At 42.8% G+C, this 144,179-nt stretch overlaps 3 protein-coding genes across 9 annotated transcripts in view; all 3 read right to left on the bottom strand.

Moving 5' to 3' along the window:
- Positions 1 to 20,281: 20,281 nt before the first annotated feature.
- Positions 20,282 to 21,211, bottom strand: Or13a19b (olfactory receptor family 13 subfamily A member 19B). Its single transcript, NM_001000767.1, is given in 1 exon segment — positions 20,282 to 21,211. A coding segment is annotated over 1 exon segment (930 nt).
- A 24,865-nt stretch (positions 21,212 to 46,076) lies between these two features.
- LOC120093064 (scavenger receptor cysteine-rich domain-containing protein SCART1-like) lies at positions 46,077 to 126,879 on the bottom strand. Of its 6 annotated transcripts, XM_087590770.1 has the most exons (15): positions 126,651 to 126,879; positions 125,798 to 126,124; positions 125,006 to 125,314; positions 121,152 to 121,187; positions 51,722 to 52,036; positions 50,511 to 50,816; positions 50,058 to 50,375; positions 49,664 to 49,978; positions 49,273 to 49,587; positions 48,958 to 49,023; positions 48,565 to 48,879; positions 48,291 to 48,314; positions 47,559 to 47,690; positions 46,877 to 47,064; positions 46,077 to 46,277 (listed from the first exon to the last, which is right to left on the bottom strand). In XM_087590770.1, exons 1-14 carry the CDS (start codon positions 126,712 to 126,714, stop codon positions 46,886 to 46,888), a joined length of 3,021 nt encoding a protein of 1,006 aa, XP_087446896.1. In that variant the 5' UTR covers positions 126,715 to 126,879; the 3' UTR covers positions 46,077 to 46,277; positions 46,877 to 46,885.
- Positions 126,880 to 133,412: 6,533 nt separating this feature from the next.
- The window catches only part of Scart1 (scavenger receptor family member expressed on T-cells 1), an 11,673-nt gene continuing 906 nt past the window's right edge, over positions 133,413 to 144,179 (bottom strand). The window contains exons 2-14 of one of the 2 annotated variants that reach the window (XM_087659863.1): positions 142,942 to 143,274; positions 141,560 to 141,853; positions 140,521 to 140,829; positions 139,839 to 140,144; positions 139,394 to 139,711; positions 139,007 to 139,321; positions 136,332 to 136,649; positions 136,097 to 136,165; positions 135,709 to 136,023; positions 135,459 to 135,482; positions 134,676 to 134,813; positions 134,073 to 134,266; positions 133,413 to 133,912 (exon numbers count right to left, since the gene is read on the bottom strand). In XM_087659863.1, the coding sequence (XP_087515989.1) occupies positions 134,082 to 134,266; positions 134,676 to 134,813; positions 135,459 to 135,482; positions 135,709 to 136,023; positions 136,097 to 136,165; positions 136,332 to 136,649; positions 139,007 to 139,321; positions 139,394 to 139,711; positions 139,839 to 140,144; positions 140,521 to 140,829; positions 141,560 to 141,853; positions 142,942 to 143,274 (2,924 nt within the window). In that variant the 3' untranslated portion in view covers positions 133,413 to 133,912; positions 134,073 to 134,081. 2 annotated transcript variants of the gene reach the window in all.

Here is a 144,179-nt window from a genome sequence, read left to right as displayed (position 1 = left end):
CGGAAGGGGCGGCACAGGTCTTCCTGGTTGCTGCCTCTGCAGAGAGCCCCTGGGCAGCACCCCAGGAGCGAACCTGAGCCTCGGGACCACAGGTAAGACCAAATTTTCTGCTGCAAGAAAGCTGCCTGGTGAACTCAAGTCACAGGCCCACAGGAACAGCTGAAGACCTGTAGAGAGGAAAAACTACACGCCTGAAAGCAGAACACTCTGTCCCCATAACTGACTGAAAGAGAGGAAAACAGGTCTACAGCACTCCTGACACACAGGCTTATAGGACAGTCTAGCCACTGTCAGAAATAGCAGAACAAAGTACCACTAGAGATAATCTGATGGCGAGAGGCAAGCGCAGGAACCCAAGCAACAGAAACCAAGACTACATGCCATCATCGGAGCCCAATACTCCCACCAAAACAAACATGGAATATCCAAACACACCAGAAAAGCAAGATCTAGTTTCAAAATCATATTTGATCATGATGCTGGAGGACTTCAAGAAAGACATGAACACACTTAGGGAAGCACAGGAAAACATTAATAAACAAGTAAAAGCCTACAGAGAGGAATCGCAAAAATCCCTGAAAGAATTCCAGGAAAACACAATCAAACAGTTGAAGGAATTAAAAATTGAAATAGAAGCAATCAAGAAAGAACACATGGAAACAACCCTGGATTTAGAAAACCAAAAGAAGAGACAAGGAGCTGTAGATACAAGCTTCACCAACAGAATACAAGAGATGGAAGAGAGAATCTCAGGAGCAGAAGATTCCATAGAAATCATTGACTCAACTGTCAAAGATAATGTAAAGCGGAAAAAGCTACTGGTCCAAAACATACAGGAAATCCAGGACTCAATGAGAAGATCAAACCTAAGGATAATAGGTATAGAAGAGAGTGAAGACTACCAGCTCAAAGGACCAGTAAATATCTTCAACAAAATCATAGAAGAAAACTTCCCTAACCTAAAAAAAGAGATACCCATAGACATACAAGAAGCCTACAGAACTCCAAACAGATTGGACCAGAAAAGAAACACCTCCCGTCACATAATTGTCAAAACACCAAACGCACAAAATAAAGAAAGAATATTAAAAGCAGTAAGGGAAAAAGGTCAAGTAAAATATAAAGGGAGACCTATCAGAATCACACCAGATTTCTCGCCAGAAACTATGAAGGCCAGAAGATCCTGGACTGATGTTATACAGACCCTAAGAGAACACAAATGCCAGCCCAGGTTACTGTATCCAGCAAAACTCTCAATTAACATTGATGGAGAAACCAAGATATTCCATGACAAAACCAAATTTACACAATATCTTTCTACAAATCCAGCACTACAAAGGATAATAAATGGTAAAGCCCAACATAAGGAGGCAAGCTATACCCTAGAAGAAGCAAGAAACTAATCGTCTTGGCAACAAAACAAAGAGAATGAAAGCACACAAACATAACCTCACATCCAAATATGAATATAACGGGAAGCAATAATCACTATTCCTTAATATCTCTCAATATCAATGGCCTCAACTCCCCAATAAAAAGACATAGATTAACAAACTGGATACGCAACGAGGACCCTGCATTCAGCTGCCTACAGGAAACACACCTCAGAGACAAAGACAGACACTACCTCAGAGTGAAAGGCTGGAAAACAACTTTCCAAGCAAATGGTCAGAAGAAGCAAGCTGGAGTAGCCATTCTAATATCAAATAAAATCAATTTCCAACTAAAAGTCATCAAAAAAGATAAGAAAGGACACTTCATATTCATCAAAGGAAAAATCAACCAAGATGAACTCTCAATCCTAAATATCTATGCCCCAAATACAAGGGCACCTACATACGTAAAAGAAACCTTACTAAAGCTCAAAACACACATTGCACCTCACACAATAATAGTGGGAGATTTCAACACCCCACTCTCATCAATGGACAGATCATGGAAACAGAAATTAAACAGTGATGTCGACAGACTAAGAGAAGTCATGAGCCAAATGGACTTAACGGATATTTATAGAACATTCTATCCTAAAGCAAAAGGATATACCTTCTTCTCAGCTCCTCATGGTACTTTCTCCAAAAATGACCATATAATTGGTCAAAAAACGGGCCTCAACAGGTACAGAAAGATAGAAATAATCCCATGCATGCTATCGGACCACCACGGCCTAAAACTGGTCTTCAATAACAATAAGGGAAGAATGCCCACATATACGTGGAAATTGAACAATGCTCTACTCAAGGATAACCTGGTCAAGGAAGAAATAAAGAAAGAAATTAAAAACTTTTTAGAATTTAATGAAAATGAAGATACAACATACTCAAACTTATGGGACACAATGAAAGCTGTGCTAAGAGGAAAACTCATAGCGCTGAGTGCCTGCAGAAAGAAACAGGAAAGAGCATATGTCAGCAGCTTGACAGCACACCTAAAAGCTCTAGAACAAAAAGAAGCAATTACACCCAGGAGGAGTAGAAGGCAGGAAATAATCAAACTCAGAGCTGAAATCAACCAAGTAGAAACAAAAAGGACCATAGGAAGAATCAACAGAACCAAAAGTTGGTTCTTTGAGAAAATCAACAAGATAGATAAACCCTTAGCCAGACTAACGAGAGGACACAGAGAGTGTGTCCAAATTAACAAAATCAGAAATGAAAAGGGAGACATAACTACAGATTCGGAGGAAATTCAAAAAATCATCAGATCTTACTATAAAAACCTATATTCAACAAAATTTGAAAATCTTCAGGAAATGGACAATTTCCTAGACAGATACCAGGTATCGAGGTTAAATCAGGAACAGATAAACCAGTTAAACAACCCCATAACTCCTAAGGAAATAGAAGCAGTCATTAAAGGTCTCCCAACCAAAAAGAGCCCAGGTCCAGACGGGTTTAGTGCAGAATTCTATCAAACCTTCATAGAAGACCTCATACCAATATTATCCAAACTATTCCACAAAATTGAAACAAATGGAGCCCTACGGAATTCCTTCTACGAAGCCACAATTACTCTTATACCTAAACCACACAAAGACACAACAAAGAAAGAGAACTTCAGACCAATTTCCCTTATGAATATCGACGCAAAAATACTCAATAAAATTCTGGCAAACCGAATTCAAGAGCACATCAAAACAATCATCCACCATGATCAAGTAGGCTTTATCCCAGGCATGCAGGGATGGTTCAATATACGGAAAACCATCAACGTGATCCATCATATAAACAAACTGAAAGAACAGAACCACATGATCATTTCATTAGATGCTGAGAAAGCATTTGACAAAATTCAACACCCCTTCATGATAAAAGTCCTGGAAAGAATAGGAATTCAAGGCCCATACCTAAACATAGTTAAAGCCATATACAGCAAACCAGTTGCTAACATTAAACTAAATGGAGAGAAACTTGAAGCAATCCCACTAAAATCAGGTACTAGACAAGGCTGCCCACTCTCTCCCTACTTATTCAATATAGTTCTTGAAGTTCTAGCCAGAGCAATCAGACAACAAAAGGAGATCAAAGGGATACAGATCGGAAAAGAAGAGGTCAAAATATCACTATTTGCAGATGACATGATAGTATATTTAAGTGATCCCAAAAGTTCCACCAGAGAACTACTAAAGCTGATAAACAACTTCAGCAAAGTGGCTGGGTATAAAATTAACTCAAATAAATCAGTTGCCTTCCTCTATACAAAAGAGAAACAAGCCGAGAAAGAAATTAGGGAAACGACACCCTTCATAATAGACCCAAATAATATAAAGTACCTCGGTGTGACTTTAACCAAGCAAGTAAAAGATCTGTACAATAAGAACTTCAAGACACTGAGGAAAGAAATTGAAGAAGACCTCAGAAGATGGAAAGATCTCCCATGCTCATGGATTGGCAGGATTAATATAGTAAAAACGGCCATTTTACCAAAAGCAATCTACAGATTCAATGCAATCCCCATCAAAATACCAATCCAATTCTTCAAAGAGTTAGACAGAAAATTTGCAAATTCATCTGGAATAACAAAAAACCCAGGATAGCTAAAGCTATCCTCAACAATAAAAGAACTTCAGGGGGAATCACTATCCCTAAACTCAAGCAGTATTACAGAGCAATAGTGATAAAAACTGCATGGTATTGGTACAGAGACAGACAGATAGAACAATGGAATAGAATTGAAGACCCAGAAATGAACCCACACACCTATGGTCACTTGATTTTTGACAAAGGAGCCAAAACCATCCAATGGAAAAAAGATAGCATTTTCAGCAAATGGTGCTGGTTCAACTGGAGGGCAACATGTAGAAGAATGCAGATCAATCCATGCTTATCACCATGTACAAAGCTTAAGTCCAAGTGGATCAAGGACCTCCACATCAAACCAGACACACTCAAACTAATAGAAGAAAAACTAGGGAAGCATCTGGAACACATGGGCACTGGAAAAAATTTCCTGAACAAAACACCAATGGCTCATGCTCTAAGATCAAGAATCGACAAATGGGATCTCATAAAACTGCAAAGCTTCTGTAAGGCAAAGGACACTGTGGTTAGGACAAAACGGCAACCAACAGATTGGGAAAAGATCTTTACCAATCCTACAACAGATAAAGGCCTTATATCCAAAATATACAAAGAACTCAAGAAGTTAGACCGCAGGGAAACAAATAACCCTATTAAAAAATGGGGTTCAGAGCTAAACAAAGAATTCACAGCTGAGGAATGCCGAATGGCTGAGAAACACCTAAAGAAATGTTCAACATCTTTAGTCATAAGGGAAATGCAAATCAAAACAACCCTGAGATTTCACCTCACACCAGTGCGATTGGCTAAGATCAAAAACTCAGGTGACAGCAGATGCTGGCGAGGATGTGGAGAAAGAGGAACACTCCTCCATTGTTGGTGGGATTGCAGACTGGTAAAACCATTCTGGAAATCAGTCTGGAGGTTCCTCAGAAAATTGGACATTGAACTGCCTGAGGATCCAGCTATACCTCTCTTGGGCATATACCCAAAAGATGCCTCAACATATAAAAGAGACACGTGCTCCACTATGTTCATCGCAGCCTTATTTATAATAGCCAGAAACTGGAAAGAACCCAGATGCCCTTCAACAGAGGAATGGATACATAAAATGTGGTACATCTACACAATGGAATATTACTCAGCTATCAAAAACAACGAGTTTATGAAATTCGTAGGCAAATGGTTGGAACTGGAAAATATCATCCTGAGTGAGCTAACCCAATCACAGAAAGACATACATGGTATGCACTCATTGATAAGTGGCTATTAGCCCAAATGCTTGAATTACCCTAGATCCCTAGAACAAACGAAACTCAAGACGGATGATCAAAATGTGAATGCTTCACTCCTTCTTTAAATGAGGAAAAAGAATACCCTTGGCAGGGAAGGGAGAGGCAAAGATTAAAACAGAGACTGAAGGAACACCCATTCAGAGCCTGCCCCACAGGTGGCCCATACATATACAGCCACCCAATTAGACAAGATGGATGAAGCAAAGAAGTGCAGACCGACAGGAGCCGGATGTAGATCGCTCCTGAGAGACACAGCCAGAATACAGCAAATACAGAGGCGAATGCCAGCAGCAAACCACTGAACTGAGAATAGGTCCCCTATTGAAGGAATCAGAGAAAGAACTGGAAGAGCTTGAAGGGGCTCGAGACCCCAAAAGTACAACAATGCCAAGCAACCAGAGCTTCCAGGGACTAAGCCACTATCTAAAGACTATACATGGACTGACCCTGGACTCTGACCTCATAGGTAGCAATGAATATCCTAGTAAGAGCACCAGTGGAAGGGGAAGCCCTGGGTCCTGCTAAGACTGAACCCCCAGTGAACTAGTCTATGGGGGGAGGGTGGCAATGGGGGGAGGGTTGGGAGGGGAACACCCATAAGGAAGGGGAGGGGGGAGGGGGATGTTTGCCCGGAAACCGGGAAAGGGAATAACACTCGAAATGTATATAAGAAATACTCAAGTTAATAAAAAAAAAAAAGAATATTAACAAGCCAAATATTTTCACATTGGTATAGACTACTGTATATTGATAAAATTAAAGTCTATTTTGCTAGAAAAAAAAAAAACATGTCATGAATGTTATAGGAGTAACCAGTCACTTTAGGATTGGATTTAAGACCTACTCCACAGGATGAAACTCATAGCTGATACCATCAATTGGACCAAAACCCTGCCTTAGGGGAGAATCTAACATCATTTTACTAAATATACACAGTAATAAGTTTCCCCCTAAGTTCTTAGTTTTATATGCATAGATTAGAGCATCCTTCAACTCTCATCAGAGAAACTTCTTTTTGCAGGTGATATAGAGGCTGCCAAAGAAGAAAAGCAATGAAGATATTTGCCACTGTGATACATGTGAACCACAGCAAGTAACAACATAATAAGATATTCTTAAAGATACAACAGTAGCACTTAAATATGGGTCATAACTAACAGATGTCTAATTGGACTTACAGTCTACTCAGAGGACAAATGCCTGGTACTATAAATCTAGCCAACTACCTCTTGTTGGACAGGTCACAGACATAGAGAAGAACCTACTAATGCTACTTTCCCAAACCAATATGATCTCTTACAGTAGTCGTCATAATATCCTTATACAAGCAGTAGCTCCCACTCCTCATCAACAAAGATTCTTTTTGCAGCAGAGACCAATAGAGAAAGTCACAACTCATCAAAATACAGAGATCAACTGACCATGAGTTGCCTAGCCCTAATGTATTTATCTTCAGCTTAACCTTCATGTCTAAATCCTAAGGAACATCAGAGAACTGGAAAAATTATGACCCAGAAGAACAAGATGTCTGCTGCAACATAAACATAAGTTGAGGAAGCTATATCCATGAAACTTCAATAATATAGTCACTTAAAGAGACTTGAACAATGACAACTCCAGTTGGCATGCTAGCATGGATGCTAGCTGAATGGCTATAGACAATTAATGACTGCACACAAAGAAAATCAGTCTTCCCCATAGACTAGACCCCTAATTGGTTGTCTAGTACCAAGTGGTCAGCTCTAAATGCATATAAATAGGAATAACTCTAAATTAACAGCATATTTTATTTGCAAATTTATTCATGTATATGTAAAAGCATCACAAATAAAGAAAAAGAAGCCATGAGATTGAAAGGAAGAGGTCATAGAAAGGGCCAGACTGGGAGGGGAGGGCTAAGGGGGAAGTGGAGAGAATTGGGAGCAGTGTCACCCTTAGAAAGGTGGGTTCATTTTAAGATAATATGGTTTTCCTTCCTAGAATTCTCTTCCCTGGGAAGTCCACAGGAGCTACTGCCAAGAGGTTTGGCTGATCTGCCAGCTGTAGTGAGTCCTGACTAGGAGGAATAGGAGGACTATGTCGTTTTCTTTCAGGTGCTGGACAGAACATAATTATGCCTTTGAGAGCCTGCCCCACATTTGGCCCATACATATACAGATACCAAACTAAATAAGGTGGATGAAGCAAAGAAATGCAGACTGACAGGAACCGGATGTAGATCTCTCCTGAGAGACACACCCCGAATACAGCAAATACAGAGGCGAATGCCAGCAACAATCCACTGAACTGAGAACGGGACCCCCGTTGAAGGAATCAGAGAAAGGGCTGGAAGAGCTTGAAGGGGCTCGAGACCCCATATGAACAACAATGCCAACCAACCAGAGCTTCCAGGGACTAAGCCACTACCCAAAGACTATACATGGACTGACCCTGGACTCTGACCTCATAGGTAGCAATGAATATCCTAGTAAGAGCACCAGTGGAAGGGGAAGCCCTGGGTCCTGCCAAGACTGAACCCCCAGTGAACGTGATTGTTGGGGGGAGGGTGGTAATGGGGGGAGAATGGGGAGGGGAAGCCCATATAGAAGGGGAGGGAGAGGGGTTAGAGGGATGTTGGCCTGGAAACCGGGAAGGGGAATAACAATCGAAATGTAAATAAGAAATACTCAAGTTAATAAAGATGGGGGGGAAGTATGCCTTTGATCTCCCTAACACTGTCAGGCTTCCCAATTCTCTTTCTCTCTCTCTCTCTCTCTCTCTCTCTCTCTCTCTCTCTCTCTCTCTCTCTCTCTCTCTCTCTCTCTCTCTCTCTTTTTCTCACTCTCTCTCTCAGCTCCACACACCCCTAGCTATCTGCTGCCATGTGACAGACCCTCCTTCATGCTGATTTATATACATGGATCCCCCTTCTTTCTGCCATTCTTTTCCTCCAAGGCAAGATGTACAGCTTGCTTACCCTGTTTTTTGTTTGTTTGTTTGCTTGTTTTTAATTCCCTAAAACATCAAGTCTTCTTAATTTTTTCTTTCTTTTGTTTTTATTTGATATTTTTATTTACATATCAAATGTTATTCCCTTTCCTGGTTTCTCATCAAAAAGGCTCCTATCCCCTCCCCTCTCTAATTTCATCTGAGGGTGTTTCCACCTCCCCAAACACCCACACCTTTCTGCCCGCCCCCGCCCTGACATTCCCATACACTGCGGGGGTCCAGTTCTTGGCATGACCAAGGGCTTCTCCTCCCATTGGTGCCCAACAAGGACATCCTCTGCTACATATGCAGCTAGAACCATGGGTCTTTCCATGTGTACTCTTTGAGTAGTGGTATGGTCCTAGGAGATCTGGTTTGTTGGTATTGTACTTACGGGGTTGCAAGCCCCTACAGGTCCTTCAATCCTTTATCTAAATTATCTAGTGGAGACGCCATTCTCAGTTCAATGGCTGGCTATGAGCATTCACCTCTGTATTTGCAATGCTCTGGAGACAGCTATATCAGGCTCCTGTCAGCATGCACTTCTTGGCATAAGCAATATTGTATGGGTTGGTGGCTGTATGTATAAGGGCTGGATCCTCAGGTGGGGCAGTCTCTGAATGTCCATTCCTTCAGTCTCTTCTACAATCTTTGTCTCCATATCTCCTTCTATTAATATTTTTGTTTCCGCTCTTATGAATATTACATATTAGCACTCTATCAGATGTAGGATTGGTAAAGATCTTTTACCAATTTGCCATTTTTTTCCTAATGACAGTATCCTTTGCCTTACAGAAACTTGGACATTTTATGAGGTCCCATTGGTCGATTCTTGATCTTAGAGCATAAACCATTGGCGTAGTGTTCAGGAAATTTTCCCCCAGTACCCATGTCTTCCAGGATCTTCCCCACTTTTTTCTATTAGTTTGAGTATATCTGGTTTTATGTGGAGGTCATTGATCCACTAGTACTCAAGCTTTGTACAGGGTGGTAAGATTAGATTGATTTGCATTCCTCTACATACTGACCTCCAGTTGAACCAGCACCATTTGTTGAAAATGCTATCTTTTTTCCACTGGATGGTTTTATATCCTTTCTCAAAGATCAAGTGATCATCGGTGTGTGAGTTCATTTCTGGGTCTTTAATTCTATTCCATTGACCTACTGCCTATCTCTGTATCAATACCATACAGTTTTTATCACTATCACTCTGTAATACTGCTTGGGTTCAGGGATTGTGACTCCCACCAGAATTTCTTTTATTGTTGAGGATAGTTTTCACTATCTTGGGTTTTTTGTTATTCCAAATGAATTTGAAAATTGACCTTTCTAACTCTATGAAGAATTGGATTGGAATTTTAATGGGGATTGCATTAAATCTGTAGATTGCTTTGGGCAAAATGGCCATTTTTACTATATTAATCCTGCCAATCCATGAGTATGTGAGATCTTTCCATCTTCTGAAATCTTCTTCAATTTCTTTCTTCAGAGATTTGAAGTTCTTGTCATACAGATCTTTCACTTGCTTGTGTAGAGTCACACCAAAGTATTTTATGTTATTTGTGACTATTTTGAAGTGTGTCATTTCCATAATTTTATATCCAGCCACTTTAGTGAGGTTGTTTATCAGGCTGATAGCTCTCTGGTGGAACTCATATCATCTGCAAATAGTAATATTTTGTCTTCTTTTTTTCCAATTTGTATCCATTTGACATCCCTTTGTGGTCTGATTGCTCTGGCTAGGATTTAGAGTACTACATTGTTTAAGTAGGGAGAGAGTGGGCAGTCTTGTCTAGTCCCTGATTTTACTGGGATTGCTTCAAGTTTCTATCCATTTAGTTTGATGTTGGTTACTGGTTTGCTGTATATGCTTTTACTATGTTTTTATATGTGTCTTGAATTCCTGATATTCCGAGAATTTTAAAAAGGAGAGGTATTAAATTTTGTCAAATGCTTTCTCAGCATCTAATGAAATGATCATGTGGGCTTTTTCTTTCAATTTGTGTATATAGTGGATTATGTTGATGGTTTTCCATATATTAAACTATCACTGCATCCCTGGGATGAAGCCTACTTGATCATGATGGATGATCATTTTGATGTGTTCTTGGATTCAGTTTCTGAGAATTTTATTGAGTATTTTTACATCAATATTCATAAGGGAAATTGGTCTGAAGTTCTCTTTCTTTGTTGGGTCTTTGTGTGGTTTAGGTTTAAGCACAATTGTGACTTCATAGAAAGAATTGGGTAGTGTTCCTTCTGTTTCTATTTTGTGGAATAGTTTGGACAGTATTGGTATTAGGTCTTCTATGGAGGTCTGATAGAATTCTGCACTAAACCCATCTGGTCCTGGGCTTTTTTGCTTTCTAGACTTTTAATAGCTGCTTCTATTTCTTTAGGAGTTATAGGACTGTTTAGATGGTTTATCTGATCCTGATTTAACTTTGTTACCTAGTATCTGTCTACAAAATTGTCCATTTCATCCAGATTTTCGAGTTTAGGCTTTTGTAGTAGGACCTTGTAGTTTTTAACTTCCTAAGATTCTGTTGTTAGGTCTCCATTTTCATTTCTAATTTTGTTCATTTGGATACTGTCTCTGTGCCCTCTGATTAGTCTGGCTAAGGGTTTATCTATCTTCTTTATTTTCTCAAAGAAACAGCTCCTGATTTTGTTGATTCTTTGTATAGATCTTTTTTTAACATGGTTGATTTCAGCCATGAATTTTATTATTTCCTGCCTTCTACTCCTTCTAGGTGTATTTGCTTCTTTTTGTTCTAGAGCCTTTAGCTGTGCTGTCAAGCTGCTAGTGTATGCTGTCTCTAGTTTCTATTTGGAGGAACTCAGGACCGTGAGTTTTCCTCTTAGCACTACTCTCATTTTGTCCCATAAGTTTGGGTATGTTGTGCCTTCATTTTCTTTAAATTCTAAAAAGTCTTTCATTTCTTTCTTTATTTCTTCCTTGACCAAGTTATCATTGAGTAGAGTACTGTTCAACTTCATTGTGTTTTTTGACCTTTTTGTTGTTATTGAAGACCAGTCTTAGTCCCTAGTGATCTGATAGGATGCATGGGATTATTTCAATCTTCTTGTATCTGTTATAATGACCTGTTTTGTGATTGATTATATGGTCAATTTTGGAGAAGGTAGCCTGAGGTTCTGAGAAGAAGGTATAATCTTTTGTTTTGGGATGAAATGTCCTATAAATATCTGTTAAATCCATTTGGCTCATAACTTCTGTTACTTTCTCTAAGTCTCTGTTTAGTTTCTGTTTAGTGATCTGTTGTTCATTGGTGAGAGTGGACTCTTGAAATCTCCCACTATTATTATATGAGGTGCAATGTGTGCTTTGAGCTTTACTAAGTTTTTTTTTTTTTAATGAATCAAGGTGTCCTTTCATTTGGAGCATATATATTCAGGATTGAGAGTTCATGGTGGTGGATTTTTCCTTTGATGAAAATGAAGTGTCCTTCTTTATCTTTTTGATAACTTTTGATGAAAGTGATTTTATTCTACATTAGAATAGCTACGCCAGCATGTTTCTTAGGATTGCTTTCTTAGAAATTTGTGTTCCGGACTTTTACTCTGAAGTAGTGTCTATCTTTGTCACTGAGTTGTGTTTCCTGCATGCAGCAAAATGCTGGCTCCTCTTTCCATATCCAGTCTGTTAGTCTTTGTCGTTTTATTGGGGATTTGTATCCATTAATGTTAAGTGATATTAAGGAATAATGATTGTGGTTTCCTGATATTTTTGTTGTTAGAGGTGGAATTATGTTTGTATGTCTTTCTTCCTTGGGGTTTGTTGCAAGAAGATTACTTTCTTGCTTTTTCTAAGGTGTAATTTCCCACCTTGCATTGGAGTTTTCCATCTATTATCCTTTGTAGGGCTGGATTTGTGGAAAGATATTGTATAAATTTGGTTTGCCATATAATATCTCTGTTTAGTTTCTGTTTGGTGATCTGTTGTTCATTTTTTCATCCATGTTAATTAAGAGTTTTGCTGGATATCATAGCCTGGGCTTGCATTTGTATTCTCTTAGGGTCTGTATGACATCTGCTCAGGATGTGCTGTATGACTTTCATAGTCTGTGGTGAGAAGTCTGGTGTAATTATGATAGGACATTTTTCCCTTTTTGCTTTTAATATTCTTTACTTCTTGTGCATTTGGTGTTTTGTATATTATGTGATGGAAGGAATGTCTTTTCTGGTCCAATCTATTTGGAGTTCTGTAGGGTTCTTGTATGTTTATGGGCATCTCTTTTTTTAGGTTAGGGAAGTTTTCCTTTATAATTTTGTTGAAGATATTTCAACTGGCCCTTTTTATTTGAAAATATTTTTTCTCTTCTAAACCTATTATCCTTAGGTTTGATCTTCTCACTATGTCCTTGATTTCCTGGATGGTTTAGGTTAGGAACTTTTTGCATTTTACATTTTCTTTGACGGTTGTGTCAATGTTTTCTCTGGTATCTTCTGCCCCTGAGATTCTCTATTCTATCTCTTGTATTCTGTTGGTGATGCTTGCGTCTATGACTCCTGATCTCTTTCCTAGGTTTTCTATCTCCCGGGTTGTCTCCTTTTGTGATTGTTTTTATTGTTTCTAATTCCATTTTTTGATCCTGGGTGGCTTTGTTCAATTCTGTTTGCTTGTGTTTTTCTGTAAAAATTTAAGGGATTTTTGTGTTTCCTCTTTAAAAGTTTCTACTTGTTCACCTGTGTTGTCCTGTATTTCTATAAGGGAATTATTTATGTCCTACTTAATGTCCTCTATCATCATCATGAGATATGAGTTTAAATCCAAATCTTGCTTTTTCAGTGTGTTTGGATATCCAGTATTTGCTTTGGTGGGAGAACTGGGCTCTGATAATGTCAAGTAGACTTGGTTTCTGTTGCTTCATTTCCTGTGTTTGCCTCTCAACATCAGGTTGTCTCTGGTGTTACCTGGCCTTGCTGTCTCTGACAGTGGCTTGACCCTTCTGTAAGCCTGTGTGTCAACACTCCTGGAGCCTGGCTTTCTCCCAGCGGAATCTTGGTACAGAGAGCTCTGGGACCAGGTCAGCTCCAGGCACAGGCAGAAACTGGAAGGATCCTGCCTCTGACTGCTCCTGAGTTTCTGTGCTCTGAAGGTTCCAGGTGGTTCCCTTGGGGCAGTAATGGTGGTCTTATCTCTGCTCTCAAGTGTGTCAGTACTCCTGGTGCCTGGCTTTCAGCTCTGCGTGTAGTAGAGACCAAAATTATTCTGTCCCTGACAGCTCATAGGTTCCTGTGTCTAGAGGGGTCTAGGCAGGTTCTTCTGGGGCCAGGAATGTGATCAGAAGTGGTGGTCTCCCCTGAGCTCTCAGGATTGTCCTCACTTCTGAGAGTCCAGGTCTCTCTCCCAGGGGATTTGGTTACAGAGTCAGATCTAGCTGGCTGTTAACCAGGTAGCTGTTAACCAGGACGTTTTCGTGACTTTTACTTATGAATTGAAGGCTGTAAATTATTTCTTAAATTAATGTATTAATAATACTTAAAACTCAAGAGGACCCAACTTTCCCTAAATTATTTGATGGCTCCACCCAGACTCCCCAAAATTTCCAGTATCACTTCTTCCCTGCTCTTAATGATATCATCAGTTGAGAAAATTAGCCCATTGCTGCACATACAGGAGGCATCAAACTTTTCATTCACTTGAGAACCTGTTGAATAGTAATACTCCCACACTCTCAATAACCTCCATGAGAACATTTTATGTATCTAGAATATCCTTTGCTTCTTGAATACAATCCTTACCTAACCCAATGAGATGGTAAAGACCATTACTTAGCCTTTTAATCCCATCACAGTTGCTGTAGTTGAAGATGACATGTGATAGAAAGCAATTTGGCCTCTGCTTATATAGTTTGACACATCTATTGCCACCCTGAAGCACAGTGACTGCAATGACTCATAGTGGTCTAGAGCAATGGCAATGAACTGAGCAGAGTGATAGAGCATGGAGCTAGATTTGTGGTAACCATAATGGGGCTGACATGCTCCACTGGAAAAGGTCAAAGGGTGCCCTCCTGGAAATCAAATCACCAGTTCTTTCTGTCTAGCTATACAAATCTCAGAGATGCTAGCACGTATAGATAACAAAATTAGCTAGGGGTGGGACTTTAGATTAATGCAGTTGCCCATAAAACCATTTATTCACCAAGCTTGTCTTGACAGAATCTTTCTTTGGTCTGCCACCCTCTTGAGTATTTGGAATGAGTAGATGATGCTTTAACAGTCTCTCCTATTATGTCACATCTCCAGTAGCATATATTCAGTCCAATCTACCACCATACTGTCTTCAATGCCCTCAAAGTTGTGTGGTCACAGAAGCTAAAACAATCATGCCTGGTTAGTACTCAACATGTGAGAATGGGTATACTGAGCAGCACCACTGGAGTCAAGGAACAGCTTCTCTTAAGATTGTTTCATGGCAGGAAGACACCCAGAGACCTACCCACAGTCAGAACCACTAAATTGTATAAGTATGTAGTGGAGAGATTGGAAAGAGAAACAATAGTTTGAGCACAATGAGGAGAGTTGGAACTGGAGATAAGAAGTTAGTGAAGACGAGTCTGATGTGTGTCATCTGCCCTGCCACCTGAGGCCATGTTAAAGTCCATGTCTGGGTCTCTAGCCATGCAGGAGCAGGAGGTCTATATTGATATCAGTGACCCATGTTACCACCAAAGTCCATGGGGATGTCCCTGATCTGGGATGCTGCCTAGAACCATATTCATGTCCAAGGGCTATGTAAAGCTGATACATCCCCTACTGGCTGCAGCACTCCAGAGTGCAGCCCCCCTTCCCCTTTCCTGAACTTGCCTGGGCAGCACAGTAGAGGTAGCCCTGCTGGCTGGGGTACAAATGAGCTAGCCCCAAGTACACCAGCATAGGAGAGTTTCCCATGCCTCTTGATGTCTGCTGGGAGGTTGATGGGAGAGAGAAAGATGCCCTTCCAATCCCTGGCATCTTGCCACCTCTGACAGGCAAAACACCTGTTTCTGAGATTGTGAAAGCAGGAGAACTGGCCCCACCCCTTCCTGAGTGAGCCAGGGAGTTCTGGAGAGCTTGTCTTGGTGGTATAGGTGTGGGAGAGCCCAATTCAGCTAACACTCAGGCCCAGATCCAGGGCTTTGAGTTGGCCCACCCAACATCTACTCCATCTATAAACTGCTAGAGCATGTAAATGGATTGGTCCTACAGATCCATGACACAGGACCCCAACAGGATATGTGAGAGTAGTCCCAGTGAGGATCCAGTATTGATAGATTAACAACAACCAAAGGCCTCGACCAGACTAATGACTCACTGCAATGAATATTTGCAAATAAAGATATTTGAACAAAAGAGTACACTGTGTGACACACTGCAGTTTCCATAGCAAGAGTCTTTTTGTCTTTTTTTCCTACTGAGGGAAAGGGAAGTTGCAAGAACAGAGGGTGGATACTAAGGGATGGATTGATGAGTCAGACTGGGATGCATTATGTGAACTCACAAAGAATACAAAATTTCAAAAGGAGGCTATTATATTACATGTCATATACAGAAAAAGAAAGACAGATTTCTTACTGTGAAAAAGAGCAACAACTTTTGAGTCCTGAAAAACAGTCACTCAGGTTTCTATACACAACAAAGTTACCTTTTATAAATGAAATAAGCACAGTAAATACACTCAGAATATCTCAATCAACTGTTGCATATTTTTCAGGTTGTAGAATGAAGCATAACCAGAATACATGATACCTACAAAAACATAGACTTAAAATACAGAAATAAATTAGGGTGGAAGTAAAATAATGAAAAAAATACCACACTAACAATTGAAGGACAGCTAGAGCAACTAACTGCTTTAATATCAAACAGTGGTAATCTCAGAGCAGAAGTTAATAGCATGAATAAAGGAACTTATTTCTTGATGAAAATTAGTAACATAGAGGGAGAAATAGTCAGTGTGACAAAAGAAACAAAAACATGTCTGCCACAAGCAACAGAATTATTAGACATAGGAAGAGAAACAGATATAAGTACAAGACACAGTAAACTGGTTCATTACAGTTAGCTATCTCAATCCTCTCAGTAATGAACAGAACAAGAAGAGAGGCAACAGTGAGTACTTTCAACATCCAGAGTGGTGCATGAGTGCCACACATAATGACAGGATATAGGGCATTATGATGTCTCTAGACTTTTACCCCATAAAATAAGTCTCAACACAATTAAAAGGATATAAGGAATATAAGAGAGAGAGAGAGAGAGAGAGTCAGACAGACAAAGTTGCAGAATTAAAGCCAATTGTAAGCACCAGCACTTATGTACTGAGCCAGGATATCCTGATATGTGATGTGAGTGAGAAATAAAAACCAGACAAGGATGGAGGGGTCTCAGAAAGACTGAGGATGAGACAAGTTTACTAAAAACAATCAGATTTTGTATACCCCTATAAGGAACAGAGTATAATGGCAGTTGCCAGGAAGAATATAATTGTAGTTGTCAGGATACACTGTTTGCAAGCTATACAGAGTATACAACATTAATGTAATTGTCCTGTTGAGACTTTTAGGGACAGAGTCTGAATGCTTCACTGCCTGTGGAAATGCTTCAGTTTCTCAGGAACTGAAAGGCACATGGTTCTCCAGGAGCAACAGACTCCAAAGAAGCTAGACCAAGCCAAATCCATGACTCTTTGTAATCAATAACAGTGCCAGCTGGGAAATGCCTAAATATTTAGAATTTAAGTACTGCCTTCCTAAGCCACACAACAAATAATTCAACAGGGGTGTTAATGAGCATGGGGGCAGAACAATGTGTGAAGCAGTAGTTGGGGTAGTTGGTAGGGCTGCTCCTCTGCAGTAAAGAAGGCAGTGCAGGCCATCCCCAATGTCAGAGTCACTCCAGGAGCAGCAGGGAGTCTCTCAGGAGCTGAGCAGGAGTTAGGGATGATTAGGCTTCAGTTCTAAGCCTCTTTCTGTCAATGGCTGTAGGTGGTGGTAAATACCAGCAGAAACCCCATTCACTGTTGCTGAGGGTGAAGAGTAAAACCCCAATAAAATCTTTGCTACAAAACTCAGTGAACCACACCCTGAGACCCCACAAAGCCATTCACAGTCACTAGGAGGAAAGAAAAGCACAGAAGAGGATTTATACAATTATCTATGGAAGCTGGATAATAAAGTGTGCTGTAGCCTTAGAACTTAGTGCTCACTAAAATAAAAAAGAGCAAAGTACTTGTTACACGGACATGAGAACTGGAATGAATCTTTAAAATACTGTTCTGTAGCTGGAAAGATGGTTCAGCAGTAAGGAACACTTATTGCAGGGTTTGGACCATGAGAGGTCAAGCTAAAATCTTGAAGCTACAGAGACGTTGAAGGGACAGTAAGAGCTTAGGCTGCACCCAGTTCCAGGCCCCTGTAACAAAGCCGCAGACACTCATAGATTTGAGGCCATCAGTCACATATGGGTAATGCCCCAATCCTTTCCACATGTAGATGAGGCATCCCTAACTTCTCAGACCAAGACAATAGGAAAAGAGACATGGCCAGAGTCAAGTAGGCTCAAAACAGACTTCTCCATGCTAATAACTTACCAGAGCCTCTGCCAATAAGCTTCCCTTCACAGAATTTCCTCTCTGCAATAGATATTTAATCTCAGTCCCACCCTGAGAAGTGGGGTATGGTTTTGTGCATCCATTTTTCGCCATGACAACAATAAATTGTTTGGAGCAATAAACTGCCTCCTTTCATCAAGATCCGCCAGGGAGAGCCATGGAGAAGGCCTTTTCCTACAAAACCACAGCCTAACATCAGGTAGAAGGCCTCTATGAATTGACAGCCACAATTGTCACCAAGCCAACTGCCATCAAGTCAAGGACTCTCATCACTGGGACTAACCAGAACTCTCCTACCCCACCTCCCCTCCCTGGGCTAATCCCAGCCCGAGGGTCCCCACTCCATTCTCAGTTCTTCCTCAACCCCCTGCGACACATGAATGTTCAAACACCTGATTACCCCATGACCCCGGCCTCATTTCAGGCCCAGAAACCCCTGAGGCAGCTCCAGCTTTTCAACATCTCAGACGGCACTTTCACACCCCCAGGTGGTGTCTTGGCACCTCCATACCACCCAAACCCCACCCTAGTGTCGAAGTGATATACGCTCAGTGTAACTACCCATGTTCCACTTCCCCCAAGTGGCCATGCCCCTGGTGGGGCGGACATGAGCCCACATTGCTCGTGCAGATGAACTGGGTTCTATTCCCACACTCACAGACTGGATTGCAGCCATCTGTCACTTCATTCCAGGGGATCCAGTACAATCTCCTGACCTTCAAGGGTATACCATCCAGTCAAAACATTCATACATATAAATAAAATTTAAAAATAAAAAACACTGTGCTATGAAAGAGCACACATGTCAGAATGTGTACCAGATGATGCCATGTGTACAAAGTTCTGTAACACACAAAACTGACCTGCAGCTGAAATATCAGGACAGCAATGACTACCAGAAAGGGCACTGGTGACCTCAGACCCAACAGGTTGAGCAGCCCTGGGTAAAATGTCCAACATTGAAAGCTACCATCTCCACTCTCCGTGGAGACTTGCATTACATAAGCTGTGTGAATTTGCCAAGACTCAGGAAATGATTCCCTGACTCACACACTTCACTGTCTGAATTGTTTTGCTTGAGAGGCCGAGGCCAGAAAAATCTATAAACAAATGATTGCCTCTGATATGCATGTGGAACTATTTAAGGAAAAGTGAATTGATGTTTGCAGCTTCCTTTGAAATAAGTGAAACAGAAGGGCACGTGGATAAATAAATTAGGAAGTGGCTATAGAGCAAGAATTCTACAGCAGAGGAAGAAGGACAAGGACACAGCTGCCCGGTTAATTCCTGTCCAATCCACTATGTTTGCATTCTTTTAGTAAGGCACGGTGGACAATAAACCTTGGATACAGGGTAGAAAACACATCTCAAGACTAAATGTGTTGGACCAGTGAGATGTCTAGGCAGGTAAAGGTGCTGCTGCCAAGCTTCATAACCTACACTGGCTCCCAAAGGCCCACTTAGAAAAAAAGAGCTGATTTCTGCAGCCCAATCTCTGATGGACATGAATACCATGACATGGAAAGGTATGGTTGTACACACATGTGCTTGTAGTCTGAATGGAGGGTATTCGATCATGGATGGAAGCTTCCAAGTTTCATAGGTAGACCCTTGAGGAGAGAAAACAATAATGACGTGGCACAGAGTTGGTCAAAACAATAGACTCTAACAAGTGTTTTGGAACAAGCAAAGAAATCAAGGTCTTCAAAAAGCAGCTACACCAGCAGATTCAGAGGTGAAGAATCACAGAGGCAGCTATGCATTTGGAGGTTGCTAGCAACAGCATCAAACAACACAGGGTTTATCATAGCCTAGAGGAAACTGTGTGGAGGAGGGAAGAGAGTCTGGCTGTGGACAGTGGCGTTCAGAAGCCAGAGGGAGACTGACCTCCTTCTCAGGATGCAGAAGCTTCTGTTCAAACCAAGAAAGGGTTGGCATCCTCCATTATGATGACACAGCATCCCGGCCAAAGAGGAACAAATAAGTCAACCCACACCTCCCTGGGCATTGCTGCTAAAAGAAACAGATTGGTTGTTCCCTCTTCCCTTTGATGTGCAAAGATCATGGTGCCACCAGACACAGTTCTCAAACCCAAGCTAAGAGGAGTTTGTTGAATATCAGGGTCTGGGTAATTTTCCCCAGTGGATGATACCAAAAACTCTACCTCAGAGATAGCTACCCAGGATATAAACACACAGCCTGCCTCAAACCTGGATGGCCACACAACCAAAAGGAAATGACCTGTGGTTCTTCCAAAGAAAGCACAGTACATATACATCTGCCATATAAACTGCCTTCCTGTTCCCTGCTATGACATCAGATTCACAGTCATACATTCCAACAACTTCATCAACAGCTGGACCAAGACACCCTGGTCTGCCTCCTCAATGCAAACAGAGAAACAACTTTCTGAGGGCTACTTTGACATCCTTGTTCCTCAGAGAATAAATGAGGGGATTCAGGGCAGGGCTGACTGCTGTGTACAATAAGGTAACCACCTTGCCATTCTCCAAGGAGGATCCAGAACCAGGCTGCAAATAGGTGTAGATGACAGTGCAGTAGTATAGGATGACCACCACCAGGTGGGCAGAGCAGGTGGAGAAGGCGCGCTTCTTGCCCTCTGTGGAGCGGATGCGCAGGATATTAGCAATGATGAAGCTGTAGGATATCATAATCAACAGAAAGTTGGCCACACCAAAATAAGTATCTGCGATGACAATCATGATGTTGTTGAGTGTGGTTGGGCTGCAAGACAGAAGCAACAGTGTTGGAACTTCACATAAAAAGTTACCAATTTGGTTGGGGCCACAGAAATTGAGTCGTGCCATCAGGCCAGTGTGCAGAGATGTGTTGGCTATGCCAATAAGCCACACAATACCTGTGAGCAGGACACAGATGGGCCAGCTCATCAGCATGCTGTAGTGTAGTGGGCGGCAGATGGCCACATAGCGGTCATAGGCCATGGCAGTGAGTAACACAAGCTCAGACCCTAGAAACCAGGTCATGAAGAAGAGTTGGGTCATGCATCCCTTGTAAGAGATGTGGCTGCTCTTAAGCACTAGACCCTCCAGCAGCTTGGGAAGAACAGTGGATGTACAGACAATGTCCAACAGAGCCAGGTTTGCAAGGAAGAAATACATGGGAATGTGAAGACTTGGGTTGAGGCTGATAGCTATGATGATGAGGGTGTTTCCTGCAAGAGCCAGGATGTAAAGAAGCAAGAAAAAGACCAAGAAGAGAGCCTCAAGCTCAGGATCCCCAGAGAGTCCCTGCAGGACAAACTCTACCACAGTTGTGTAGTTGCTTACTGCCATTTGAGAGTGAGTCCTGGGAGTTACTGGGAGTTACACAGCTGGGGATGATCAAGGAGACACAGGGCGTTGGGCAGCCATCATTTCACACAGGATCCAGCCAGCTATGAGTAGGGGTGCTTGTCATGGGTATTGTTGCTGTAGAAATGATAACGTCATCCATCAATACAGTATAACAGTGTGAGCATGAACTCTGCACACAGTAGACCCAGAAAGATGACGCCCCTGCCAGTGATGAGCAGTATCCTCCCACAGCTTCTGTTTGCTTTAACATGGATCATGTCATACGATACGCTGAGGTCTAGATCTTATCTCAGCATGTATGCTGGCCTGTTAAGGTGTACCAAGGGGCAATCACTTCCCAGGGAAAAAAATGGACCTAGAAAGGACCAACATTGTCAAGAGGTGAGCCAGGCTTCCCAGAGTCAGGCACAAAAACAGTTCTGGGGAGGATTCTTGGGGATCTGTATGGGTTTAGAACATGGAGCTGTTACAGAATGGCATGCAAATGGTGCAGGTGGTCCTGGCTCTTTGGGGAATGGATATATCACTTTTGTAAACACTACAATTGTCTGTTTCGACATTATCACTCTAAGTCACTCCCTGTGTATGATAAACCCAGTGAGGCCAACAAGTATCACTCACTTCCCTGAGAAGGCTTCTGCCTGAGAGAGGAAATATCAGTCTCCGCCAAGGCTGGAAACAACATGAAAGGCATGGACCCAGCTTCAAGCCAGACGCCAAATGTCTAGGCTATCACATTTACCCACCTTCAAGTCTGTCTTCCCTTCACCTCATACACATATATATCTCTAATCATCCAGGACTATCCAAGCATATGTGCCTCTTAGGCAGAGAAGGATTCTGGCTAATCAGCATGCAGAGAAAGGAAGAGCTCTGCCCATTTCTCCGTTCTGATGGGAGTGAGCAGGCCCAGACTCATCCTGGAGACTCCATGAGTGAGATGTTGAATACATGAGAACAAAGAACTCACACAGGGTATATGCTGAACAAGGAAAACATTTTCCCCTGTGAGTGCACAGATCAAGGCCTTTGTCCTACGGGGTGAACATGAGAGCAGGGCCTGAGTTTTTTATAGTCCCATCTCCTCCCACCGAAGAGTTGTTACCTGTAGAACCTTTAGGACGCATATTTGTCCCCACAAAAGCAAAGATGGATCCGTCAGCATTCCCTGCAGATACCCAAGGTCCTCATACAGAAGGCAGGGTTTCTCAACTGAACTTCCAAATCATCTCTATCTTATCTCAGCCTCAGAACCCATCTCCTATAACTCTTCAGGCCACAGGTGGCTCTGAGCCCTGAACTCTGTACCAGATACACAGGGAGAAATCAGGCTTCTCTAGAGATCCAGATTTCCTTCAGAGCCCAGGCACAGGGCAAGATTTCTATTCATACTAATCAACTGCCCAGATATGTCATAAAAACAGGCCTATAGAGCCATGTATTTAAAATTTTAAAATAAAGCTATGAATCAAAGTGATTTTCTTTCATTTTATATACTGAAATAGATAAGAGTAAAACTAAATCTCTTTTGAGAATCATCCCTCCCTCACAGAAGACAGACGAAAGAAAGAGTGAGAGAGAGAGAGAGAGAGAGAGAGAGAGAGAGAGAGAGAGGAAGGAATGAAGGAAGGAAAAGGATGAATGAGAAAGACAGACAGACAGACAGACAGACAAAGGGAAAGATGAATGCCCAAAATGAAGAAGTGAGTAAAGGAAGAAGCAACTTACATGGAAGGAGAAGCTGTCCTGGGATGCCTATCTAAGCCCAAGATGTCTACATGTCATGGAGAATGTACAGGATGGTCACAAAGTTAGAGCCCTGTGTCTCCTTTGTTTGCTATTGACCTTAAATTGGGATCTGCCCCATGGGGTGGACACTGAGATTGATAGGGAGAGGCCCTCAGAGAGCAATTACCCAAAGTGAGGTAAACAGGAGTTCCTGTGGGCCATGGTCCCCAAGCTGAGACACCAGGAACCTAAGGCCCGAAGTCATGTGCACAGCTCTAGGACACTGAACCCACCCCCTGTTGTGACTGCTTCCCTGAGGATGCCCTCAAAACAGCGTGGTTGGGAGTCATGTACCCTTGTACCCTGTAAGATATACTTTTTTAACAAATTTTTCCTGAGCATAGTCTATGGGTTTCCTTCACCTCATTTTATCATTACATCACTACATCATTACATCATTATACTATCTTGGTGTAGCATAGTACTATCAATAAACAAACACTGATCTTTTAGTTCATACTAGTGGGGACAGAAAGTATGGGACACTCTCATGCATTGCCTCAGGAGTGCATAGTCACTGTGGTAAATCACAGTTGAGGTTGAACCTGAATGGATGCAACTTTTCACTGCACGTTCAAATATTCCCTGGAGAACAAAGTGGAGACTGCGGGGGTGAATAACAGCAGCAGTGTACATGACTTGAAGTCCACCATGTTCTGTGGCATGAGCCCTTAGCAGCAGATTGGCTTGACTGCATAGCCAGGAGACTCCCAGCAGGGGTGAACCATCTCTTAGAGTCACGGAACACTGCAGAAAGTAATGAGAAGCGGTCATTACAGGAACCAAATGGAGCTAAAATATAATCCAAACTCCTCAAAACCAAATGACTGCTGACCTTAAGTTCCAAAACCTCCAAAGTCCTTGAACTCTATCTATATACACATTCTCAATCTCTCCCAAAACGTCACCCACTTAAGAGAACAACAAACGAAACACTTGTAGAACAACTCAAGATCTGAGCAATTCCTAAAGCACATTAAGATGAGATAAGAGCTTCAATAACATTTGATCTTTCTAGTCAATTTGACATAAAGGCACAAAACTGAATTATAAAGCTAATAAGTAATCAAAGGTTGTGAACCTGGTTTAAGGATAATGCACAGTTCAAAATAAGTCACCATGTTTATAGCATATAAGCCTCAAAACTGAGGCTAATCAATTCATGTGAAACTGATGTTCATCTACCCCTCATTGACCTGGAGCAGCAGTCATCCACAGAGCAGTGTACCCACACAGCCCAGCAATGAAATGTGGTAGTGTGGCCATGGACCTAACAACTCCCCATGGGGATGATTGATGAGGACTCTGCCTGTGAACAACCATGTGGTGGTTTGGCTGCTGTAATGGCTACATGCGTGAACATCACTAACAGCTTAAAAACTCATCTACAGAGAAAGGCTGTAGGGTCAAGAACTTGAATGAGGAGGACTGCAACCTCCCACCAGCACTTCATCCCAGGTATGGCAGCAAAGAGTACAGGAGACTTGGACTCCTCAATATCAAAATGCACAGTGAGCAACATTTTGCTGTCTCCTACCTGACCCCAAACAGGAATGTGGAATAACAAAAAACAAGGATAGTGAACTATACTCAACAATAAAAGTACTTCTGGGGGAATCACCATCCCTGACTTCAAGCAGTATTACTGAGCAATAGTCATAAAAACTGCATGGTATTGGTAAAGAGACAGGCAGATAGATCAGTGGAACAGAATCGAAGTTCCAGAAATGAACCCACACACCTATGGTCACTTGGTCTATGACGAAGGAGCCAAAACCATCCAATGGAAGAAAGATAGCATTTTCAACAAATGGTGCTGGTTCAACTGGAGGTCAGCATGTAGAAGAATGCAGATCGATCCATGCTTATCACCCTGTACAAAGCTTAAGTCCAAGTGGATCAAGGACCTCCACATCAAACCAGATACACTCAAACTAATAGAAGAAAAAGAGGGGAAGCATCTCGAACACATGGGCACTGGAGAAAATTTCCTGAACAAAACACCAGTGGCTCATGCTTTAAGATTAAGAATCAACAAATGGGATCTCATAAAACTACAAAGCTTCTGTAAGGCAAAGGGCACTGTTGTTAGGACAAAACGGCAACCAACAGATTGGGAAAAGATCTTTACCAATCCTACAACAGATAGAGGGCTAATATCCAAAATATACAAAGAACTCAAAATTTAGACTCCAGAGAGACAAATAACCCTATGAAAAAAATTGGGTACAGAGCTAAACAAAACATTCACAGCTGAGGATTATCTAATGGCCAAAAAGCACCTAAAGAAATGTTCAACATTCTTAGTCATCAGGGAAATGCAAATCAAAACAACCCTGAGATTCCACCTCACACCAGTCATAATGACTAAGATCAAAAACTCAGGTGACAGCAGATGCTGGCAAAGATGTGGAGGAAGAGGAACACTCCTCTACTGTTTTCGTGACTGCAAATTGGTACAACAACTCTGGAAATCAGTCTGGAGTTTCCTCAGAAAATTGGACATTCCACTACCTGAGGACCCTGCTATACCTCTCCTGGGCATATACCCAAAAGATGCTCCAACATAGAACAAAGACACATGTTCCACTATCTTCATAGCAGTCTTATTTATAATAGCCAGAAGCTGGAAAGAACCCAGATGCCCTTCAACAGAGAAATGAATTAAAAAAATGTGGTCCATCTACACAATGGAATATTACTCAGCTATCAAAAACAATGACTTCATGAAATTCATAGGCAAATGGAATGAACTAGAAAATATCATCTTGAGTGAGGTAACCCAATCACAGAAAAACATACTTGGTACGCACTCACTGATGAATGGATATTAGCCCAAAAGCTAGAACTACCCAAGATGCAATCCACAGACCACAGGAAGCTCAAGAAGAAGGGTAACCAAAATGCAGATGCTCCCACTCCTTCTTAAAAGGGGAAAAAATATCCATAGGAAGGGATATGAAAGCAAAGATTAGAGGAGTGACTGAAGGAATGGCCATTCAGAGCCTGCCCCACATGTGGGCCATATATATGCAGCCACAAGATTGATGAAGCTAAAAAATGCATGCCGAAAGAGACTGGATATAGATCTCTCCTGAGAGACACACCCAGAACATGTCCAATACAGAGGTCAATGCTAGCAGCAAACCACCCAACTGAGACTAGGACCCCCTTGGGGGGAATCAGAGGAAGTATTGAAAGAGTTGAAGGAGCTTGCAACACCATAAAAACAACAATGCCAACTTACCAGAGCTTGCAGGGACTAAACCACTATAAAAAGACTTTACATGGACTGACCCTGGGCTCCAATTGCATATGTAGCAGAGAATAGCCTTTTGGGGCACCAGGGGAAGCCCTAGGTCCTGCCAAGGTTGGACCCCCAGTACAAGGGAATATGGGGGGACAGTTGGGGGTGTGGATGGGGGGAATACCCGTATGGGGGAGGGGAAGGGAATGGGGACTTATGGACAGGAAACCGGGAAAGGGAATAACATTTGAAATGTAAGTAAAGAAATATATCTAATAAAAAAATTTTTAAAAAGAAGAAGAAGAAAGCTTAGGGGAGCTGTTCATGGAGGCTTTATGAAGGCAAGTCTGATGACATTTGATGGGCTCCTGCAGAACACACAGCAACATGTCCTCATCAATCACATACCCAGTTCATTAAGGACTGACATTGCATGTAATAATGTAGGAGCCCCTATGGTCATCCCTCTGGGACATGGGTGTATAAACATTCATCAGGGAGTTAGTAGGCTTGTCTGGGCTATATCTAAGGAGAACAGTACTTGGAATATCTCAGTGGCTGCCATCTCAAGAGAATTAAATTAGAAGTGATTTGAAGATGACCTTGGGCCCTCCTTGTTCAGTAGGAGGTGATAGTCAGACTTTGGCTCATCCATCCCTTTGCTTGTGGTATACAGGAGCTCCACTTGTTGACATCCTGGAGCTGCCTTGGGGCTGATGCACATGGGGCTGTTCAATGTGAAGGTTCAGTCACTGGGGGCCAATTTGTTCCCTTTGCAGTGGTGCTGTCTCATGCAGCAGTTTGGACACAAAGAACTCCTGGGACTACATTTAGTTATGAACTTCTGAAGGCAAATATATCAATAGTTAATAGTTTCACACACCTATAAACATATAGACTAACAGGGGCTAGACACACTCCTTGAGCTCCAGAGGAGTAGGCATCAGATCTGGTCCACAGTCACTCGTGAAACATAGAAAGGCAACCCCCCACCCATTCATGGCTGTCTCCAGAGCCCATCCTATATTACAACTTACTGGAGCATCCTAAGGTTGGCAACCTGTGCAGTCAAACCTCCCATGTGACACTCCAACAGCTTGTCAACCTGAATGACTTACATTGGGCTGGGAGGCCATCCCCCATGGACATAACCTTTGGCTCCCTCCCATAAGATCCCTCTACAGGGAAGCCCTTGTTTCTCCCTCTGGGTCTAGCCTCTGCTCAGCCCCAGATGCTCTCTGTGATTCTAGTTGTGGATTTGTTTTTGTGTTTGCCTTCCTTTTATTGAGACAGAGGCTTACTGTGTATGTCAGATTGGCCTTTAACCCCAGATCCTCTCATTATAGCCTCTGCAGTGCTGGGATTATTGGTGTGTCTAACAGTACATGACTTATCCATAAGTTTCTTTTGTTGGAAGATAAGGAAAACATCAACAAAGACATCACAAGAGTAAGTGTGTTACAAAATCATTAGTTTCTGTGCAATGTGTGTTTGGCCAACACAAATATTTACTCTAAATACTTTATTCCTTTTATGGCTTCTTACCTGTGAACTGTGCTTTCCCTAGTATCTTCTCCACGCTGGCCTAAGTGTCCAGCAAGAGCATCCAGCTTACATCACCAATGCCAGAAACATCATCTGAATATTTCACTGTGAGACCCACGAATCAGGACAGCTCAGCTGTTTCAGCAAAGTGGCTGAGACCTCACTATCCTTTGATAGAGGCAGGAGTGCCAGTTTAGAGACTTTTTCTAATCCTCAAGAAAAAGAACTATCTTGAAGCCTGCCTCCCACATTAGGAGGAATTCCTATATAGGTTTATCAAGGAATCAAAATTGAGGTTGCAATACCCCATGCCTGAATCTCAGCTGTTGTGATGCTTGGTCTATGACACTTGAAACAAATATCTATGTATGTGTCTGCATATGTGCACATCTATTTGAACATATATACAAATATACATATATTAAAATGTACAAATGTGCATATGTACTTATATACATCATATATACATACATATGTATATGCATATATACAAATATACAGACATGCATTATACATATATATATGCATATACACATATACACATACACACATGTACACATATATACATATTCAAATATACATAATGAAAAATACAAAGGTTTTCCTAACTTCAGGAAGAGGTACTGTGGCTTGCTAAATTGACTTTATGGTAATAAAGTATTAAGGGCATTGCATACTTCATCTTCTGTTTTCTTTAATACTGAGGGAAGTTATTTGTCTTGATTTCCAAAGGGAACTCAGGACCCATAGATAGGATGGGGTGCTCTGTGAACAAGACCTGGAACTTAGTCCAGCCAATGCTGATGGCAAGACTTGCAACAAACTCCACAAGACATGAATCCATCATTTTGTCCTAAAATATTTAAATGTTACATATTTTGTCAAAAATAAATAAATAAGTAAATAAATAAATAAATCTAATCTTCCATCCTTCATCTGTATCACTGAAGCCAACAGTTTCTGGTAGAGCTTTCTGGGAAACAAAAACCCAAATATCACTTCAAGAAAGTCCCTTAAAGGCCAGGAGTGTCAATTATAACCTTGGAATCTAGAGGAAGCGTGGGAATCAGGCAGGAACAGGTGTGTGTTGATTGAACAACATTTAAATAACTCTCATAAGCTCGGGTATTTGAACAGTTGGCTGCCAGGTAACACCACTGTTTGGGAAAGTCTAGGATGTGTGACCTTGCTGGTGGAATTACATCACTGAAAGTGAGCTCTGGTATTTCATGGCCTTGTCGCCTCCAGTTTCCTCTCTTTGTTTTGTGTTCATGGTTGAAGATAAAATCTCTCAGCTTCCTGCTCCAGCCACTTGCCACCATGCCTGCTCCTTGCTGCTATGCATCAAGAATACATGGACTCTTATCCTTCTGGAACTGTCAACCCAAAGAGACTCTGCTATGAACTCCCTTTGTAATAGTATCTAATCACAATGACAAAGAAGTAACTAAATCAGATGGGGAGAATGCTCAGCACCGGACAATGGACCAGCATATGTTCCACTTGGTAGAAAACCTTGCCTCCATGGAACCCAGCAACACTCCCCACTGGCTCAGCCTTACCCATGAACCCTGTTACTGTGGCTTTCCCCATTTTCAAACATTTCCCTTCATAATGTAGGACATGCCTTCTGTCAGTTCAGGAGCATCACTGCCCACTAACTAGAGTCACCACTCCCTATGTGAACACAAGTCATTCTTACTCAGAGCCATAGTGGACTGATGTCACTGTTGCAGTTTCCTTCTTGGGGTACAGGGGGGAAGTGACTTGGATTTAAAGTGAATAAATAAATTAATGGGGAAACTCGAAATAGCTTCAGTAAATTCCTAAAACTGGTCAGATTCACAAAGCCCCTCCCATTCATTAATAAACAATAAAGGGTACTAGGAGTCACCATCCCACAAGCCAAGCTGCCAAGAAGACTGTGAGACCAGACAAGTTTCCTGGAAGAAGAAACCAACTGAGGTGCCTAGAATAGGTTTAGACCCACTGACTCATTGGAAAGAACACTTTCCAACCTCTCAAACTGCCTGGAGTGTATTCTAGGTTCCCAAAATTTGTGAACTGTTGCCCAAATTTCAGCTCCTGTAACTAATCAGCTTCTCCACATCCCTGTAAGCAAACAGTCCTGTACATTCCTGTAAGCAACCCCCCCCTCCACATTTCTGTAACCAATCATTCCTCACATTCCTGTAAGTAACCTCTCCTCCATATTCCTGTAAGTACCCCAGGCACCAAACACTGAGAAAACAGTCCCCCGTTAATAGGAGAGGAAGCTGTGATCTCTAAGGTTGAGGTCATCTGAACTATATGTGTACTGGGCTCTTGTCATTTCCCACTTCAGACTCTGCCAATTGAGCTGTGAGGAAGGTGTCCCTGAGTATGATTTATGACTCAGAAGCTAAGGCCAGGCAGATGGTGACAGGAAACAGAACCTTCCAGTTGGGAGTACCAAACAAAGGGTACATACTACAATCAGAACGCTCTCATCCAGCTTTCAAGTGCAGCATGAAAAGTCATTTCAGGTTCCTGAATTTTATATATTTCCAGAGAAGAATGTTCTAAGACAGAAAATAGTCATGGACATACATTTACTGGAACTCCAAAAACATTATGTACCACCTCCATTACTCCATCCCACAGTGCTCCAGAGGGGTTTGCAGGGAGAGGGCTGTGGGTATCTATGCTGTACTGACTGTTCCCAATTCTATCCAGCAAACCAAGCTCAATGAAATAATGGCATAACCCGGACTGGACGTTCTGGGAATGTTCTCCTTAGGTTGATCCTCATCCTTTGTTTCCAAAAGTTCTTTTCACTTTCACTAGTGAACACCAGACAGTGAGTTCATTTCCTATTGACCATCTACTGCTGGCTATGGGACCCAACGATGTGGTCTGTTTCCCTAGTAAGACTCCCTTGGAGAAAATGAAATTTTCATTTGAAAATGGCTATCAATTGGACATGGCTTCTGTGTTAGGGATGAGGGCTTGTGTCCACTTATCCTTTGAGCTCTAAGACTCCATCTGATACTGGCCCATGCAGGGCCTGTGCCTGCTGCCTCGTTCTCTGTACATTTGTGTGTGTGCAGACATGTTCTATCTAGAAGGTCTTGATGCCTTCGTGGCCTTGATGCCTTGATGGCCTTGATCCCCTATGGTTCTTACACACTTGTCACCTCCTCTACCACAGAATTCTCTGAGTTCTGAGGAGTGTAATTTAATGGAGACATGCCTTTTACACCTGGGTGTCCCAATGTCTTTCTCTGTATATTGTCTGAGTATGGGTCTCTATATTTGTCCCATCTTCTAAAGGAGGAAGATTCTCTGATGATGGCTGAGCAAGGCACTGATCTATGAGTATAGTACAACATTGTTAAGAATTTAATAACTAAGTTCCTTTGGTAAAACAGTAGTATTTTATTTTCCCCTCAGTACTTGCCAATCTAGCGTCAGGTTCTTAGACACCTAAGCAACACTGAGTGAGGATTTCATCTCCTGGAGTAGCCCTTAAAGCTGATATTGGCTGCTTACTCCCACAAGCCTTGTGCCACTATTGCTTTTGCAGGCAGGTCTTATAGACCAAAGTGTTTGTAGCTGGACTAGTGTTTACCCTTCTCCTGTGGTAGTGCGCAGTCTATCTTCTAATATCATGAATAATACTCCATAACAGTGAAGGCTTTAGGTAGGGCACATATCAATCATACCTAGCATGGTGTTTTCAGGATGAATGGCACTGATAGACTCATATATTTGAATGCTTAATCACCTGAGAGGGGCACTATTTGAGAAGGATCAGAAGGTGTGGCTTTGTTGATGAAAGTGTCTCACAGGAGTGAACTTAGAGGTTTCCAAATGTCCACACCTGGCTCTGCCCCTGTCTAGATCAGGATGTAACTCTCAGCTACCAATGCAATGTCATGCATGCTACCATGCTCCCACCATGCTCTCTGTCATGATGATAATGGACTAAGCCTCTGAAACTGTCAGCATGTCCCTAATTAAATGTTTTCCTTTATAAGAGTTGCCTTGGTCATGGTGTTTATTCACAGCAATAAACACCCTAACTTAGTCACCTGGCCAGAAACCTAGCCAGCCTCTTGAGACTAGTGAGATTATGGAACTTAGAAAAGACTGTACTACTGCCACCTTGCTAGACCAGCTAGTTCTCTACTACATTCAAATTCTTATCCTTATACCAACAGATAAATGTAGCTATGACCCCTCATCAAAGGAACTTCTCTTTTTACAGCAAACGGACACCATCACAGAAAACCAAACTGAATACATTACAGATGTCAATGGATTGTGGGTAACCCAGCCCCAATAGATACATGTGCATCACGGCTCCTAAATCTATGGTTCAGGGAACATTGAGGAGAGGAAGCAGGAAGATTGTAAGACAAAAGCAAAAATACAAAGAAGTCCTCTGTGAACAATCTCTCCTAGATATGGCTATATAAAAAAGTACAAATAATGGCAATATCAATGAATATGCTAATATATTAGGGGAAATTTTTAAGTATTCCATCCCTAAACTAAGAACTAAAAGCAGCTATTGACTGCTGGGAGGAGAATTAGTCTCCCCAGGATGTGTCCCCTTATTGGTTGCTTGATGCAAAGTGGTCAGCCTTGAAACCAGACACAGAAACAACAAAAAAAACAGATTCATCATTATAGATAGAGATAGATAGAGATAAAGATAGGTATTATATATGTGTATATAATATTACATAACATATACATAATGTATGTATATATAATGTGTGTACATATGTAACAAATATATTCAAATTAAAAGTACCTAATGAGAAAGGAGGGCATGGGAAGGCTCTGAGTGAGGGTATCTAAGCATGGTTGGATAGGGACAGAAGCAAAGTACTCTTTTCAATTAAAAACATTTAAAAAGCAATAAATGAATTTGTGACTAAATCTATAGATATGTAAGTGAATGTACCTGCTAAAACCAGCAATGGCTGCTAAAAGTGAAGTCTGGGCAGTGCACTTGAAGGTGATTACTACAAAATGCTTCAACACTGTTATATGCTTGAATTTGCTCAATCAAAATTGGAGGGGAAAAATGTCAATAAAAATCCTAATACATTTGAAAATCTTAAAGAAAGGATCAACAACCCAAGAGTAAGAAAATGATTTGAGTGGGATTTTTAAAAATATTTAGAACTGAGCAAGCACCCCACCTAGTCAAAGACTTGGATGCATTCTGGTTTCCACCTGTGCCAGGGACAGAGTCTTGGCTCTGGATCAAAACCCACACAGCCCACATCCCAGTGGTAGCATGACTCTCCAGGTATTCTGACAGATTCAGGATCACAGGTGAGACCCCAAACCCCTCCACAATACCCAGCTTAACCAGGATTCCTGCAAATCCTAGACGCAGTACTTGGCCCAGCCAGACACCTGTGCATCTTCCAGTTTGCACCTGTGCCTGGAAGACACTCTGCTCTGGATCCCCACCAACAAGGCCAACACCCCCAAGCCCCAGTTGCAGCTCAGCACCCACCAACCCCCAGTGATTCTGACACATCCAGAAACACAGGATCTCAAGATCACAGGCTCCCAGGAAGGATAGCCTCTAGTCAGAGACAGGGAGGCCAGATAACAGCAGAGATAACAAGATGGTGAGAGGCCAGCATAAGAACATAAGCAACAGAAACCAACTTGACTTGGCAACATCAGAAGTCAGCTCTCCCATCACAGCAAGTCCTGGATACCACAACACACCTAAAAAGCAAGATTCAGACCTAAACTCTATTTCCACGAAGATGATAAAGGACTTTAAGGACATAAATAACTCCCTTAAAGAAACACAGGAGAACACAAGTAAACAAGTAGAACCCCTTAAAAAGTAACACATAAATCCCTTAAAGAAATATAAGAGAACAGAATCAAAGAAGTGAATCCATTATCTAAAAATGGAAGAAGAAATGTTAAAGAAAATATAAAGGGAGACATCCAGGAGATAGAAAAGCTAGGAAAGACAACAGAAATCACAGATGCAAGCAACACCAAGAAAATACAAGAGATAAAAGAGAGAATCTCAGTGGTAGAAGATACAATAGAAGACATTGGCAGAACAGTCAAGGACAAATAGAAAAGCAAAAAATCTGTATCTCAAAACATTCAAGAAATCCAGGACACGATGAAAAGACAGAAACTAAGAAAAATAGGTATAGAAGAAAGTAAAGATTCCCAACTCAAAGAGCCAGCAAACAACTTCAACAAAAATATAGAAGAAAACTTCCCTGACCTAAAGAAAGAGATGTCCATAAACATCAAGAAGCCTACAGAACACCAAACAGATGGGACTAGAAAAGAAATTCCTCTCATCACATAGTAATTAAAACACCAAATACACAGAACAAAGAAAGAATACTAAAGCAATAAGGGAAAAAGGTCATGTAACACGTAGAGGTGGACCTATCAGTCTCAACAGAGACTAGAAAAGCCAGAAGATCCTGGGCAGGTGTCATATAGGCCCTAAGAGAACACAAATGCCAGCCCAAGCTACTATATCCAGCAAAACTCTGAATTTCCATAGACAGAGAAACCAAGGTATTCCAAGACAAAACCAAATTTACACAATATCTTTCCAAAATCCAGCCCTACAAAGAAAAACTCCAAAACAAGAAGGGAAGCTACACCCTAGAAAAAGCAAGAAAGTAATCTTATTGCAAGAAACCCTAAAGAAGAGAGCCACACAAACACAATTCCACCTCTAACAACAAAAATAACAGGAAACAACAATCACTATTCCTTATTATCTCTTAAGATCAATGGACTCAATTCCTCAATAAAATGACATAGACTAAATGACTGGCTACATAAACAAGACTCAGCATTTTGCTGCATATAGGAAATGCACTTAGTGACAAAGACAGACACTACTTCAGAGTAAAAGGCTGGAAAATTTTTTCCAAGCAAATGATCTCACGAAACTGCTGAAGTAGCCATTGTAAGATCAAATAAAATTGGCTTTTAACCAAAGCTCATCAAAAAAGATGAAGAAGGATACTTCATCCTCATCAAATGAAAAATCCACCAAGAGAAACTCTCAATTGTGCACATCTATGCCCCAAATGCAAGAGCACATCTGTAAAAGAAACATTACTGAAGCTCAAAGCATTATTGAACTTCACACAATAATAGTAGGATATTTAAACACCCCACTCTCACCAATAGACAGATGATGGAAACAGAAAATAAACAGAGACACAGTGAAACTAAAAGAAGTTATGAACAAAATGGATTTAATAGGTATCTATAGAACATTTCACCCTAAAACAAAAAAAAAATACCTTCTTCTCAACACATAATGGTACCTTCTCAAAATCAAATGTATACTTGGGCACAAAACAAACCTCAACAGATACAAAAACATTCTATTAATCCCATGTATTCTATCGGACCACCACTGACTAAGGCTGGTCTTCAATAGCAACAAGAACAACAGCAAGCCCACATACACACGGAAGCTAAACAGCTATCGACTCAACGACAACTGGTCAGGGAAGAAATAAAGAAATTTAAGACTTTTTTATATTTCAATGAAAATGAAGGCAGAACATATCCAGATTTATGGGACACAATGAAAGCAGTGCTAAGAGGAAAACTCATAGCTCTGAGTGCCTCCATAAAGAAATTGGAGAAATCATACACTAGCAGCTTAACAGCTCATGTGAAAACTCTAGAACAAAAAAGAAACAAATACACCCAAAAGGAGCAAATAGTGGGAAATAAACAAATTCAGGACTGAAATCAACCAAGTAGAAACAAGGAGAACTATACAAAGAATAAACAAAACCGGGGCTGGGGATTTAGCTCAGTGGTAGAGCGCTTACCTAGGAAGCGCAAGGCCCTGGGTTCGGTCCCCAGCTCCGAAAAAAAAAAAAAAAAAAAAAGAATAAACAAAACCAGGAGCTAGTTCTTTGAGAAAATCAACTAGCTAGACAAACCCTTAGCCAAACTAATCAAGGGCTCAGAGACAGCATCCAAATTAACAAAATCAGACATGAAAAAGGGAGACAAAACAACAAAAAATAATGAAATTTACAAAATAATCGGATCTTACTACAAAAGTCTATACCCAACAAAACTAGAAAATCTGGATGAAATGGATGATTTTCTAGGCAGATACCAGGTACCAAAGTTAAATCAGGATCAGATAAACCATCTAAACAGTCCCATAACCACCAAGGAAATGGAAGTACTCATTAAAAGTTTCCGAACCAAAAAAAGGCACAGAACCAGATGGTTTTAGTATAGAATTCTATCAGACCTTCTAACACCAATACTTCTAACACAATTCTAAAAAATAGAAACAGAAGGAACACTACCCAATTCTTTCTAGGAAGCCACAGTTACACTGATACCTAAACTACAAAAAGATCCAATAAAGAAAAAAGAACTACAGACCCATTTCCCTTATGCATATCAATGCAAAAATACTCAATAAAATACTCACGAACCGAATCCAAGAACACATCTAAATGATCACGCACCATGATCAAGTAGACTTCATCCCAAGAATGCAGGGAAGGTTCAATGTATCCATCTATCCATCTATGTAACCCACTATATAAACAAAATGAAAATTATAAAACCCCACATGATAATCTCATTGGATGCTTAAAAGGCCTTTGACAAAATACAACACCCATACATGTTAAAAGTATTGGAAAGATCAGAAATTCAAGCTTCATACCTAAATATAATAAAAGCAATATACAACAAACCAATAGCCAATATCAAACTAAATAGAGAGAAACTCAAAGCAATCCTATTAATATCAAGGACAAGACAAGGCTGCTCTCTCTCTCTCTCTCTTTCTCTCTCTCTCTCTCTCTCTCTCTCTCTCTCTCTCTCTCTCTCTCTCTCTCTCTCTCTCCCTACCTACCTACCTACCTATTCAATATAGTACTCGAAGTTCTAGCCAGAGAAATTAAACAACAAAAGGAAATCTAAGGCATGCAAATCGGGAAGGAGGAAGTCAAGATATCACTATTTGCAGATGATATGAGAATATACATAATTGACCCCAAAAATTCTACCTGTAGAGAGCTCCTACAGCTGGTAAACAACTTCAGCAAAGTGGTTGGCTATCATATATATTCAGTCACCCAATTAGACAAGATGAATGAAGCAAAGAAGTGCAGGCCGACAGGAGACGGATGTAGATCGCTCCTGAGAGACACAGCCAGAATACAGCAAATACAGAGGCGAATGCCAGCAGCAAACCACTGAACTGAGAATAGGACCCCCGTTGAAGGAATCAGAGAAAGAACTGGAAGATCTTGAAGGGGCTCGAGACCCCTTATGAACAACAATGCCAAGCAACTAGAGCTTCCAGGGACTAAGCCACTACCTAAAGACTATACATGGACTGACCCTGGACTCTGACCTCATAGGTAGCAATGAATATCCTAGTAAGATCACCAGTGGAAGGGGAAGCCCTTGGTCCTGCTAAGACTGAACCCCCAGTGAATGTGATTGTTGGGGGGAGGGCGGCAATGGGGGAAGGGTGGGGAGGGGAACACCCATAAAGAAGGGGAAGGGGCGGGATTAGGGGGATGTTTGCCCAGAAACCGGGAAAGGGAATAACATTCAAAATGTAAATAAGAAATACTCAAGTTAATAAAAAAATAATAATAATAAAAAGTGGTTGGCTATAAAATTAACTCAAATAATTATCAGTAGCCTTACTTTATATAAATGATATACAGGCTGAGAAAGAAATTAGAGAAACAGCTCCATTCACAATAGCCACAAATAATATAAAATATGTTGTTTTGACACTAACAAAGCAAGTGAAAGATCTATTGACAAGAACTTCAAATCCCTGAAGAAACAAATCAAAAAAGACCTTAAAAGATGAAAGATCTCCCATGTTCATGCATCAGCAGGATTAGCATAGTAAAAATGGCCATCTTACCAAAAGCAATCTACAGATTTAATGCAATACCCATCAATATTCCAAATCAATTCTTCATACAGTTAAAAAGAGCAATTCTCAAATACGTTTGGAATAACAAAATAAATAGGATACCAAAAAATATTCTCAACAATGAGAGAACTTCAGCGGGAATTACCATCCCTGACCTCAAGCAACATTGATTAAAAAACTGCATGGTAATCAGACAACAAAAGGAGGTCAAGGGGATACAGATCGGAAAAGAAGAAGTCAAAATATCTCTATTTGCAGATGATATGATAGTATATTTAAGTGATCCCAAACGTTCCACCAGAGAACTACTAAAGCTGATAGACAACTTCAGCAAAGTGGCTGGGTATAAAATTAACTCAAATAAATCAGTTGCCTTCCTCTATACAAAAGAGAAAAAAGCCGAGAAAGAAATTAGGGAAACGACACCCTTCATAATAGACCCAAATAATATAAAGTACCTCGGTGTGACTTTAACCAAGCAAGTAAAAGATCTGTACAATAAGAACTTCAAGACACTGAAGAAGGAAATTGAAGAAGACCTCAGAAGATGGAAAGATCTCCCATGCTCATGGATTGGCAGGATTAATATAGTAAAAATGGCCATTTTACCAAAAGCAATCTACAGATTCAATGCAATCCCCATCAAAATACCAATCCAATTCTTCAAAGAGTTAGACAGAACAATTTGCAAATTCATCTGGAATAACAAAAAACCCAGGATAGCTAAAGCTATCCTCAACAATAAAAGGACTTCAGGGGGAATCACTATCCCTGAATTCAAGCAGTATTACAGAGCAATAGTGATAAAAACTGCATGGTATTGGTACAGAGACAAACAGATAGACCAATGGAATAGGATTGAAGACCCAGAAATGAACCCACACACCTATGGTCACTTGATTTTTGACAAAGGAGCCAAAACCATCAAATGGAAAAAAGATAGCATTTTCAGCAAATGGTGCTGGTTCAACTGGAGGTCAACATGTAGAAGAATGCAGATCGATCCATGCTTATCACCCTGTACAAAGCTTAAGTCCAAGTGGATCAAGGACCTCCACATCAAACCAGACACACTCAAACTAATAGAAGAAAAACTAGGGAAGCATCTGGAACACATGGGCACTGGAAAAAATTTCCTGAACAAAACACCAATGGTTTATGCTCTAAGATCAAGAATTGACAAATGGGATCTCATAAAACTGCAAAGCTTCTGTAAGGCAAAGGACACTGTGGTTAGGACAAAATGGCAACCAACAGATTGGGAAAAGATCTTTACCAATCCTACAACAGATAGAGGCCTTATATCCAAAATATACAAAGAACTCAAGAAGTTAGACCGCAGGGAAACAAATAACCCTATTAAAAAATGGGGTTCAGAGCTAAACAAAGAATTCACAGCTGAGGAATGGCAAATGGCTGAGAAACACCTAAAGAAATGTTCAACATCTTTAGTCATAAGGGAAATGAAAATCAAAACAACCCTGAGATTTCACCTCATACCAGTGAGAATGGCTATGATCAAAAACTCAGGGGACAACAGATGCTGGCGAGGATGTGGAGAAAGAGGAACACTCCTCCATTGTTGGTGGGATTGCAAACTGGTACAACCATTCTGGAAATCAGTCTGGAGGATCCTCAGAAAATTGGACATTGAACTGCCTGAGGATCCAGCTATACCTCTCTTGGGCATATACCCAAAAGATGCCCCAACATATAAAAAAGACACGTGCTCCACTATGTTCATTGCAGCCTTATTTATAATAGCCAGAAGCTGGAAAGAACCCAGATGCCCTTCAACAGAGGAATGGATACAGAAAATGTGGTACATCTACACAATGGAATATTACTCAGCTATCAAAAACAACGACTTTATGAAATTCGTAGGCAAATGGTTGGAACTGGAAAACATCATCCTGAGTGAGCTAACCCAATCACAGAAAGACATACATGGTATGTACTCATTGATAAGTGGCTATTAGCCCAAATGCTTGAATTACCCTAGATACCTAGAACAAATGAAACTCAAGACGGATGATCAAAATGTGAATGCTTCACTCCTTCTTTAAAAGGGGAACAAGAATACCCTAGGCAGGGAAGAGAGAGGCAAAGATTAAAACAGAGACTTAAGGAACACCCATTCAGAGCCTGCCCCACATGTGGCCCATACATATACAGCCACCCAATTAGACAAGATGGATGAAGCAAAGAAGTGCAGACCGACAGGAGCCGGATGTAGATCGCTCCTGAGAGACACAGCCAGAATACAGCAAATACAGAGGCGAATGCCAGCAGCAAACCACTGAACTGAGAATAGGACCCCCGTTGAAGGAATCAGAGAAAGAACTGGAAGATCTTGAAGGGGCTCGAGACCCCATATGTACAACAATGCTAAGCAACCAGAGCTTCCAGGGACTAAGCCACTACCTAAAGACTATACATGGACTGACCCTGGACTCTGACCTCATAGGTAGCAATGAATATCCTAGTAAGAGCACCAGTGGAAGGAGAAGCCCTGGGTCCTGCTAAGACTGAACCCCCAGTGAACTAGACTGGTGGGGGGAGGGCGGCAATGGGGGGAGGGTTGGGAGGGGAACACCCATAAGGAAGGGGAGGGGGGAGGGGGATGTTTGCCCGGATACCGGGAAAGGGAATAACACTCGAAATGTATATAAGAAATACTCAAGTTAATAAAAAACAAAAAAGATAAAGCAAAAAAAAAAAACTGCATGGTATTGGTACAGAGAAAGGCAAGTAGATCAATGGAATAGAATTAAAGACCCAGAAATGAACCCACACACCTATGGTCACTTGATCTTTAACAAATAAGCTAAAGCAATAATTTGATGGAAAAAAGAGCATTTTTTAACAAATGGTGTTGGTTTAACTGGCAGCCTGCATGTAGAAGAAGGCAAATTTATCCATTCTTATCTCCTTGTACAAAGCTCAGGTCCAGGTGGATCAAGGATCTTCACATAAAACCATATATGCTGAATCTAATAGAAAAAGGTGGGGAATAGCCTCGAATATTTGGGCACAGAGAAAAATTTCCTGAACAGAACACCAGTGTCTTAGGCTTTAACATCAAGAATTGATGAATGGAATCTCATAAAATTGCAAAGCTTCTGTAAGGCAAAGGACATTGTCAATAGGACAAAATGGCAACCCATGGATGGAAAAAGGTCTTTACCAATCCTACATTCAATAGAAGGCTAATATCCAATATATACAAAGAACTCAAGAAATTAGACTCCAGAAAATCAAATAACCCTATTTAAAAGGGTATACAGAGATAAACAAAGAATTCTCAACTGAGGAATATCGAATGACCAAGAAGCACCTAAAGAAATGTTCAACATCCTTAGTTATCAGGAAAATGCAAATCAAAACAATCCTAAGATACCACCTCACACCAGTCAGAATGGCTGAGATCAAAAACTCAGGGGACAACAGATGCTGGTGAGGATGTGGAGAAAGAGGAAGACTCCTCCATTGTTGGTGGGATTGCAGGCTGGTATAACCACTCTGGAAATCAGTCTGGGGGTTCCTCAGAAAATTGAACATAGTACTACCTGAGGACCCAGCTATACCTCTCCTGGGCATATACCCAAAAGATGCTCTAACACATAACAAGGACACATGCTCCACTATGTTCATAGCAGCCTTATTTATAATAGTCAGGAGCTGTAAAGAACACAGATGTCCTTCAACAGAGGAATGGATACAGAAAATGTGGTACAGTTACACAATGGAGTACTACTCAGCTATTAAAACCAAAGACTTCATGAAATTTGCAGGCAAATGGGTGGAACTAGAAAATATGGTCCTGAGTGAGGTAACCCAGACACAAAAGAACACATATGGTATGTACTCACCAATATCTGGATATTAGCCCATGATACAACCCACAGACCATATAGAGCTTAGAAGGAAGGAAGACCAGGGTATGGATGCTTCAGTCCTGCATTGAGGGGGAAACAGATGATTGTGGGAATTTGAGGGAGGAGGACCTGAGAGGGAAAGAGGAGGTGGAGGAAATAAGAGGGACAGTATCAGGGACAGAAAGGATGTGAAAGAAATACAGAGGACAAGAAAATTGAACAAATATATGTAGCAGGAGGGATGAAGAACTGGTGACAGCCACTGGAGGGTCCCAGACACCAGGAAAAGGTGAGGCCCCCAGGACCCTGTGGGGATTACGTTAGCCAAAATTTGCAGAGAAAGGGGAGCTAGATAGAACCTATAGAGGCTACCTCCAGTAGATATGCACAGCCCCCTGTTAAGGGATGGGGCCACCTACCCATCTCAAAGTTTTGAGAAATGTTCCTGTCCAAGGAAGAACAGGGACAAAAAAAATGGAAGAGAGACTAAAAGAAGGAACATCCAGGGATTGCCCCACCTGGGGATCTATCATGTTTGCAGACACCAAACCCGACACTGTTGCCCTGGTCAAGAGGTGTTTACTGACAGGAACCTAGTATGGTGGTTCCTGAGGAAGTCCGGCCAGCTACTGACGAATGCAAATGTAGATGCTTGGAGTCAACCATCAGACTGAACTAAGAGAACCTGATAGGGGAGCTTGCAGAAGGAATGGAGTAGTGGAGGGGGGTTGCAACCCCATTGGAAGAACAACATAGGCTGGCCTTACCACCTAGTGCCTCCCGAGACAAAACCACCAACCAAGGAGTGTAGCTGGAAAGACTTATGGCTCCAGATACATAGGTAACAGAGGATAGCCTTGCCTGACAGCAACAGAAGGGGAAGCCCTTGGTCCTGGGGAGGTTTGATGCCCCAGAGTAGGGAAATGTTGGAGCAGTTGTGCAGGAGAGGGTGTGTATGTGGAGGAGTACCTTCATACAGGCAAAGGGGAGGGGGGAAGGCAGATGTCGGATGAGGGGTTGGTGGAGGGATAACTGGGAAGTGGGATATTATTTGAGATATAAAAAAATGGAATGATAAAAAGAAAAAAATGAAAGTCAACCACAATAAAATTTATATTATTGGCAAATAAAGATGCTTTGACTTCTGCCTTTCCTATTTGTATCCCCCTTGATCTCCTTCAGTTATCTTCATACTCTAGCTAAGACTTCAAGTACTATATTGGAAAGAGTAGACATTCTTGTCTTATCCATGGTCTTCGTGAATCTGCTTTGTGTTTCTCACCATTTATGTTAATGTTGGCTGTGTGCTTACTGTAAATCACCTTTATTATGTTAAGGTATGTCCCTGGTATCCCTGGACTATTTTATCATAAAGGGGTGTTGAATTTTATTAAAAGTCTTTTCTTCATCCAAAGAGATGATCCACTGGCTCTTGTCTTTCAGTATGTTTGTGTAGTGGATTATGTTTATTGATTTATGTGTGTTGAACCACCCATGAGTCTCTTGGAGCATTGGTATTCAACATGTGTGTTGCTACCCATGACAGGATCATGTATCAAATATGCTGCTTATCAGATATTTATATTATGATTCATAATAGTAACAGGATTAAATAGCAATGAAATGATTTTATGGCAGGAGTCTGAAGAACTGTTAAAGAGTTTCAACACTTTTGGCTAATGTCCACTTAACAAGGGTACATACTATGTATGTCCTTTTGGGTCTGAGTTATCTCACTCAGGATGATATTTTCTAGTTCCATCCATTTGCTTGTAAAATACATGAAGTCTTCATTTTTAATAGCTGAGTTGTATTCCATTGTGTAAATGTACCACACTTTCTGTATCCATTCTTCTGTTTGGAACATCTGGGGTGTTTCCAGCTTCTGGCTATTATGAAGATAATGGAGTGCGTGTTCTTGTGATATGGTGGAGCATCTTTTTAATATATGCCCAGGAATGGTACAGTTGTGTCTTCAGGTAATACTATTTCCAATTTTCTGAGGAACCTCCAGGTTTATTTCCAAAGTGGTTGTACCAGCTTGCAATCCCAGCAGCAATGGAGGAGTGTTCCTCTTTCTCTTCATCCTTACCAGCATCCGCTATTGCCTGAGATTTTTATTTTAACCATTCTGATTGGTGTAAGGTGGAGTCTCAGGGTCATTTTGATTTGCATTTCCCTGATGACTAAGGATGTTGAACATTTCTTTAAGTGCTTCTTGACCATTCCAGATTCCTCATAGACTTCTCTGTTTAGCTCTGCACCCATTTTTAATTGGGTCATTTGGTTTTCTGGAGTCTAACTTCTTGAGTTCTTTGTATGTTTGGATATTAACCCTCTATTGAATGTAAGGTTAGTAAAGGTATTTTCCAATCTGTACATTGTTGTTTTGTCCTATTGACAGTGTCCTTTGCCTTACAGAAGCTTTTCAGTTTCATAAGGTTCCATTTGTCAATTGTTGATCTTAGAGCCTGAGCCATTGGTGTTCTGTTCAGGAAATTTTCTCCTGTGCCAATGTGTTTGAGGCTATTTCCTACTTTCCCTTCTATCAGATTCAGTATATCTGGTTTTATTTGGAGGTCTTTGATAAACTTGGACTTGAGCTTTGTACAAGGAGATAAATATATACTCACTGATAAGTGGATATTAGCCAAAAAGCTCAGAATACTCACAATACAACTCACAGAAAATATGAAGCTTAACAAGAAGAAAGGACAAAGTGTGGATGCTTCAAACTCACTTAGAAGGGGGAACAAAATAATCACATGAGGCAGATGGAGGGAGGGACCTTGGTGTAAGAGAGGATAAGGAGGGAAAAGCTGGAGGCAGATGAATAAAAATATGCAGCAGCCTGGGGTGGGGAACAGGGGGAACTACTTGAAAGTCCCAGACACCAGGGATTCAAGAGGCTCCCGAGACCCTATCAGAATGACACTAGCCAAAGTGCCCAACAGCAGGAAGATAGAAGCTGAAGATACCACCTCCAGTAGATAGACATGGTCCCCAGTTGAAGGATGGGGCCACCCACACATCTCAAAATTTTAAACCCAGAATTGTTCCTGTCTAAAGGAAATTCAGGGACACAAAATAGAGCAGAGATGGAAGGAAAGGCCATCCAGAGACTGCCCCACCATGAGATCCATACCATCTGCAGACACCACACACCAGCAGTATTGCTGATGACAAGAAGTGCTTGCCAACAGTAGCCTGACATGGCTGTCCTCTGAGAGGCTCTGCCCAAACCTGACTAAGACAGAGTCAAATATTAGGAGCCAACAATTGGACTGAGCCCAGGGACCCCAGTGGAAGAGTTAGGGGAAAGACTGAAGGATCTGAAAGGAAGAACAACAATTTCAACTTACCGGACCCCTCAGAAATCGCAGGGACTAAGCCACCAACCAAAGAGTGTACACGGGCTGGTCCGTGGTTCACACTACATATATAACAGAGAACTGCCTTATCTGGCATCAGTGGGAGGGGATGCACATGAACTTGTGGAGGCTTGATGCCCCAGAGAAGGAGGATGCTGGGGGAGGGTAGAAGTGGGTGGATGGGGAGCACCCTCTTAGAGGCAAAGGGAAGGAAGATGGGGTGGAGGAATTGAGGAGGGGGGACTGGGAAGGGGAACAACATTTGAAATGTAAATGAATAAAATAAAAGTACAGTTGCAACACTAGGAAGGTTGACCACAATTGTCTTGGATAAAGCCAACTTTATCATGATAATCTTTTTGATGTGTTTGTAAATTTAGTTTGCTAGTATTTAATTTTTCCATCTATGGTTATAAAGGAAATTGGCCTATAATGTTCTGTTCTGCCAGGTCTTTCTGTGGTTTTGATATATAGTAAGTACAACTTTGTAAAAAGAATTAGGAAATATTCTTTCAGTTTTTATTTTGCAGAATAATTTGAAGTGTATTGCCATTCATTTTTCTATGAAGGTTTGGTATCATTCTACCCTGAATCCATCTGGCCCTGGCCTTTCTTATAGATTGAAAAGTTCATCCAGTTTGATGGACTACTAGATTTCCTTGCTATCTATTGTTTTGTTCTCCTTTTCACCTCCAATTTTACTAATGTGGACCTTCTTTCTATCTTTTATAAGAGCTGTTATGGTCATGGCATCTCTTCATAACAACAGAATACTGGCTAAGACATTGTCTATACAAATATAGTCATAAAGGCTCATGTCATGGCAGGAGTCTTTCCTCCAGCATATGACACAAGCAAGCAATGCCTGCAGCAACAGAAGAACAGCATCTGTGTTCATCAGGAGGACAGTTGTCACAACACCTGTAATAAAAGGAGAGGTGGGAAACACTGAAAGCTTGCTCCCATGAGTGAAGTACAAGGTCAGTCAGTGACTACAGCTCAGAAGAGAGCAAGTTTTATGGTTGAATGTGATAACAGTTTTAAGGAGGACTGACAATTTTAAGTTTAAAGAAGTTTAATTACATCATTTGGCAAATGCGGACAGGGAAGACTATAGTCTCTGGATTATACCATACTTTGGACAGATTTATGGCCTCAAGGACAGTTTAAGGTCATCTGGTGCTAGGATAGGGGTCATCACAGTCTTCCATTTCCACTTCAGCATCAACATCAGCACTCAGGTAGCAAACAGTCCCATCTATATTTAAAGAGAGAGACATCCATTTGTGGCCTTGGGAATTAACTCTAAGTATCAGGCCTTCAGCACCTGATTCTCTGCTGCAGAATACAGACAATGGATCGTGCGACAACAAAATTGATTCATACACTAAATCTGCACTACCCAACAGGACCTCTCTCTCTCTCTCTCTCTCTCTCTCTCTCTCTCTCTCTCTCTCTCTCTCTCTCTCTCTTTCTCTCTCTCTCTCTCTCTCTGTCTCTCTCTCTCTGTCTCTCCCCCTCCCTCTCTCTCTCTCTCTCTCTCTCTCTCTCTCTCTCTCTCTCTCTCTCTCTCTCTCTCTCTCTGGCAGACACCAAGTCAGGTGCTGAAAGGACACTGTGCACAATTCAGACAGACCCAAAAGAAGAGCAAAGGCCAAACTAATTGCATGTCTACCCAGCAGAAGGCTCTGAAGACCATCCTTAAAAGGACAGCAATCTAAAGTGAAGCAGAAGTGAGGGTCCAGGCCTCAGAGAATTAGATCCAAGATCCTTCAAATGCTAGCACAACAAAACTTCTTTACAAGGGCAGAACAGCAAGAAGGGTGCCCCCAGACCCCAGGAAACAGAGGTACTCACCAGTCAGGCTCAACAGTGCCTAGCCTCCATATCTTCCCCAGGGCTGTCCTTAGGCTCTTCTGCATCGTCATAATCCTCATCCTGCACCAGACTCTGGGATGCTGCTGGCTCCTCTTTTTCATCCATAGGGACTGTTTCAATGTATTCATAGATAGCATCTGAGGGCAGTTGCTTCATTGCCCCAGAACCTGCAGCGATTACATCAGAACTTTCCAAAATAAGCATAACTATAGACCCAGCCACCCACCCTCTCTGGGTCCTGCGAATCTCATGCATGCTGAGGACCCACGTACAGGACAAAGCCCCTGAGCACAGGTTCCCTTACTGGGACAGTACTGCTCAGGACACATACTTAAAGGTCTGGTGTAGGGCTTGTGGGCCTTAGGTCCACACCTCATCTCTGAAAGATCTCACTTCAGCATAGCACAAGTGATGCTGGGTGACACAATGGGGCCCTGTATATGCAGAATGTCCTGAGCAATGTAGACAAGTCCAGGCTCCTTCAGACTGTAATAACTCATGGATCTCCAAATACTAATTCAACATTGGCTATCATGGGAGTCTACCAGCATTCAAGATGGTAATTAGAGCAGAGGGGGCCTGAAGTGGCTGGAGTCTCTCAAAGCTTCCCCCAGACTCCCGCTCCATCACCTTTGTGAACTATAGCCACCATGTTTCTTACCCATGGCTCTGTTGTGACACCACTGAGCAGCCAGGAGCAGAAAGACTATGCCCAAGAGGCAGCCAAGGACCAAACAGGCTATCTCAGGCATGGTCCAGACCTCAGGAACAGGTGGAGGAGCTGAGGAATTGCCTGTGAAGTGCACAAACAGGTAAGGAATTATCTACTAAATACATAGGCTTCCTGGGACAGGCTGACGCTGAGCCTGGAAGACATCAGACTCTCTATGAGCAACTGAGGACAGCTTGGCATCAGTGTTACATTGACAAAGAACTGCTCTGAGGTGATCTGTGTTTACCATGTAAGATGCTCCAGGAGAAAAAGCCCAAGTGCTCAGGCCCAGAAAGTCCATGTGGGTGTCCTCAGTGTTCCCTCTGCTCTGCTATGCCCTGCCCTGCCCTGCTCTGCTCTACTCTGGGCATGCTATCCAAAAGAATACAGCATACTCAGGCAAAATTGCCCAATCTCCAAGTTAAAGGCTCCTAGAAGCAGCCGTTCATGACCTGAGAGTTTGGTCCTCCGTGTTTTCCCATATAGCAGGTACAGTAGAGATAAGCAGTTTTCATCACAGACTATAAGCCCAACCGTACAGGCTTATATCTGATATGGAGGGTGTGCCCAGGCATGTGGTCTCAGAGATTCTCTGGAAAGGCCAGAAAAGAGTGCTGCTGCTGGCTGTCCAGGTAATGATGGATAAGAGGAAGGAAGGGCTAACAAAGAGCCACCACTTACCTGATGCCATGGTTTCAGGGATACCTGCAAAAGAAACACAGGTTGGGGATGTATCAACCACCCTCAACAGCACAGATGGGCCCATTCTTTGTGGGTGGCAGCCAATAGGTCAGCAGGGGCTAAACAAGACTAAGGGTGGCAGCTGTCCCTGGAACACCAGTGGGACCCTGAGCACCGGGGTTCTGTTCTCAAGAATTTGTCTGAGCAGAATAAAGGTGAAAATAGCCAAAAAACCAAAAAGGCAATCTGGCATCCCTCTTCCCACTTCACTCACCTAGGCAGTGCACACCCGCATCCTCCTTGTGGGAGCAGTCTCCATATCCCCATGGTTCTGCCTGGCAGGCTCCCAGAGACAGCTCACTGCCTCGGCATCCCACTTCATCCAGCCATATAGGCCCTGAGCCAGGACCAAAGGCAGCATTCTGCAAGGCAGCTATGGCTGGGCCACAGCCCAGCTGCCTGCACACAACTTCTGCATCAGCCAGGTCCCAGGAGTCATCGCACACCGTGCCCCAGGAACCTCCATGCCAAAGCTCCACTCGGCCAGAGCAGCTGTTCTCACCCCCAAACACCCGAAGTGCACCTTCCTCTGGAAATGGGATCAACAATCAGTGGACGAAGCTTTCTGGCTGATAGGTTCTTGGGAAACTTATAGAGGGAATGTTACCTGGGCAGCTACGAGTTGATGAGCAGTTTGGACTCTGCTCCATATCTTGAGAAACTTCTGTCTTTTCTGTGTGGAAAATTAAGAATCATACTAATGTCATAAGCTCAAGAACCTAAAATCTAAAAAATTCTTTCTTTCCCATGTGTTTTCTGTTTCCCCATGACTAACGGAAGAGAATCTAGGTTTTAAAGGATATCCACAAAACCTGAGAATTCCACTGTGTCTTTAAGGGAAACAGGAAGCAGTTGGAGCCTGAGGTAGTGCCATGAGTTACACCCAGTCCAGAGCACCAATGGAGCCCACAGCACAGCTCACCTGCACATACCAACCAAGCTTCCTCTCCTCGGAGGCAAGAATGCCTTCTCCAGGGTGCTGATGGGCATTGCCACAAGGACCTGTCATGCTTGTCCCTGCACTGAATAGACTTCAGCCAGACAGTCTCGATGGTAGATGAGCTCCTTGGCCTGGCCAGTAGCTGCCCTTGAGACCCACAGTTCAGGTGTTCACACAGAACCCTCAGGGAGGCAGCATTCAAAGACTGGCAGACACCACCCCAGGTCCCATTGTAGAAAACCTCCAGGCGTCCTGTGCATGGCTGACTGTGCTCTTGCAACCTCACATCAGTGAATTCTGCAGACAGAGGGCCCAGTCAGGCAGGCACAGTTAGGGAGGGCTGGTCATGTCAAACGAGACCTGTGGCACCTACCTGAACAGATCACACCTGCGTCCTCCTTGTGTCCACAGTCTTGTTTGCCCCAACCTCCTGACTGGCACTCCCATAGAGCAGCCTCCTCACCCAGGCAGCCCAGTTCATCCAACCAGATGTGCCCAGTTCCTGCTCCAAAATGGGCAGCCCTGGGGGCACTGAGGGCATGGCCACAGCCCAGCTGCCTGCACACGACATGGGCATCCTGCAGGTCCCAGGCATCATCACATACGGTGCCCCATGAGCCCTGATAGAACACTTCCACACGCCCAGCACAGCGGCTCTTGCCCGCTGCCAACCGTATGCGTAAGCTCCCTGTGGAGAAACCCAGTCAGAACACATTGGACTACATGAACAAGGCTGGGGTAGGGGCAAGTGGACACCCCACACTCACCCGAGCACACCACGCCTGCATCCCGCAACGTCCCTGCCTGGACCAGCAAAGAAGCCGAAACATTGCACTGGGTCAGGTGGGTCTCAGTGCCCAAGCAGTGCACCAGGCTCAGCCCCACAGGAATTGCCTTATAACCCGGTGCTGGTGAGTCATAGGCTAGCTGTGCCTCTCCGCACCCGAGCTGTCTGCACACCACAGCAGCATCACGCAGGTCCCAGGCATTGTCCAGCACACGCCCCCATGTGCCATCCAGGAAGACCTCCACTCGGCCATCACAGTAGCTCTCTCCATCCCTTAGCCGCAGGGCATCCTGGAGACCTGACAGGGAGAAACTCTGAAGGGCAGAGGACCATTGCAAGGAGCCCCACCTACCCTCACCCTCCTGAATGTCTCACACCTCTATCCACCAGTCCTGTTTACCTTCTTCCCAGTCTCAAGGCCACCTGTACTCACCTGAGCAGAGAACTGAGGCTGAATTCCCCAGGGTGCATGCCTGGGCCCCTAAGGTGCTTGTTGGGCAGCTCAGTAAGTGGGGCTCTGTCCCCACGCAGTGAAATACATCTGTCCTGATGGAAGCCTCTACATTTCCAAAGTGACCTCCTTGGGGCGTGGCAACTGCATAGCCACAATTGAGCTGGTGGCAGAGCACTGTGGCATCTGCTAAGTCCCAGTCAGCAGCACAGAGGGGTTGCCAGGCATTCTGTACCAAAAGCTCCACACGGCCCTCACAGCGGCTGCTGCCATTCACCAGTCGGAACTCTAAGAGAGAGTCGGAATCAGAGCCCCCTTCACAAACCAGAGCTGCAGACACCCACATACAGGGAGTTCCTTATAGACAGGACATATGCAAGCCAGGCACACACAAACTAGCAGGACAGTGGCTTTGCACAGTGTAAATATTGGAAGCTAGGCTAGGCAGCTCCAGTGTCCTGGCCTAAATAACTCCATTGCTTCTCCCCAAACTCTCACACCCCCACACCTCTACTCTCCTTAACTCAGGGATCATGCTGGGAAAACTGGAAATACCAAATTTATTGGAACTGTATATAGAACATCTCTAGTGAGACGCAAGCCTTCAATGTTGGTTACAAAAGCAAGCGTGAACTCTAGGCAGTTAAGTGCCCTGGATTCCATCAGTGGAATACAATATAGAATTAACCTACAAACAATTGTTTGTGGTTTCTTTTCTGGTCACTAAAGGGAATCTCTGTGTTACCTCAATAATCATTTAGCTATGAAAAGAAATTCTAAAAGCCATATGCCACACGAAAAGGTTCTTTACAATCCTAAACTTGATATTTTTCAGTCTGTTTGAAGTTAATGGAAACCATGAGAAAAACTAAGAAATGTCAGGACAGTGAATAAAGTCCTGGAAAACTGAATCTCAACACACTGATGGGAATGAGGAAACGAACCAAAAGGAAAGTGTGGGACCCAAGTATAGAGAAATCTTCAGTACATTGGGACAGTCCTTTCCCCAAGGGTGGAAAAGAAAAGCAAACACACGAGAGGAGAGAAACATCAAAAGGGGGTCATGGAACTTCTGGTTCAGAGGACAGAGGTCTTGAGTACCCACCCAGAGCTATCCATCTGATGTCATCACAGCCTGTCACTCAGACTATGGACTACACCAACACCCCCTTCCAGGCTGTGGCCTGACTCACTTTCTCCTGAGCAGGTTAGTGCAGCAACCTGATCATGGCCACACTGGTGTCCAGGCTCCCTCAGACAATGGAACAGCAGTGATTCATTGCCCGCACAGTGAAAGGCCTCTGTCCACACAGGCCCTGATCCATAGCCAAAGGGGGAACTCCCGAGTATGGATACAGCAGTGCCACACCCCAGCTCCCGACAAACCACGTGGGCCATGGGCATATCCAGGTCATCATGGCAAACTGTGCCCCAGGTAAGTCCTCGAAGAACCTCCAGGCGTCCTTCACAGGGGTGTGTACCACCTAGCAGCCGGGCCTCCACGTGACCTGAGGACAGACACTGGGTGAAGCGACTGAGGTCAGGCCACTGGAGAGAAATGATCTGATGGCTTCTACCCAGTCCCCCAGTGAGGAATGATCTGGAGAAACATGAGCCCCCATGTCATGCAAGGCAAATGAGCACTACCCCAACAGCTCCTCAACCCCAGGGGACATGAGCTATGGACAAAGCACCCACTACAATGACCTCTGCTTGGTCTCATATACACTTTGGCAATATGTTCTATTCTTCTGGCTCCTTCTCATTATTCTGTCTTCACCGATGTCCAGCTTTTTCTCTTTCTGCAACCTGTCTCTGTAAAACTCTCCTGGTAAAACTGCCTCATTCTCTCTCTCTCTGTACTCCTTTCTTAATTAGCTTCCCTTTCTCCTCTCTTCTCCTGACAGTAAGTAGGGCATATCCTATTCTATTAAATCTTTCTCTGATTCATCACTTTGCTACTTATTTAAACAGTGCTTTCAAATGTGAGTGCTTCCTTCTACAAAGTCAGGTTACATTTATTGGTTGGGATTCAAGGTGTGTGTAAAGGGCTGAACCACACCACAAGTAGAAACAGGAGAGGCAGATAGAGAAAAGCCAGATTGAATCAGTCAACTTGGAGAGGAGTTTGAGCCAGATTTGCTGAGCTGACCAGCCAGTCAGAGCTCAGAAAGAACAAAAAGGATAAGCTTATTCAGCAGCAAGTCTCAGAGGCCAGAAGTGTTCTAGGCCTAAATAAAATTGTAAGCTAGAAGCTTCCACAATGAGGCTTAAGTTAGCAGCCCAAGACAGTAAGCCTCAGAGATGACAATTACATCAGGAGAGTAATGTACTTATACACTGGTCTCTCACCAAGGGCTTCCAGGGGGATGAGAGACTCACTCCTGGCCAGGCCTTCACCCAAACACATGGACATTTGTCTCAGTGACCCTGGGGCCAAGGCGAAGAGTGAATTCCAGGAAATAAGGAGCTCATGGTCTACATTTGATTCATCTAAACAGATCACCACCATGACCACCACCACCACCACCACCACCACCACCACCACTACACTGGCACTCACAGCTATTGTCAGACCTCCAGAGTAGTCCCAGAGAGTGGACTCTTAATGATAGTACTGGGTAGCATACAGACAAGATATCTCCATCTTATCAGGCCTCATATATTCTGGAAGGCATAATTGTCTTCAAGCCGCTAAAGCCTCCTGAAGGCTCCATTGCTGTCCATGCTGTCTACTATAGATGGCCACTTGAAGGTGGTCCTGATGCTGGTTTGTAGCACACAAGTGACTCGGAGAATCAATTCTCTCTGGTCCTTCAGGGTCACAATTCAGGACTTGAAGAAAAACGCTAAAGACTTTATTAAGAGTGTTCAATGGCTTAAAAATCTTGTTCTCACCACTACCCAAAGATTATACATGCACTGACCCTGGGCTCCAACTGCATAGGTAGCAGTGAATAGCCTTGTTGGAGTACCAGTGGAAGGGGAAGCCCTTGGTCTTGCCAAGGCTGGACCCCCAGTGTAGGGGATTTTGGGGGGCGGTAATGGGGGGATGGATGGGGAGGGGAACACCTATATAGAAGGGGAGGGGGAGGGGTTAGAGGGCTGATGGACAGGAAACTGGGAAAGGGAATAACATTTGAAATGTAAATAAGAAATACCTAATTTAATAAAAATGGAAGAAAAATACTTTGTTCTCATTGAAAACTTCAAGTGCCTATTTTCACAAGTTTCCCTACCATTAGTACTGTGCATCATGATGACATTAAAATGGTCATGCTGAATGGGGAGATTGCTTAGTGCTTTCTTATACAAGTGCAAGGACCCAAGTTCAGATCTCCAGCAACTTCATAAAATTCCAGTCACCGTGATACATACTGGGGAAGTGAAGGAAGAAATAATCCCCAGGGCCTGCTAGTTAACTTGCCTATACAATCACTCAGTCCCAAGTTCAGTCAGAGATTTTTGTCACCAAAATAAGGTAAAAAGCGATTGAGGAGACACTCAATATGACTTATAGCCTACACACACACGCACACACAAAACCACATACTCATGCACATACAAACATGCATATACACATGAATATTCACTGTATATACATATGCATGTTTTAAAAAAGTACAGTTGTGTTAATGAAACAAAAGTTAGCAGACCTTCCAGTTAGTATCTGCAGCTGGGAGCTGACCCTGTGCTCAGCCCTCCCCACCCCAATTACACCCAAAAACAACTTGATCCCCCAGGAAGTCTGACACACCCAGGCCCCAGAGGTGAATCCACCACTACTGCCACAATACCTGGCCAAACTGAGACACACCCAGGACCCAGGGACACAGGAACTGCTGCCCAGCAAGGGACACAAGATCCTTCTGGTTCCCATCTGTGCCCAGGAGCTGACCCTTTGCACCAGCTCTCCCCACCCCAATCACACCCAGAGACAGCAAGAACCCAAGGAGTTCTGACACACCCAGACTAAGAGGCTGACAGAAGGGACAGGCTCCAGTCAACAAGACAACAAGGCCAGTTCACACCAGAGATAACTAGATGGCAAGAGGCAAGCACAAGGACATAAGCAACAGAAACCAGTGCTAATTGGGATCATCAGAACCCAGTTCTCCCACCACAGCAAGTGCCGGACACCCCAACACACCAGAAAAGCAAGATTCTGATCTAAAAATCACATCTCATGATGATGATAGAAGACTTGAAGAAGGATATAAATAACTCCCTTAAAGAAACACAGGAGAACACAGGTAAACAGAAGCCCTTAAAGAAGAAATACATATATCCCTTAGTGAAATACAGGAAAACACAACCAAACAGGTGAAGGAATTGAACAAAACTAAAAATGGAAAGATAAACAATAAAGAAATCACAAAGGGAAACAACCCTGGAGATACAAAACCTAAGAAAAAGATCAGGAGCCATAGATTCAAGCATCACCAACAGAATACAAGAGATAGAAGAAAGAATCTCAGACATAGATGATACCTTAGAAAATATTGACCAAGCAGTCAAAGAAAATGTAAAAATGCAAAAAGTTCCTAACCCAACACATTCAGGAAATCCAGGACAAAACGAAAAGACCAAACCTAAGAATAATAGGAATAGAAGAGAGCAAAGATTCCAAGTTCAAAGGGCTAGGAAAAAACCTCAACAAAATTATACAAGAAAATTTCCCCAACCTAAAGAAAGAGATGTCCATAAATGTACAAGAAGACTACAGAATAGCAAATGGATTGGACGAGAAAAGAAATTCCTCCTGTAGCATAATAATCAAAATGCCAAATGAACAGAACAAAGAAAGTGATAAGGGGAAAAGGTCAAGTAATATATAAAGGCAGACCTATCAGAATTACACCAGACTTCTCAACAGAGACTCTAAAATCCAGAAGATCCAGGGAAGAGACCATAAGAGAACAAAAATACAGGCCCAGGCTACTATACCCAGCAAAACTCTCAATTACCATAGATGGAGAAACCAAGAAATTCCATGACAAAATCAAATTTTAACAATATCTTTCCACAAATCCATCCGTATGAAGGATAGTAAAAAGAAAACTCCAACACAAGAAGGGAAACTACACCCAAGAAAAAGCAAGAAAATAATCTTCTCACGACAAACCCAAAAGAAGAGAGTCACATAAACAATTCCACCACTAACAACAAAAATAGCAGGAAGAAACAATCAAATCCCATGGGGGACAAAGCTGGACTCTCAGAAGTGCAGACAGAGCTCAGGGAAGACCTCTACTTCTACTCACAATTCCTGGCCCAAGAGTAACCTGCCTAGTGCCCTCTGGATGCAGGAGCATAGGAGCAGTCAGGGGCAGGACCCTTCCAGATTCTGCCTGAGCCCTTTGCTGAAAGCTAGTTAACAGGAGTGCTGACACACCTGAGAGCAGAAGAAAGGCAACCAATTCTGCTCCTAGGGACCTGCTTGAGCCTTCAGGACACAGAAACCCAGGAGTGATCCGGGACACCAGCTCTCTGTGGGCAGGTTTTGTGTCTAAGGACTTCTGGTTATTATAAATAAAGCTGCTATGAACATAGTAGAACATGTATCCTTGTTATATATTGAAGCATCATTTGGATATATGCCCAGGATTGAAATAGCTGGGGCCTCAAGTAGTGCTATATGCAACTTTCTGAGGAGCCTCCGGACTGACTTCCAGACTGGTTGTACCAGCTTGTAATCCTACCAACAATGGAGGAGGGTTCCTCTTTCTCCACATCCTTGCCAGAATCTGTTGTCACCTGTGTTTTATCTTAACCATTCTGAATGGAGTGAGGTGGTATATCAGGGTTGTTTTGATTTGCATTTCCCTGATGACTAAGGATGTTGAACATTTCTTTTTTTTTTTTTTTATTAACTTGAGTATTTCTTATATACATTTCGAGTGTTATTCCCTTTCCCGGTTTCCGGGCAAACATCCCCCTCCCCCCTCCCCTTCCTTATGGGTGTTCCCCTCCCAACCCTCCCACCATTGCCGCGCTCCCCCCATAGACTAGTTCACTGGGGGTTCAGTCTTAGCAGGACCCAGGGCTTCCCCTTCCACTGGTGCTCTTACTAGGATATTCATTGCTACCTATGGGGTCAGAGTCCAGGGTCAGTCCATGTATAGTCTTTAGGTAGTGGCTTATTCCCTGGAAGCTCTGGTTGCTTGGCATTGTTGTACTTTTGGGGTCTCGAGCCCCTTCAAGCTCTTCCAGTTCTTTCTCTGATTCCTTCAATAGGGGACCTATTCTCAGTTCAGTGGTTTGCTGCTGGCATTCGCCTCTGTATTTGCTGTATTCTGGCTGTGTCTCTCAGGAGCGATCTACATCCGGCTCCTGTCGGTCTGCACTTCTTTGCTTCATCCATCTAGTCCAATTGGGTGGCTTTATATGTATGGGCCAAATGTGGGGCAGGCTCTGAATGGGTGTTCCTTCAGTCTCTGTTTTAATCTTTGCCTCTCCCTTCCCTGCCAAGGGTATTCTTTTTCCTCATTTAAAGAAGGAGTGAAGCATTCACATTTTGATCATCCGTCTTGAGTTTCGTTTGTTCTAGGGATCTAGGGTAATTCAAGCATTTGGGCTAATAGCCACTTATCAATGAGTGCATACCATGTATGTCTTTCTGTGATTGGGTTAGTTCACTCAGGATGATATTTTCCAGTTCCAACCATTTGCCTACGAATTTCATAAACTCGTTGTTTTTGATAGCTGAGTAGTATTCCATTGTGTAGATGTACCACATTTTCTGTATCCATTCCTCTGTTGAAGGGCATCTGGGTTCTTTCCATTTTCTGGCTATTATAAATAAGGCTGCGATGAACATAGTGGAGCACGTGTCTCTTTTATATGTTGAGGCATCTTTTGGGTATATGCCCAAGAGAGGTATAGCTGGATCCTCAGGCAGTTCAATGTCCAATTTTCTGAGGAACCTCCAGACTGATTTCCAGAATGGTTTTACCAGTCTGCAATCCCACCAACAATGGAGGAGTGTTCCTCTTTCTCCACAACCTCGCCAGCATCTGCTGTCACCTGAGTTTTTGATCTTAGCCAATCGCACTGGTGTGAGGTGAAATCTCAGGGTTGTTTTGATTTGCATTTCCCTTATGACTAAAGACGTTGAACATTTCTTTAGGTGTTTCTCAGCCATTCGGTATTCCTCAGCTGTGAATTCTTTGTTTAGCTCTGAACCCCATTTTTTAATAGGGTTATTTGTTTCCCTGCGGTCTAACTTCTTGAGTTCTTTGTATATTTTGGATATAAGGCCTCTATCTGTTGTAGGGTTGGTAAAGATCTTTTCCCAATCTGTTGGTTGCCGTTTTGTCCTAACCACAGTGTCCTTTGCCTTACAGAAGCTTTGCAGTTTTATGAGATCCCATTTGTCAATTCTTGATCTTAGAGCATAAGCCATTGGTGTTTTGTTCAGGAAATTTTTTCCAGTGCCCATGTGTTCCAGATGCTTCCCTAGTTTTTCTTCTATTAGTTTGAGTGTGTCTGGTTTGATGTGGAGGTCCTTGATCCACTTCGACTTAAGCTTTGTACAGGGTGATAAGCATGGATCGATCTGCATTCTTCTACATGTTGCCCTCCAGTTGAACCAGCACCATTTGCTGAAAATGCTATCTTTTTTCCATTGGATGGTTTTGGCTCCTTTGTCAAAAATCAAGTGACCATAGGTGTGTGGGTTCATTTCTGGGTCTTCAATTCTATTCCATTGGTCTATCTGTCTGTCTCTGTACCAATACCATGCAGTTTTTATCACTATTGCTCTGTAATACTGCTTGAGTTCAGGGATAGTGATTCCCCCTGAAGTCCTTTTATTGTTGAGGATAGCTTTAGCTATCCTGGGTTTTTTGTTATTCCAGATGAATTTGCAAATTGTTCTGTCTAACTCTTTGAAGAATTGGATTGGTATTTTGATGGGGATTGCATTGAATCTGTAGATTGCTTTTGGTAAAATGGCCATTTTTACTATATTAATCCTGCCAATCCATGAGCATGGGAGATCTTTCCATCTTCTGAGGTCTTCTTCAATTTCTTTCCTCAGTGTCTTGAAGTTCTTATTGTACAGATCTTTTACTTGCTTGGTTAAAGTCACACCGAGGTACTTTATATTATTTGGGTCTATTATGAAGGGTGTCGTTTCCCTAATTTCTTTCTCGGCTTGTTTCTCTTTTGTATAGAGGAAGGCAACTGATTTATTTGAGTTGATTTTATACCCAGCCACTTTGCTGAAGTTGTTTATCAGCTTTAGTAGTTCTCTGGTGGAACTTTTGGGATCACTTAAATATACTATCATGTCATCTGCAAATAGTGATATTTTGACCTCTTCTTTTCCGATCTGTATCCCCTTGATCTCCTTTTGTTGTCTGATTGCTCTGGCTAGAACTTCAAGAACTATATTGAATAAGTAGGGAGAGAGTGGGCAGCCTTGTCTAGTCCCTGATTTTAGTGGGATTGCTTCAAGTTTCTCTCCATTTAGTTTAATGTTAGCAACTGGTTTGCTGTATATGGCTTTTACTATGTTTAGGTATGGGCCTTGAATTCCTATTCTTTCCAGAACTTTTATCATGAAGGGGTGTTGAATTTTGTCAAATGCTTTCTCAGCATCTAATGAAATGATCATGTGGTTCTGTTCTTTCAGTTTGTTTATATAATGGATCACGTTGATGGTTTTCCATATATTAAACCATCCCTGCATGCCTGGGATGAAGCCTACTTGATCATGGTGGATGATTGTTTTGATGTGCTCTTGAATTCGGTTTGCCAGAATTTTATTGAGTATTTTTGCGTCGATATTCATAAGGGAAATTGGTCTGAAGTTCTCTTTCTTTGTTGTGTCTTTGTGTGGTTTAGGTATAAGAGTAATTGTAGATTCGTAGAAGGAATTCGGTAGGGCTCCATCTGTTTCAATTTTGTGGAATAGTTTGGATAATATTGGTATGAGGTCTTCTATGAAGGTTTGATAGAATTCTGCACTAAACCCATCTGGACCTGGGCTCTTTTTGGTTGGGAGACCTTTAATGACTGCTTCTATTTCCTTAGGAGTTATGGGGTTGTTTAACTGGTTTATCTGTTCCTGATTTAACTTTGATACCTGGTATCTGTCTAGGAAATTGTCCATTTCCTGAAGATTTTCAAATTTTGTTGAATATAGGTTTTTATAGTAAGATCTGATGATTTTTTGAATTTCCTCTGAATCTGTAGTTATGTCTCCCTTTTCATTTCTGATTTTGTTAATTTGGACGCACTCTCTGTGTCCTCTCGTTAGTCTGGCTAAGGGTTTATCTATCTTGTTGATTTTCTCAAATAACCAACTTTTGGTCCTGTTGATTCTTTCTATGGTCCTTTTTGTTTCTACTTGGTTGATTTCAGCTCTGAGTTTGATTATTTCCTGCCTTCTACTCCTCCTGGGTGTATTTGCTTCTTTTTGTTCTAGAGCTTTTAGGTGTGCTGTCAAGCTGCTGATATATGCTCTTTCCTGTTTCTTTCTGCAGGCACTCAGCGCTATGAGTTTTCCTCTTAGCACAGCTTTCATTGTGTCCCATAAGTTTGAGTATGTTGTATCTTCATTTTCATTAAATTCTAAAAAGTTTTTAATTTCTTTCTTTATTTCTTCCTTGACCAGGTTATCATTGAGTAGAGCATTGTTCAATTTCCACGTATATGTGGGCATTCTTCCCTTATTGTTATTGAAGACCAGTTTTAGGCCGTGGTGGTCCGATAGCACGCATGGGATTATTTCTATCTTTCTGTACCTGTTGAGGCCCGTTTTTTGACCGATTATATGGTCAATTTTGGAGAAAGTACCATGAGGAGCTGAGAAGAAGGTATATCCTTTTGCTTTAGGATAGAATGTTCTATAAATATCCGTTAAGTCCATTTGGCTCATGACTTCTCTTAGTCTGTCGACATCTCTGTTTAATTTCTGTTTCCATGATCTGTCCACTGATGAGAGTGGGGTGTTGAAATCTCCCACTATTATTGTGTGAGGTGCAATGTGTGTTTTGAGCTTTAGTAAGGTTTCTTTTACGTATGTAGGTGCCCTTGTATTTGGGGCATAGATATTTAGGATTGAGAGTTCATCTTGGTGGATTTTTCCTTTGATGAATATGAAGTGTCCTTCCTTATCTTTTTTGATGACTTTTAGTTGGAAATTGATTTTATTTGATATTAGAATGGCTACTCCAGCTTGCTTCTTCTGACCATTTGCTTGGAAAGTTGTTTTCCAGCCTTTCACTCTGAGGTAGTGTCTGTCTTTGTCTCTGAGGTGTGTTTCCTGTAGGCAGCAGAATGCAGGGTCCTCGTTGCGTATCCAGTTTGTTAATCTATGTCTTTTTATTGGGGAGTTGAGGCCATTGATATTGAGAGATATTAAGGAATAGTGATTATTGTTTCCCTTTATATTCATATTTGGATGTGAGGTTATGTTTGTGTGCTTTCATTCTCTTTGTTTTGTTGCCAAGACGATTAGTTTCTTGCTTCTTCTAGGGTATAGCTTGCCTCCTTATGTTGGGCTTTACCATTTATTATCCTTTGTAGTGCTGGATTTGTAGAAAGATATTGTGTAAATTTGGTTTTGTCATGGAATATCTTGGTTTCTCCATCAATGTTAATTGAGAGTTTTGCTGGATACAGTAACCTGGGCTGGCATTTGTGTTCTCTTAGGGTCTGTATGACATCAGTCCAGGATCTTCTGGCCTTCATAGTTTCTGGCGAGAAGTCTGGTGTGATTCTGATAGGTCTCCCTTTATATGTTACTTGACCTTTTTCCCTTACTGCTTTTAATATTCTTTCTTTATTTTGTGCGTTTGGTGTTTTGACAATTATGTGACGGGAGGTGTTTCTTTTCTGGTCCAATCTATTTGGAGTTCTGTAGGCTTCTTGTATGCCTATGGGTATCTCTTTTTTTAGGTTAGGGAAGTTTTCTTCTATGATTTTGTTGAAGATATTTACTGGTCCTTTGAGCTGGGAGTCTTCACTCTCTTCTATACCTATTATCCTTAGGTTTGATCTTCTCATTGAGTCCTGGATTTCCTGTATGTTTTGGACCAGTAGCTTTTTCCGCTTTACATTATCTTTGACAGTTGAGTCAATGATTTCTATGGAATCTTCTGCTCCTGAGATTCTCTCTTCCATCTCTTGTATTCTGTTGGTGAAGCTTGTATCTACAGCTCCTTGTCTCTTCTTTTGGTTTTCTATATCCAGGGTTGTTTCCATGTGTTCTTTCTTGATTGCTTCTATTTCCATTTTTAATTCCTTCATCTGTTTGATTGTGTTTTCCTGGAATTCTTTCAGGGATTTTTGCCATTCCTCTCTGTAGGCTTCTACTTGTTTATTAATGATTTCCTGTGTTTCCCTAAGTGTGTTCATGTCTTTCTTGAAGTCCTCCAGCATCATGATCAAATATGATTTTGAAACTAGATCTTGCTTTTCTGGTGTGTTTGGATATTCCATGTTTGTTTTGGTGGGAGAATTGGGCTCCGAGGATGGCATGCAGTCTTGGTTTCTGTTGCTTGGGTTCCTGCGCTTGCCTCTCGCCATCAGATTATCTCTAGTGTTACTTTGTTCTGCTATTTCTGACAGTGGCTAGACTGACCTATAAGCCTGTGTGTCAGGAGTGCTGTAGACCTGTTTTCCTCTCTTTCAGTCAGTTATAGGGACAGTGTGTTCTGCTTTCGGGCGTGTAGTTTTTCCTCTCTACAGGTCTTCAGCTGTTCCTGTGGGCCTGTGTCTTGAGTTCACCAGGCAGCTTTCTTGCAGCAGAAAATTTGGTCTTACCTGTGGTCCCGAGGCTCAGGTTCGCTCGTGGGGTGCTGCCCAGGGGCTCTCTGCAGCGGCAGCAACCAGGAAGACCTGTGCCGCCCCTTCCGGGAGCTTCAGTGCACCAGGGTTCCAGATGGTCTTTGGCTTTTTCCTCTGGCGTCCGAGATGTGTGTGCAGGGAGCAGTCTCTTCTGGTTTCCCAGGCTTGTCTGCCTCTCTGAAGGTTTAGCTCTCCCTCCCACGGGATTTGGGTGCAGAGAACTGTTTATCCAGTCTGTTTCTTTCAGGTTCCGGCGGTGTCTCAGGCGCAGAAGTCCTGCCGCTCCTGGGCCCTCCCCCACGGGAGCCCAGAGGCCTTATACAGTTTCCTCTTGGGCCAGGGATGTGGGCAGGGGTGAGCAGTGTTGGTGGTCTCTTCCGCTCTGCAGCCTCAGGAGTGCCCACCTGACCAGGCGGTTGGGTCTCTCTCTCACCGGGTCTGGGAGCAGAGAGCTGCTGCGGGCCGGGATCCGCGGGTGTGGGACTTCCGGTAAACACAGACCGTGCCTCCTAGAGAAATTCTGCTTCCGTGTCCCAAGCTCACCAGGCAGCTTTCTTGCAGCAGAAAATTTGGTCTTACCTGTGGTCCCGAGGCTCAGGTTCGCTCGTGGGGTGCTGCCCAGGGGCTCTCTGCAGCGGCAGCAACCAGCTGAACATTTCTTTAGATATTTCTCAGCCATTCAATATTCCTCAGTTGAGAATTCTTCGTTTAGCTCTGTACTCCATTTTTAATAGGGTTATTTGGCTCTTTGGAGTCTAACTTCTTGAGTTCTTTGTATATATTAGATATTAGCCCTCTATTGGATGTAGAAAGAGGGGTTGGGGATTTAGTTCAGTGGTAGAGTGCTTGCCTAGCAAGCACAAGGCCCTGGGTTCGGTCCTCAGCTCCGGAAAAAAAAAAAAAAGAGTGGATGTAGAAAGAATTCTGCCTCTGTGTATCCTGAATCCACCAGGCAGGTCACTTGGTAGCAGAAAAGTTGGTCTTACCTCTGCTCTGAGGTGAGTCGGCACTTCTGGAGACTGTCTTACAGCTCTAGGCATGGGCAGGAATCAAAGGGTCCTGCCCCATATTGCTCGTAGGTCCTTGCACCCAGCGGGCACAGTTAGCACTATGTGATTCCCTCTTAGGTCTAGACTGTGGGCACAGAGTAGTCTCCTCTGACTTCTCGGGAGTATCCACACTTCTGAAGGTCCAGCTCTCTTCCCCACGGGATTTGGGTGTAGGGAGCTGTTTGCCCAGTTCAGTTCGGTCCTGGGCACAGACCAGTACTGCGGGTACTGGCGGCTGCTGTTCCAATATCTCTGTGTCCAGAGGCACTGTGCAGCTTCCCCTTGGACCAGGGATGTGGGCAGAGGTGTGCAGAGGTGGCAGTTTGTCCTGCGGTCTCAGGATGTCTACACTCCTGGGTGTTCAGCACCTCTTTTTTATTTTTTAAGATTTATTTATTTATTTATTTATTTATTTATTTATTTATTTATTTCATGTATATGAGTACACTGTTGCTGTCTTCAGACACACCAGAAGAGGGCATCGGATCTCATTACAGATGGTTGTGAGCCACAATGTGGTTGCTGGGAAGTGAAATCAGGACCTCTGAGAGAGCAGTCAGTGCTCTTAACTGCTGAGCCATTTCTTTTTTGCAGCTAACCATTGGACTGAAGTAGGGGACTCCAATGGAGGAGTTAGAGAAAAGATTGAAGGAGCTGAAGGGGTTTGCAACACCATAGGAAGAGCAATAATATCAACCAACCAGACCCCACCAGAGCTCCCAGGGACTAAACCACCAACCAAAGACTACACATGGAGGGACTCATGACTCTAGTCACATATGTAGCAAAGAATGGCATTGTCCAGCATCAATAAGAGCAAAAGCTCTTGGTCCTATGAAGGCTCATTTTGCCAGTGTAAGGGAATGCCAGGTTTGGGAGGTGGGAGTGGGTGGGTGGGAGTGAGAGCCTCCTCACAGAAGGAATGGGACAGGGAAGGGATATGGGAGAGGGGGGATATGGGATAACATTTGAAATGTAAAGACATAAAACATCCAAGAAAATAAAATTTAAAAAAAAGAAAATGAGCTGAAAAAATAGAAGACATTACAATACTAAACATACTATGAATTTTGCATGTAGATGGATAGAATTTGAGAATATTGTCCTAAGTGAGGTAACCCAGTTCCAAAAGGGTATGCATGGTATGTACTCACTTCTAAGTGGATATTAGCCATAAAATGCAGGTACTATGTTATACTCCACAAACCCAAAGAAGCTAAACAAGAGTAAAGGCTCAAGTGAGGAAGCTTGAATCTCACTTAAAATGAGGAATAAAATAGTCATAAGAACCAGCTTTAGGGAGAGAACTGGGAGGAAGGGAAAAAGGGGAGGAGAATGGGGGTTCAGGATGAGGGGTGGAGAAGGACAGGAGAGATGTCTAGATGGCCAGAAAAATGAATGAAAACCTGCACCTGATGGGGTGAGGAGGCAGGGCATAGCTCCAGGAAAAGACAAAGACCTGGGATAAGGGATGCTTCTAAGAATCAATGGAGGTGAGCTTAGCTATGACTCGCTACACTGGAGATGTGGATCCTGAAGAGGCCACCTCTGGTAGGCAAGTACCCCAGTGGAGCAATAGGGACACCAACCCACCCATAAAACTTTCAACCCAAAATGTATCCTGTCTACAAGATATTCAGGGAGAATGGAGCAGAGACTGGGGGAATAGCCAGCCAATGACCAGCCAAACTTGAGACCCATCCCACGTACAAGCACCAATCCCTGACACTATTAATGATATGCTGTTAGGCTTACAGACAGGAGTCTTGCATGGCTGTCCTCTGAGGGGCTCCACCCAGCAGCTGACTCAGAAAGATACAGATAACCACAGTTATCAAACAGTGGATGGAGTTTGAGTACTCTTTTGGAAGAATGGGAAAAGGATTATAGGACCCAAAGGAGATAGGAACTATACAGTAAGGCCAATAGAGTCAACTAACCTGGACCCTTGAGGCTCTCAGAGTCTGAACCACCAACCCAAGAACATACATAGGCTAGACCTAGGCCTCCCCATATATATGAAGCAGATATGAAGCTTGGTCTTGATGTGGGTCCTGAATACCTGAAGCAGAGGCACCCCCAAAGCTGTTGCCTATATGTGGAATATATTCTTCTAGCTGGGCTGCATCGTCTTGCCCCAGTGGGAGTGAAAGCACTTAGCCTCACAGAAACTTGTAGTGCCAAGGTAGAGGACAGCCATGCAAGACTCCTGTCTGCAAGCAAAACAGAATAGCATTAATAGTGTCAGGGATGGGTGCATGTACATGGGATGGGTCTCAAGTTGGGATAGTTATTGGCATTCCTGTCTGCACTCAGAGAACAAGGGGATGGGGGTGGTGATGGGGAAAGATTGTGAGAGGGAGTGACTAGGAAGGGGGAAGTGAGCAGGATGTAAAGTGAATAAGTTTTTAAAGTTAATTAATTAATTAAATTTTTAAAATAAATTATGATAAACATACATAGAACGAAACCTGGGCTCCCCAACTTCATTCAAAGCACACTAATGGAATTAAAGACACAGATTAATACAAACAAAATAACAGGTAATTTCTACATATCACACTTTCCAGTAGTTAGGTCATCTGAACAAAAAATAGAGAAACCTCAGAACTAACTGACATCCTACACCAAGTGAAAGTAACAGAAATCAACAAAATATTCTACCTAAACACCAAAGAAAATAAATTCCACTCAGCAATACACAAAACATCTCTAAAATAGACCACATACTGGGACACAAAAAATGTTAACAAATAAGAAAGCCTGAAATAATTTGCAGTATCTGATCACTGTATAATAAAATGTAAATTGAAAATAAAAAATGCTGGTAGGTGCATCAATACATGTAGATTAAAGAACTCATTCCCGGATGATGAATGGTCCAAAAAGAAAAAGAAAATATTCTTGGAATTAAGTAAAAATTAAAATGTAACAACAAAACTTCTAGGATTCAGCAGTCCTAAGAGGGAAATGCATAGCCGTAAGTACCTACAGTAAAAACGAGACAGGCACAGGGCATAGTCCCAGCATTTGGGAGACAGAGGCAGGTAGGTCTTTGAGAACTCCAGGCCAGCCTGATCTACATAGTGAATTTCAGGAAAACCAAGTCTATTTAAGAAGACTCTGTCTTAAAAAACCAAAGCCAAAAAGAGAAGTCAGAAAGAGTGCAAATAAATAGCGTAATGACGCAACTCAAGAATCAGTAAAATAAAAACAAAACAACCCCAAATTTAGTAAATGACAAGAAATACTAAAAATATCAAAGTAGAAACTAAATGAAACAAAAATAATAAAATAATACCAAAAATCATTGACTATAAGAGATGGTTCTTTGAGAAGATAAACAAAATTGATAGACCCTTGATCCGAATAACCTAAAGAAAGAGAGGACGCAAATTAACAGAACCAGGAACGATAAGCAAGTAAATATCACAGCAGATGCCAAAGAAATTCAGAATATTATACTGTGCTTCTTTAAGATCCCGTGCTCAAATAAGTTAGAAAATCTTAACAAAATGGATGGTTTTCTTGATTTTCTCAAATTACCAAAATTAAAGCAAGAAAAGATTATAGTCTAAACAGACCCATAACAAGGAAAGAGATTGAAACAGAAATAATTAACAAAAATATTAGTTAATTCATGTTTTTAAAGCTCAAAAGCCAGGCAGTGGAGGTGTACATCTTTATTCCCAGCACTTGGGAGGCAGAGGCAGGTGGATCTCTGAGTTCTTCTAAGCCAGACTGGACTACAAAGTGAGTTCCAGGAGAGCCAGGGTTACACAAAGAAACTTTCCCTCAAAAACAAAAACAAAAGGCTGGAGCCATGATAAATTCACAGTAGAATTCTACCAGATATTCAAAGAAATACAACAAAATATGTCTTAAATTGTTCAAATAGAAATAGAAGGATCACTTCCAAACTCATCCTATAAAGTCAATATTACTCTATTACCAAAACCAGGCACACACACTTTCAACTAGTTTGTCAGGGTACTTCAAATTACTCCCCAAAAAATATAGGCTACTGATGTTGTCCTTGATACCTCTCAGAAGTTGAAGATAGCCTCTGTTGCTAATGACACCACATATTTAGAGCACAGGACTTAGATTAATTGAGCTGGATCTAAACTGATAGTCCCTTTCCTGTGGTCTAGATTCCAGAGTACCAGAAATTACAATGAAAGCTGCCAAGGGAAGAAAGCAATAGTCCTACCCATATGTGACACATATGACCACAATAATGACCAGCATGGCAAGATATCTATGAAGGTGTGAGAGGTGGCACTAACATATCAGCAGTAAGTAAAAGGTGCCTAAGAGGATGGTAGTTGGAGTAACCTAACTATTCACAGACAGTGATATCATGGATCTTAAAAAACAATCTACTACTGCCACTTCGTTAGCTTATAATTCCTTGAGTCCATGCTAAATCTTATTCTTATACCCACAGATGAGTGCAGGTATCACCCAATCATTGAAAAAGCTTCACTATAAAAAATAAAGACCATTATAGAAAACCGCACAATGCAAAGACTAATGGATTGTGGGGAGACCAACCCCAGTAGATACATCTGAGTTCAACTCCTACATCTATGGTTCAGAGAACATTGAGGAAGAACAGACAGAAAATTGTATGATCCAGAATATCTTCAAGTCGACTCTTGGAAAGATCTGCATAAACAAAACCTGGACAATGGCAATATCAATTGACATGCTAACTCTGAAGAAGCAAATTTTCACACGGTCCCAACCATAGAAGAAGAATGACAGGCTAATTTTACCAAACAAGAACTCATTTGAAAATAATTTAAAGGAGAATTTTTATGTCGATTTTTATCAATGTTTCTAACATAAGCAAATATAATGTCCTTTATGTGAAAAAATTCCAAAAAAAGTATAGAAGGCATGAACCACAGCACAGTAAGGAATGTTTATGACAGTCCCACAACATACAGCATCCTGAATGGTAAAAGAAGGAAATCATTTCTGCCAGCAAGAATAAGTCAAATATGTCCATTTTCATCTCTTGAAAAATGTATAACATGTGTCTTAAGGCAAAGCAAAAAATAAAAAAGAAACAAAGGTATAAAGGTAGAAATGGAAAAAGCCACAGATCCTTGTATACAGACATTTTCTATGATAAAAGTCCTAAATACTCCACCAAAGTACTTTTAGAACTAAGAAAACAATTTGGTAAAGTAGCAGGAAATAAAATCAATATTCAGAAATCAATATTTGTTTATACACCAATAACACATAGACTGAGAAAAATAAACAAAGCAAGACAATTACAACAATTAGAAAATAAAATAAATAGCAATAAATTGAATCAAGGATGTGAATGATCACTATGATGAAAATTATTAAATATTCCAGGAAAAATGAAACAGACAACAAAATAACCCACAAAACTACACTAAAGCAAGGAAGGAGATAAGAGTTCATCTAACGAGGACTCACTCCAGACCAGAGAATGGGCAGCAGAATGAAAGAGCGAGCCACAGAATGAAATAATATTCAGCAATCTATTATTCTAATAAATGAAATAATCTAACATTTAAAATAGGACAAGACCTGCAGCTCTGCATAGACTTCATGTCACCTACCACAAAGAACCACAGATACAAACAAATAAATGGAAAACTTTTTTTTCTCTAGTTTCTGATGTTTTATTTTTTAATATCTATTATTTTATATACTTTATATCAATTAGATTATAAGTATTCCCATCATCTCACTTTGTATTCATGGGATATGAGAAAAGGAACCTGGGAGCCGCCTGACCCACAGGGACACCTCCTCAGGCTCCAGTGGCCGCTCAGTGTCACCACAGGACCTTAGTGGGCTGTTGCTGCTGGCACGGTCTGCAGTGAGCACTGCAGACTGAGACGACACAAATGATACTACACAAAAAATAGTTAACTGTGCAAACATGCAGTGGATGGGTGGTTAAAGCTTTGCACTGTAGGATTTTGTAGGGTCAAGGGCAGAATTAATTTAATGGAAAACTTTTTAACATAATGAATCATCATAGAAATACAAGACAAAACAATTTTATAGCATCAAATCCACTTAAGCTATTATGAAAAATATTAAAAATTCAGGTACACCCAAAAAATTAATAACATCACAACAAATTGAAGGGAGAGAACCACAAACACAATACCACCACTAACAACAAAAATAACAGAAAACAATTATTAATCTTTAATATCTCTCAGCATCAATGAATACAATTCCCTAATAAAAAGAGATAGGCTAACAGACTGGATACATAAACAGGACCCAGCATTTTGGTGCATACAGGAAACACACATCAGTGAAAAAGACAGACACTACCTCAAAATAGCAAGCTGGAAAAAAAATTTTCCAAACAAATGGTCCCAAGAAACAAGCTGGAGTAGCCATTCTAACATCCACTAAAAGAGACTTTTAACCAAAGTTATCAAAAGAGATGGGGAAGAACACTTCATAGTCATTAAAGGAAAAATGCACAAAGATGAAGTATCAATTCTTAACATCTATGTACCAAATGCAAGGCCACCTCCATTTATAAAGTAAATATTACTAAGCCTCAAAACACACATTGATCCTCAAACAATAATAGTGGGAGGCTTCAACAACCCACTCTTATCAGTGGACAGATCATGGAAACAGAAACTAAACAGAGAAACAGTGAAACTAACAGAAGTTATGAACTAACTGGATTTAACAGATATCTATAGAACATTTCATCTGAAAACAAAAGAATATACCTTATTCTCAGAACCTCATGGTAACTTCCCCAAAATTGACCATATAATCTGGCACAAAACAAGCTTCCACAGATACAAGAAGATGGAAAGATCCCATGTATTCTATCATATCACCACAAACTACAGCTGGTCTTCAATAACAATGAAAGCAACAGAAAGATGTTTTGAAAAAGCCTTCAGCAAACTATAACACCCCTTCATGTTAAAAGCCTTGAAAAGACAAGAAATTCAAGGCCCATACCTAAACATAATGAAAGTAATATACAGCAAACCAAAAGCCAACACCAAATTAAATTGAGAGAAATTTGAAGCAATCCCACTAAAATCCAGGACAAGACAAGGATAACCACTCTCTCCTGATTTATTCAATATAGTACTCAAAGTTATAGCTAAAGTAATCCGACAACAAAAGCAGATCAAAGGGATACAAATTGTAAAGAAAGGAGTCAAGTTATCACTATTTGCAGATGATATGACACTATATATAAGCTACCCAAAAAATTGTACCAGAGAACTTCTACACCTGATAAACAATTTCAGCAAAGTGGCTAGATAGAAAATTAATTCAAACAAATCAGTAGCCTTCCTCTACAAAAAGGATAAATTGTCTGAGAAAAAATTAGGGAAACAACACCCATCATAATACTCACAAATAATATAAAATACCTCAGTGTGACTCTAACCAAGCAAGTGAAAGATCTGTATGACAAGAATTTCAAGTCTCTGAAGAAAGAAATCTAAGAAGACCACAGAAGATAGAATGATTTACCATGCTCATGGACCAGCAGGATTAGCATAGTAAAAATGGCCATCTTACAAAAAACAATCTACAAATTCACCTCAATCACCATCAAAATCCCAACTCAATTCTTCATAGAGTTAGAGCAATTCTCAAATACATTTGGAATAACAAAAAATCCAGAATAGCAAAAACTATTCTCAACAATAAAAAAACTTCTGGGGGAATCACCTTACTAAGCTCAAGCAGTATTACAAAGCAATAGTGATAAAAAAAATTTCATGGTATTGGTACAGAAATAGGAAGGTAGATAACTGGAACAGAAGTTAAGACTCAGAAATGAACCCAAACACATATGGTCATTGGATCTTTCAAAAAGAAGCTAAAACAACCCAGTGGAAAAAAAGGAAATATTTCTATCCTAAAACAAAAGGATACACCTTCTTCTTACAACCTCATGGTACTTTCTCCAAAATTGACCATATAATCGGTCACAAAACAGACCTCAACAGATACAGAAAGATAGAAATAATCCCATTTCTTATCAGAACACCACGGTCTAAAGCTGGTCTTCAATAACAATAAGGAAAGAACGCCACATATACATGGAAGTTGAACAATGCTCTACTCAATGATAACCTGGTCAAGGAAGAAATAAAGAAAGAAATTAAAGACTTCTTAGAATTTAATGAAACTGAAGGTACAATATACCCAAACTTATGGGACAAAATGAAAGCTGTGCTGAGAGGCAAACTCATAGCTCTGAGTGCCTGCAGAAAGAAACAAAAGAGAGGATATATCAGCAACTTGACCTAAGAGCTCTAGAACAAAAAGAAGCAAATACACCCAGGAGGAGTAGAAGGCAGGAAATAATCAAACTCAGAGCTGTAATCAACTGAGTAGGAAAAAAAAAGGACATACAAAGAATCAAAATAACCAAAAGCTAGTTCTTTGAGAAAATCAATAAGATAGATAAACCCTTAGCCAGACTAATCAGAGGACACAGAGAATGTGTTCAAATTAACAAAATCAGAAATGAAAAGGGAGACATAACAACAGAACCAGAGGAAATTCAAAAAACCATCAGATCCTACTAAAAAAGTCTATATTCAACAAAACTTGAAAATCTGCAGGAAATGGACAATTACCTAGAAAATACCAGGTACACAAGTTAAATCAGGAAGAAATAAACCATTTAATCAACCCCATAACTCCTAAAGAAATAGAAGCAGTCATTAAAAATCTCCCAACCAAAAAGAGTCCAGGTCCAGACAGGTTTAATGCAGAATTCTATCAAACCTTCGTAGAAGACCTCATACCAATACTACCAAAACTCTTCAACAAAATTGAAACAGACGGAGCTCTACCAAATTCCCTCTAGGAAGCCACAATTACTCTTATCCTAAACCACACAACGACCTAACAAAGAAAGAGAACTTCAGACCAATTTCCCTTATGAATATTGATGCAAAAATACTCAATAAAATTCTTACAAACCCAATCCAAGAACACATCAAAACAATCATCCATCATGATCAAGTAGGCTTCATTCCAGGTAGGCAGGGATGGTTTAACATATAGAAAACCATCAATGTAATCCACTATATAAACAAACCGAAAGATAAAAACCACATGATCATTTCATTTGATGCTGAGAAAGCATTTGACAAAATTCAACACCCCTTCATGAGAAAGGTCCTGGAAAGAACAGGAATTAAAGGCCCATATCTAAACATAGTAAAAGCCATATACAGCAAACCAGTAGCTAATATTAAACTAAATGGAGAGAAACTTGAAGCAATCCCATTAAAATCAGGGACTAGAAAAGGCTGACAACTCTCTCCCTATTTATTCAACATAGTTCTCGAAGTCCTAGCCAGAGCAGTCAGACAGCAAAAGGAGATCAAAGAGATACAGATTGTAAAGGAAGAAGTCAAAATATTACTATTTGCAGATGATATGATAGTATACATAAGTGATCCCAAAAGTTCCACCAGAGAACTACTAAACCTGATAAACACCTTCAGCAAAGTGGCTGGGTATAAAATTAACTCAAATAAATCAGTAGCCTTCCTCTACACAAAAGAGAAACAAGCCAAGAAAGAAATTAGGGAAATGACACCCTTCATAATAGTCCCCATAAGATAAAATACTTCATTGTGACTTTAACCAAGCAAGAACTTCAAGTATCTGAAAAAAGAAATTGACGATGTAAAGATCTCCCATGCTAATGAATTAGCAGGATTAATATACTAAAAATGGCCATTTTACCAAAAGCGATCTACAGATTCAATGCAATCCCCATCAAAATACCAATCCAATTCTTCAAAGAGTTAGACAGAACAATTTGCACATTCATCTGGAATAACAAAAAACCCAGGATAGCTAAAACTATCCTTGACAATAAAAGGACTTCAGGGGGAATCACTATCCCTGAACTCAAGCAGTATTACAGAGCAATAGTAATAAAAACTGCATGATATTGGTACAGAGACAAACAGATAGACCAATGGAACAGAATTGAAGACCCAGAAATGAACCCACACACCTATGGTCACTTGGTTTTTCACAAAGGAGCCAAAATCATCAAATGGAAAAAAGATAGCATTTTCAGCAAATGGTGCTTTTTCAACTGGAGGTCAACATGTAGAAGAATACAGATCGATCCATGCTTATCACCCTGTACAAAGCTTAAGTCCAAGTGGATCAAGGACCTCCACATCAAACCAGATACACTCAAACTAATAGAAGAAAAAGTGGGGAAGCATCTCGAACACATGGGCACTGGAAAAAATTTCCTGAACAAAACACCAATGGCTTATGCTCTAAGATCAAGAATCGACAAATGGGATCTCATAAAACTGCAAAGCTTCTGTAAGGCAAAGGACACTGTGGTTAGGACAAAACGGCAACCAACAGATTGGGAAAAGATCTTTACCAATCCTACAACAGATAGAGGCCTGATATCCAAAATATACAAAGAACTCAAGAAGTTAGGCCACAGGGAGACAAATAACCCTATTAAAAAATGGGGTTCAGAGCTAAACAAAGAATTCACAGCTGAGGAATGCCGAATGGCTGAGAAACACCTAAAGAAATGTTCAACATCTTTAGTCATAAGGGAAATGCAAATCAAAACAACCCTGAGATTTCACCTCACACCAGTGAGAATGGCTAAGATCAAAAACTCAGGTGACAGCAGATGCTGGCGAGGATGCGGAGAAAGAGGAACACTCCTCCATTGTTGGTGGGATTGCAGACTGGTACAACCATTCTGGAAATCAGTCTGGAGGTTCCTCAGAAAATTGGACATTGAACTGCCTGAGGATCCAGCTATACCTCTCTTGGGCATATACCCAAAAGATGCCCCAACATATAAAAAAGACACGTGCTCCACTATGTTCATTGCAGCCTTATTTATAATAGGCAGAAGCTGGAAAGAACCCAGATGCCCTTCAACAGAGGAATGGATACAGAAAATGTGGTACATCTACACAATGGAATATTACTCAGCTATCAAAAACAATGACTTTATGAAATTCGTAGGCAAATGGTTGGAACTGGAAAATATCATCCTGAGTGAGGTAACCCAATCACAGAAAAACACACATGCTATGCACTCATTGATAAGTGGCTATTAACCCAAATGCTTGAATTACCCTAGATGCCTAGGACAAATGAAACTCAAGACGGATGATCAAAATGTGAATGCTTCACTCCTTCTTTAAAAGGGGAACAAGAATACTCTTGGCAGGGAATAGAGAGGCAAAGATTAAAACAGACACAGAAGGAACACCCATTCAGAGCCTGCCCCATATGTGGCCCATGCATATACAGCCATCCAATTAGACAAGATGGATGAAGCAAAGAAGTGCAGGCTGACAGGAGCCAGATGTAGATCGCTCCTGAGAGACACAGCCAGAATACAGCAAATACAGAGGCGAATGCCAGCAGCAAACCAGTGAACTGAGAGTAGGACCCCGTTGAAGGAATCAGAGAAAGAACTGGAAGAGCTTGAAGGGGCTTGAGACCCCATATGTACAACAATGCCAAGCAACCAGAGCTTCCAGGGACTAAGCCACTACCTAAAGACTATACATGGACTGACCCTGGACTCTGACCTCATTGGTAGCAATGAATATCCTAGTAAGAGCACCAGTGGAAGGGGAAGCCCTGGGTCCTGCTAAGACTGAACCCCCAGTGAACTAGATTGTTGGGGGGAGGGCGGCACTGGGGGGAGGATGAGGAGGGGAACACCCATAAAGAAGGGGAGGGGGAGGGATTAGGGGGATATTTGCCCAGAAACCAGAAAAGGGAATAACACTCGAAATGTATATAAGAAATACTCAAGTTAATAAAAAAAAAAAAAGAATTGAATCCATAAATGAACCTACACACCTATGGTCACTTGATTTTTGACAAAGGAGCCAAAATCATCCAATGGAAAAAAAGATAGCATTTTCAGCAAATGGTGCTGGTTCATCTGGAGGTCAGCATGTAGAAGAATGCAGATCGATCCATGCTTATCACCCTGTACAAAACTTAAGTCCAAGTGGATCAAGGTCTTCCACATCAAACCAGATACACTCAAACTAATAGAAGAAAAAGTGGGGAAGCATTTCGAACACATGGGCATTGGAGAAAATTTCCTGAACAAAACACCAATGGCTTATGCTCTAAGATCAAGAATCGACAAATGGGATCTCATAAAGCTACAAAGCCTCTGTAAGGCAAAGGACACTGTGGTTAGGACAAAACGGCAACCAACATATTGGGAAAAGATCTTTACCTATCCTACAACTGAGGGAGGGATTATTTCCAAAATATACAGAGAACTCAAGAAATTAGACTGCAGGGGAAAAAATAACCCTATTAAAAAATGGGGTTCAACATGAAACTCAAGAAGGATGACCAAAATGTGAATGCTTCACTCCTTCTTTAAAAGGGGAACAAGAATACCCTTGGCAGGGAATAGGGAAGCAAAGTTTAGAACAGAGGCAGAAGGAACACCCATTCAGAGCCTGCCCCACATGTGGCCCATACATATACAGCCACCAATCTAGATAAGATGGATGAAGCAAAGAAGTACAGGCTGACAGGAACCGGATGTAGATCTCTCCTGAGAGACACAGCCAGAATATGGCACATATGTAGGCGGTTGCCAGCAGCAAACCACTGAACTGAGAACAGGACCCCTGTTGAAGGAATCAGAGAAAGGACTGAAAGTGCTTGAAGGGGCTTGAGACCCCATATGAACAACAATGCCAACCAATCTGAGCTTCCAGGGACTAAGACATTACCCAAAGACTATACATGAACTGACCCTGGGCTCCAACCTCATAGGTAGCAATGAATAGCCTAGTAAGGCACCAGTGGAAGGGGAATCCCATGGTCCTCCCAAGGCTAGACCCCCAGTGAATGGTATTCTTTGGGGGAGGGTGGTAATGGGGAGATGATGGGGAGGGGAACACTGATATAGAAGGGGAGAGGAAGGGGTTAGGGAATATTGGCCTGAAAACCATGAAAGGGAATAACAATTGAAATGTAAATAAGAAATACTCAATTTAATTAAGATGGAGAAAAAAATAAAATAAAGAAAAGAAATATAAATAAGAAATAACCAATTTAATAAAGATGAAAAAAAGAAACTAACACACATGTCCTTCTGATGACATAAAAAATGAATACATACATTCTTACAAAAATAATCCCTATGTTTCTCATGTTTCAATTTTGTTCCTCTGCTATTAACTTCCTTAGCCATGTGTGGCAGATATAATCACAGTGTCATGTCCTTTTCTATCCCCTGCCTGCCTGCCTGCCTGCCTGCCTTGCCCTTTCTGCAGCTCCACTTTTAACATGTGAGCTTCATACAGGACTGAAGAACCCAGAGGATGAGAGGGATGCCATATGGACTCAAGGATGAGACAAATGCCTAACTGGCTTAAGTGGTTCCAATGGGCAGCTGGTACTTGGCATACAATTAAAGGTCATTTTTCAATCAGGCATCAAGGATGTGGTCTTGTTATACCTTGAATTTTGTCAACAAAGTTTCATCATTTCAATTACAGTGAAAGACATATATTACTCTCTGATTCTGAGTTGGGAAGGAAGGTGATGTGCCACTGAAAGAAAGCTAGTGCTACAACTCTTGAAAGGGTATAAATCTCTGCTATTGCACACACACACACACACACACACACACACACAAACCTTCATTATAAGAAAGAAATTTAAGCAATACTACCCAACACCCCAAACATACTGAGCTGATTCACAAAGATATTATAGAAATACAGGGGTCTGGTGGCAGTAGAGCATGTGTAAGAGGACAATGACACATACCATTCCATAGGCAATACGAGCCTAGTATCAAAGTCCACTGAACACATATCCCCTGCTTTACTTACTCTAGTCACTTCATTTAAGCATCGATTCACCCAGTCCATTCACTGAACTTTAGAGCACAAAAGAATCCAGGTGAGACAATCAAGAAAGCGAGACCTAGCATTCAAGATAATGTTTCTGCTTGCTCTAATAACAGAAGAACTAAAAGGGGAACAATAGATGCCACTGCAGTGAACACAGAATAAGCAGTGAATACTCAGCTATCATTTGTTGTACCACACACAACACTCAGCAGTTTACATATCATATTTTGTGTACCCAACTTCGATACAATGAGCATGACATCATTCATAGTACTGATGGACAAGCTAGTTCTTCCATTCACCTCACTTACTGCATCAGTGCAATATAAACATGAATGCATGTTAGCTTTAATTTACAGCTTGCCGAGACCTAGAGTCATCGAGAAGTGAGTCTTGGTGAAGAATTGTTTAGATTAAGGTAGCCTTTGAGTCTGCCTCTGGGGATTTTCTTGATAATATAATTGATGTAGGAAGCGCCGTCTACTCTGGGTAATAGGGAATCCCAAACTGTAAAGTGTAGAAAGGGGTCAAGCATTAAAATGCACATAGTCACTCATTGCTTTCTGTTCAGTGGATGTGATATGACTTGCTGTTTCAAATATCTGCCTTGATGACTTCTAGGTAATGGTTGACTATGACCTGGAAATATAAGCAAAAATAAACCATTTTTCTCCTAAAAAAAAAAGAAAAAAAGAAAAATAAAGAAAATATGGATGTTTCACTCCTTCTTTAAAAGGGGAACAAGAATACCCTTAGGAAGGGATAGGGAGGCAAAGTTTAGAACAGAGGCTGAAGGAACGCCCATTCGGAGCCTGCCCCACATGTGGCCCATACATATACAGCCACCAAACTACATAAGATGGATGAAGCAAAGAAGTGTAGGCTGACACAAACCAGATGTAGATCTCTCCTGAGAGACTCAGCCAGAATATGGCAAACATATAGGCGAATGCCAGGAGCAAACCACTGAACTGAGAACAGGACCCCTGTTGAAGGAATCAGAGAAAGGACTGAAAGAGGACAAAGGGGCTTAAAACCCCATATGAACAACAATGCCAGTCAACCAGAGCTTCCAGGGACTAAGCCATTACCCATGGACTGACCCTGGGCTCGAACTGCATAGGTAGCAATGAATAGCCTAGTAGGGGCACCGTGGAAGGGGAAGCCCTTGACCCTGCCAAGGCTGGACCCCCAGTGAATGGGATTGTTGTGGGGAGGGCGGTAATGGGGGAAGGATGGGGAAGGGAACACCAATATAGAAGGGGAGGGGAAGGGTTAAGAGGATGTTGGCCTGAAAACAGAGAAAGGGAATAACATTTGAAATGTAAATAAGAAATACCCAATTTAATAAAGATGGAGGGAAAAAAACCTAATGGAGTCACAGAATATTTTATCTCCTAATTTTACTGCATTGTTTTTAGTTTAGACAATGACAATTGTCTTTTCTATCAATATAGGTTATTACTCTGTTCTAGAATTTCATATAAATAAAACTATGTGATTCTCAAAAAAGAAGAAGAAGGAAGTATTGTCAACAAATGGTGCTGGTATAGCTGGAGTCTGCATGGAGAAGAATGCAAATCCATTTTTATCTCCTTGCACAATGCTCAAGTCCAAGTGGATCAAGGACTTCCATATAAAACCAGATACACTGAATCTAACAGAAGAGAAAGTACGAAAAAGCCTTGAATGCACCGTCACAGGGGAAATTTTCCTTAACAGTACACCAATGGCTCAGGCTCTAAGATCAACAATAAATAAATGGGACCTCATAAAACTAAAAAGTTTTGCGAGGTAAAGGAGACTGTCAATAAGAAAAATGGCAACCTACAGATTGGGAAAAGATCGTTACTAACCATACATTTGATAGAAGGCTAATATCCAAAATATATAAAGAACTCAAGAAATTAGACTCCAGAAAACCAAAAATTGGACTTTAAAAATGGGATACAGTTTTTTTTCACATAAGCTGAAAATTTATTCAAATTGGATTGTCCCTAGGTAATAAGGAAAGCAATTAAAATCTTATCAGGGAGGAGAGAATCGGCCTGCCCATCGGTAATGTCCAACTTAAACACTCTGTAAGGTCTTCTAGGTTTGTGGATGGAGCTACATCGGAGGGCACACTCAACACAGTGCAGGTTTCTACAGAGAGACAAAACCAGTTTAACAAGTAGCATGTAAAATGGGGTGAAAGTAGAATGAATCTTTTTTTTCTCCATCTTTATTAACTTGGGTATTTCTTATTTACATTTCAATTGTTATTCCCTTTCCCAGTTTCTGGGCCAACATCCCCATAACTCCTCCCCCTCCCCTTCTCTATCGGTGTTCCCCCTCCTCAGCCTCCCCCCATTACTGCCCTCCCCCCAACAATCATGTTCACTGGGGGTTCAGTCTTGGCAGGACCAAGGCCTTGCCCTTCCATTGGTGCCCTTACTAGGCTACTCATTGCTACCTATGAGGTTGGAGCCCAGGGTCAGTCCATGTAAAGTCTTTGGGTAGTGGCTTACTCCCTGGAAGCTCTGGTTGGTTGGCATTGTTGTACATATGGGGTCTCAAGCCTCTTCAAGCTCTTCCAGTCCTTTCTCTGATTCCTTCAACGAGGGTACTGTTCTCAGTTCAGGGGTTTGCTGCTAGCATTCGCCTATGTATTTGCCCTATTCTGGCTGTGTCTCTCAGGAGAGAGTAGAATGAAGTTCTAAATCGTGAATGAATGATTTAAAATGTCTTGAGAAATACCAAAGTACTGTCAATGATGTTTTTAGCATTTTTCTTTTTGTAACAATGTAATATTTATTATACAGTTGATAAAGTATATGTAATTATAGTCCATATAATTACGGTCAGTGATGGAATTAGTTTGAAAACTTCTTTCTCTTTTCTATGGGATATTTATGAAAATTAAATGCCAATAATTAAAAAATAAATAAATAAAAATGGGACACAGAGCTTAACAAAGAATTCTCAACTGATGAATCTCAAATGACTGAAAAGTACCTAAAGAAGTGTTTTAACATCCTTAGTCATCAGGGAAATGCAAATCAAAATGACCTTGAGATTCCACTTTACACCAATCAGAATGGCTAAAATAAAAACCTCAGACCACAGCAGATGCTGGTGAATATGTGGAAAAAGAGAAACACTCTTGAATTGCTGATGGGATTGCAAACTGGTACAACCATTTTGAAAATCAATCTGGGAAGTCCCACACCGGCGGATCCCGGATCGCAGCAGCTCTCTGCTCCCAAACCCCGTGGGAGAGAGACCTCACCGCCTGATCAAGTGGGCACTCCTGAGGCTGCAGAGCGGAGGAGACCACCAACACTGCCCACCCCTGCCCACATCCCTGGCCCAAGAGGCAACTGTATAAGGCCTCTGGGTTCCCGTAGGGGAGGGCCCGGGAGCGGCAGGACCCCTGCGCCTGAGACACTGCCGGAACCTGAAGGAAACAGACCGGATAAACAGTTCTCTGCACCCAAATCCCGTGGGAGGGAGAGCTGAACCTTCAGAGAGGCGGACACGCCTGAGAAACCAGAAGAGACTGCACTCTGTGCACATCCAGGCGCCAGAGGAAAACACCAAACGCCATCTGGAACCCTGGTGCACGGAGGCTCCTGGAAAGAGCGGCGCAGATCTTCCCGGTTGCTGCACAGCGGAGAGGACTTAGGCAGTACCCCACGAGCAAACTTGAGCCTTGGAACTGCAGGTAGGACCAACTTTTCCCCTGCAAGAAACCTGCCTGGTGAACTCAGGACACACAGAGGCAAAATTCCTCTAAGGCCGGGCACTTCCTGTGTTTACCGGAAGTCCCACACCGGCGGATCCCGGACCGCAGCAGCTCCCTGCTCCCAAACCCCGTGGGAGAGAGACCTCACCGCCTGATCAGGTGGGCACTCCTGAGGCTGCAGAGCGGAGGAGACCACCAACACTGCCCACCCCTGCCCACATCCCTGGCCCAAGAGGCAACTGTATAAGGCCTCTGGGTTCCCATAGGGGAGGGCCCGGGAGCGGCAGGACCCCTGCGCCTGAGACACTGCCGGAACCTGAAGGAAACAGACCGGATAAACAGTTCTCTGCAACCAAATCCCGTGGGAGGGAGAGCTGAACCTTCAGACAGGCGGACACGCCTGGGAAACCAGAAGAGACTGCACTCTGTGCACATCCAGGCGCCAGAGGAAAACACCAAACGTCATCTGAAACCCTGGTGCACGGAGGCTCCCAGAAGGAGCGGCACAGATTTTCCCGGTTGCTGCCACAGCGGAGAGGACTTAGGCAGTACCCCACGAGCAAACTTGAGCCTTGGAACCACAGGTAGGACCAACTTTTCCCCTGCAAGAAACCTGCCTGGTGAACTCAAGACACAGGCCCACAGGAACAGCTGAAGACCTGTAGAGAGGAAAAACTACACGCCCGAAAGCAGAACACTCTGTCCCCATAACTGGCTGAAAGAAAACAGGAAAACAGGTCTACAGCACTCCTGACACACAGGTTATAGGACAGTCTAGCCACTGTCAGAAATAGCAGAACAAAGTAACACTAGAGATAATCTGATGGCAAGAGGCAAGCGCAGGAACCCAAGCAACAGAAACCAAGACTACATGGCATCATCGGAGCCCAATTCTCCCACCAAAGCAAACACGGAATATCCAAACACACCAGAAAAGCAAGACCTAGTTTCAAAATCATATTTGATCATGATGCTGGAGGACTTCAAGAAAGACATAAAGAACTCCCTTAGAGAACAAGTAGAAGCCTACAGAGAGGAATCGCAAAAATCCCTGAAAGAATTCCAGGAAAACACAATCAAACAGTTGAAGGAATTAAAAATGGAAATAGAAGCAATCAAGAAAGAACACATGGAAACAACCCTGGACATAGAAAATCAAAAGAAAAGACAAGGAGCTGTAGATACAAGCTTCACCAACAGAATTCAAGAGATGGAAGAGAGAATCTCGGGAGCAGAAGATTCCATAGAAATCATTGACTCAACTGTCAAAGATAATGTAAAGCGGAAAAAGCTACTGGTCCAAAACATACAGGAAATCCAGGACTCAATGAGAAGATCAAACCTAAGGATAATAGGTATAGAAGAGAGTGAAGACTCCCAGCTCAAAGGACCAGTAAATATCTTCAACAAAATCATAGAAGAAAACTTCCCTAACCTAAAAAAAGAGATACCCATAGGCATACAAGAAGCCTACAGAACTCCAAATAGATTGGACCAGAAAAGAAACACCTCCCGTCACATAATTGTCAAAACACCAAACGCACAAAATAAAGAAAGAATATTAAAAGCAGTAAGGGAAAAAGGTCAAGTAACATATAAAGGCAGACCTATCAGAATCACACCAGACTTCTCGCCAGAAACTATGAAGGCCAGAAGATCCTGGACAGATGTCATACAGACCCTAACAGAACACAAATGCCAGCCCAGGTTACTGTATCCTGCAAAACTCTCAATTAACATAGATGGAGAAACCAAGATATTCCATGACAAAACCAAATTTACACAATATCTTTCTACAAGTCCAGCACTACAAAGGATAATAAAGGGTAAAGCCCAACATAAGGAGGCAAGCTATACCCTAGAAGCAAGAAACTAATCATCTTGGCAACAAAACAAAGAGAATGAAAGAACACAAACATAACCTCACTTCCAAATATGAATATAACGGGAAGCAATAATCACTATTCCTTAATATCTCTCAATATCAATGGCCTCAACTCCCCAATAAAAAGACATAGATTAACAAACTGGATACGCAACGAGGACCCTGCATTCTGCTGCCTACAGGAAACACACCTCAGAGACAAAGACAGACATTACCTCAGAGTGAAAGGCTGGAAAACAATTTTCCAAGCAAATGGTCAGAAGAAGCAAGCTGGAGTAGCCATTCTAATATCAAATAAAATCAATTTTCAACTAAAAGTCATCAAAAAAGATAAGGAAGGACACTTCATATTCATCAAAGGAAAAATCCACCAAGATGAACTCTCAATCCTAAATATCTATGCCCCAAATACAAGGGCACCTACATATGTAAAAGAAACCTTACTAAAGCTCAAAACACACATTGCACCTCACACAATAATAGTGGGAGATTTCAACACCCCACTCTCATCAATGGACAGATCATGGAAACAGAAATTAAACAGAGATGTAGACAGACTAAGAGAAGTCATGAGCCAAATGGACTTAACGGATATTTATAGAACATTCTATCCTAAAGCAAAAGGATATACCTTCTTCTCAGCTCCTCATGGTACTTTCTCCAAAATTGACCATATAATTGGTCAAAAAACGGGCCTCAACAGGTACAGAAAGATAGAAATAATCCCATGCGTGCTATCGGACCACCACGGCCTAAAACTGGTCTTCAATAACAATAAGGGAAGAATGCCCACATATACGTGGAAATTGAACAATGCTCTACTCAATGATAACCTGGTCAAGGAAGAAATAAAGAAAGAAATTAAAAACTTTTTAGAATTTAATGAAAATGAAGGTACAACATACCCAAACTTATGGGACACAATGAAAGCTGTGCTAAGAGGAAAACTCATAGCGCTGAGTGCCTGCAGAAAGAAACAGGAGAGAGCATATGTCAGCAGGTTCACAGCACACCTAAAAGCTCTAGAACAAAAAGAAGCAAATACACCCAGGAGGAGTAGAAGGCAGGAAATAATCAAACTCAGAGCTGAAATCAACCAAGTAGAAACAAAAAGGACCATAGAAAGAATCAACAGAACCAAAAGTTGGTTCTTTGAGAAAATCAACAAGATAGATAAACCCTTAGCCAGACTAACGAGAGGACACAGAGAGTGTGTCCAAATTAACAAAATCAGAAATGAAAAGGGAGACATAACTACAGATTCAGAGGAAATTCAAAAAATCATCAGATCTTACTATAAAAACCTATATTCAACAAAACTTGAAAATCTTCAGGAAATGGACAATTTCCTAGACAGATACCAGGTACAAAAGTTAAATCAGGAACAGATAAACCAGTTAAACAACCCCATAACTCCTAAGGAAATAGAAGCAGTCATTAAAGGTCTCCCAACCAAAAAGAGCCCAGGTCCAGACGGGTTTAGTGCACAATTCTATCAAACCTTCATAGAAGACCTTATACCAATATTATCCAAACTATTCCACAAAATTGAAACAGATGGAGCCCTACCGAATTCCTTCTATGAAGCCACAATGACTCTTATACCTAAACCACACAAAGACCCAACAAAGAAAGAGAACTTCAGACCAATTTCCCTTATGAATATCGACGCAAAAATACTCAATAAAATTCTGGCAAACCGAATTCAAGAGCACATCAAAACAATCATCCACCATGATCAAGTAGGCTTCATCCCAGGCATGCAGGGATGGTTTAATATAAGGAAAACCATCAACGTGATCCATCATATAAACAAACTGAAAGAACAGAACCACATGATCATTTCATTAGATGCTGAGAAAGCATTTGACAAAATTCAACACCCCTTCATGATAAAAGTCCTGGAAAGAATAGGTATTCAAGGCCCATACCTAAACATAGTAAAAGCCATATACAGCAAACCAGTTGCTAACATTAAACTAAATGGAGAGAAACTTGAAGCAATCCCACTAAAATCAGGGAGTAGACAAGGCTGCCCACTCTCTCCCTACTTATTCAATATAGTTCTTGAAGTTCTAGCCAGAGCAATCAGACAACAAAAGGAGATCAAGGGGATACAGATCGGAAAAGAAGAGGTCAAAATATCACTATTTGCAGACGACATGATAGTATATTTAAGTGATCCCAAAAGTTCCACCAGAGAACTACTAAAGCTGATAAACAACTTCAGCAAAGTGGCTGGGTATAAAATTAACTCAAATAAATCAGTTGCCTTCCTCTATACAAAAGAGAAACAAGCCGAGAAAGAAATTAGGGAAACGACACCCTTCATAATAGACCCAAATAATATAAAGTACCTCGGTGTGACTTTAACCAAGCAAGTAAAAGATCTGTACAATAAGAACTTCAAGACACTGAGGAAAGAAATTGAAGAAGACCTCAGAAGATGGAAAGATCTCCCATGCTCATGGATTGGCAGGATTAATATAGTAAAAATGGCCATTTTACCAAAAGCAATCTACAGATTCAATGCAATCCCCATCAAAATACCAATCCAATTCTTCAAAGAGTTAGACAGAACAATTTGCAAATTCATCTGGAATAACAAAAAACCCAGGATAGCTAAAGCTATCCTCAACAATAAGAGGACTTCAGGGGGAATCCCTATCCCTGAACTCAAGCAGTATTACAGAGCAATAGTGATAAAAACTGCATGGTATTGGTACAGAGACAGACAGATAGACCAATGGAATAGAATTGAAGACCCAGAAATGAACCCACACACCTATGGTCACTTGATTTTTGACAAAGGAGCCAAAACCATCCAATGGAAAAAAGATAGCATTTTCAGCAAATGGTGCTGGTTCAACTGGAGGGCAACATGTAGAAGAATGCAGATCGATCCATGCTTATCACCCTGTACAAAGCTTAAGTCCAAGTGGATCAAGGACCTCCACATCAAACCAGACACACTCAAACTAATAGAAGAAAAACTAGGGAAGCATCTGGAACACATGGGCACTGGAAAAAATTTCCTGAACAAAACACCAATGGCTTATGCTCTAAGATCAAGAATCGACAAATGGGATCTCATAAAACTGCAAAGCTTCTGTAAGGCAAAGGACACTGTGGTTAGGACAAAACGACAACCAACAGATTGGGAAAAGATCTTTACCAATCCTATAACACATAGAGGCCTTATATCCAAAATATACAAAGAACTCAAGAAGTTAGACCGCAGGGAAACAAATAACCCTATTAAAAAATGGGGTTCAGAGCTGAACAAAGAATTCACAGCTGAGGAATGCCGAATGGCTGAGAAACACCTAAAGAAATGTTCAACATCTTTAGTCATAAGGGAAATGCAAATCAAAACAACCCTGAGATTTCACCTCACACCAGTGAGAATGGCTAAGATCAAAAACTCAGGTGACAGCAGATGCTGGCGAGGATGTGGAGAAAGAGGAACACTCCTCCATTGTTGGTGGGATTGCAGACTGGTAAAACCATTCTGGAAATCAGTCTGGAGGTTCCTCAGAAAATTGGACATTGAACTGCCTGAGGATCCAGCCATACCTCTCTTGGGCATATACCCAAAAGATGCCTCAACATATAAAAGAGACACGTGCTCCACTATGTTCATCGCAGCCTTATTTATAATAGCCAGAAACTGGAAAGAACCCAGATGCCCTTCAACAGAGGAATGGATACAGAAAATGTGGTACATCTACACAATGGAATATTACTCAGCTATCAAAAACAACGAGTTTATGAAATTCGTAGGCAAATGGTTGGAACTGGAAAATATCATCCTGAGTGAGCTAACCCACTCACAGAAAGACATACATGGTATGCACTCATTGATAAGTGGCTATTAGCCCAAATGCTTGAATTACCCTAGATCCCTAGAACAAAGGAAACTCAAGACGGATGATCAAATTGTGAATGCTTCACTCCTTCTTTAAATGAGGAAAAAGAATACCCTTGGCAGGGAAGGGAGAGGCAAAGATTAAAACAGAGACTGAAGGAACACCCATTCAGAGCCTGCCCCACAGGTGGCCCATACATATACAGCCACCCAATTAGACAAGATGGATGAAGCAAAGAAGTGCAGACCGACAGGAGCCGGATGTAGATCGCTCCTGAGAGACACAGCCAGAATACAGCAAATACAGAGGCGAATGCCAGCAGCAAACCACTGAACTGAGAATAGGTCCCCCGTTGAAGGAATCAGAGAAAGAACTGGAAGAGCTTGAAGGTGCTCGAGACCCCAAAAGTACAACAATGTCAAGCAACCAGAGCTTCCAGGGACTAAGCCACTACCTAAAGACTATACATGGACTGACCCTGGACTCTGTCCCCATAGGTAGCAATGAATATCCTAGTAAGAGCACCAGTGGAAGGGGAAGCCCTGGGTCCTGCTAAGACTGAACCCCCAATGAACTAGACTATGCGGGGAGGGTGGCAATGGGGGGAGGTTTGGGAGGGGAACCCCCACAAGGAAGGGGAGGGGGGAGGGTGATGTCTGTCCGGAAACCGGGAAAGGGAATAACACTTGAAATGTATATAAGAAATACTCAAGATAATAAAAAAAAAAAAGAAAGAAAAAAAAAAAAAAAGAAAATCAATCTGTTGGTTCCTTAATAAATTGGAAATAGTTCTACCTGAAGACCCAGCTATACCACTCCTGGGCATATACCCAAAAGATTTTCTAACATATAACAAGGACACATGCTCCACTATGTTCATAGCAGCCTTATTTATGATAGCCAGAAGCTGGAAATAGATTTGTCCCTCGGTGAAAAAATGGATACAGAAAATGTGGTACATTTGCACAATGAAATACTACTCAGCTATTAAAAATGATGACTTCATGACTTTTGTAGGCAAATGGATCAAACTAGAAAATATCATCCTGAGTGAGATAACCCAGAATCAAAAGGATATACATGCTATGTACTCACTGATAAGTGGTTATTAGCTCAAAAGCTCAGAACACCCATGAAACTTAACCAAAGGAAGGCCAACGTGTGGATATTTCAAACCCACTTACAAGAGACAACAAATTAATCACAGGAGGCAGATGGAGGGAGAAATCTGGGTGGGAGAGAGGATGGAAAGGATAAAAGGATGGGCAGGACTAAGTGAGGGAAGATACGGGAGAGAAGTCCAGAGGGCCAGTAGAACAAATAGAAATAAGTAACAGTGGGGGTGGGAAACTCAGAGAACCACTAGAAAGTCCCAGATACCAGGGATGTGAGAGGCTCCCAGGACCTAATGGGGATGACAGTAGCCAAAATACCCAACAGTGGGAAGATGAAACCTAAAGAGGACACCCCTAGTAGACAGGCATGGCCCTCAGTTGAATGGGGCCAACTATCCATCTCAAAATGTTTAACATGTAGAATTGTCCCCATCTAAAGGAAATACAGAGGCAAAAATGGAGCAGAGGCCAAAGTAAAGGTCATCCAGAGACCTCCCCAACTTGGGATCCATCCCACCTGCAGACACCATTGCTGATGTCAAGATAAGCTTGTAGACAGGAGCCTGGTATGGCTGTCCTCTGAGAGGCTCTGCAAGCATCTGACTAAGACAAATGTAGAAGCTCACAGCCAACCTACCATCAGACTGAGCCTGGGGACTCCAACTGAAGAGTTAGGGGAAGGGTTGAAGGAGATGAAGGGGATTGCAACCTCATGGGAAGAGCAAAAGTATCAACTATCCGGACCACTGGGAGCTCACAGGAACTAAACGACCAGCCAAAGAGTGCACTGGCGCAGACCCCATGGGAGAGAGACCTCACCACCTGATCAGGTGGGCACTCCTGAGGCTGCAGAACGGAAGAGACCACCAACACTGTCCACCCCTGCCCACATCCCTGGCCCAAGAGGAAACTGTATACGGTCTCTGGGTTCGCGTGGGGGAGGGCCCAGGAGCGGCAGGACCCCTGCGCCTGAGACACCTCCTGAACCTGAAGGGACAGACCAGAAAAACAGTTCTCGGCACCCAAATCCTGTGGGAGGGAGAGCTGAACCTTCCGAGAGTCAGACACGCCTGGGAAACCAGAAGAGACTGCACTCTGCACACATCTCTGACGCCAGAGGAAAACACCAAACGCCATCTGGAACCCTGGTGCACGGAGGCTCCCAGAAAGGGCGGCGCAGATCTTCCTGGTTGCTGCCGCCGCAGAGACCTCGTGGGCAGCACCCCACGAGCAAACTTGAGCCTCGGGACCACAGGTAAGACCAACTTTTCTGCTGCAAGTGACCTGCCTGGTGAACACCGGACACAGGCCCACAGGAACAGGTGAAGACCTGTAGATAGGAAAAACTACATGCCCGAAAGCAGAACACTCTGTCCCCATGACTGGCTGAAAGAAAACAGGAAAACAGGTCTACAGCACTCCTGACACACAGGCTTATAGGACAGTCTAGCCACTGTCAGAAATAGCAGAACAAAGTAACACTAGAGATAATCTGATGGCGAGAGGCAAGCACAGGAACCCAAGCAACAGAAACCAAGATTACATGGCATCATCGGAGCCCAATTCTCCCACCAAAGCAAACACGGAATATCCAAACACACCAGAAAACCAAGATCTAGTTTCAAAATCATATTTGATCATGATGCTGGAGGACTTCAAGAAAGACGTGAAAAACTCCCTTAGAGAACAAGTAGAAGCCTACAGACAGGAAACGTAAAAATCCCTGAAAGAATTCCAGGAAATCATAAATAAACAAGTAGAAGCCCATAGAGAGGAGTCACAAAAATCCCTGAAAGAATTCCAGGAAATCATAAATAAACAAGCAGAAGCCCATAGAGAGGAGTCACAAAAATCCCTGAAAGAATTTCAGGAAAACACAATCAAACAGTTGAAGGAATTAAAAATGGAAATAGAAGCAATCAAGAAAGAACACATGGAAACAACCCTGGATATAGAAAACCAAAAGAAGAGACAAGGAGCTGTAGATACAAGATTCACCAACAGAATACAAGAGATGGAAGAGAGAATCTCAGGAGCAGAAGATTCCATAGAAATCATTGACTCAACTGTCAAAGATAATGTAAAGCGGAAAAAGCTACTGGTCCAAAACATACAGGAAATCCAGGACTCAATGAGAAGATCAAACCTAAGGATAATAGGTATAGAAGAGAGTGAAGACTCCCAGCTCAAAGGACCAGTAAATATCTTCAACAAAATCATAGAAGAAAACTTCCCTAACCTAAAAAAAGAGATACCCATAGGCATACAAGAAGCCTACAGAACTCCAAATAGATTGAACCAGAAAAGAAACTCCTCCCATCACATAATAGTCAAAACACCAAATGCACAAAATAAAGAAGGAATATTAAAAGCAGTAAGGGAAAAAGGTCAAGTAACATATAAAGGCAGACCTATCAGAATTACACCAGACTTTTCGCCAGAAGCTATGAAAGCCAGAAGATCCTGGACAGATGTCATACAGACCCTAAGAGAACACAAATGCCAGCCCAGGTTACTATATCCTGCAAAACTCTCAATTAACATAGATGGAGTAACCAAGATATTCCATGACAAAACCAAATTTACACAACATCTTTCTACAAATCCAGCACTACAAAGGATAATAAATGGTAAAGCCCAACATAAGGAGGCAAGCTATACCCTAGAAGAAGCAAGAAACTAATCGTCTTGGCAACAAAACAAAGAGAAGAAAAGCACACAAACATAACGTCATATCCAAATATGAATATAACAGGAAGCAATAATCACTAATCCTTACTATCTCTCAATGGCCTCAACTCCCCAATAAAAAGACATAGATTAACAAACTGGATACGAAACAAGGACCATGCATTCTGCTGCCTACAGGAAACACACCTCAGAGACAAAGACAGACATTACCTCAGAGTCAAAGGCTGGAAAACAACTTTCAAAGCAAATGGTCAGAAGAAGCAAGCTGGAGTAGCCATTCTAATATCAAATAAAATCAATTTTCAACTAAAATTCATCAAAAAAGATAAGGAAGGACACTTCATATTCATCAAAAAAAAAAATCCACCAAGATGAACTCTCAATCCTAAATATCTATGCCCCAAATACAAGGGCACCTACATACGTAAAACAAACCTTACTAAAGCTCAAAACACACATTGCACCTCACACAATAATAGTGGGAGATTTCAACACCCCACTCTCATCAATGGACAGATCATGGAAACAGAAATTAAACAGAGATGTAGACAGACTAAGAGAAGTCATGAGCCAAATGGACTTAACGGATATTTATAGAACATTCTATCCTAAAGCAAAAGGATATACCTTCTTCTCAGCTCCTCATGGTACTTTCTCCAAAATTGACCATATACTTGGTCAAAAAACGGGCCTCAAGAGGTACAGAAAGATAGAAATAACCCCATGCGTGCTATCGGACCACCACGGCCTAAAACTGGTCTTCAATAACAATAAGGGAAGAATGCCCACATATACATGGAAATTGAACAATGCTCTACTCAATGATAACCTGGTCGAGGAAGAAATAAAGAAAGAAAGTAAGACATTTTAGAATTTAATGAAAATGAAGGTACAACATACCCAAACTTATGGGACACAATGAAAGCTGTGCTAAGAGGAAAACACATAGCTCTGAGTGCCTGCAGAAAGAAACAGGAGAGAGCTTATGTCACCAGCTTGACAGCACACCTAAAAGTTCTAGAACAAAAAGAAGCAAATACACCCAGGAGGAGTAGAAGGCAGGAAATAATCAAACTCAGAGCTGAAATCAACCAAGTAGAAGCAAAAAGGACCATAGAAAGAATCAACAGAACCAAAAGTTGGTTCTTTGAGAAAATCAACAAGATAGATAAACCCTTAGCCAGACTAACGAGAGGACACAGAGAGTGTGTCCAAATTAACAAAATCAGAAATGAAAAGGGAGACATAACTACAGATTCAGAGGAAATTCAAACAATCATCAGATCCTACAACAAAAGCCTATATTCAACAAAACTTGAAAATCTGCAGGAAATGGACAATTTCCTAGACAGATACCAGGTACCGAAGTTAAACCAGGAACAGATAAACCATTTTAAAAACCCCATAACTCCTAAGGAAATAGAAGCAATCATTAAAGGTCTCCCAACCAAAAAGAGCCCAGGTCCAGACGGGTTTAGTGCACAATTCTATCAGACCTTCATAGAAGACCTCATACCAATACTATCCAAACTGTTCCACAAAATTCAAAAGGATGGAGCACTACCAAATTCCATGTATGAGGCCACAATTACTCTTATACCTAAACCACACAAAGACCCAACAAAGAAAGAGAACTTCAGACCAATTTCCCTTATGAATATCGACACAAAAATACTCAATAAAATTCTGGCAAACCGAATCCAAGAGCACATCAAAACAATCATCCACCATGATCACGTAGTCTTCATCCCAGGCATGCAGGGATGGTTTAATATACGAAAAACCATCAACGTGATCATTTTATACACAAACTGAAAGAACAAAAGAACGTGATCATTTCATTAGATGCTGAGAAAGCATTTGACAAAATTCAACACCTCTTCATGCTAAAAGTCCTGGAAAGAATAGAAATTGAAGGCCCATACCTAAACATAGTAAAAGCCATATACAGCAAACCAGTAGCCAATATCAAAGTAAATGGAGAGAAACTTGAAGCAATCCCACTAAAATCAGGGACTAGACAAGGCTGCCTACTCTCTCCCTACTTATTCAATATAGTTCTTGAAGTTCTAGCCAGAGCAATCAGACAAAAAATTAGATCAAGGGGATACAGATCGGAAAAGAAGACGTCAAAATATCACTATTTGAGGATGATATGACAGTATATTTAAGTGATCCCAAAAGTTCCACCAGAGAACTACTAAAGCTGATAAACAACTTCAGCAAAGTGGCTGGGTATAAAATTAACTCAAATAAATCAGTAGTCTTCCTCTACACAAAAGAGAGACAAGCCAAGAAAGAAATTAGGGAAACAACACCCTTCATAATAGTCCCAAATAATATAAAGTACCTCGGTGTGACTTTAGCCAAGCAAGTAAAAGATCTGTACAATAAGAACTTCAAGACCCGCGGATCCCAGCCCGACCCGCGGATCCCGGCCCGCAGCAGCTCTCTGCTCCCAGACCCCATGGGAAAGAGACCTCACCGCCTGGTCAGGTGGGCACTCCTGAGGCTGCAGAACGGAAGAGACCACCAACACTGCCCACCCCTGCCCACATCCCTGGCCCAAGAGGAAACTGTATAAGGCCTCTGGGCTCCCATGGGGGAGGGCCCAGGAGCGGCAGGACCCCTGCCTGAGACACCGCCGGAACCTGAAGGAAACAGACCGGATAAACAGTTCTCTGCACCCAAATCCCGTGGGAGGGAGAGCTAAACCTTCAGAGAGGCAGACAAGCCTGGGAAACCAGAAGAAACTGCTCTCTGCACACACATCTCGGACACCAGAGGAAAACACCAAAGGCCATCTGGAACCCTGGTGCACTGAAGCTCCCGGAAGGGGCGGCGCATATCTTCCTGGTTGCTGCCGCCGCAGAGAGCCTGTGGGCAGCACCCCACGAGCGAACTTGAGCCTCGGGACCACAGGTAAGACCAACTTTTCTGCTGCAAGAAAGCTGCCTGGTGAACTCAAGACACAGGCCCACAGGAACAGCTGAAGACCTGTAGAGAGGAAAAACTACATGCCCGAAAGCAGAACACTCTGTCCCCAAAACTGACTGAAAGAGAGGAAAACAGGTCTACAGCACTCCTAACACACAGGCTTATAGGACAGTCTAGCCACTGTCAGAAATGGCAGAACAAAGTAACACTAGAGATAATCTGAAGGTGAGAGGCAAGCGCATGAACCCAAGCAACAGAAACCAAGACTACATGGCATCATCGGAGCCCAATTCTCCCACCAAAACAAACATGGAATATCCAAACACACCAGGAAAGCAAGATCTAGTTTCAAAATCATATTTGATCATGATGCTGGAGGACTTCAAGAAAGACGTGAAGAACTCCCTTAGGGAAACACAGGAAAACATTAATAAACAAGTAGAAGCCTACAAAGAGGAATCGCAAAAATCCCTGAAAGAATGGCAAAAATCCCTGAAAGAATTCCAGGAAAACACAATCAAACAGTTGAAGGAATTAAAAATGGAAATAGAAGCAATCAAGAAAGAACACATGGAAACAACCCTGGATATAGAAAACCAAAAGAAGAGACAAGGAGCTGTAGATACAAGCCTCACCAACAGAATACAAGAGATGGAAGAGAGAATCTCAGGAGCAGAAGATTCCATAGAAATCATTGACTCAACTGTCAAAGATAATGTAAAGCGGAAAAAGCTACTGGTCCAAAACATACAGGAAATCCAGGACTCAATGAGAAGATCAAACCTAAGGATAATAGGTATAGAAGAGAGTGAAGACTCCCAGCTCAAAGGACCAGTAAATATCTTCAACAAAATCATAGAAGAAAACTTCCCTAACCTAAAAAAAGAGATACCCATAGGCATACAAGAAGCCTACAGAACTCCAAATAGATTGAACCAGAAAAGAAACACCTCCCGTCACATAATAGTCAAAACAACAAACGCACAAAATAAAGAAAGAATATTAAAAGCAGTAAGGGAAAAAGGTCAAGTAACATATAAAGGCAGACCTATCAGAATCACACCAGACTTCTCGCCAGAAACTATGAAGGCCAGAAGATCCTGGACTGATGTCATACAGACCCTAAGAGAACACAAATGCCAGCCCAGGTTACTGTATCCTGCAAAACTCTCAATTAACATAGATGGAGAAACCAAGATATTCCATGACAAAACCAAATTTACACAATATCTTTCAACAAATCCAGCACTACAAAGGATAATAAATGGTAAAGCCCAACATAAGGAGGCAAGCTATACCCTAGAAGAAGCAAGAAACTAATCGTCTTGGCAAAAAAAAAAAAGAATGAAAGCACACAAACATAACCTCACATCCAAATATGAATATAACAGGAAGCAATAATCACTATTCCTTAATATCTCTCAATATCAATGGCCTCAACGCCCCAATAAAAAGACATAGATTAACAAACTGGATACGCAACGAAGACCCTGCATTCTGCTGCCTACAGGAAACACACCTCAGAGACAAAGACAGACATTACCTCAGAGTGAAAGGCTGGAAAACAATTTTCCAAGCAAATGGTCAGAAGAAGCAAGCTGGAGTAGCCATTCTAATATCAAATAAAATCAATTTTCAACTAAAATTCATCAAAAAAGATAAGGAAGGACACTTCATATTCATCAAAGGAAAATTCTACCAAGATGAACTCTCAATCCTAAATATCTATGCCCCAAATACAAGGGCACCTACATATGTAAAAGAAACCTTACTAAAGCTCAAAACACACATTGCACTTCACACAATAATAGTGGGAGATTTCAACACCCCACTCTCATCAATGGACAGATCATGGAAACAGAAATTAAACAGAGATGTAGACAGACTAAGAGAAGTCATGAGCCAAATGGACTTAACGGATATTTATAGAACATTCTATCCTAAAGCAAAAGGATATACCTTCTTCTCAGCTCCTTATGGTACTTTCTCCAAAATTGACCATATAATTGGTCAAAAAACGGGCCTCAACAGGTACAGAAAGATAGAAATAATCCCATGCGTGCTGTCGGACCACCACGGCCTAAAAATTGGTCTTCAATAACAATCAAGGAAGAATGCCCACATATACTTGGAAATTGAACAATGCTCTACTCAATGATAACCGGTCAAGGAAGAAATAAAGAAAGAAATTAAAAACTTTTTAGAATTTAATGAAAATGAAGGTACAACATACCCAAACTTATGGGACACAATGAAAGCTGTGCTAAGAGGAAAACTCATAGCGCTCATTGCCTGCAGAAAGAAACAGGAGAGAGCATATGTCAGGAGGTTCACAGCACACCTAAAAGCTCTAGAACAAAAAGAAGCAAATACACCCAGGAGGAGTAGAAGGCAGGAAATAATCAAACTCAGAGCTGAAATCAACCAAGTAGAAACAAAAAGGACCATAGAAAGAATCAACAGAACCAAAAGTTGGTTCTTTGAGAAAATCAACAAGATAGATAAACCCTTAGCCAGACTAATGAGAGGACACAGAGAGTGTGTCCAAATTAACAAAATCAGAAATGAAAAGGGAGACATAACAACAGATTCAGAGGAAATTCAAAAAATCATCAGATCTTACTATAAAAACCTATATTCAACAAAACTTGAAAATCTTCAGGAAATGGACAATTTCCTAGACAGATACCAGGTACCGAAGTTAAATCAGGAACAGATAAACCAGTTAAACAACCCCATAACTCCTAAGGAAATAGAAGCAGTCATTAAAGGTCTCCCAACCAAAAAGAGCCCAGGTCCAGACGGGTTTAGTGCAGAATTCTATCAAACCTTCATAGAAGACCTCATACCAATACTATCCAAACTATTCCACAAAATTGAAACAGATGCATCACTACCGAATACCTTCTACGAAGCCACAATTACTCTTATACCTAAACCACACAAAGACACAACAAAGAAAGAGAACTTCAGACCAATTTCCCTTATGAATATGGACGCAAAAATACTCAACAAAATTCTGGCAAACCGAATCCAAGAGCACATCAAAACAATCATCCACCAAGATCACGTAGGCTTCATCCCAGGCATGCAGGGATGGTTTAATATACGGAAAACCATCAACGTGATCCATTATATAAACAAACTGAAAGAACAAAACCACATGATCATTTCATTAGACGCTGAGAAAGCATTTGACAAAATTCAACACCCCTTCATGATAAAAGTCCTGGAAAGAATAGGAATTCAAGGCCCATACCTGAACATAGTAAAAGCCATATACAACAAACCAGTTGCTAACATTAAACTAAATGGAGAGAAACTTGAAGCAATCCCACTAAAATCAGGGACTAGACAAGGCTGCCCACTCTCTCCCTACTTATTCAATATAGTTCTTGAAGTTCTAGCCTGAGAAATCAGACAACAAAAGGAGGTCAAGGGGATACAGATCGGAAAAGAAGAAGTCAAAATATCACTCTTTGCAGATGATATGATAGTATATTTAACTGATCCCAAAAGTTCCACCAGAGAACTACTAAAGCTGATAAACAACTTCAGCAAAGTGGCTGGGTATAAAATTAACTCAAATAAATCAGTTGCCTTCCTCTATACAAAAGAGAAACAAGCCGAGAAAGAAATTAGGGAAACAACACCCTTCATAATAGACCCAAATAATATAAAGTACCTCGGTGTGACTTTAACCAAGCAAGTAAAAGATCTGTACAATAAGAACTTCAAGGCACTGAAGAAGGAAATTGAAGAAGACCTCAGAAGATGGAAAGATCTCCCATGCTCATGGATTGGCAGGATTAATATAGTAAAAATGGCCATTTTACCAAAAGCAATATACAGATTCAATGCAATCGCCATCAAAATACCAATCCAAATCTTCAAAGAGTTAGACAGAACCATTTGCGAATTCATCTGGAATAACAAAAAACCCAGGATAGCTAAAGCTATCCTCAACAATAAAAGGATTTCAGGGGGAATCACTATCCCTGAACTCAAGCAGTATTACAGAGCAATAGTGATAAAAAACTGCATCGTATTGGTACAAAGACAGACAGATAGACCAATGGAATAGAATTGAAGACCCAGAAATGAACCCACACACCTATGGGCACTTGATTTTTGACAAAGGAGCCAAAACCATCCAATGGAAAAAAGATAGCATTTTCAGCAAATGGTGCTGGTTCAACTGGAGGGCAACATGTAGAAGAATGCAGATCGATCCATGCTTATCACCCTGTACAAAGCTTAAGTCGAAGTGGATCAAGGACCTCCACATCAAACCAGACACACTCAAACTAATAGAAGAAAAACTAGGGAAGCATCTGGAACACATGGGCACTGGAAAAAATTTCCTGAACAAAACACCAATGGCTTACGCTCTAAAATCAAGAATCGACAAATGGGATCTCATAAAACTGCAAAGCTTCTGTAAGGCAAAGGACACTGTGGTTAGGACAAAACGGCAACCAACAGATTGGGAAAAGATCTTTACCAATCCTACAACAGATAGAGGCCTTATATCCAAAATATACAAAGAACTCAAGAAGTTAGACCGCAGGGAAACAAATAACCCTATTAAAAACCTGCGTTCAGAGCTAAACAAAGAATTCACAGCTGAGGAATGCCAAATGACTGAGAGACACCTAAAGAAATGTTCAACATCTTTAGTCATAAGGGAAATGCAAATCAAAACAACCCTGAGATTTCACCTCACACCAGTGAGAATGGCTAAGATCAAAAACTCAGGGGACAACAGATGCTGGCGAGGATGTGGAGAAAGAGGAACACTCCTCCATTGTTGGTGGGATTGCAAACTGGTACAACCATTCTGGAAATCAGTCTGGAGGTTCCTCAGAAAATTGGACATTGAACTGCCTGAGGATCCAGCTATACCTCTCTTGGGCATATACCCAAAAGATGCCCCAACATATAACAAAGACATGTGCTCCACTATGTTCATTGAAGCCTTATTTATAATAGCCAGAAGCTGGAAAGAACCCAGATGCCCTTCAACAGAGGAATGGATACAGAAAATGTGGTACATCTACACAATGGAATATTACTCAGTTATCAAAAACAATGACTTTATGAAATTCGTAGGCAAATGGAGGGAACTGGAAAATATCATCCTGAGTGAGGTAACCCAATCACAGAAAAACACACATGGTATGCACTCATTGATAAGTGGCTATTAGCCAAATGCTTGAATTACCCTAGATGCCTAGAACAAATGAAACTCAAGACGCATGATCAAAATGTGAATGCTTCACTCCTTCTTTAAAAGGGAAACAAGAATAGAGAGGCAAAGATTAAAACAGACACAGAAGGAACACCCATTCTGAGCCTGCCACACATGTGGCCCATGCATATACAGCCATCCAATTAGACAAGATGGATGAAGCAAAGAAGTGCAGGCTGACAGGAGCCAGATGTAGATCTCTCCTGAGAGACACAGCCAGAATACAGCAAATACAGAGGCGAATGCCAGCAGCAAACCACTGAACTGAGAATAGGACCCCCGTTGAAGGAATCAGAGAAAGAACTGGAAGAGCTTGAAGGGGCTCGAGACCCCATATGTACAACAATGCCAACCAACCAGAGCTTCCAGGGACTAAGCCACTACCTAAAGACTATACATGGACTGACCCTGGACTCTGACCTCATAGGTAGCAATGAACATCCTAGTAAGAGCACCAGTGGAAGGGGAAGCCCTTGGTCCTGCTAAGACTGAACCCCCAGTGAACTAGATTGTTGGGGGGAGGGCGGCAAGGGGGGGAGGATGGGGAGGGAAACACCCATAAAGATGGGGAGGGGGCGGTGGATGTTTGCCCGGAATCGGGGAAAGGGAATAACACTCGAAATGTATATAAGAAATACTCAAGTTAATAAAAAAAAAAAGAAGAGTGCACGGGCCAGGTCATGGCTTCTGCTAAACATGTAGCAAAGGACTGCTTCATCTGGCATCAGTGGGAGGGAAGGCACTTGGTCCTATGGAGGTTTGACACCCCCAAAGTATCAGATGCTGGAGTGGTGGGGTGGGAGTGGTGGGAAGGTGAGGTAGTACCCACTTAGAGGCGAAGTGGAGGGTTATGAGGTGAAGGTTCATGGAGGAGAGACCAGGGAGCGGTACAACATTGGAAATGTAATAAATAAAATGATTAGTAAAAAATATAATGTGAACTATGAGTAAAACATTTCAGGTACTGGTTAGGATGTGGAAGTTGAGAACTCTCAGATGATGTCAGGAATTAAAATTAGTATAACCACATAGAAGACAAAGAGGAACTACCTAAGAAGATGAGAAATAAAATTCTCAGTGAAACCACTGAGGGTGTCAATGGGTAGGAACTAAAATTGACATGTGGAAGAGATACTATATGTTTACCTCAACAAAATTTATAGTAGCCAGCATGTGGTCAACCTAGAAGCATCTTGAAGGATAGCTACATAAAGAAAATGTGAGTATACATAGATATAGATATAGATATCTCCCACTGAAAATATTAAAATTCTGCCATTTGATGCAATATACATGAAGCTAAGGAAGGAAAATATGTCAGTCATTGAGAAACAAAAATATAAATTTGTAATGGACAAGTCATGGAAAGAGAAATTAAACAGAGACATAGACAGACTAAGAGAAGTCATGAACCAAATGGACTTAACAGATATTTATAGAACATTCTATCCTAAAGCAAAAGGATATACATTCTTCTGAGCTCCTCATGTCACTTTTTCCAAAATTGACCATATAATTGGTGAAAGACCAGGCCTCAACAGATACAGAAAGATAGAAATAATCCCATGCGTCCTGTCAGACCACCACGGGCTAAAGCTGGTCTTCAATAACAATAAGGGAAGAACACCCACATATAAATGGAAGTTGAACAATGCTCTACTCAGTGATAACCTGGTCAAGGAAGAAATAAAGAAAGAAATTAAAGACTTCTTAGAATTTAATGAAAATGAAGGTACAACATACCCAAACTTATGGGACACAATGAAAGCTGTGCTACGAGGAAAACTCATAGCTCTGAGTGCCTGCAGAAAGAAACAGGAGAGAGCTTATGTCACCAGCTTGACAGCACACCTAAAAGCTCTAGAACAAAAAGAAGCAAATACACCCAGGAGGAGTAGAAGGCAGGAAATAATCTAACTCAGACCTGAAAATAACCAAGTAGAAACAAAAAGGACCATAGAAAGAATCAACAGAACCAAAAGTTGGTTCTTTGAGAAAATCAACCACATAGATAAATCCTTAGCCAGACTAACGAGAAGACACAGAGAGTGTGTCCAAATTAACAAAATCAGAAATGAAAAGGGAGACATAACTACAGATTCGGAGGAAATTCAAACAATCATCAGATCCTACAACAAAAGCCTATATTCAACAAAACTTGAAAATCTGCAGGAAATGGACAATTTCCTCAACAGAAACCAGGTACCGAAGTTAAATCAGGAACAGATAAAGCATTTAAACAACCCCATAGCTCCTAAAGAAATAGAAGCAATCATTAAAGGTCTCCCAACCAAAAAGAGCCCAGGTCCAGACGGGTTTAGTGCACAATTCTATCAGACCTTCATAGAAGACCTCATACCAATACTATCCAAACTATTCCACAAAATTGAAAAGGATGGAGCACAACCAAATTCCTTCTATGAAGCCACAATTACTCTTATACCTAAACCACACAAAGACCCAACAAAGAAAGAGAACTTCAGACCAATTTCCCTTATGAATATCGACGCAAAAATACTCAATAAAATTCTGGCAAACCGAATCCAAGAGCACATCAAAACAATCATCCACCATGATCACGTACGCTTCATCCCAGGCATGCAGGGATGGTTTAATATACGAAAAACCATCAACGTGATCCATTTTATAAACAAACTGAAAGAACAAAACCACTTGATCATTTCATTAGACGCTGAGAAAGCATTTGACAAAATTCAACACCTCTTCATGCTAAAAGTCCTGGAAAGAATAGAAATTGAAGGCCCATACCTAAACATAGTAAAAGCCATATACAGCAAACCAGTAGCCAATATCAAAGTAAATGGAGAGAAACTTGAAGCAATCCCACTAAAATCAGGGACTAGACAAGGCTGCCTACTCTCTCCCTACTTATTCAATATAGTTCTTAAAGTTCTAGCCAGAGCAATCAGACAAAAAAGTAGATCAAGGGGATACAGATCGGAAAAGAAGAAGTCAAAATATCACTATTTGAGGATGATATGACAGTATATTTAAGTGATCCCAAAAGTTCCACCAGAGAACTACTAAAGCTGATAAACAACTTCAGCAAAGTGGCTGGGTATAAAATTAACTCAAATAAATCAGTAGTCTTCCTCTACACAAAAGAGAGACAAGCCAAGAAAGAAATTAGGGAAACGACACCCTTCATAATAGTCCCAAATAATATAAAGTACCTCGGTGTGACTTTAACCAAGCAAGTAAAAGATCTGTACAATAACAACTTCAAGCCTCTGAAGAAAGAAATTGAAGAAGACCTCAGAAGATGGAAAGATCTCCCATGCTCATGGATTGGCAGTTAATACAGTAAAAATGGCCATTTTACCAAAAGCGATCTACAGATTCAATGCAATCCCCATCAAAATTCAATCCCCAATCCAATTCTTCAAAGAGTTAGACAGAACAATTTGCAAATTCATCTGGAATAACAAAAAAACCTAGGATAGCTAAAACTATCCTCAACAATAAAAGGATTTCTGGGGGAATCAGTATCCCTGAACTCAAGCAGTATTACAGAACAATAGTGATAAAAACTGCATGGTATTGGTACAGAGACAGACAGATAAACTAATGGAACAGAATTGAAGACCCAGAAATGAACCCACACACCTATGGGCACTTGATTTTTCACAAAGGAGCCAAAACAATCAAATGGAAAAAAGATAGCATTTTCAGCAAATGGTGCTGGTTCAACTGGAGGGCAACATGTAGAAGAATGCAGATCGATCCATGCTTATCACCCTGTACAAAGCTTAAGTCCAAGTGGATCAAGGACCTCCACATCAAACCAGACACACTCAAACTAATAAAAGAAAAACTAGGGAAGCATCTGGAACACATGGGCACTGGAAAAAATTTCCTGAACAAAACACCAATGGCTTATGCTCTAAGATCAAGAATCGACAAATAGGATCTCATAAAACTGCAAAGTTTCCGTAAGGCAAAGGACACTGTGGTTAGGACAAAACGGCAACCAACAGATTGGGAGAAGATCTTTACCAATCCTACAACAGATAGAGGCCTTATATCCAAAATATACAAAGAACTCAAGAAGTTAGGCCGCAGGGAGACAAATAACCCTATTAAAAATGGGGTTCAGAGCTAAACAAAGAATTCACAGCTTAGGAATGCCGAATGGCTGAGAAACACCTAAAGAAATGTTCAACATCTTTAGTCATAAGGGAAATGCAAATCAAAACAACCCTGAGGGGGCTGGGGATTTAGCTCAGTGGTAGAGCGCTTACCTAGGAAGCGTAAGGCCCTGGGTTCGGTCCCCAGCTCCGAAAAAAAGAACCAAAAAAAAAAAAAAAAAAAACCCTAAGATTTCACCTCACACCAGTGAGAATGGCTAAGATCAAAAACTCGGTGACAGCAGATGCTGGCGAGGATGCGGAGAAAGAGGAACACTCCTCCATTGTTGGTGGGATTGCAGACTGGTACAACCATTCTGGAAATCAGTCTGGAGGTTCCTCAGAAAATTGGACATTGAATTGCCTGAGGATCCAGCTATACCTCTCTTGGGCATATACCCAAAAGATGCCCCAACATATAAAAAAGACACGTGCTCTACTATGTTCATTGCAGCCTTATTTATAATAGGCAGAAGCTGGAAAGAACCCAGATGCCCTTCAACAGAGGAATGGATACAGAAAATGTGGTACATCTACACAATGGAATATTACTCAGCTATCAAAAACAATGACTTTATGAAATTCGTAGGCAAATGGTTGGAACTGGAAAATATCATCCTGAGTGAGGTAACCCAATCACAGAAAAACACACATGGTATGCACTCATTGATAAGTGGCTATTAACCCAAATGCTTGAATTACCCTAGATGCCTAGAACAAATGAAACTCAAGACGGATGATCAAAATGTGAATGCTTCACTCCTTCTTTAAAAGGGGAACAAGAATACCCTTGGCTGGGAATAGGGAGGCAAAGATTAAAACAGAGGCAGAAGGAACACCCATTCAGAGCCTGCCCCACATGTGGCTCATACATATACAGCTACCCAGTTAGAATAGATGGATGAAACAAAGAAGTACAGGCTGACAGGAACTGGATGTAGATCTCTCCTGAGAGACACAGCCAGAATACAGCAAATACATAGGCGAATGCCAGCAGCAAACCACTGAACTGAGAATGGGACTCCCATTGAAGGAATCAGAGAAAGGACTTGAAGAGCTTGAAGGGGCTCAAGGGGCCCATATGAACAACAATGCCAACCAACCAGAGCTTCCAGGGACTAAGCCACTACCTAAAGACTATACATGGACTGACCCTGGGCTCCAACCTCATAGGTAGCAATGAATAGCCTAGTAAGAGCACAAGTGGAAGGGGAAGCCCTTGGTCCTGCTAAGACTGAACCCCCAGTGAACGTGATTGTTGGGGGAAGGTGGTAATGGGGGGAGGATGGGTAGGGGAACACACATATAGAAGGGGAGGAGGAGAGGTTAGGGGGATGTTGGCCTGGAAACTGGGAAAGGGAATAACAATTGAAATGTAATAAGAAATACTCAATTTAATAAAGAAATAAAGAGACATCATGGAACCGCTGGACAGAGAAAAGACATAAAATTCACTAAAGTAGTAGGACAACCATAGTTTCCACAACTAGTGAAGACTTCAAAATACCTAGTGGATAAGGTGCTAAATGTTCAGAACAAAAAGTTGTGTCTGAGGTGACAGATATGCCAGTTAACCTGACTAGACCAGTGTACATTAGATCCTGAGTTGCCGTGTTAGACTGTATTCCTTAAATACAAATGTTCAATATATGTTAATTATTTCATAGAATACATTTCTTAGAAGGAAACTACCCAAAACTTACATAAAGGAGTACCGATCTCATATCAAGGACTGAGGACATGATCTTAAAGGTCTGCATATGCCACCTATCAAAACCTGAGCAGGTGCTTGGAAAGTTAGAAGGTAAATCCTAGCATTCTAATAGAGATGAGGGTTCCCAAAGACCCACAACCATATAACGTTGAGCTATGTATTCAAAAGGACCTCATGACAAGGAGAAACAGTGTACTTGGTGAGGCTGTGGGGCATGTGGTAACAAGGTCTGTCATACAGACTATTCCAAGACATCAATAATATCCAAAAAAATTAACCCCTATTCTGAAATCTGTGACAGAGATGAGCAATTTTCCAAATGTGTCCAAAAGTGAACAAACATGAAAGACTAGAGAAGAAGGAGGTTGGGAGGTCAAAAGAAATCCTTCAGAGCAGAAAATGTTCTCCCTGGCTGACTGTTCAGCTGTCCACAATGATCAAAGTTCATCAGCCGGACCCTGGACTTTAACCAACACAATACCCTAGCCCACCAGATTTTAAGCTGACTCAGGCCTTGGAGGAGGTGAGTACAATATTCTGGTCATGGCCACAATAGTTCCACACCCCCTCGGAGAGTGGGACAACAGCAAGTCAGTAACAAAACAGTGGAAGGCCATTCTATTCAGGCCAAAGTAGGGACTTCTGAATGTGAGTGTGGCCACCCCAAAGCCCAGCTCCCAGGAGAACAGGCAAGCCAGGAGCAGATTAATTCAGCATGTTAGATGGGGTGCTCACATCCTGTTAATTGGACTCCATGTATTCTTGGGACAGACACTGAACAGCAGGAACTGAGGTCAGGCAGGCTCTGTGCAGGCTCCTGAGGTGAAGTAAACTGCTGGCTAGTATCCAGTTCCCAGAGAGGAATGATGTAAGACACAGGACAATCTGGCCAGGCCTAGCAGAGAGACCAAAACAGAAAAAGTACCAAGGATCCCTCCTCTTGCTGTCTTTCAAATCATGGGTGGACTCCATGCAGATTCTGACCACAAATGTTCTCTCTTTACTTCAAGGAAAAAATAGACACCTATGTTTCAGTAGACAGAGTAGATGAAAAGTGATCTAACATCCCCTCAACTCCAAGGTCCAGAGTGGAAAGAAACCCTGTGCAGAACAGAACCATCTGCAGATTTGACTGCCAGGGATATTTCAATGCCTCCCAGTATCAATGTGTAGCCAGTACACCAGTAGCATGGCATCAACCATGATAAACAGAAAAGATTCTATTGACTGTGGGGCAGAGGCCTGATCTCCTTCATAATCAGATACCCAATATCCACACTAACATACTCATCATCAGACATTCCTACCTGTGCACACCACCTCGGTGTAGGATAGAAGATCACACTGCTCTATAAAGTTCACATTGATCTTGCAGAAGAAAATCTCAGCCTCTGTTCCTTGGCAAGACACAAATTTCTGTTCTCGACTTCCACGGTGAGTTTTGGACCACTGTAGAGCGGTGCCACACTTCAACTGTCTGCACAAGACACTTGCCTCTTCCTTCTGTAGGTCACACTTCAGGAGTAGGGAAGACCCACTTAACAACTCAGGAGATCCAGCACATGGACTGGCACCTCTGGCCAGCATGACTTGTTGAAAATTAGCACCTGGTGGCACAGGGAAAAAACCAATTCCTAAAAGCTTCTTCCAAGGACACATGATCAGGGTCTACAGAGTGACTTTTTAATCTGATGTAATTTCACAAGATCCCTGGCAGAATTGCCAGCCTTTAGTACTACCCTGAAATAACAGGTAAACGGAGCCTATCCTTCCAGAATGCTTTCATGGACTAGGTGTGCACAGCAAAGACAGCAACTCATGGGATCACTTGGGATGGGGCCCTTTCTTCAAAAACTAATGAGTCAAGTCTTCCTGACTTGAGTTAGGCCTAGTACACAATGACAGTGCTCCCTGAGGTGATCTTAGTAAAGCAGTGATAAACAGACCTAATGGCTGACTTTAAAATATAGATAGGAAAAGTTATTGGATAGAAGAATAAGGAGAGTGAGAACTGATTTTCTTAAGAACAGAGAAGGTAAGCATCCCCCATGGTCTCTCCTTGGGACTCTTTGGGGGCAAGGTGCTCACACCCAATGATACCCCCTCCTTCTCTAGATACTTGTCTCAATGCCTCTACTCCCAAGGAATGGGAAGTCTGGGATTTAAGCAGCCCTCATCTGACTCACCTGAGCAAACAATTGACACCACACACTGGCACTTGCAGTCATTGAGGGACCCCCAGCTCCCGAGGGAACATGCCCAGAGGGTGGGTTCCTCACCACTGCAGTTGGTACCAAACAGCCAAGGTGAACTCATTTCTTCAGGCCTCAAAATATACTGGAAGGTTGAACGTGCATGGCTACAGCCAAGATGTCTGCAGGTCACTGATGCTTCCTGCATGGCCCAGTGGTCACCACACACAAGGCCTTGCTGCCCACTGTGTTCTATTTGCAGACGGCCATCACATTGGTTTGCACCATCTATGAGATGCAGGGAATCCTCCCCAACCAATCCTTTTAAGATGAGACATGAATTAGATGAAGAAGATACTGAGAATTTCATTCAAAATGCTTCTTAGTGAGAAAGCTCATCTTTGCTATCCATCATGGTTACTCCTTTTTCTCATATCCTCTCACTATGAATATTCTGAATTGTCACAGAATCAAAATGGTTATTTTAGAGGAACCTTACTTAGCAGAAATGAACACAAAGAAATGAGGCATCAGACGTCAGCAGTGCTATTCTGTCACTGACCTTGGATGGCAATATTTTGCACACCTGCATCCCTTGTATACAGAATCTGTAAACAGCAGTATACACTCACCAGTAGGGAGGGTCCAACAAGCCAACAGTAGAAACCACAGAGACAGAGAGAATAGTGTCATTCTGGATCTCACTGCAGCATCAGCTCTCCAAACCGATAGTCTCAGTTCAGGAACTTGTTCTGACTCCAAGCAAAAGGCGGGCTCTAGTTTAGAGTGTTGCTGTTCTAGGGGCAGTGCCTGTAAGCATTCTGGGAGCCTCCCCTATATCTGAGCTGTCATTTGTAAATCAAAAAGGCTTTTGCTCACTGTGCCAGAGCCCAGAAAGCATCCGTGGTGTGGCGCTTCCTGCAGCTGGTACCCAGTGCAACCCCAGGTGGAAGGAGGGCAAGAAGCCATGCAGCGAGACTTCAATGGCTGTGCCTCATGAAATCAGAGTAAAACATGACAGCAATTATTGTTCTTTACCTCGAATAGAAGATTTCCCTAAGGATCAGGGTCTTTCCAAAATTTGTTAGTCATTAATAAACAAACTTAAAATTTTTATCATTTCACCTTTTCCTTCTTTTCTAGGATCTTCTCATAATGTAACTGCCAGTTCACCCCACCAGAGGTTCACAGAAATTCCTACCGATACAGCTAACAAAGTAGAGAGTTGTGTGAGCTTTTCAACTGGAAAGAAGCTGTAGCCGTGCCCAAAAAAGTGCTCAGGGAGATTATAGGGCTTCTAGGTGTGAAAGAATAAGAAGTATGGCCAGGGAGACAAGTCAGAGAAGTGAAGTCTGACATCCAACCTGAGGAAGGAGAGGGGACCCAGCCATAGTGAAGACAGATAGTAAAGGCGGATCCACTTTGAACTGGGAATCTTCAGTGAAACCTCAGACTTTGGTTGAGCTGCCATATCCTGGTCACCAACTCCCACACTATACTGCCATTGCCCTAACATCACATTTAACAGTGCCTAAAAGTCCAGGAAAATTGGGACCAATATACTTGGAAGAATCAGGCAGTCTATTCACACAGAGCACTAAGAGGTTCTGTTCTCTACTGTGACACTATGAGGATTACGGTTACAGCTGAATACAATGTTTACCAGTAGATTACAAACTTTGTCAGAACTTCATGTGGGTCCAGACTTCTGAGACAACAGTTACTAACAAAAGTATGCAACCTAACCCATAAGGCACAGGGAGAAGACACCAGGAAACATACTTCCCAGAGAGGATATGATTTGCTGGGGAGGAAGGCAAATGTATTCTTCATAAAGCTTTCATTCAATAAAGAAGATCACATACAGTGGTCATCAGTAAGAAGATTATGCAGACATAAAGACAGGGTATGGACATGGGTTGGTCTCATGAGAATTTGGTCCCAAACTACTCTGGACATGGAGGATGTGATCCTGAGTAAATATAGTCACAACTGATCTGAAGATGTTTGATCCCATTGGTCACCAGTAATCTTCCAGTGTGTGCTAGGAAAAAGAGAAGGCAGGAATAAATGCCAAAGCTTCAAATGTATCAAAAGGTCACTGAGCTAGGAAAAAGCCAGGCCTGGAAGAGACAAGATCAACACTATCCCTCATTAGGAATTAGCTAAGACTCACAAAAGGACTGTGAAAAGAAGGATGTGTGGGAAACCTAAAACCCTTGCTCACAAAAAAAACAAACATTCCACATCAGAAAGAAAAGCAAGGCCTAGAACAAGGGACATGGTAAAATCAAAAGATTCTGAAAAGCATTGACAATGATAGCATTTAAGGAATCAGGAGCTAACAAGATTGTGAACATGATTCCACCTCTAACAACAAAAATAACGGAAAGCAACAATCACTTTCCTTAATATAAGAAATATTAAGAAGACAACAATGGACTCAATTGTTCAATAAAAAGACTTAGACTAACAGACTAGATATGTAAAAAGGACCCAGCATTTTACTGCATACAGGAAATGCACCTCAGTGACAACAGACACTACCTCAGAGTAAAAGGCTGGAAAACAATTTTCCAAGGAAATGGTCCCAAGAAACAAGCCATTGTAATATCCAATAAAATTGACTTTCAACCAAAACTTATCCAAAAAGATAAGGAAGGACACTTTATATTCATCAAAAGAAAAAATCTACCAAGATGAACTCTCAATTCTGAAAATCTATGCTCCAAATGCAAGGGCACCTACATGCATAAAAGAAACCTTACAAAAAATTTCCTGAACAAAACACCAATGGCTTATGCTCTAAGATCAAGAATCGACAAATGGGATCTCATAAAACTGCAAAGCTTCTGTAAGGCAAAGGACACTGTGGTTAGGACAAAATGGCAACCAACAGATTGGGAAAAGATCTTTACCAATCCTACAACAGATAGAGCCCTTATATCCAAAATATACAAAGAACTCAAGAAGTTAGACCGCAGGGAAACAAATAACCCTATTAAAAAATGGGGTTCACCCCAGTGAACTAGTCTATGGGGGGAGGGCGGCAATGGTGGGAGGGTTGGGAGGGGAACACCCATAAGGAAGGGGAGGGGGGAGGGGGATGTTTGCCCGGAAACCGGGAAAGGGAATAACACTCGAAATGTATATAAGAAATACTCAAGTTAATAAAAAAAAAAAAAAATGGGGTTCAGAGCTAAACAAAGAATTCACAGCTGAGGAATGCCGAATGGCTGAGAAACACCTAAAGAAATGTTCAACATCTTTAGTCATAAGGGAAATGCAAATCAAAACAACCCTGAGATTTCACCTCACACCAGTGAGAATGGCTAAGATCAAAAACTCAGGTGACAGCAGATGCTGGCGAGGATGTGGAGAAAGAGGAACACTCCTCCATTGTTGGTGGGATTGCAGACTGGTACAACCATTCTGGAAATCAGTCTGGAGGTTCCTCAGAAAATTGGACATTGAACTGCCTGAGGATCCAGCTATACCTCTCTTGGGCATATACCCAAAAGATGCCTCAACATATAAAAGAGACACGTGCTCCACTATGTCCATCGCAGCCTTATTTATAATAGCCAGAAAATGGAAAGAACCCAGATCCCCTTCAACAGAGGAATGGATACAGAAAATGTGGTACATCTACACAATGGAATATTACTCAGCTATCAAAAACAACGAGTTTATGAAATTCGTAGGCAAATGGTTGGAACTGGAAAATATCATCCTGAGTGAGCTAACCCAATCACAGAAAGACATACATGGTATGCATTCATTGATAAGTGGCTATTAGCCCAAATGCTTGAATTACCCTAGATCCCTAGAACAAATGAAACTCAAGACGGATGATCAAAATGTGAATGCTTCACTCCTTATCTAAATGAGGAAAAAGAATACCCTTGGCAGGGAAGGGAGAGGCAAAGATTAAAACAGAGACTGAAGGAACACCCATTCAGAGCCTGCCCCACATGTGGCCCATACATATACAGCCATCCAATTAGACAAGATGGATGAAGCAAAGAAGTGCAGACCGACAGGAGCCGGATGTAGATCTCTCCTGAGAGACACAGGCAGAATACAGCAAATACAGAGGCGAATGCCAGCAGCAAACCACTGAACTGAGAATAGGTCCCCTGTTGAAGGAATCAGAGAAAGAACTGGAAGATCTTGAAGGTGCTAGAGACCCCAAAAGTACAACAATGTCAAGCAACCAGAGCTTCCAGGGACTAAGCCACTACCTAAAGACTACACATGGACTGACCCTGGACTCTGACCCCATAGGTAGCAATGAATATCCTAGTAAGAGCACCAGTGGAAGGGGAAGCCCTGGGTCCTGCTAAGACTGAACCCCCAGTGAACTAGACTATGGGGAGAGGGCGGCAATGTGGGGAGGGTTGGGAGGGGAACGCCCATAAGGAAGGAGAGGGGGGAGGGGGATGTTTGTCCGGAAACCGGGAAAGGGAATAACACTTGATATGTATATAAGAAATACTCAAGTTGGCAGAATTTCTCTAGGACCGGCACGTTCTGTGTTTACCGGAAGTCCCACACCCGCGGATCCCGGCCCGCAGCAGCTCTCTGCTCCCAGACCCGGTGAGAGAGAGACCCAACCGCCTGGTCAGGTGGGCACTCCTGAGGCTGCAGAGCGGAAGAGACCACCAACACTGCTCACCCCTGCCCACATCCCTGGCCCAAGAGGAAACTGTATAAGGCCTCTGGGCTCCCGTGGGGGAGGGCCCAGGAGCGGCAGGACCCCTGCGCCTGAGACACCGCCGGAACCTGAAAGAAACAGACCGGATAAACAGTTCTCTGCACCCAAATCCCGTGGGAGGGAGAGCTAAACCGTCAGAGAGGCAGACAAGCCTGGGAAACCAGAAGAGACTGCTCCCTGCACACACATCTCGGACGCCAGAGGAAAAAGCCAAAGACCATCTGGAACCCTGGTGCACTGAAGCTCCCGGAAGGGGCGGCACAGGTCTTCCTGGTTGCTGCCACTGCAGAGAGCCCCTGGGCAGCACCCCACGAGCGAACCTGAGCCTCGGGACCACAGGTAAGACCAAATTTTCTGCTGCAAGAAAGCTGCCTGGTGAGCTTGGGACACACGGAAGCAGAATTTCTCTAGGACCGGGCACGTTCTGTGTTTACCGGAAGTCCCACACCCACGGATCCTGGCCCGCAGCAGCTCTCTGCTCCCAGACCCGGTGAGAGAGAGACCCAACCGCCTGGTCAGGTGGGCACTCCTGAGGCTGCAGAGCGGAAGAGACCACCAACACTGCTCACCCCTGCCCACATCCCTGGCCCAAGAGGAAACTGTATAAGGCCTCTGGGCTCCCGTGGGGGAGGGCCCAGGAGCGGCAGGACCCTGCCTGAGACACCGCCGGAACCTGAAAGAAACAGACCGGATAAACAGTTCTCTGCACCCAAATCCCGTGGGAGGGAGAGCTAAACCTTCAGAGAGGCAGACAAGCCTGGGAAACCAGAAGAGACTGCTCCCTGCACACACATCTCGGACGCCAGAGGAAAAAGCCAAAGACCATCTGGAACCCTGGTGCACTGAAGCTCCCGGAAGGGGCGGCACAGGTCTTCCTGGTTGCTGCCGCTGCAGAGAGCCCCTGGGCAGCACCCCACGAGCGAACCTGAGCCTCGGGACCACAGGTAAGACCAAATTTTCTGCTGCAAGAAAGCTGCCTGGTGAACTCAAGACACAGGCCCACAGGAACAGCTGAAGACCTGTAGAGAGGAAAAACTACACGCCCGAAAGCAGAACACTCTGTCCCCATAACTGACTGAAAGAGAGGAAAACAGGTCTACAGCACTCCTGACACACAGGCTTATAGGACAGTCTAGCCACTGTCAGAAATAGCAGAACAAAGTAACACTAGAGATAATCTGATGGCGAGAGGCAAGCGCAGGAACACAAGCAACAGAAACCAAGACTACATGGCATCATCGGAGCCCAATTCTCCCACCAAAGCAAACACGGAATATCCAAACACACCAGAAAAGCAAGATCTAGTTTCAAAATCATATTTGATCATGATGCTGGAGGACTTCAAGAAAGACATGAAGAACTCCCTTAGAGAACAAGTAGAAGCCTACACAGAGGAATCGCAAAAATGCCTGAAAGAATCGCAAAAATCCCTGAAAGAATTCCAAGAAAACATAAATAAACAAGTAGAAGCCCATAGAGAGGAGACACAAAAATCCCTGAAAGAATTCCAGGAAAACACAATCAAACAGTTGAAGGAATTAAAAATGGAAATAGAAGCAATCAAGAAAGAACACATGGAAACAACCCTGAATATAGAAAACCAAAAGAAGAGACAAGGAGCTGTAGATACAAGCTTCACCAACAGAATACAAGAGATGGAAGAGAGAATCTCAGGAGCAGAAGATTCCATAGAAATCATTGACTCAACTGTCAAAGATAATGTAAAGCGGAAAAAGCTACTGGTCCAAAACATACAGGAAATCCAGGACTCAATGAGAAGATCAAACCTAAGGATAATAGGTATAGAAGAGAGTGAAGACTCCCAGCTCAAAGGACCAGTAAATATCTTCAACAAAATCATAGAAGAAAACTTCCCTAACCTAAAAAAAGAGATACCCATAGACATACAAGAAGCCTACAGAACTCCAAATAGATTGGACCAGAAAAGAAACACCTCCCGTCACATAATTGTCAAAACACCAAACGCACAAATTAAAGAAAGAATATTAAAAGCAGTAAGGGAAAAAGGTCAAGTAACATATACAGGGAGACCTATCAGAATCACACCAGACTTCTCGCCAGAAACTATGAAGGCCAGAAGATCTTGGACTGATGTCATACAGACCCTAAGAGAACACAAATGCCAGCCCAGGTTACTGTATCCAGCAAAATTCTCAATTAACATTGATGGAGAAACCAAGATATTCCATGACAAAACCAAATTTATACAATATCTTTCCACAAATCCAGCACTACAAAGGATAATAAATGGTAAAGCCCAACATAAGGAGGCAAGCTATACCCTAGAAGAAGCAAGAAACTAATCGTCTTGGAAACAAAACAAAGAGAATGAAAGCACACAAACATAACCTCACATCCAAATATGAATATAAAGGGAAACAATAATCACTATTCCTTAATATCTCTGAATATCAATGGCCTCAACTCCCCAATAAAAAGACATAGATTAACAAACTGGATACGCAACGAGGACCCTGCATTCTGCTGCCTACAGGAAACACACCTCAGAGACAAAGACAGACACTACCTCAGAGTGAAAGGCTGGAAAACAACTTTCCAAGCAAATGGTCAGAAGAAGCAAGCTGGAGTAGCCATTCTAATATCAAATAAAATCAATTTCCAACTAAAAGTCATCAAAAAAGATAAGGAAGGACACTTCATATTCATCAAAGGAAAAATCCACCAAGATGAACTCTCAATCCTAAATATCTATGCCCCAAATACAAGGGCACCTACATACGTAAAAGAAACCTTACTAAAGCTCAAAACACACATTGCACCTCACACAATAATAGTGGGAGATTTCAACACCCCACTCTCATCAATGGACAGATCATGGAAACAGAAATTAAACAGTGATGTCGACAGACTAAGAGAAGTCATGAGCCAAATGGACTTAACAGATATTTATAGAACATTCTATCCTAAAGCAAAAGGATATACCTTCTTCTCAGTTCCTCATGGTACTTTCTCCAAAATTGACCATATACTTGGTCAAAAAACGGGCCTCAACAGGTACAGAAAGATAGAAATAATCCCATGCGTGCTATCGGACCACCACGGCCTAAAACTGGTCTTCAATAACAATAAGGGAAGAATGCCCACATATACGTGGAAATTGAACAATGCTCTACTCAATGATAACCTGGTCAAGGAAGAAATAAAGAAAGAAATTAAAAACTTTTTAGAATTTAATGAAAATGAAGATACAACATACTCAAACTTATGGGACACAATGAAAGCTGTGCTAAGAGGAAAACTCATAGCGCTGAGTGCGTGCAGAAAGAAACAGGAAAGAGCATATGTCAGCAGCTTGACAGCACACCTAAAAGCTCTAGAACAAAAGGAAGCAAATACACCCAGGAGGAGTAGAAGGCAGGAAATAATCTAACTCAGAGCTGAAATCAACCAAGTAGAAACAAAAAGGACCATAGAAAGAATCAACAGAACCAAAAGTTGGTTCTTTGAGAAAATCAACCACATAGATAAACCCTTAGCCAGACTAACGAGAGGACACAGAGAGTGCGTCCAAATTAACAAAATCAGAAATGAAAAGGGAGACATAACTACAGATTCAGAGGAAATTCAAAAAATCATCAGATCTTACTATAAAAACCTATATTCAACAAAATTTGAAAATCTTCAGGAAATGGACAATTTCCTAGACAGATACCAGGTATCGAAGTTAAATCAGGAACAGATAAACCAGTTAAACAACCCCATAACTCCTAAGGAAATAGAAGCAGTCATTAAAGGTCTCCCAACCAAAAAGAGCCCAGGTCCAGACGGGTTTAGTGCAGAATTCTATCAAACCTTCATAGAAGACCTCATACCAATATTATCCAAACTATTCCACAAAATTGAAACAGATTGAGCCCTACCGAATTCCTTCTACGAAGCCACAATTACTCTTATACCTAAACCACACAAAGACACAACAAAGAAAGAGAACTTCAGACCAATTTCCCTTATGAATATCGACGCAAAAATACTCAATAAAATTCTGGCAAACCGAATTCAAGAGCACATCAAAACAATCATCCACCATGATCAAGTAGGCTTCATCCCAGGAATGCAGGGATGGTTTAATATACGGAAAACCATCAACGTGATCCATTATATAAACAAACTGAAAGAACAGAACCACATGATCATTTCATTAGATGCTGAGAAAGCATTTGACAAAATTCAACACCCCTTCATGATAAAAGTCCTGGAAAGAATAGGAATTCAAGGCCCATACCTAAACATAGTAAAAGCCATATACAGCAAACCAGTTGCTAACATTAAACTAAATGGAGAGAAACTTGAAGCAATCCCACTAAAATCAGGGACTAGACAAGGCTGCCCACTCTCTCCCTACTTATTCAATATAGTTCTTGAAGTTCTAGCCAGAGCAATCAGACAACAAAAGGAGATCAAGGGGATACAGATCGGAAAAGAAGAGGTCAAAATATCACTATTTGCAGATGACATGATAGTATATTTAAGTGATCCCAAAAGTTCCACCAGAGAACTACTAAAGCTGATAAACAACTTCAGCAAAGTGGCTGGGTATAAAATTAACTCAAATAAATCAGTTGCCTTCCTCTATACAAAAGAGAAACAAGCCGAGAAAGAAATTAGGGAAACGACACCCTTCATAATAGACCCAAATAATATAAAGTACCTCGGTGTGACTTTAACCAAGCCAGTAAAAGATCTGTACAATAAGAACTTCAAGACACTGAGGAAAGAAATTGAAGAAGACCTCAGAAGATGGAAAGATCTCCCATGCTCATGGATTGGCAGGATTAATATAGTAAAAATGGCCATTTTACCAAAAGCAATCTACAGATTCAATGCAATCCCCATCAAAATACCAATCCAATTCTTCAAAGAGTTAGACAGAACAATTTTCAAATTCATCTGGAATAACAAAAAACCCAGGATAGCTAAAGCTATCCTCAACAATAAAAGGACTTCAGGGGGAATCACTATCCCTGAACTCAAGCAGTATTACAGAGCAATAGTGATAAAAACTGCATGGTATTGGTACAGAGACAGACAGATAGACCAATGGAATAGAATTGAAGACCCAGAAATGAACCCACACACCTATGGTCACTTGATTTTTGACAAAGGAGCCAAAACCATCCAATGGAAAAAAGATAGCATTTTCAGCAAATGGTGCTGGTTCAACTGGAGGGCAACATGTAGAAGAATGCAGATCGATCCATGCTTATCACCCTGTACAAAGCTTAAGTCCAAGTGGATCAAGGACCTCCACATCAAACCAGACACACTCAAACTAATAGAAGAAAAACTAGGGAAGCATCTGGAACACATGGGCACTGGAAAAAATTTCCTGAACGAAACACCAATGGCTTATGCTCTAAGATCAAGAATCGACAAATGGGATCTCATAAAACTGCAAAGCTTCTGTAAGGCAAAGGACACTGTGGTTAGGACAAAACGGCAACCAACAGATTGGGAAAAGATCTTTACCAATCCTACAACAGATAGAGGCCTTATATCCAAAATATACAAAGAACTCAAGAAGTTAGACCGCAGGGAAACAAATAACCCTATTAAAAAATGGGGTTCAGAGCTAAACAAAGAATTCACAGCTGAGGAATGGCAAATGGCTGAGAAACACCTAAAGAAATGTTCAACATCTTTAGTCATAAGGGAAATGCAAATCAAAACAACCCTGAGATTTCACCTCACACCAGTGAGAATGGCTAAGATCAAAAACTCAGGTGACAGCAGATGCTGGCGAGGATGTGGAGAAAGAGGAACACTCCTCCATTGTTGGTGGGATTGCAGACTGGTACAACCATTCTGGAAATCAGTCTGGAGGTTCCTCAGAAAATTGGACATTGAACTGCCTGAGGATCCAGCTATACTTCTCTTGGGCATATACCCAAAAGATGCCTCAACATATAAAAGAGACACGTGCTCCACTATGTCCATCGCAGCCTTATTTATAATAGCCAGAAAATGGAAAGAACCCAGATGCCCTTCAACAGAGGAATGGATACAGAAAATGTGGTACATCTACACAATGGAATATTACTCAGCTATCAAAAACAACGAGTTTATGAAATTCGTAGGCAAATGGTTGGAACTGGAAAATATCATCCTGAGTGAGCTAACCCAATCACAGAAAGACATACATGGTATGCACTCATTGATAAGTGGCTATTAGCCCAAATGCTTGAATTACCCTAGATGCCTAGAACAAATGAAACTCAAGACGCATGATCAAAATGTGAATGCTTCACTCCTTCTTTAAATGAGGAAAAAGAATACCCTTGGCTGGGAAGGGAGAGGCAAAGATTAAAACAGAGACTGAAGGAACACCCATTCAGAGCCTGCCCCACAGGTGGCCCATACATATACAGCCACCCAATTGGACAAGATGGATGAAGCAAAGAAGTGCAGACCGACAGGAGCCGGATGTAGATCTCTCCTGAGAGACACAGCCAGAATACAGCAAATACAGAGGCGAATGCCAGCAGCAAACCACTGAACTGAGAATAGGTCCCCTGTTGAAGGAATCAGAGAAAGAACTGGAAGATCTTGAAGGGGCTCGAGACCCCAAAAGTACAACAATGCCAAGCAACCAGAGCTTCCAGGGACTAAGCCACTACCTAAAGACTATACATGGACTGACCCTGGACTCTGACCTCATAGGTAGCAATGAATATCCTAGTAAGAGCACCAGTGGAAGGGGAAGCCCTGGGTCCTGCTAAGACTGAACCCCCAGTGAACTAGACTATGGGGGGAGGGCGGCAATGGGGGGAGGGTTGGGAGGGGGACACCCATAAGGAAGGGGAGGGGGGAGGGGGATGTTTGCCCGGAAACCGGGAAAGGGAATAACACTTGAAATGTATATAAGAAATACTCAAGTTAATAAAAAATAAATAAATAAATAAATAAATAAATAAATAAATAAATAAATAAATAAATAAATAAATAAACCCAGATGCCCTTCAACAGAGGAATGGATGCAGAAAAGGTGGTACATTTACACAGTGGAGTACTGCTCAGCTATTAAAAACAATGACTACATGAAATTCATAGACAAATGGATGGAACTAGAAAATATCATCCTGAGTGAGGTAACCCAGTCACAAAAGAACACACATGGTATGCACTCACTGATAAGTGGATATTAGCCCAAAAGTTCGGGATACCCAAGATACAATCCACAGACCACATGAAGCTCAAGAAGGAAAACCAAAGTGTGGATGCTTTGGTCCTTCTTAGAAGGGGGAACAAAATACTCAAGGGAGGAAATATGGAGACAAAGTGTGGAACAGAGACTGAAGGAAAGGCCACCCAGAGACTGCCCTACCTGAGGGATATATCCCATATACAGATACCAGACCCAATCACTATTGCAGATGCCAAGAAGTACTTGCTGACAGGAACCTGATATAGCTGTTTCCTGACAGAGTCTGACAAATACAGAGGCAGACGCTTGCAGCCAATAATTGGATTGAGAATGGGGTCCCCCAATGGAGGAGTTAGAAAAAGGACTGAAGGAGCTGAAGGTGTTTGCAACCCATAGGAAGAACATTATCAACCAACCAGATACCCCAGAGCTTCCAGGGACTAAACCAACCAAAGAGTACACATGGAGGGACCCAGAGCTTCAGCCACATATGTAGCAGAGGATGACCTTGTCAGATATCAATATGAGGAGAGGCCCTTGTTCTTGGGTAGGCTCGATGCCCCTGTGTAGGGAAATCCCAGGGCAGGGAGGTGGGAGTTGGTGGGTGGGTGTGTGGGGGAGCACCCTCATAGAAGCAGAAGAGAAGATGAGATAGGGGGTTTCCAGAGGGGAAACTAGGAAAGGGAATAATATTTGAAATGTAAATAAATAAAATATCCAATTAAAAAGTAAGACTCCCATTAAAACTGGAAGAGTAGTCCAAACCAATAGATTCACAAATTGTAGCACAGAGGTATAGATAAATGTAATAGAAAGGCAAAATAACTAAAATGCTGTAATTCTTCAACTACTGAGATAAAAGCTATGGATAAATTACAGAATAATGAGGTAAAAGAAGGAAGTTAGACCTGTGAAGAATGATGGAGACAGACAAGAAAGTCAGCATGGTGGGTGAGAAAATCAGCATCAGCTGGAACATCAGAACACCAATGAGAAACCCAAGTTCAGAGCGAAAATTAGATAACAATGGAGTGGAGCAAAGAATGAGCCGTTGAAGAACACCTCCAAAGGATTAGACAAGCAGAACAGAGACCACTGAAAACTTCAAGTTCAAGGGCACACCCATGCTTCAATAAAGAAAAAATAAATTGGGGTTGGGGATTTAGCTCAGTGGTAGAGCGCTTGCCTAGCAAGCACAAGGCCCTGGGTTCAGTCCTCAGCTCCGGAAAAAAAAAAAGAAAAAAGAAATGAACATGGTCACAGTCTCCAAGGAGATGTGAAAACCAAGCCTAAGAATTCATGAGATAGAAGGAATTGAGATTTAAAATAAATTAAATAATTACACACAGTATCTGTTCAATTGTAGCAGAAAATTCCTTCATGTAAGGAAAGGGACAGACATCCAAACATGAGAGGCATTTACAAGGCCGGTAGATATGAACAGAAGAGCCTCTCCAAACCATGTTAGAGACACAAAGACACCAAACAATGGAACAATATTAACAGATATAAGGGGAAATGCCAACTCCAGTAAGAGGCAAACACGTCTGTTTAAACCAAAGCCCTAAACAGACACTCTAAAAGTCAGGAAACCCCTGAAACTAAATAACCACAGTGATGTTAATATTTTTAATGTTTTACTTAAAATAGAATTATCTCATAACCCTAGCACAGGATTCCCCTCTTTTTCCCTCGTAAAAACCACTCCAGCTGAGCCACCTGCTGCTGCTTCTGCCTGATTCAGATTCAGCCACCCTGACTCTATGTTGCTTAATAAAAGATCTTTTTTTGTTGACAATTGGTGTTTTGCTGAAGTCAGTGCCTAACCAGGGGCCCAGAAGGGGACACCCAGTGGTGCACGAGTCCCTTCATTAGACTCTCTCCTAAGATCTATGACCTCACTAGCCCTGGCATTGGCTAGGTTATGTTCCCTCCTGCTGAGTGGACCTTAAGTTTAGCTGTGTAGCTGTTGGTTACAACCTACATGGGAGTGCCACTTAATGTACCTTACTGAAATCTTGTTACACTGGTCATTGGTGTGCTTCATAGGTGTCACATCTCAGTAGACTATTAATTGGCAGCTTGTACAGACAGCATGGAGGCTAAAATGCAGAGAAGAGGCTGTAAGCTTAGATAGGACTCCAATAATCAAGTCCTGTGGCCTAAATGTGCTGTGTTTTCAGCAACAGGGGCTTACCTACAACTTTTGAGAGGCAACCAAGGACAACGGCAATGGCCTATATTGTTTTGGAAGTCACCTGGAGTACCCTGAACCACTCAAAAAGAGGTTTCTGGTGCCTCACACTAGGTTTTTATTAGTCCATGGTTCTTGTGGAGAGTATTGTCAACCCACGTGTTATAACTTCCTTTAAGATATAGTTTTAGGGGGCTGGGGATTTAGCTCAGTGGTAGAGCGCTTACCTAGGAAGCGCAAGGCCCTGGGTTCGGTCCCCAGCTCTGAAAAAAAGAACCAAAAAAAAAAAGATATAGTTTTAGGCAAATATAGCATATGATGCTCTGAAGTTTTATCAAACAACTTTAGTGTTAACTGTCCTTCGTCCTTCATTGTCTTTCTGTATTGACCCCCCCTCCTTCCTGTCCAGTTGGAGCCTCCTTCCAGTTTCTCTGTTTCCAGACTCATTCTCAACTCAGACTCAGACTCAACTGTATCCTGCTATTTCCCTCAACAGCACTACTCCCTTGCCACCACCCACAGTGCCTCACACTTTCCTAGTTCCTGTGGCTAGTCCATGTTGCATGCTCACATCTGAAGTTTGGAGGCTAGAAACCCCAGGTGAGAGAGAATACATAGCATTTCTCTTTCTGGGTCTCGGTTACCTCACTCAATATAATCTTTTCTAGGTCCATCCATTTACCTGCAAATACCATAATTTTATTTTCATTTACAGCAGAACAGTATTCCACTTTGTATCCTTAACACACATTTTCGTCACTCATTTCATCTATTGAAGGACAATTTAGGTTGCTCCCATTCCTGGATCTTGGGAATAGGGTGACAATGACCATTGCTGAGTACGTATCTGCAGAGCGGATGTCAAGTCCTTTGAGCATATTCCAAAGAATGGTAGAGCTGGATCATATCATAGATTTCTTTGTAGCTTTTTGAGGATTCTCCATACTGATTTCTATAGTGGCCACACCAATTTTCATTCCCACCAACAGTGACTAAGGGTTCCTCTTTCCCTACAATGTAACCAGAATTTCCTGTCCTTTATTTTGCTGATCTTAGCCATTCCAACTTGGGTAAGACAGCTGGGATTCACTCATGATCTTCTAGCTCCAATGGGCTTGGGAACATCCACTTGTAATCTGCCCTCCAACGCACACAGAGCTTGCCTCATAGGCTCAAGACCCATGCCATAGCTGTTTCTGTCCTTTGTGGTCATCCACCTCATCATACTGGCATCTCAAAAAATTCTAGCAACTGGACTGAATCTCCACCAGTAGCCTGTATTAGACTGTCTTCAGAGACACTAATCCTGCCACATAGCACCAAGCCTCAACTTCTTTCTATGATATGGTTCTCATGCTGCCAAAAAAAAGACCATCTGAGGAGGCTTTTATACATTATCAAGTCTAGAAGCCAGCATGTTATGCAGCCTTAACCCTACCCTCCTTCCAGACCACAGATTCTGTGTTCTGACCCTGAAGAAATGCTCCCCAGAGATTTTGCCTCAAAGATGCTGGTCTCTTTTTATTGCAGCTGATTCCTCCACACCATCTAACCAGAATCAATTGTCCTACTAAAGCAAAATCTCAACTCAGTAATTCTAATCACAGCTGATTCTCCTGGTCTAGCTGACCACAGATTCTTACTTCAAAATATTACATAAATAGCCTGGCAGAGTCTTTGCTTCCCTCTAAAATCTTCCAAACCTGGCTCCACTGTCTATATCCTTTCAGCATCCCTAGTTTCCAAGCTCCCACCACAGCCTACTAAGCCCTGAGTACTCAATGATTTTCTAGCCCCAAAATTCAAATTCCATCTACAAGTACCCCAAAAACAATAGGAGCAGATCTGTCCCACTCTCTGGTACCAATTCTTTGTTCTAATATGGTTTTACTGCTATGATAAAACACCATGACCAAAGGAACCTTGGAGGTGGGGGCTGTAAACACCTTATAGCTTACAATCTATCATGAAGGGAAGTCAAGGCAGGGACTCAAGCAGGAACTTGGAGGCAGGAGCTTAAGTGCAGACTATGAAGAAACACTGCTTACTGGCTTCCTCTCCATGGCTTCTTTAGCCTGCTTTATTATACACCCCAGGATCACCTGACCAGAAGTGGCACTGCCCACATCAATCATTAATCAAGAAATGTCTCTATAGACTGCCTACAAGTAGACCTCATATCAAGGGCTTATGGCATGGTCTAAGATAATGATGACATCACCCAAAGCATTCTACAGATGCAATGCCATCCCTATCTAAACCTAAGCAGGTTCTTGGAAAGTTGGAATGTTAATCCTAGTATTCTTGTAGAGATGAGGATTCCCAAAGACCCACAACCATATGAGCAGCTAGATGCCTGCATTCTCATTTCAAAACTTAACAGCAGAGCTACATGAACCAAAGCACTGAAGCTAAACACAGACCAGTGGAGCAGAAATAACAGTAGAGAAATCATCACATACACACACACACACACACACACACACACACACACACACACACACACACACACTCATAGTCATCAAATTTCTTAAAGGGCTATGACCATTTGTGTAGAAAGAACAATGTCATAAACAAAGTTCTGGAGAAACTGAATATCCATGTGGAATATGTGGATTAAGTCCTCCCCACACCAGAAACAAAGTGACTGAAGACCCGCTAAGTCCTGGACACAGTGCTAAGGGACAGCAGAAAACAGGCAGCCAAGCCACAGGGCTTTGGGCTTGTGATGTCAGATTTTAAATGTGACACCAAAGCACAAGCACAAAGCAGAAAACAGAGGTTGAGATGAAACAAACTTGAACCTGTGTGCACAAAAGGATCAAAGCTGTATGTACAAAAGGAGCTCATCATGGGAAAAAACACACAGGACGGAGTTACAGGACATGTGTTAACAAGGGTCTCATGGGGGTTGGGGATTTAGCTCACTGGTAGAGCGCTTGCCTAGCAAGCGCAAGGCCCTGGGTTCGGTCCCCAGCTCCGAAAAAAAGAAAAAAGAAAAAAAAAAAAAAACAAGGGTCTCATGTACAAATGTACAGAACCATTGACACCACTCAAAACACACTAGCTACCTATTTCTCAAATCTATGAGAGCTGAGCAGACATTAATCCAAAGATGAACAAGGGTGAACAAACTTGAAAATCTAGAAAAGATGAGAAGGAGACCAAGGATCCTGAGTCAGAGGACATGAGTCCTGAGTTACTTGTCCAGCTTTCCATGGTCATCACAGCACAGACCCCAGATCCCAGACCCTGACCACATCAAGTCACACCCTGCCAGTCCATAACCTGACTCACTTTCCCCTGAAAAAATTAGTGAAGCATTCTGGTCATGGCCACATCAATGTCCAGATCTAATGAACAAGAGATCAGTAATTTGTTGCCACAAAGTGGAAAGCCTGCTTCTACTGAGTCCTAACCAAACTAAGAGCTCCCAGATGTGTACACCACACCACCACACACTAACTCCTGGAAAACCATGTGATCCATGAGCAAACCAGATCAGCCTGCAGATGGTGCCCCAGGTCAGTCCTCACTGAACCTTCAGGGAACCCTCCCAGGGGTGCTTACCACCCACCAGCCAGATCTCCATGGGTCCTTTGGACAAACACTGGAGTGAAGCAACTGAGGTCAGGGAAAGCTCCATGCAGTCACTGGGTGATATGACCTGACAACTGCCACTTGGTCCCAAGAAAGAATGGATACAGGAACATTGTCCTTAGTCTTAACACAGAGGACCACAGAGTAAGTGCTGGAATCTATGGACCAATGACCTTGATCTCCTTTTCTGCCTTCCATTAAGCCTCAGACTCCATGTGGATTCTGAGAACACACCTTCTGGTCATTTGGTTTCTAGGGAATCACAGCCATCTGTATTCTAGAAAAGGTAATGAGCACAACTTTCAGGGGACACATCAGAGTTTCCCATAACTACTTCTTGGTGGCAAAGTGGATTGTTTTCCATTACAAATATTGGGTAAGGATTCTATTGACACTACTGTGAAGCAGGTATCTCAGGCTCCTTTCTTCATATCCATATACACAATATGAAGACTAAAATACTCAGCATGGGTGCTCCTACCTGTGCATACAATCTGGGTGTAGGTCAGAAGGTCACATTGCTCTAGGAAGTTCACATCAATCAGGCAATGTAAAATGTCAGACTCTGTTCCCTGGCACGTAAGGTACTTCCGTTCATGATACCCATTGGTTCCATGGTGGGCTCTGGACCATTGCAGAGCAGTGCCACATTCCAGCTGTCTGCACACAACGCCAGCCTCCTTCTCATGCAAGTCACATCTCAGGGAGAAATTGGAAATCCCAGTGGCCTGTGCAATCCCAGCACAAGGACTGCTGCCATCAACCAGCCCCATTTGTCGTGTGGTACCACCTGGCAGCAGAGAAGAGAAACTGAGTCTTGTTATCCTAACCCTGGGGCAAACACAGGGATAGGGATAGGCACTGACTACCCCACATTGAGTCATTGTCCAAGGTGCTCCTGAACGTGTTCCCACCCTTTGCTGTTTTCTAGGGTAGCAAATCCCATCCTTCTAGGCGGAATGAGCCAGGACTCCTGTCTCCTACACCATGTGGCCAAAGTCTTGGCCTTATGCATTCTGAAAACGGGAATGTTTTCTCTAGTAGTCACTATTAACAAGGGAAGTAGCTAACTTTTTAAAACGTAAAGATATTATTTAAAGTTACTGGGAAAGTGTCTATAGAAGATGAAAACCCAGCCCTTTTAAGACTCCGAGCATAATGTATGTTCATACAGGCCAGACCCTTCCCTGGACATTTGACCCAATACTTCCATGACCAAGACAGAGAAAGGAGTCCCAAGTACTGAGGAGTTCAGGGTCTCCATCTAACCTACCAGTGCAGATAATCGCAGCCACACACTGGCATTGGCAGCCACTGACAGGCCCCCAGGACCCCAGGAGGCACTCCGAGAAGGTGGCTTCCTCACCACGGCACTGGGCATCATATAGCCAAGGTTGCTTCATTTCTTCAGGTGTCAAAATGTACCGGAGCATAGTCTTCACAGAGCCGCAGCCGAGCTCTCTGCAGATCACTGAAGCCTCCAGCTCGCCCAGGCCATCCCCACACATAAGGCTCCACTGCCCATGATATTGCAAGTGTACTTGGCCTTCACATTTATTATCACCACCCAGGAAATTCACGAAGTTCCCAAGAGCCATATCTTCAGGAATAAAAACAAAACAAAAAACAACAAAAGTAAATAAATATAGGGATGACAGTCTGTATTTCATTTGGAATGCTTTACAGACACCTCATCTTCAGCTGGGCATGGTGCCACCTGCCTTTAATCCCAGTATTCAGGAGGTAGAGGCAGTCCAATCTCTGAGTTCAAAGCCAGCCTGGTTGACAGAGCAAGTGCCAGGACATCCAGGGCTTCACAAAGAAACCTTGTCAAGAAAATGGAGGAGGAGGAGAAGGAAGAGAAAGAAGAAGAGGACAGGGAGGAAATCTCATCTTCGCTATTCATCCTAATCCCTCCCTTTTTTCAGATTTCTCAATAGTAAATACTCTGCATTGTTACAGAATCCAAATGGTTGCCTTGATGATGTCAAAGTTAGAAGGAAACAACACATACAAAGTGAGGCATCAACATCACCAGCACTGTGCCACCCCTGAGCACAGTCAAGTATGTATTATATACCTGTGTCCCTGGTACCTAAGACCTTCACACAAGAACACACACTCACCAGGAAGGAGAGTACAGCAGGCCAGCAACAGTAGATGCCACAGCTTGAGAGAAGACAGTGCCATCACAGGTCTCCTTGTAAGTACAGTTCCCAAGGCTGATGGCCTCAGAACAGGTACCTGTCTCTGCCTTCAGGAAGAAAGTGAACTCACACTCAGGGTGGCAGTATTTTGGAGCCAGAGCCCTTCAGCACCATAGGCTCCTCCCCCACATGAGAGCTGTCATCTCTCACCCAAAGCAAGCACTCACCCACTGTGCCAGAGCCCAGACAGGGCCAGCACTGTGGGGCTTCCTGCAGCTGGTGCCCAAAGCTGTACCAGGTGTGGAGAGTAAGGAGTCTCCTCCCAGAAAGGCCTATATGTCTGTAGCTGCCAAGGTCAGTGTCAGAAAAGGCATTAAAGACCTTCTGCCTCAAACAGAAAATCTAGCTAAAGACCAGAACTCTTCCATGGTCATTCATTGCTGTCAATAGACAGAGTTGGCAATTTAATCCCAATGCTTTCAATATGTTTGTCCTTGACCCAGTTATAGGAAGAATGTCTCTCTGAGGAGATAGGCCTAACTACTGACCACACAAGCAAGTTCACATTACCAGGGTAATAGACAAACTAAAGAATGTGTAGACAAGAGGACATGATGTCATCATTGTTCAAGTGTCTACTTATTGATAAGCCTTTATGAGTAGCTGATTGTCAAATGGAAAATATGTGATGCATACTGGCCAACTTTGCTCATCTGGCTGAAGTTTGCATTACTGCCAACAAAGTTCTCAATGAATCTACACTACATATTTCAAGAGTTCATTTATAAGAGGTAGAGTGTGGGATAATTTTTAGTTTCTTTTTATGCCTTGTCTACTTACATAGGTTCTTTTTTGTTTTTATTTTTCTCTCATCCATTGCATCCCTACCAGTTTCTCTCCCTCCACTCCTCCCAATACCCCCACATCCATATTCCCCAGACCCACTTCTTTTTCACTTCCCTTCAGAAGAAAGCAGGTTAGATTCTCAAATGAGCATCAGTTGTGTAAACAAAATAGTCTCAATAAATAAAACATATACCCACAATGAAATATACAGGGTCAAGGAGAGAATAAAAAATCAAGTATCCTTAATGTAAAATTATTAAGAATGGCAAGGTGGAGGAAGAGCTCACCAGACCACACCCTACCTGAGAAACTATTGGTGATTGATCACTACTGGAAGAGGGATTGGTTTTTTTCTCTTTGTAGGTATGGCCACTGATAGGTGGCTCATACTCCAGTTGATGGCCTCAATCTGTGGACATAGTGGCAGCCCTAACTAGACTGAAAGGGTTAAAATAAAATAAAAGAAAGCATGAAATTAGGAGAGAAGAGCATTTGGGAGAATCTGGAGGTTATTGGAAAGGCAGAAAATGGATATGACCAAAATATATTGTGTATATATATATATATATATATATATATATGAACTCCTCAAAGAACAGTTCGTTTTTGAAAAAAGAATGACACTTTTGCAGAAATTATCATGTTTTCAAAAAAATCACAATTTCCACCCCATATTGTTGAATGGAAAACAGTTGAATACATAACTGTGCATTATATAAGCTCAAAAGATGCACATATGCATAGATAGCTCAGGATTGTTGTGTATAGAATAATTAGTGGTGGCTATTCCTGTGTCCTTCTCAAATCTACAAATTTCATAGTGTATTGTATATTATACATGGATACATATACTAGAGATGTGGATTGTGTATATTTGAATATACAATATCCAATGTTGATATTGTTATACTACATATAGCCTTTGAGATTACTAATGAAAGCAGTAACTTTTTTTTCCTCTGGTTTGTTGAGATAAGGGCTCCTAACCCAGGCTGACCTCGAACTTGTTATGCAGCTGAGGATGACTTTGCAATCCTTATCCTCTGGTCAATACCTCCTACATGATGGAATCATCATGAATGCCACCACATCAGGCACAATACATCTGTCTATTCTTTAATAACAGAGATATGGAGGTGTCCAGCAGGTAAAGGGGCTTGCTGCCAAGCTTGACAACTTGAGAGAGTACCAACTCATACAAGTTGTCTCTGGCCTCTCCATATATACCTCATGGCATGTGTACAAACATACACAAAGGTAAATAAATTTTTAAAACAAGAAAGATCAAATATTCTGTGAAGGACCTTCCCATTTAAGACTTTAACCAGAGATCTGGGATGAGAGAGTCTCCCAGAAGTCAATGCAGGTAACCTTAGAAGAAATGTCCAACAGTGGGGAGGTGGAACCTGAAGAAACAACCTCCAGTAGCCATACAGAACCCCCAGCGGAGGGATGGGGACACAAACCACCTACAAACTTTTGATCCAAAATTAGTCCTATCTAAAAGAAATTCAGGGACAAAGATGGAGCATAGGCAGAGGAATGGCTGTCTACAACCAGCCCATTATGAGACCAATCTCATGGTCAGAAACCTACCCCTCACACTATTAATGATGCTATGTTGTGCTTGCAGACAGGAGCCTCACAGAGCAGTCCTCTGAGAGGTTCTATCCAGCAACTGTCTGAGACAGATTCAAATATTCACAAACATTAGATGGAGGTTGGGAATCCCTTTGGAAGAGTTAGGGGAAGGATTGAAGGCCTTCATGGAAATGGCAACGCCACAGAAAGACAAACAGTGTCAACTAACCTAGACCCCTGAGTGCTCCCAGAGACAGCCACCAACCAAAAACCCTGGGGCAAGGCTCCCTCAAACTGTATGTAACAGATGGGTGCCATGTCTGGCCTCTGTGGGAGAGGATATGCCTAATCCTCCTAAGACTTGATGCATCAGGATTGGGGGATAAAGGTGGCAGCTCTCTCAGAGGCAAAGGGAAGGATGGATGGGAGGAGGAACTCTGTGAGTGGGGATGTGGAAGGGGCAGCATTTGGGATGTAAATAAATAAATTAAATTAGTAAATAAAGTGACACACCCCTAAAAAACTTTAAACAAGTGATGATTTCTTTTTGCTATTTAGATTTTATTTTTATTTATTTGTGCCCTGCTGGAGATTAAACCGAGGATCTCTTGTATATTAGGCAAGTGCTGAGCCACCAAACTACATCCCTAACACCAAGTAATGTGTTGACACCTAAATCTTGGTCAACTTGACCTGACAGTATAGCACTGCTGTGACAGGGTAAGGCAGTACAGAGGTTCCTCCATCTTGTATTCTTGTCAAGGCCATTTAGGTTTAGCTAGAATTTAATCTTCGTGATGATAACACCATGGAACATGGAAAATTACCCAACTCTAGTCTATGGACCTGAGGTCAAAATGCCCCAGCTAAGTTATCTTGACTTTTGTTAAACTGCTTGTTTATACAAACCTCCTCCTCTAACTAACTGCTTATTTTAGCTTCTGTTAAACTGCTTGCTGTATAAAATCTGAGATACCAAGATGTGGTTTTGTCTTTAAAAACCCTTACTCTAAACACTCAGTCCTATACTTGGCTCCCAAATACCTGAGTGTAGTCCCAGCTGAAAGAAATTGGCTATAAAACAAAACAAAAGCAAAAAGACAAAGAAAACTGGCAGTAGCAAAACAAGTGTGAAGCTACACTGGGATGCTCTGAGCATGTCCTGGTGCCAGCATGGGTTTACCTGAATGCCAGCCACTATGAAGACTCAGAACAAAGATCTGACAACAGACATGGGCCAGGTTCCCCAAACAGTAATATAGGGGCTACTTCATTACACCCATGACCACAAGAGTCCTCAGGTTTGTTGACCTCACCCTTTGCCCAGACCAAACATACTAAATCAGGCCCCAGAAAGTAGAAGTCTCCCCTACAAGGACTTTTACTAGGTTACTCCACCAGATATAAATAAAATTTCCCACATGTGGAAGAAACAACTGAAAGGCATTTTCATGTTTTCCAGCTTTATTGGTACAGGAGTTAGAGACATTGCTTTTGAAGGTGCTCAGGGGGATTCTAGAGCTTTCAGTGAGGACCACAAGTCAGCATAGGAAAGGAAAGAGAGAGAAGGAAAGTGAGCCCAAAGCCAGGAGGCCAAGGTGCACTACAGGGGACACAAGGCAGTCAAGAGCCTGAACTTCCCTTCCCTGGGAAGCTTCAATGGGCTCTGGGGACTTTTTCTCAACTTTTTAAATTGATTTTTTTTTGTGAGTTTCACATAATGAACGCCAGTCCCACTTATCTCCCCATCCCCTTGTATCTACCCTCCGCCCTTGTAAACTCTCCCTTAAAAGAAAATTTAAAAACATACAAACAAAATAAAAAGGGAAAAACAAAGCATAGAAAAAATTTCATTGTGGAAGCTGTAGTGTGTCACAGTATGTCCCACAGTATACCCTCGTCCACACATCTTCACTTGCAAATGGTCTGGTTCAAGACCTCTGGCTTCTGGCATGTCATCAATATTTGATCCTCACCGGAACTCCCCCCAGGTTATCCTATTGATGCCCTGAGTTGTGAAGCTCCTGCAGCTTTGGACCAGTAAGGTTGGCCCTTTAATGTACTCCAACAGTTTACAAATGGTGTAGGTTTTGTGGGTTAACTTAAGCCCCTGGTTCTGGGCCTGGTTGGTAGCTGAGCTGGTCTCTTCCACATCTACATCACCAGGGCAAGCTCTCCATCACTGCCCTGGCTACCCCACACAATGCTGCTGCCAGCAGAGGGCAGGGTCATCTCTCCAGCTCTCACGCCCTTGGGGACAGCTCACCCACACCCAGGCCACCAGAGCCAACTCCACTGTGCTGTCCAGGGGAGGTGCAGGGCCTGCTCTCTCAAGGGCTACAACCAGCGAGGGCCAGGGCCAGTTCTCTCACTCTCATGACTTTGGAACCAGCTCTGTTGCATATGGTAAGGGGGAAGGGATGGGGATGAATCTCTAAACTGGTGCCACATCAGGGCAGACAATTGTCAGGGTCAGTTTTCCCATGCTCACATCCTCAGGGCCTGGCTCATCCACACTCATGCCACCAGGGCCAGCTCTACCGTGCTGCCTGGGTGAGATGCAGGGCTTGCTATCCCAAGGGCTGCAGCTGGTGAGCGGTTGGGTCAACTCTCCAGAATGTTGCAGCCAGTGAAGGGTGGGGTCAGTTCTTCACAGTCCTTGGTCCCAGGGAGCTGCCCAGACATCTGTGTGGTCTCTAGTGGTAGCATGAACCATGGACATTGATACTGACCTCTGCTGCTGCATGGCCACAGACCAAACATGGTCTTCAGTGGCAACATGTGCTGGGACTTCACCGTGGCCTCAGGTATCCCAGGGGCAGGCTACTCACAAAAGACTATTCCTCTCATCCCTCCTATCTCCAGTTCCATCTCTCTTCATAATGCTCAAACTGTTCCGCAACTCTTTCTCTCTCATCTGCCTACCACATAAGTGCCTGTTCTAATGGCTCCTGCTGTGGGTGGCCCATGTGACTGGTGAGCCTCTGAGGAATCTCTGCCCACACCACATGGCATAGTGGCAGGTAGGCCTCTCTGTGTCTACAGCCTGCCATGTGGTAGCAGGCGGGTCTTGGGGTATCTTTCCCTGTTCCTCCCATGTGTCATGGCAACTCAATTCTGAGGCTTTTGGCTGAGCTGCACTCAGTCCTTCATTGTCCTAACATTGTGTAGAGAGAAGCCCAGTAGTCAAGAGAAGCAGGTGTGACATGAACTGAGGGGACCTAACTCACTCCATTTTAGAACAGGCAGCCATGTTAGGCCTTAAGCTTCAGTTCCCCCAAAGAAGCAGGCAAGGCTTCTTGGGGGAAAACAAAAACAAAAACAAAAACACACAATGGACTGTTAAGAGAGAGATAGCCAGCTCAAGAACTAAGACAGTTCCTGGAATATCTCTAAGGCCTGACCAAAAATAGTAAATCAAATATAGCAACCAATTAAAAATGAACCAATGTAGTAACTGCTGCTTACCTAGCCAATCATATTAAGAATGACCTAACCATCCCTAAAATCCCCCTCGCTGCACTTAAAAGGAGCCCAAAAGCTCATCTGGCTGTTGCCATTTTGTATGAATGGCTGATTCCTGCATGTTGGTTGTTTCTGCAGAATAAACGCTCTTTGCTTTTGCATACCATTTGAGTCTGGGGTCTTCCTTCAGCAAATCTTGGACCCTTATAAACAATCCTGTGAACTATTGGAATGTCATCTGACTCTGAATCATCCAGAATTTCCTGAGATCAAAACTAATATTTTTAATATTTTTCCCACTATGTAAGTCCAAAATCTACCAGGATTCCAGGGGCTGACTCTACCATGACAACAGGAGAGCCATGAGCTCATCCTCCAAGGCATACCAGCAGGTTCTACTTTCTACTACAATGGTACAGTAGGACACTAGAAGACATTAGTGTTCATAAGAACCTCATGAGGGTCTATTCTAATCACATGATAGATCCTACACCTAAGAGCCATCTACATGAAACAGGGAAGCAGACACAAAAAAACCAGGTTCCCAGGGAGAGTGTGGTAATGGAGAGGGTACATGGAAGCATATATTCCCAGAGGGGTTCATCTGTAGGGAAGGTCAGACACAGTGGCCATTAGCAGACAGTGGATGGAGGTAAACAGGGGAGTGTGATCATGGGCTGCTTTGGTGAGAAAAGGGGCCCCAGATTAGACTGGACTTGAAGGATGTGGTCCTGGATAATGGTAGCCAGTGTTAGTCCTGAAGGTGTGGTCACATAAATTTTTGTCTTACCACTGTTATATAACAATTTCTTCTGAGATTGAAACATTCCATTCTGAAGGGAAGTTCCCTTTTTTGAGGTTTTTTTTCTTCCATTTTTATTAAATTGGTTATTTCTTATTTGCATTTCAAATGTTATTCCCTTTCCTGGTTTCCTGTCCATCAGTCCCCTAACTCCTCCCTCTCCCCTTCGATATGGGTGTTCCCCTCCCCATCCATCCCCCTATTACCACCCCCCTCCAACCAATCCCCTACACTGGGGGTCCAACCTTGGCAGGACCAAGGGCTTCCCCTTCCACTGGTGCCCCAACAAGGCTATTCACTGCTACCTATGCAATTGGAGCCCTGGGTCAGTCCATGAATAGCCTTGGGTAGTGGTTTAGATCCTGGAAGCCCTGGTTGGTTGGCATTGTTATTCTTATGGGGTCACAAGCCCCTTTAGCTCTTCAAATCCTTTCTCTAATTCCTCCAACGGGGATCCCGTTCTCAGTTCAGTGGTTTGCTGCTGGCATTCGCCTCTGTATTTGACATGTTCTGGCTGTGACTCTCAGGAGAGATCTATATCCGGTTCCTGTCAGCATGCATGAAGGGAAGTTCCTTAAGCAAGAAGGTAAACAACTCGAAACAGCTTCAGAAGTCCCTGAAACTGGGTCCTTCAAATGCAAGCACAGCCACCATCAGGAAGCAATGAAGCAGGAGTATGATGGATCTCTGGGCACAAAGGGACATACCTACCAAGCTCAGCAGTGCCCATTGCACTCCTCCTCACTCTCTGTAGGCTGACCCTCGGGCTCTTCAGCATCATCATAACCGTCTTCCAGCATCAGCAGCCTGGATATTGCGTTCTCCTCTTTCTTCATCACAGGGACAACTTCAATGTCCTCATAGACACCATCTGACTGTAGATTCCCCAACATGCCAGAACCTGTGGAGACCATCCCAGAATGTTCCAGAACAAGCATTCCTCTAATTTCACCCCACCCTCCTGGGACCTGCAGCCTCCTGTGTGTGATGTAACTGCTCACTGAGGTCAACCCCTTACTCAAAGGTCTGGCATCCCACCACGAGATGGCACACGTGATGGAGCGAGACATGGAGAAGTCCTGGGTGTGAAGAATGTCACACCAACTTAGTAGTGTAGAGGAAAAGATCCCAGCATCCTCCAGACCACACCTTAGGGTTCCCAGAATCTAACTCAGCAGTGGCTACGAGAGACCTGCCAGAGTGCAAGGCAGTGCCAAAAACAAGATATGCCTGCTGGGGTCAGGATCTCATAGAGCATCCCCCAACTTCCTGTCACACTTCCCTGAAAGCCACACCAGCGCATGCCATACCCATGCTAGCATCTCTGATGTGACACCACTGGGCAATCATAGCCAGGAAGACAATGCCCAGGAGGCAGCCAAGCACCAAGCAGGCAACCTCAGGCAGGTTCCAGGCCTCAGCAACGGGTGGAGGCGTCAGGGAAGGAGCTGTGGGGCAGAAAAACAGCTGTACCTTCACTGTACGGAATGACCTCAGTCTTGCAGAAAGCGGTTGGGTCACCCACAACAGATGGACCTCCAGAATACCCGAGAGCTGCTCATGGGAAATGGTTTAAAGGTTTAAAGGACAAACTACTCCAAAAGGAGATCCCAGATGCCCAGTCTCAGATTAGAGGAAGTAAAAAAGCCCATATAGGTAGCTGTGTAGATGCCATTGGGAAATACAATAGGAATGTTCAAGGGTGAGGAGCTGGGTGGGGATGGGGGAAGGATAAAAGACAAAGATGTGAGCACAGAGCAGGGCTTGGGGTCCTCCTGTCTTACCCTCTACTTTGCACTGGGCAAAAATTGTCCAAAACAACATAGCATACACAAGCCACCCAACATCGTCCCCAAATTAAAAGGTCCTAAAATGCGAGGGCTGGTGACCTCCGTTGCCTCTCCATTCCCACACAGCAGGCGCAGGCGAGGGAAGAAGTTCCCATCACAGAATGATGATATAGTCTAGATCCAATACTGGTGGTGTGACCATAATAGCATGGGTTTCCAACATGGGCCAGTCAGAATTGACCTCCACTGTTGGCCTGCTGGCCAATGGAGGGAGGGCAGCTGGATTGAAAAAGAGACACTTACACAATGCACTGGTTGTGGAGACACCTGCAACAGAAATATGAGATGGGAAAGCCTCAGTAGAACAGATGTGTCCACACCTAAAAGGTAGCCTCTACCAACTAACAGCTTAGCATGGGTGCATAGGGTTATAAGGAGCTCCCAATGGAACACTACATTTCAGGGCAGGCCTACTTATGAGCCCGAGCATAAAGGACAGCTAAAGAAATCAATGTAGAAACCCTGACCCTTCTTCTACCTGCTGCCAACTCACCCGCACAACGAACACCTGCATCCTCCTTGTGCGTGCAGTCTCCGTGTCCCCAGAGCTCAGCCTGGCAGGCCTCCAAGGTCACCTCGCTGCCAAGGCACTCCACCTCATCCAACCACACAGGCCCCATACCAGGGCCAAAGGCGGCACCTTCCAAAGCAGCTAAGGCCTGGCCGCAGCCCAGCTGCCGGCACACAACCTGGGCATCCAGCAGGTCCCAGGAGTCATCACACACTGTGCCCCACGAGCCTGCGTGCCAGAGCTCCACACGCCCGGAACAGCCATCCTCGCCTCCGAGCACACGCAATACGCTGTCCTCTGGAAAGGAGGCAGAAGTCACTGTGTTGCCCCTCTGAATGAGCAGGTGGGCAGGAGGTTTGTAGATGCCTACCTAAGCAGCCAAGTGGGGAAGAGCAGTTAGGGGTCTGTGCGGGCTCCTGTGAACCTATCTGTGGCAGTCCTATAAAACAAACACAGCCGTTGGTGTAAAATGCCCTGTGATACTTGAGATGAAAACATTGATGAACTTGGCCTCCAGCCATGAAGTTCAGTGCCAGGTACTTTTGGTGGCTTGTCAGAACATAGAAGCCTTCACTGGGGCCCACTCTTGAACTATCAGCACCCACCTTCACAGTTAATCCAGACCTCCTCCTCCTGGGTACAGGAGTGTGGGTTCCATGGGGCAGAAGGGCACTGCCACAGAGTGGCATTGTGTAGCTTTCGACACTTGATCTTATCCACCCAGGAGATTCCCAAGCCAGGCCCAGGAGACGGCCTGTTCTCCAGCCAGCCCTGGTCCCCACATCCCAGCTGTCTGCACATGATGCTCAAGGAGATGTCTCTGAGTGCATTGCTGCACACAGCACCCCAGGATCCATTGTAGAGCACGTCCAGCCATCCAACGCAGCCACTGGTGCCACCTCGCAGCCTCAGAGCCACAGATTCTGTAGAAAGGGCACAGGGAGACCCTCCTTCAGGCTCCTCTGACGGTCTCAGAAGGAACAGGCCAATCTAAGAATGTCACAGGCATGTAATGGCATTTGACCCAATTACACCCTGGCATCACTTGCATATGGTTTTTTTCTAGTTTCCAGCATCTATAGAAAGCATAACAGGGGTTCCCTGGGAGTCTAAAACTAGGGCCATGCAACCCAGCCTATATATATACACATACACAGTACCAAGGCAAGTTAAATCTATGAGTCAAGGAGAGAGATCCATGGCTGGCTTACAGGATGACTGAAGTAACCAGAACATGGAAATGACAGATGTGTCCAGTGACAGATGAATACAGATGTTTTGTGTAGATTCAGATATGGAAAGAAATATAAATATGCACAACAGAAACAGAGATAGAAAAGAATATTCCCAGCCCTCTAAAGGGATAGCAAGGGGCTGCACAGATGGTTCAACAGTTAAGACTGTTGCTACTTCCATAATGAACCAACATTCAGTTCCCAGGACTCATATGGTGGCTGGAAACTGTCCATAAGTCTAGGTCTGGCCTCCCAGGCCCCAAGGAACATACATGGTGCACATACATGCATGAAGACACCCATATATATACATACAATGAAAATTTAAAAAGGAAATCCTGCAGCTCATAACGCCATAAGAGAGCTTGAAGAATACAATGTTAACTGAAATAAGCTGGGCACAAGAATATTGCACGGTTGCTCTTACATGTGTGAGCTTTTAATTCAAGTACCTAGAAATAAAATAATGGTCAGGAGGTGGAGATGCAGGCCTTTCCTACAATTTTATAGATGGGATCATTGAAAAACAAGTTTCTATTGACAGTATGTCTCAGTTGAATGTTCTATCCTAAGCTTGGTTCCAGGTAGACACTTTGGTAAAATGTCTTTTCTGGGGTTTTTTGGATGCAGTCTGTGTTGATACCTGTATATGACTTGGTGGCTTCAATTACTGGCATGCAACTCCAGATCCAGCTCAGGTTCATTCTCTAACTTGGGAACAAGTCATTTAATAAATTCAAGGTCGTTTTTAATAAATAAACATGTGCACATGCCCACTGTCTCCTTTAATACCTTATTGTTGCCTATTTCTTTTTCCTTCTTTCTTTTGTTTATCTCTGTACTTTTGTAGTGTGAGCTAAGAGGCTAACATTGGTGAGCAGGTATGCATTTGCACAAAGATGGAGATCCCACAGTCTAAAGAGCAGCCATGCTAAGGCAGCCAAGAATTCCTGGGGCTTCTCCTGAGAACAGTAACAAAATACTAAACTCACAAATGATGGCTCCAGGCATGATCAGATCAAACACAAACACCTCAAGGGTGTTCTAAAAAAACTGTGTTCTCCAGGACACAGTAAGACAAAATCAAAATTAAGAATTGGAGATATCAGTTGGGTGTGGTGGCACATGACTTTAATCCCAGGACTCAAGAAGGCAAGGGCAAGAGGATTCTTTTGAGTTCAAGACCAGCCTGGTCTACATAGAGGGTTCCAACACAGCCAGGATGACAAAACAGCCTTTAAAAAATATGGAGTCGTCCCAGCTGTCTTTACTTCCTAGCTACTGTAGATAGAGTGGCTGTGAACATTGCCAAGCAAGTGTCTCTGTGGCAGAATTCTGGCTCCTTTGGGGATACACCCAAGGAAGAGTATTGCTAACTACATGGTAGATATATGTTTAGCCTTTTGAGAATTCTCCCCCTGATTAGATGTCCTTCAGATGGTGTGTGGATACTGAAAGTTCATTGCATATGCACAGTGGCATCTATCAGCCATAAAGGAAAGTGAAATCATGAAATACGCAGTCAATGGCTGGAACTGGAAATGCTTTGCTGAGTAAAACTCAAAGCCAGAAAGGCAAAGGTCACATGTTCTTTCTTTATGGATCATAGCTCCAAATCTTTAGATTAGAATATATAACCTGAAGTAACCAAAAGTCAGGAGAGTAGAAAGGGATTGTGGGGACAGAGAGAACTCTTCTAGAGAAGGATAGAACACAGGTTTGTGAAGTGGGATATGGGGACATATTAAGGAGACAGGAGGAGGTAATACATACAGAGTGGGAGGAAGGAGAGACAAATAACACTAGGTATGTTTGAAAAGCCATAGGGAAATATATAAGCTCACTTAAAAGTGTGTGTGTGTGTGTGTGTGTGTGTGTGTGTGTGTGTGAGAGAGAGAGAGAGAGAGAGAGAGAGAGAGAGAGAGAGAGAGAGAGTTTACATGGAGTAGGAATGCAGGAAGAGTTCTCCCTTGAACTGGAAAGGTAACCATGGACACTAAACCATGCATTTGATACTCAGCTGCTAGCCCAGAGGCGGCGCCCACCTGAGCAGAACACTCCAGCATCTTCTTTGTGTCTGCAATCATGTTGGCCCCAGTTTCCTGACTGGCACTTCCACAACGAAGACTCATTTCCCAAGCAGTGCAGCTCATCCATCCAGATGCGCCCAGTCCCTGCCCCAAAGTGAGCATTCCCGGGAGCACTGAGGGCGTGGCCACAGTCCAGTTGCCTACAGACCACTTGTGCGTCCTGAAGGTCCCACGCATCATCGCACACAGTGCCCCATGAGCCCTGATAGAATACTTCCACACGCCCAGCACATCGACCTGGGCCCGCAGCCAGCCTCATGCGCAGGCTCCCTGCAGAGAGACCAGGTCACACATAACTGGATATCACGAGGGAGGCTGTGGGTGTAGAAGCCACACACTCACCGGAGCATACCACTCCTGCATCACGCAAGGTCGCAGCAGGCACCAGCAGGGAGGTAGAAACATTGCACTGCATCAGGTGAGTCTCAGAGCCCAGGCAGCGCACCTGGCTCAGCCCCACAGGGGCTGTCCTGAAGCCAGGAGCTGGAGCATCATAAGCTCCCTGTGCCTCTCCACACTCTAGCTGCCTGCACACCACACTGGCACCACGCATGTCCCAGATGTCATCCAATACGCGGCCCCATGAACCATTCAGGGAAATCTCTACGCGGCCATCACAGTAGCTCTGTCCATCTCTCAGCCGCAGGGTGTCTTGGAGTCCTGGCAGGAACAGGCTCAAGGGGAAGAGGAGTGCCACACAAGAGAACCCCACCCACTCTCACCCCACTCCCTACCTAGCACCCCTACTGTCCTTCCTCTCCACAATCCTACTGTTCCTTGCACTCACCTGAACAGATGGTGGAAGCTGTATTTCCCAGGACACAACTGTGGGCCCCCAGGGTGCTTGCTGGACAGTGAAGCAAATGGGGCTCTGTCCCCACACAATGAAATACATCTGGCCAGATGGGGGCATCCCCGTCACCAAAATGTCCTCCTGGGGGTATGGATACTGCATTGCCACAGTTGAGTTGGTGACAGAGAACCATGGCGTCTGCTAGGTCCCAGTTGGCAGCACAGAGGGGTGCCCAGGCCCCTTGCACTTGGAGTTCCACTCGGCCTTCACAGTCACTGCTACCATTGACTAGCCGGAACTCTGCAGAAGAGGCCATGTCAAAACTGCCGCATCCCAGAGACCCAGTTCACAACCCTACTTCTGTGGATTTTTTCTTCTTCTGTGCGTAACATGATAAAGCCCTTCTCACTGCAGATCCTCACCACCTGATTACCAATAGCCTGCTTCTGCCCAGCAGCAGAGGAGACAAAGCAGGCTACAAACCCCTGTGCAATCAGCACCCTTTCCATCGCTTCTCTCCTACCTGAACCAGCATATTCAAGTTTATCAGGAATATGGTCATGCTCCTCCAGAAATGCGCATCTGGGCACTGCTTAAAACCATCTGATGTGGGCCATGCAGGGAAGTGTTCGGAAGAGGAAAGGACTTTGCCTGCAGAAGCCGCATGGGTACTCACCTGAGCAGGTGAGTGCAACATCCTGGTTGTGGCCGCAGTGGTGCCCAGGCTCCTGAGGGCAGTGGAACAGCATCGATTCATTCCCCACACAGCGGAAGGCTTCTAGCCACACAGGCCCCGAGCCCTGGCCAAACTGGGCACCCCTAAGTGTGGACACAGCCATACCACACCCTAACTCCCGACAGATCACATGGGCTGTGGGCAAGTCCAGATCAGCATGGCAGACGGTACCCCAGGTCAGTCCCCGAAGAACCTCCAGGCGTCCAGAACAAGAATGGTCTCCACCCACCAGCCGGGCCTCCACGTGTCCTGTGAGGGGAGACATCCCCTCAGACAGGAGGCCAGTGCTCCTGGGTCAGTAGTCCTGAGCTGTCTATCATCTTACACCACAAGAGTCTGCAGGCAGGGAAACTCCTCTGCCCAAGCAGTGTTTTTACCCCAGCAGAAACTGGCAACCAGAGGTTAGGGTTCAGAGGTCAGGGTTCAGACTCCCCTGTTCTACCACTCACACTTGTCCCAACCTCTGCCAGTCTGAGAAAGTGGCACCCACACCCTCAGAGGCAATGTCAGGCCCTCCCCCAGGCCGTATGAGTATCCTTCTGTGGGCACTATGATGGGTGGCTTGTCCACCTCTTACTTAGAATGTAGTCAAGCAGCTGTGACACCCAGTGTCATGCATGTGTATTTAGGACTAGGAGAGACGGGTGCGCAATCCTCACTAACATGGTTTGGCCATGAAGCAATCACAGAAGAAACATCTTAGACCCTTACTGTCAGAACTCCTTCCCTAATTGTCTTAGCTGGGGTGTCATGCTGGCCCAACCCCACCCTGGGGTGATACATTGGACCTGGTCACACTGCCACCTCACAGAAGATGCCAGAGCTCTCAATGCAGAGTTCAAAGCTATGATTTTCCTTCAGCTTCTCAACCTAATCTGTTAGGCAGCACGCTGCTCGAGAACCATCCATGAGAGTCAAGGCCCACTCCTGAGCTGTGGATCCAGGCATCACTCTGGGCATCGTGGGACAGCAGTCTTACCTGAGCAGACTACTTCTGCATCCAGCAGCAGGTTGCAGCCTCCACGTAGCTTGTTGTTAAGTCTGCAGTTACGGATGGTGGGCTCAGTGCCCTTGCAGGTCATGTACTTACTGACACCCACGTCTTGACGGGGGGCCTGGAGTGCATGGCCACACTCCAGCTCACGGCAGAACACCGTGGCCTCTTCCACATGCAGGCCACAGAGGCGGTCCACCCCATTCACATTCCTGATCTCAGGGAGTCCTGCACAGGGACTGTGGCCCTTCACTAGCCGGATCTCCCGGAAGGTGCCATCTAGGGAGCACAAGCCCAAGTTACAGAAGGTAAGGACCTATCGGTCACACAGCCACATGGAGTCTTCACTTGCCTGAATGAGAGATCTCTCTGTGTGGCAATACTCATCTTTCCCAGCCACATATATAGGCCCAGAAGCCTACAAGGATAACAACTGAAACCAGTCTAACCTCCTCTAAGAAGTCACACCTGGCTCTGACTTGGCCATCTTCAGGGAACAAGGCCTGGTACCAGTCAGGCTTCATTCAGGCCACTGACTGTAAACGTCTAAATCAAATATTAAAGTTTTGTTTTTACCATATTTTACTGTGTGTGTGTGCCTATGTATAAGCATAAGTATGTGAGTACAAGTGTCTGTGGATATCAGAGGCATTGGGCCCCCGAGAGCTGTATTTACAGGCAGTCTTCAGCTTCTCTATGTGGAGGCTGGGATTCAAATTCATGTCCTCTACAAGAACAGCACTTGCTCTTAACTGCTAAGCCAACTCTCCATCCCCTGAAGCATTTTGTTTTGTTTTTCTCTGTGTAGCCCTGGCTGTCCTGGAACTCACTCTGTAGACCAGGTTGGCCTCCCAAGTGCTGGGATTCTAAAGGCATGTGTCACCACATCCAGCTGAAGCATTTTTTAATAAGTCCTACAACACTGTCTGGTGCTCAGCCCCAAAATCACACTGGGTCCTACTCCAGCCACAGGACACCTGGAGAGGTCCAAATGAGCTCACAGAGATAGCTGATGGCCCAGCTTCCAAGGGAGAGCATTTGCCTCTCAGTCTTTTAATCGTAAACTTCAGTACATGCTTACTGTGCTCCTGGAGCCAACTCTGCTCTCCTTGTTCTCTTTGCCTCTCCCTGGAAGCATATACTCCACCAAGCAGGTTTTATCAGGTTTGTTCATGGCTAGGTCACCAGCCCCTAGAACAGTGCTTGCCATCTAAGCATTTGTTGAAAGAATTAGAGGAATGCAGAGAGGAGAGATGGCAACCTCCAATAGAGTGCACCCATCTGGAACCTCTGCCACAGGGTCCCAGGATGAGTGCTTTTTCATTCCCTGCCTCTCACCAGCTCTTCCAGCCCCCAGCTCCACTTACTTGCACAGAGAGCCACCACCACCCACTCATGGGGGCAAGCACGCTGACTCCATGCCCCAAGGCTACACTCCCAGAGAGAGGACTCATTGCCCCAACAGGATACATTGTGCAGCCAGGGCTGGACCATCTCTCCAGGCAGGGGCACGTATTTGGGAGCGCCAACGGCAGGGCCACAGCCCAGCTGTCTACACACCACAGAGGCTTCTGCCAGTGTCCACTCCAGGTTGCACAGATGGCCCCATTCCCCTTGGTGTCGAACCAGCACCACTCCGTCGCACTTGCTCTGCCTGTGTGCCAGCCTCAGATTGCCTTGGCCATCTTCAGAAGATGTGCCTGTGAGAACAGGACCAACCATGGTCTGGGAAAAGCTGTGTTCACCCTAGCTCATTTCTAAAGCCTTGCTTTAAGTCCTCAGCTTCCAAGTGGCCCTTTCTGGAAAGGTGACAGGCAGGGGTCACACAGAGATCAGACCACTGTTTCACACCTCCTCACATACTTCTTATTGCCTCCAGCTCTGAATCTCGAATGTTGTGATGATAAAAACCTTTGTCCTGCTGGAATGACTCCTGCCCAACGCTGCTCCCAAATGTCATGGGCCCACTTCCACTGGAGACCCTGTCCTCTAAGGTCCCCACAAGCTCAGCCAACCCCACCCACATGGTCACCCACGATATTATGTGAATTGTCCACTTGGTTAATCCCTGCACATGGCCACTTTTATTATTGACTCCTGTCTGCACTGTGAAGCCTCTGACTGGGTCAGCCAGCACACCAGTATCCATCAGTTCCCATCCCAGCATTGCTTCCAGGCCTCTACACAACTCCACCCTTGTCGTCTACCTGAACCCCTGCTAGTGCAGCTATATGGTCTCAAACTATGAAAAGGCGACACCTCCACACCCATTGGTAAAGGGTCTTATATGAAAGATGTAACCTCTTACATTTCTCTCCCACCTGAGGGAAGTGTGGGTCTCCTCTGGGTTGTCCGTCAATATAGTTCCGCCCCCCGAGCCTCTTCATCTCCATTCCCCTGCTCCTTCTTGGAAGTAGTATGCTCTGGCCTTGCCTCTTGCATAAAGGCAAGTCATTAGGACCTGCAACCCCATGTACACCTGTCCTCTTCTGGTTCCAGATTGCCTCACCCTCTGCAGCTGCCCCCATTACTACTGGGTGACTTCAGTTCAGCACCATGGTCACCTCCTTTCTTGCCCTGTCTCTGTCTCTGTCTCTGTCTCTGT

This window comes from Rattus norvegicus, chromosome 1, assembly GCF_021556685.1.
Source record: "Rattus norvegicus strain SHRSP/BbbUtx chromosome 1, alternate assembly SHRSP_T2T, whole genome shotgun sequence".
NCBI lineage: Eukaryota > Metazoa > Chordata > Mammalia > Rodentia > Muridae > Rattus > Rattus norvegicus.
Note: the sequence above shows the minus strand (reverse complement) of the source record. Positions and strands in the feature narration are given on the sequence as shown.

Coding starts and splice junctions, on each gene's coding strand:
- LOC120093064 (XM_087590770.1), bottom strand. CDS start 126,714: ATGGCACTGTCTTCTCTCAAGCTGTGGCATCTACTGTTGCTGGCCTGC. Junction 49,588..49,663: donor CGCAGGTGTGATCTGTTCAG/GTAGGTGCCACA, acceptor CTCTGTCTGCAG/AATTCACTGATGTGAGGTTG. Junction 47,065..47,558: donor GTGTCACAACAGAGCCATGG/GTAAGAAACATG, acceptor TAATCGCTGCAG/GTTCTGGGGCAATGAAGCAA.